The sequence below is a fragment of the Rutilus rutilus genome, assembly GCF_951802725.1.
Source record: "Rutilus rutilus genome assembly, chromosome: 7".
NCBI classification, from domain to species: domain Eukaryota; kingdom Metazoa; phylum Chordata; class Actinopteri; order Cypriniformes; family Leuciscidae; genus Rutilus; species Rutilus rutilus.
The window spans coordinates 26,124,988-26,246,883 of record NC_140221.1 but is presented as its reverse complement, the minus strand read 5'-3'; the positions used below and the strand labels follow the sequence as shown (position 1 = coordinate 26,246,883).

General features: G+C 37.5%; 3 protein-coding genes across 5 annotated transcripts; 2 read left to right on the top strand and 1 right to left on the bottom strand.

Annotated features, from left to right (window-relative positions):
• The first annotated feature begins 888 nt into the window (after window positions 1-888).
• On the top strand, window positions 889-61,667 carry stard8 (StAR related lipid transfer domain containing 8). 3 transcript variants are annotated; one of them, XM_084413920.1, is made up of 14 exons: window positions 889-1,230; window positions 29,762-29,833; window positions 40,305-40,386; window positions 47,218-47,281; window positions 47,571-48,883; window positions 51,111-51,284; window positions 52,342-52,501; window positions 52,581-52,779; window positions 52,876-53,086; window positions 53,302-53,413; window positions 53,558-53,779; window positions 57,469-57,686; window positions 59,801-59,977; window positions 60,116-61,667. In XM_084413920.1, the coding sequence occupies exons 1-14, from the start codon at window positions 1,116-1,118 to the stop codon at window positions 60,231-60,233; spliced, it is 3,237 nt and encodes a 1,078-aa protein (XP_084270046.1). In that variant the 5' UTR covers window positions 889-1,115; the 3' UTR covers window positions 60,234-61,667. The 3 variants fall into 3 exon arrangements, with proteins under 3 accessions (XP_084270046.1, XP_084270047.1, XP_084270048.1); XM_084413921.1 differs by having other exon boundaries at window positions 966-1,230; window positions 47,574-48,883; XM_084413922.1 differs by lacking the exon at window positions 889-1,230 and adding an exon at window positions 10,053-10,208.
• Window positions 61,668-68,737: 7,070 nt separating this feature from the next.
• rxfp2l (relaxin family peptide receptor 2, like) lies at window positions 68,738-105,508 on the bottom strand. Its single transcript, XM_084414885.1, has 18 exons — window positions 105,402-105,508; window positions 100,770-100,898; window positions 100,537-100,608; window positions 89,304-89,409; window positions 88,723-88,794; window positions 85,669-85,740; window positions 84,964-85,035; window positions 84,506-84,577; window positions 84,241-84,315; window positions 83,162-83,233; window positions 80,332-80,403; window positions 79,530-79,601; window positions 79,211-79,282; window positions 77,133-77,204; window positions 75,128-75,357; window positions 72,535-72,945; window positions 71,727-71,939; window positions 68,738-69,569 (listed from the first exon to the last, which is right to left on the bottom strand). The coding sequence occupies exons 1-18, from the start codon at window positions 105,454-105,456 to the stop codon at window positions 69,430-69,432; spliced, it is 2,079 nt and encodes a 692-aa protein (XP_084271011.1). The 5' UTR covers window positions 105,457-105,508; the 3' UTR covers window positions 68,738-69,429.
• Window positions 105,509-106,529: 1,021 nt separating this feature from the next.
• steep1 (STING1 ER exit protein 1) lies at window positions 106,530-115,118 on the top strand. Its single transcript, XM_084415280.1, has 7 exons — window positions 106,530-106,757; window positions 110,788-110,905; window positions 110,997-111,038; window positions 112,488-112,632; window positions 112,726-112,815; window positions 112,919-113,011; window positions 114,809-115,118. Exons 1-7 carry the CDS (start codon window positions 106,634-106,636, stop codon window positions 114,869-114,871), a joined length of 675 nt encoding a protein of 224 aa, XP_084271406.1. The 5' UTR covers window positions 106,530-106,633; the 3' UTR covers window positions 114,872-115,118.
• Window positions 115,119-121,896: the final 6,778 nt, after the last annotated feature.

Below are 121,896 nucleotides of genomic sequence, written 5' to 3'. Positions count from 1 at the left end.
CACATGGGTGATTGCTTGTTTTTTTTTAAATAGCCTACTGCAAGTGTCTTTCCTTTTAATGGTTATTCACTCAATATGATTGCTTCATCTCGTCACTGTTCAATCTCTGGCATGTGAACAAACTTTAGAAATGTTCTTCTCATTGATCTTCAGATTAGATCTTTATTTAGTCACATAGTTTGGTCAAGCATATACCATAAGTGTGAGATATTTACTTTGTATATTTACACTGTCATTCAGATCAAAGTCAGGAAAAAGTATCAGTCCACAATGGCAGAGCATCAGGAGCCTTTGAACCAGGCTGGATTATTTAAATACTGTATTATTTTTAATTTGTTGTTACATTCACCCTATTATGGCAGCATCAACCCTTTTGTCCAGGAGTTTTTAATCAGATAAGGACATAGTGTGAAATCATTATTTTTAAGAAAACATTTTTTAAGAACCAAACAAGCAAACGTGTTATGTGATTTTTTTAATTAATTTTTTTATTAAAAAATATGTTGTCAAATAACATTTGGGGACACATTATCGCTAGATCAATGTTTATATTAGACGTTTATTAGGTTATTATTTTGTCCTTAGCACAACATTTTGCGTCTGTAATATATATATATATATATATATATATATATATATATATATATATATATATATATATATATATATATATATATATATATATATTTTTTTTTTTAAGTAATAAACTTGACCTGTGGGCATTTAACATTTAACTCTGCATGACGAAACATAAAAAATAAAAATAAAACGTACAATACACATCAAATATCTCAGGGCTGTTAAAAAAGACCGCTAGCCTTCTTAACGAAAACTACTAGTACAGTCAAAAGACGCACGCGTAAAGAGACTTCATGTCCCGTGATGCTTAGCGTTTTGAATGGTTACACGCAGCGTCCACGTAAAGTCCTTTTAATGAGAGTTTTTTTTTTTTTAAGAAATGAAACGATAGCGCTAACATAATGAAGAAGCAGCATGAATAATCACTGCTCCGTCTCAGGATAAGACCTCGGACGCATTAGAGTCTCAGAAAGAAGAGGTCCAGGGTTAAAAGTTGGGTTCAGAAGTCAGGAGAGAGTAAGCGAAGGAGTTTGGAAATGGATAAAAGCTGCAATGGCCAACAGGCGCGATCTCTAACTTCACAGTTCAGAGATTCTACATACAGAGCCCTGACTTTACTGCGAAGGAAGGCGAAACAGCGGCAAATTGCGGGTAAGTTATGCAAACGGTTGTTTTTACAGAGAGTGTGGATTTCTAAAGGTATCGGGTGAGAGAAACTAGTCAGTCCATTTATAACCTTCCAACAGAGCTCGAAAGTCTTTCCAAGTATGCTTTATATACGGTTATTATGAGCATTTAATGTAATAATAAATGACATATGTTTGTTACATCATAAAAGATGTAAAGAAATATTGTATAATCGATATTTATGTGTATCAGTGACTCGGTTGCAATAATGAAACGAACTCTTGAGGTTTCCTTCATGCATTGACGAATCCTCTGAAATTTACCGTGGTAACCATGGTTTCCGCGCATGGTTTGTCAAGTTATGGATTAGTTCTGCGTAAGGAATCCCAGATCGTGTTAGAATTTTATTTCCATTTTAATTAATTTATTTTTGATGACAGCCGACTAATACAAAGTTTATTAAGCCGATTTAGAGGTTTTTTTTGTTGAAACAATAACTGTGGTTCCCATGGATCAGGCTACTTGAGTGTGCACGCGCTGCCACGTTTTTGCATGCAGCTGAAATAAAAGATCTATTCATTCATTTTAGAGGCCAACAACCACACGCACGCGACTGTGGGAAACGCAGAGAGCTAGGTGTGAGTGAGGCAGTGAGAGATCAGTTTACAGTAGCCTACACCAGTCTCCTTGAGTTTACACTGTATGTGTCTCAATATACCAAAGAGCTTCCTACCTAGATAGCTGCATGTGATGCTCAGAAGTGCTAGGTTGATACCTCAGTAGGTTTTGAGACATGGTCACTGTCTGTGCATAAATATACATTTAACGCAGCGCTGCTAATAACCACTTTGGTTGCCTAAAAGGCTTTTATCTGGAGAAAGAAAGAGTGAGAGAATCTAAAATTGCTTTCAATTAACATAACTGACATATCTGTGTGTTCTCATGTTTGGTTTTATAACAATCCTTACTTTTTTTCTTTTTTTCTTTTGATTTATGAGGCAACTTTCTGCTGATCTCATTACAAACATGACAGTGCTAGTTTCCAATTTCTATAGAGACTCTGATAATCCTGATGAGTTTTCCAGTTGCTGCAATTAACGCGGTTTGGAAGTGCACCGCCTGTCCTTTGAAATAGTTTTATCATGTTGGAATTGTTTGTTTCTATTCTTTTACAGAGAATTTGCATTTCCTCTTTCATGTGATTTGTTTCATGGGCATGTGAGGATCATGTTTATCCGTGAACAGAGAGTATTACATAAACAGTCAGGACTTAACTGTAAGGGCCAGCTAATTTTTACTTGCCCTGCCAAAACTTTCACAGACCCTGCCACATTAAATAAAATAGGCCTAGTTTTTGTTTTTCTTGTTTTTGACCCATAACCTTAATAAATAAGGTTATGATGACTCCAAAAACTACTAGCCTGACTCATATAAATTTCAAATGTTGTTGAAGACAAGTAAACTGTCAGTAACAAAATAACAAATAATCAAATTATGAGCAATAGCACAAATAAATACAATAAATACATGCAATTGAACAAACATACAAATGAAATAAACATTGCTTTTCATGCTTTTTACGAAGTGAACTGTTTACGTTCACTTAAGACAGACTATGGCCGTCTCATTTTGAAGGCTGCATCCTCCGGAGGTCGCATTAGTCGGCCGCATACATCATTTGAGGCTGCTTAATTTCAGTAAACTGACCACTACATTCTAAATTCATTAAGAAATTACAACAATTTACACTTCACTAGGAAAAACGGTCAATTATCGGGCAAGTGACAGTTCCGTCTACTGTCCTGAGCGTTGTTTACGCTGACGCCGGGGACATCGGGCAGTCCTTATTGTCGAGCCCTGTCAGCGTTTCTGATGACTTAAAGGCTAAAGTATTATAATATAATTTATTATTTGGTATATCATTTTATTTTTAATGAACGTTTTCCTACCTCTAACTTTTAGAATTAAATTATTATTTATTTTGGAGCTGTGTCTTTAAAGAGTCCTGTGTAAATGCCTGCTTTGCATTCAAAATAACATTTTGAGCTCATGTTTTCCTGTTGAATCCAATATAGTTTTAAGTGGACCTTCATTCAATATAACAGCCTCTTTGAAAAACTTCATTGCATTGAGCATTGTTTGTGAGTGAATGTCCAATGTACAAACTGTACAGATCAGATTGTTATTATCAAGGATCTTGTACAAGTAAACTAGCGATTATTTTTAAATGTTGGGATCATTCAGAAGAATTTGTAGAGTGGAAGGTACATGACATGACCCTTTTGGATGCAGGCAGTGAGCATGTCATGTGCTGGTGTGACTTTATGGTTTGAGCCTGTGGATGATCAGGTCATGATACAGTAGTAACATAGAAAGTCAGCTGAGAGGAAGCAAGGCGTGAAAATCCAGCGTTGCAACATAAAAAGTACATGAAAAAAATCCTTGTTCTGTATCTCCAGGTCTTCTTTTATCCTATTACAGGAATAAAGAAGAGAGAGATTTTTTTATATATATATTAGGCTATATTTATTGGCTAAGTGTGACTGTTTACTTGTAACTGGCACTGACTTGGTTACATCCAGACAGCAAGAGAGAGACAATACTATATGGTGTCCAAATGTTGTCAAACTTTTTTTCCTTGGAGTATTAGATGAGATTAATGATGACTGTTAAAGGCCAGGAAAATGAATGTTGTCTGTAAGTCTGTCTGGTTTTTATAATCTTTATTCAAAATGTAGGGATCTGCCAATTGCTTGACCTCAAAATATTTTTTAAGATAATGAAAATATGCATTAAGAAGTAGTCAAATGTTTCATTGTCTTTCTTACAGTAAAATGTATGAAATAGCCTAAATACAATTAAAATATGTGCAAAATAATTACTCTGTACATCTATAAATGTTTTCAATAGTTTTACAATGTAAACTTAATAACAAAGGATATTAATATTACATATATAATTATTAAATACATCTAAAGTTTGGGGTCAGTATGACTTTTTTTTTTTACTTCGCAAAGATGCATTAAATTGATCAAAATTAAATTATGCATTCATACACTGTTCTATTACAAAATTATATTTCAAATAAATTTTGTTCTTTTGAACTTTTTATTCCTCAGAGAATCTTGAAAAAAAAAAAGTTTTACACAAAAATATTAAGTAGCTGTTTTCAGTAATTGTTTTCAACTTTAATGATAATAAGAAATGTTTCTTGAGCACCAAACAAGCATATAAGAATAATTTCATTCAACATAAGAATATTTGTAATAAAATTGGAAGTTGCTGCAATCAGGGAAAAAACTGAGGCTCTTTTTTTCTATATCATGAATGACTTGTGTCTCAGGGCGTGCAGACGAAATGCAATAAACGTTGGCATGTAATCTTGAGATCGGATTCCTGGTGTTTGGGAATGCGATCATGTGATACACTTCTGGGAGGTCATTATATCAGATCATTCTAATACTTTGTTTCAGGCATTTCAGAATGATCAAACCAACATTTGAGATGCTGTGCAATGAAATTAGCCTGCTTGTTAGTCCAGTCACATCCACTGTTGAGGTTTTGTTTGCGCATCGAGGGACTTATTCTGTAAATGTTTCCATCATAGTTTATACACGTCTCCTTATCGGATAAAAAATGTGTCCGCCACAATTGAGTATGTATACTTTTTTTAATGGCAATTTTTAGGATGTGTGCGCATCTTGGCATTTCCATCCAGCCTTTTTTATGCGATATCCCAAAATGTGCATAAAACAGGTGGATGAAAACATAGCTACTGAAGACTGTAGTAATGGCTGCTGAAAATTCAGCTTTGCCATCACATTTTATATATTTTTATATATTATATTTATATATATATATATTAAAATAGAAAACTATTACTTTAAATTGTAATACTACTTCACACACAATAATACTTTTTGAGTGTTTTTTGATTAAATAAGTGCAGTCTTGGTGAGCATAAGAGACTTAAAAAACATTCAAATATTATATAAATGTTATAAAATATTTTATACTATGGGGCTGTTGAATGCTTGAATATGATTGGTTGAATTTTCTAAGATGTGCATTGTGCAATTATTTTCAGGGAAACGCACGCCTAAAGTAGTTCAAGGCAGGTCTTGACCGCATTACAGTTCTATATCACATCGCCAAATGATTTCAGTTATTTCAAATGTCCTACTCCGTCCTTACAGATTATAACAACCAAAACCCACAACAACACTTACCAAGCAAATAAAATGGTAAACAATAGGATTAAAAACTACCATTATTTCCATGTTTTTTACCAAAAAAATACGTTTTTTCTCCCGCTCTCCCACTCAAACGCGCACACATACAGTACAGACACACACTCACACAGAAACATGTTGTCAAAGTGTTGGCAGCTCTGACGATTTTATCAGTAAAATAGTTTAACAACTTAAAAGCTACATGACATTTCTCACTAGCGAGGTATTGGCGTTGTTCTTGGAGAACATAAACTTTATTAGAGAAGGTGCTGCCGAATACTGTTGAGAGATGCACAGGCTGAGGTAGTTTACATCTCTCTCTCTCTCTCTCTCTCTCTCTCTCTCTCTCTCAGATGCGTAAGAAATTAGTCCTACACACAAGCATTTTGACAAAAACCTTTCTGCATAATGCATTATTTTTCTAACTATTCAATGGCCCATCGTCAATTATTCCTTACATATATAATATTGTTTATAGATAGTATTAAGAGTTCTGTTCTATTCGATTTGACATCCAGTTTGCACAGAGAGAAATACTGCATCTGTGCTGCTGTCAGAGGTTACTTGGGGAAAAAATGGAGTCAAACAGTGACATGCGAGCTTGTGTGGATGAGATCTCAGTTGGGTCGATGATTATGTCACATTGGACTGATGAGGTCTCAGTGGTCTGGCAGACTAACTTTAAATCGAAATGGCACTCAGGTACATCTAAGAATAACGGTATATTTGATGATGTTGATTTCTGCTGAACTGAACATGTTTGTCATCTGTATCCAGACAACGGTAAAATGCCACAGAGGAAACCACTGTTTTTCAGTCTCTGCTGCAAAAAATTAAGTGAGAACTGCATATCAACACAACAGACACTGACTTACAAAGGGCATGAAAGTACAAAGCAAACAAACAGTAAAGTGCAAACAGCACACAATCCTCTGAAAGAGGAAGTTGATCATGTAACACATGTTCTCACATTCTGTTTCATTATCTCTCTTTCTCATTACTGTGTTATCTGTGTGTGTGTTGAAATTCTGAGGTCTTGTTAAGGGGAGACACTACAGGCAAAAACAGTGTTTTTTCATGCATCTGTCAATTTTGAGATTACGGGCTTTTTGGCTTCTCATAAAGTGTTTTTTCAGACTAGTGTCCAGAAAACGTCCAAAATACACTTTTAACTGTATCTTTTAGATCTTTATCTTTACCACTTTATCTATTTGCATCTGTAGATTTCAATTATATAGCCTATATCTTTAAAGGCCGTTTTCTCAAAATGAGTTTTTCCTCCCATGAGCCAGAAATCTCCACTTCAGTAAGACTTACATACACCAAAATTATCTATATTATGAAGGTTTTTACAAAGGGGTTTATTCATATATAATTTGCCTGATTCCCCTCTGTAAAAACCTTTGGCTCTAATATATCAAATAACTGAAACAATAATTTTTAAACTGACTTATTTAACTGCATATTTAATTAGACAATGCATCATTTGCATATTTAAACAAATAAACTGGTGAAGTATGGTGATATTTGTTAGTTTTTTTTTTTTTTTTTTTTACCCTATTCACCTGGGAAAGCAGCTATACAGTGTTAAACATGAAAAACAGAGTCAGTTTTGCTGTCAATTAGAATTACAACTTGACCAATAAAGCAGCTCTCCAGCGTGTTCATGTGTTCACTCGCGAATGACCTTGTCGGACTGAACAGAAGAAATGAACCAGAGAAGATTTCCATGTCAAAGAAGGTGGAGCCCCGGAGCAATGTAGTTCGAATTAGTCAATTATTAGTGCAGTTAGTCTTCAGTGCATCAATGTTTTGAGTGTTTGGTTTGGAACCCGCTCGGAATTAGAACTGGTTCCCTGTTCCCAACCCTAACGGCATATCCACACCAAAACTAGTGTTTATAGATTGGTGTTTTAGGCTAATCTTTTTAAAGGTTTTTATTTTTATTTTATTTTTAAATTGCACTACAAAGAAAAAGTGCAAATCTAATTGATTGGCCAGTTGATATGCAAATATTAAGATATAGATATTTATAGATATAGATATTTATCTATATTTAGCACATATAGATATTTTGCATATTTCAAAATATGACCGAATTTTTGTGCAGAACATTTGTACATGTTGTGTTTAATTGGATGCTCTTTTCTTGATTTTATGAATTGAATGAATCTGTTTCTCTAGTTGGATCATTTTAGACACCGCAAATATTTTGGGTTAGCAACAAGTTAAAGCACACTGCTTAAAAATGCACACAAGAAAGCACATGTGTTTGAAGTGGCTTTCAACTTCGGTTTTCCTGCTCGATTTGTGTATGTGTGAGTGTTTGTCATGCTGTGTTTATGTGTTTGAAGTGGAAATGCTGTGTGTAGCAGTATGTCCGTGTGTGTGCTGATAAAGCTCAGTGTATAGGTGTGTATATGTATAGTAATGTGTGTTTGAGAGGGGGACAAATTGTCACTGCCGTTTTCGAGCCAATTGTCACAGTTATTGAGCTGATGTTGCCTTTAGCATTATGATTGGCTTCAGAGTATTTTAGTATCCATCATAAGGTCAAAGCTGAGTCACTCCCTGTCATTCATTTCCTCTTTTATATTACATCGTCTGTCTGTCTCACTATCGTGATTCTCTCGTGGTCCTGCTTTCTATCTTTCTGTATCTGAGGTGTACGATGGGATGCGTAAGCATGTGTTTGTTCGCGTGCGTTGCGTGTCTGATTTCTGATAGACATCAAACAGGCCCATCGAAAAGGAAGTGATGCATGTATGATAGCACCACACCCCTTTTTGCGCCATGACATTTTATTTTGTGCTTTCCTGTCTGATCCCTTGTTTCCTGAACTGTCTGTCCTTCTCCCCCCCTCTCCCCCCTCTCCTTCACCACTCCTTTCCTCTCCCCTCATTCTCACAGGACCAAAGGAATGACAGCAAATCCCAGGGAACAGGAAATGACTATACAGACCGTCTGAACTTTGATCCAATCAGAATTGACTGAGTACCAGCAGGACACTTGTTCCGTTTAACAACTACTCTCAGTCATTTTTCAAAGCTATAGAATTTTGAATGCATAATTACTTTTCATGCCAAAACCTGGGCTTTTCTGCACCGTACAGCAAGGGGTTGCGATATGTTTCATCTACGATAATATTGTAATTGTTGTTTCAACTATGTGCAAGATTACATTATCGAGTAGCTATGTCACATACTTTACAAAAACAATATGAATGTTTTAGAATGCAGTTAGAATTAGGGATGCTCCGAAATTTCAGCTACCAAAAATTCTTGGCCGAAACTGGGCCAAAATGGTTTTGGAGGGCCGAAATCAGTAACCGACGTAACAGACTTTAATTAGTGCTTCTCCGACCGATGGCACTGTTCATTGTCTGTTTCATGCACACAACGTGGATAAGCTACAACAGAAAAACATGTCAGCTGTGTGGACACTATTGCTCTGGATTGGCAATATTAATTTCGCACGTAATTTGAAAATATTCTAGCTGAGCCCCCAGCGTGAGCTTTTTATGGCGACCGTTATTTTAGAACACATCCCATGATTTTCATGGCGACGCGTCATGCTTGTCATGTGACACACCGCAGCCACAGTAGGGCTGTATGACTCATGTATCGCTTTTATTAAAATTTTCCTTTTTTTCCAAAATACTCACAAACTTGTAACTATATTATAAAGTAAAGTACCTGATATTCTGAAACACCAAATAGGTTTAAGTGAATGTGTTTTGTCATTTAAATACCTTTATAATGATCATGTTAGTTGATCTATAAGGTATGAGTTTGAGTTTTTGTCTTATATTTATACCAGCAATATAACACAAACAAGACTGCAATTTATTTTCACGAACATCAGCACGATTGCAAATTGTGATTGATTTTATACCACAGTTCAGTAAACAAAAAGTACTTGCCTACTGTTTTATGAATCTGTGAGTTCTGACATAACTCTTTTCATATCCTTTTTTTTTTTCTACTATATAGTAGGGAAGCATGCGTATTCCAATGCAGCCAATGATTCACTCGTTAAGTGATTTGCCACCTCCTACTGGCGGCTTTTCACTATTTTTAAAAATCTAAATCACAAAAACACATTCAACAAAAATGGTCTAATTATTCTAATTAAAAATTGCTATTGTATCACACACCCCTACTTTCAGCACAATAATGCACCGAAACACACATGCACACACCTTAATTGAGTATTGCAGGTTTGCTTTTGGGTTGGTGGTTGTTAATGACTTTATGAAGCACCTAACAGTCCCTCAGGGCCTAACACACAACCCAAATAAGGCTATTACAGGCTGTCTGGATTATGGCGTTGAACTCATAGAGCATGTTAGGGCACACAAGCACACGCAGACTGTAGTGTGGTACTACGTGGAGGAGGAGTTTTTGATGGCCGAACATTTGGTCTCAGGAACCAGATGGTATAAATGGGTGGGGGTGGGGGTGTGGGCAGGAAGGGCAGAACCCCCTACCCCCTCCCCTTCACACCGCCACCACAGTAAATCAGATCCCACTCCACTGCTCGGAGACGGTTAAATGTTACTCTTTGCTATGGCTTTGTTTGGATAAAAACGACTTTTCTGGTTGGACCTTGGAAATGTGTGAGATGTTGGTCATGAGCAGGTTTTAGGTGTTTGAATGGCTGTGGAAGGCACTTTTCTGTGTCTCCTGAATGTTAACATGTAATGTTAGACCACTGGAGTTTAAGTGATTAGGATGGAGAAGTCGTCCCGACAACATCGAAAGGGTCACGGTGAGTTTTAACCTCACTTTATTCTTCAGTGCATCTGGCTGCGGTCTCCATACTAAGTGCCTCTGGTAGTTGGCTAGTTTTCTGTAGCTATGTGATTTGATTTAGAACTCAGATATAGGCTAGAGTGTTTAAAATGGTTTAAGATTTTATTGATGTGCATTAGATTCTATATATCAAGGTTTTTCAAACTTTGGTGCCATAGATCTCCAAATCTGACCTCCTTGCGAGCGGGGACCCCTTTCTAGAATATACAGTGAAAGGTAAATGTGTAAAATATAATCTGGAAAATGTTTACTTTCTGTTAAGTTGACACTGCATCTTTTTGTGCCTTATCTATCAGTAAAATTAAAATAATTTGCGATTTTAGAATCTTTCTATCTTTAGAAAGCAGAATGAAAATGTAAGCAGAATGGCACTGATGTCAAATTTTATTTTATTCTTTTTTTTAAACTAAACCAAAGACTTTATTTTATTTAAAATAAAAAATAATATATAAATATATATATAATTTATTTTATGATTTTGTTATTTATTATTACATTTTAATTTAATGTATTATTTTCTGAACTTATCATTTTCCACAGCTCCCATTGTACATGGGTTTTCAAACTTTTTATGGTCCGGACCCCCAAATATGCTGATCCCCTTAAAGACCCTGTATGTTTTTGAAGTATAAAGATAACCTTTTATACGGTGAAAAACAAAATCTTTATCTTTTTTCTACCCACCTTCAAAGTACCTTTAGATGTATAAACTTGTAAAAAAAGTGGCAAATGAAGCAAAACGTTAATGTTAATTATTGAAAAAAATGTTTTTGTATATCAAATTCTGTAGATTTTATTATTCTATTATTATTATTATTAAAAAATAAAAATAATAATAATTCATGCAATTTTTCTCTAGAAAAAAAAAATCTGCGATATCTAATTAATCTAGCACCCCCTTGTGGCCCCTGGAGTAGGGATGAGCATGAGTACTTGGACGTGACGTCAACGATTGGTCAAGAAAACAATGATCACCATGACTTTAAAAAAATATATTTCTGATTGGTTATTGTAGCATTTTGGGCGGTATACCTGAGGTCTGACTGTTTACCGTTAGGACAGCATAGCGTCCAGACCGGCAAAATAAAGTGAAACTATGGATTTAAAAGCTGCCAGTGATGCCTGGAATCACTTTGGTTTTGGTTGTGATGAAAATAGTTAAGTGCAAGATGTGCAGTGACAATCGGTCATATTCATAACATTATAATGAGAACACTGTTGTAATAGTGTTGTGAATTATTTGTGCTTCAGTTTCCCGTGTTTCAGCGTTGTTGTTACGGGAAGAGCGCATCCACAATGGGAGTTGCACATTCAGACAAACGCGTGACTTTGTTCAAGTTCACTTGCATTTGCGTCCTTTTGTGCAGATACAAGCTGCAATGTTACGTTTATGTTGTGTATCGAGGATATCTGATTAATCTCATATAGGATGTGACATTGAACAGGTTTCAGTTTATTGGTTTTCATTCACTCTTTAGCTTCACCTAATGCTATTCCTTTTAGATATTTCTTATTCCAAAACATTGATGCATTATTGATAATGTAGCAGTGTTATATGTCTAGTCATATTTGCATGTCAACATTCAATTTCGTAAGAGTGTTTTAATTATTTTCATTATCGCTATGACTGACGCTGTGCTGCTTATGACATGCAGGGTTTAGTGAGAATTTGACCTCTGAACCCTGAACTTGAATGTCAGTCAGTGAGGAATGTTAATCACACATTTGTTTGTTTGTTGGGTAAATGAAAGGAGAAATGTAAGAGGAGAAATAGAAAGGCATGAACAGGATTGGTAAAAGAAGAAAATGAGAAGTTTAATTGGGGTAAGTAGAGGTGGATTGTGGGATTGTGGGTAGAAGCCAAAGAACCGCTAAGAACAATGAGGTGTATTCAGCCAAACACACACACACACACACACACACACACACACACACACAGCTAGAGCACAGAAAACATTTCCTTCCCCACACACACACTTCACAGATGCTATTTATTCATACAGCAGATGCTTCTAAAGGCATTTTACTTAGAACTACTTACACCCAGATCTGAACATCATGAACCAAATGATATGAGGTTAAAAAAGCTGAGAATGTATTAAAGGGATGGTTCACAATTTTTTTTTAATTCTGTAATTTACTGACCCTCATGTCACTCCAAACATGTATAGACTTTCTTTGTTCTGCAGAACATAAAAGAGGATATTTTGTAGAATGTTGGTAATCAAGCAACTTTGGTGACCATTGATCTCCATTGTATATTAAAAAAAAAAAAAAAAAAAACTGAAACATTCCTCAAAATATCTCCTTTCATTTTTTACTGAAGTCGTACAGGTTTGGGTCAATATTACAGTGAGTACATAAGGACAGAATATTTTTTTGTGTGTGTGCTATATTTAACAGCATGTGTGGATGTGATTTGTTTATCTTCAAACAGATGTGTAAATTCATGAAGAATCAGTCGTGTACTGTTCATGTAACGTAACTATCCAGAAATTCACAGCAGCTTGTTCATAAATGCACTTATATTCTTCAGGAACATAGTGATACTCTGTGGAAAGGGCAGAGACTCCTCGGAAGCTCTTCTGAAGAAAACAGGGGCTCTTCAGAAATGCACAGACTATCTTTAAAATGCAGAGTCTTTTGAAACACAGAGACTTTTCAGAAACTCACAGAGCCTCCTTGGTTCGTTTCTCAAAAGTCGCAGTGTTTTCCTGATGAGCCGCTGGAAATGTCTGTGACCTTTCACTTTCATCAGAGATACAAAGATGTCATAGAATTATCAGAAATGTTCTCAAGCACATTGAGAAATATACCAAAAGAAGACCTCTTTAAATAGTTACTGTAGTTAAAGGGGACCTATAATGCCCCCTTTTACATGATGTAATATAAGTCTCAGGTGTTCCCAGAATGTGTCTGTGAAGTTTCAGCTCAAAATACCCACAGATCTTTTTTGAGTGGAAGCAAAAACATGCTGTTTTCGTACATGTATCTGCAAATGAGCTGTTGCTCCCCACCGTGCTTTCCAGAATAGAGCTTTGCCTTTACAGCTTGTGCCTTGGATACTGTCAAAAACGAACAAAATATCTGTTTGTTTTTGATCATCATCTCTATCACGATCACGCTCACGTGACATTGCAGTTCTTCGTCATCATGAAAATGTATTATTTGCATCTGTTTTAAAACCATATCAGTTTAAACTTCTGATATATGGTTTTCACAAAGTTAACATAAACACAGTCGGTTATGTCTGTGAATGTAAACAGCAGGGAAAGAAATTGCATGTGTATTTGATCAGTGTATTAAAGTGACAGCAGCATTATATACAGTACCTACTGCAATATATGCTATTAATATGAGTCAAACAACAAAAGAAAAACAGAAAATCACTCACTGCTCTTGATTGAATAACTTGAGTAGCTTTAATGAATCATTTTTTTACTTGAATGCTGCTGTTAAATGCTCTGGCGAGGAGATAAACATGGCGGACTGCACAGCACACTCGGGGGAGGAGCTAAGCTTATAGGGTACAGAGTCCGTCAGCAGTCGAGGACGGAGCCTGTTCCAATGTGATGTCACATTAGAGTACATTCCTGAACGGCTCATTTTGAGACTGGGGAAAATAACAAACGGGAGTGGATGAATTTGACCACAATAGGGTTGTTGTGTACACACACTTTGTACACATAATTATGTTCAAAAACAATATAATAATAATTTTTCATAATAGGTCCCCTTGAAAGCACTGACCTGAATGCTTTTTGCTTTCAACCAAAACCACTTCAGGAACACAGAATTCTGACAGAATCAGAATTTTTTTGGGGGGGGGGCTTTTTTCAAATCTGTTTTTGTCATGACTGTGTGAACAGCACAAACCACATGGAATCTGATCTTTTCAGTTCCGATTTGTGCCACTTCCATAGGTGGTACTAAATCCGATACAGGCCAGATGTTTTTCAATGCAACTGCAGTCTGAACAGTCATATCGGAATTCATGCAACATTCATCACAATTCTAACAGTGAAAACACGGAAAGCCGGAGATTTCCGTCAATGGCGGGGAAAGAGTAAAAGTCACAACAACTGGATGTTGTTGATGCATTGCAGATTAATATAGAAAAAGTTAGGATTGTGGCAACACAACATTTTAGCGATGGCAGATTAACATTATGTAAAGTTTATTTTTTATTTTTTTTATTAATATTAGTATATTTATAAATGAGTATATTTTAAATTGGGCTGTCAGATTTTCAGTACATGATTATCAAGGTCAAAAGAATTCACAATAACTGCATATATGTTACAATATGTGACCCTGGATCACAAAACCAGTCACAAGTCACACGGGTATATTTGTGGGAATAGCCAACAATGATTGTATGGGTCAAAATTATTGATTTTTCTTTTATGCCAAAACTCATTAGGATATTAAGTAAAGATCATGTTCCATGAAGATATTTAGTAAATTTCCTACCGTAAATATATAAAACATTTATTTTTGTGAGTGAATGCAGCACAATTGCGAACATAAATGACAACTTTAAAGGCGATTTTATGTTTATTTTGTTTACATTATTTTAACTTTATGTACAGTACTTTGGTCAACCTACGGTTGTTTAAAGGTGAACTAAGTAACTTTTTTTTACCTTAACTGAACAGCTTCGGAGTCATTGGAATGGTTATATTACTTATTTCGGGTTGAATGGTGGTCGTTTCGCACCCCCCTGGTGCCCGTGAGCGGAAAATACGCACTTGCAACTTTGTCAGAAAGTCTCGCGTGATATCAGGTCTCGTGATGTAAACAATTGCTTTACGGCCAAAAGAAATCTGCTAAAATGCCGTCATTATTGCGCTCCTTCACGCTGTTCGAACCCGAATGAAGAAGACGTTTTAAAGAATATCCCATCTGCTTTGATGTCGTTGATCTGCTAGCCTCTGGTGTCTGAGAATAGCCAACGAGTTTTTACAACAGTGTTGTCAAATATCTATTCCGAAGCTGTGGGGGAGCTCTAGAGAGAAACCTGCAAGCAAAAAGCGAGAATACAGCGAAGAAATCCCGAAGTTACTGAATGCAGCTTTAAAAGTGCTTTATAAATAAAAAAATAAAAAAATCGAAAACACTGAGAAAATTAGATTAGCACAATCGCGAACATAAATGGACAACTTTAAAGGCGATTTTCTTTCTTTCTTTCTTTTTTTTATTTTTTTATTTATCACTCACAAAAGCATTCACTCACAAAAATAATAAAAAATTATATTTACGGTAGGAAATTTACAAAATATCTTCATGGAACATGATCTTTACTTAATATCGTAATGATTTTTGGCATAAAGGAAAAATCGATAATTTTGCCCCATACAATGTATTGTTGGCTATTCCCACAAATATACCCGTGCGACTTATGACTGGTTTTGTGATCCAGCGTGATGCTGTGATGCCAACAACAGGCGTTTAAAGCGCATTCAAAATGAGATGAAGTACTTTTCTTCTGCTCTCTCAGCGCTCATGGGAGCATTTAGTAGTGTTTTTCTTTTCTGCTTCAGGGTTTTCAGTGCTTTAAATGCCTCTCGGTCTAATTCTGGTTTGTTTTGCTCATGCAGCAGGGATTACCCAGGCTTACTACAAATCACTCTCACCCGCTCAGCGCCGCTCTGTGTGTGGTTTAGGGCTGAGCAGAGTGAGTGGGCGGGTATCTTATTAATCATGCTGTTCACATTTCAGTTGTTAGTTATTGAAGTTATTTTGCACTAATCCAGATTTCCATCGCTTTTAAAAGGGGTTTAAAATAGCTGTACAAATTCTGTGTCTGCATTTATAAACCTTTTGCTGGTATGTATGTAGCATGTTGGACTAAAGCTGCAGCTCATGTAGAGTATGCTTATACTCTACTGTACTGGTTGAGAGAGGGATTCAGCAAAGTAGGTAAAAATAATGAAAAGAAGTCGAATGACGATTACTTTTGACAAAGGTTCTTCGATAGTGAGTGCTGTGGGGAAATTTACAACACTGAATTGCAGCCACTGATAACGTTTATAGTGCCTGGCTGACTCCCTAAAGGATTTATGCAAATCAGATAATGCAAACACGCCCACAAAATCTTTGTTGAACGCAATTTGCAGTGTTTGTCCACTGTGGTGCTGGCACCTCAAACATCTCTTTAAAATGCTGAAAGTGTAGTCAGGATACATTCCGGGTTATATTTCTTCAGCTTTGATGCTGTCTTGTTCAGTAGAAAATATACACAGATATCTTTTGAATAAAAGTACATTGCACATTTGCTTTCTGTGGGCGGTAATAGTGTGACTGTAAAGTCGATATGAAACGACATTGTGATTAGTCTTTTCTTCCCTTTTGCGATGTATATCTGAGTGAAACAGCTTCTCGAAAAGAAAAAAGAGCACAGGACTTGATTTTGTCCATCAGGAATTGATTGGATCATTGTGGTTTACTATTGCTGTGATCTCATACAGGTTGTTCTGCTCTTGTGTCAGAAAACACATCATCAGAGAAGAGATGTCGCTACAAGTGTGAGTGGAAGTTATTTTTATGATTAAAGATTATGAAGGCACATGAATTAAAAAAAAATTAATGATGTGCACGGATTAATAATTTATAATAAATAAGGCAATATTCCATTAAAAAACAAGCTTAGTCAATTTTGATTTTTTGGTGACTTTAATTGTACCAGGCAGATAGTGCTGAATTTTGTGAATGCAAGCTGTGGTCAGTCTAATTACATCAAAGGTGTGTTTTCAGTCTAATTTTTCTTTTGTCTCTGATTTTTATTTTATTTTTTCTCAGTGAACTCACTTTAATTTAACAAAATGTGGATCTTTCAGAGGCAGAATAGTCTATGTTTGATGAATGTCATCTGTAAAGTGCCTGATAAAATGACCATGTACTTTATACAGCATGTCCTGAAGGGACAAATACGCATCACACACATTCACAGCGTAAAACATCCTGATTTATTCTGTTGCAATCACTTGCGTTCCCCAGGTTCTTGTTCTCATTTTGGCCAACTTTGTTGATTTGCTGCCAAAATGAGGCAGTACATGACAGAGAATCATTGAGAAAATGATGAGGTTTCAGCAGCAGTATATGTTTTTCACTGAATGCACATACACTACGCTACAAAAATTTGAGGTCGGTAAGATGTTTAAATGTTTTTGAAAGAAGTCTCTTATGCTCGTCGAAGCTGCGTTCATTTGGTCAACAAAAGTATGTTAAAAACACTCATATTGTGAAATAATATTGCAATTTAAAGTAACTTATAAAAGTATAAAGTATTTTTTTAAATATCATTTATTTCTGTGATGGCAAAGCTGAATTTTCAGCATCATTACTCCAGTCTTGAGTGTCACATGATCCTTCAGAAAACATTCTAATATTCTGATTTGGTGGAAAGGAAACATTTCTTACTCTTGTTGAATGCTGTTGTGGTGCTTGGAGTTTTTTGTGGAAACCATTTTTTTTTAGGATTCTTTGATTCTTGCGGGTAGTTCGGTAGAATGAAATGTCGTTATTCCTTTATATCCGCGGCACTCGCCTGTGGCGCTGATATCTGTCTCTCATTAGCAATCGCGACCTGCTTCATACCAGTCATGTTAAAAACATTAATGTATTCACTCATCCATAAACATTATTAGATCCTTCGGCATGACGACAAGTTCCATAATTCCGCTTATACGTCATCAACCTACGCCTTTGTTATTGTAAGAGGTTAGCGACCCCTAGTGGCGAAAAAAATTACATATCGTAGCTTTAAATGCAGCCTTGCTGATTAAAATAATTTCTTTAAAACAATGTTTTTACTGACCCCAAACGTTTTAACTTTGTGTGTATTATGCACATACTGTATTTTCACAAAATTTTCGTACAATGAAAGAACCAAAGTGATGCACTTTTAAGGAAAAATATGAGGATCTGAAAATATCCTTTCTGCTGGTTTTTTGCAGGTCTAACAAAAGACAGATGTTCATTGATGGATCCTGTTACAGAGGCTGTCAACATAATTACTTAAGCACACGATTGATCATTTAAAAACATTTTAGAACTTCAGTAATGAAGAAAGAAAGATTGCATATAACAATAGATTGTGTAGGATGTATGTGTGTCAAATCAATTACCGGCTAAGCTGTAAAAAAAAAAAAAAAAAAAAAGGTACAGTTTTCTTTAAAAAATACTATCAAAACATTGTTGAATTGCTGCTGCATTGATGTCTACATTGGGAGCTCATTGATGCGTTTGGGACCAAAATTGCAATATGATTGCAGTCGATTGCTATTTCATTTATAAAACCCTAGGACTCGCTTGAACATCAATACCACTAAAAACTGTGCTCATCATAGAAAGTTTACATGATGGTACAGACTTTCTGATATCACACTTGTTTTTATGATTTGGAGTACAATTTTGAATACAAAGATTTCTGATGTTTACAGTGCTCAAATAGTTATATGTAGAACTAGCCATGTCAAGATGGGCAAGGGCAGAGCCGGTCCTGACCTCCCTGGGGCCCTAAGCAAAATTATGTTAAGGGACCCTCCATACCCGAGCCATGTAAACCATTTGCCATTGCCACACAGTCACACCTGACACCCAGTGCTCCCACTATAATCCTCCCTCCTTAAACTAGTACTAATGAAAATGTAATTCCTGATATCAGAAATAGACATTGTTACTAGAAAAAGTACATTCTTAATATCAAGAATTCACATTTTAAATAGAACAAATTTAATTATTGAGATCAAAAATGCATCCTGTGAATGAATAAGAGCTAAAATGGCTTGCCATAGCGTGTCACTGTGTTTTAAATGATAAAAGCAATACTTGATACTTGATGGTTATTATTAACTGAGGGATGTGCATCCATATTGACCAGTATGTCTAGCCAATCAACATTTTAAATGCAATATAGCCTATAAATCAATAGTCAATGTCAATACATTGCTTTTCATCTTGCTTTATTGCAGAGTTGTAACTAAACTGACTTGGAGACTAGATAATCATTGTCTTGTTTTAAACGTATGTGTGCCAAATGAGGAGTGCCATCACGCCTGTATTGTACTGGTCCCCACAGATGTTTCGCTGGAAAGTGCGCGTTTCATTTCGTGCACGCGCATATTAACGCGCGACGTGGTTATCTTTTCCGAGCTGCAGTTTATAAACAAACACCGTTGCCCTTTGTCGTTTATCAAACGTAATAAATAGTTGTATTTCACTCTCACTTTTTTTTTTGTCAGGCACAAAGTCACAGAACACAGCTCTGGAAGTGGCCGGCATTAGCAAGCAAGACACAGAAAGACCAAAAGATGCACTGCCCAGCTGGGTTAGACATACAGACAGACTAGAGAGAGATGCACATCATCTTAACTTTACTGTTCTTTGCTGACATCAAACTTGGAGAGGAGAGAACACAAGTCTGCCTGATTGCTGTTCCCGCAATTCACTCTCATGGTGTTTTTTTTTTCTCTCTATTCGTGACCAGAAGGATAGTTTCGCTTAATTTTCTCATCGATGTTGTAAACTTTGATTGATGTGCTTTGACACGAGGGGGAGGCGGGGTCTTGAGTAATTTGCGGGGCCCTACGCAACTTGCGTAGTGTGCGTATAGGGCTGATCGGCTCTGCGCAATGTCAAGGGACCAATTATAGAGCTCTGTGGTATACAGGTCTCATATCAACACACAGAGACACTTATGAATACTGTAAAACCTCAAAGCATGTTCTTGAAACAGCTGTGAGAGGAATGCTGATACACACAGAATACTCCCTCTATCATTACTCTCACAAGAGCTTTATTTAGCTCAGAGTTGTTGCAGACATGTCTTTGGGCTGTATATAGATGTTATGGATGTAGCACAGTCAGTGTGTCGGAACTCGAAACCATGTTTGGCAAGAATTTGAGCATTTGGTTGTTTAAATATTTATCAGAAGTTACTTAGTATACTTTTTACTTAAAAATGTAGGGAGGAAAGTCATATCATAACATCCTTGTTTTATAAAACATCAAGCAATTCACATGGTTTGACAGCGTATGCTGATCTGCGAGCAGAGAACAGAATCATCTGGGATATCCTAGTTTCTCATTTACGCTGATGAAGAGGATGCAGCAGAAATGTATAAGACCCCAGTGAAGCTGCTGCCCTGAAGACAGCTGCAGGAGCTTTGGTGTATGTGGAGTAGAGGTCTTCCTGGGTCCTAAAATCTGCACCCAACCAAATCATTTCTTACCCGTATCCGACGTGCATAAATTATAAAAAAAAATATTTAAAGAAAAACCCAAAGCTGGAAGCTGCTATATTATATTACTAATATAATACATAATAACATTAGTAAAACTATAAAAACAGAAGCTCTAAAAAGGTTTTCAGAAAACTGAATGTATAAGAGTATGAACTGTCATAAACGAAACTAGCAAGCTTGTTAGCTTGAGAAAACTTGCCCTCAAAGTTGTTGACATAACTCGAAACATCCGATTTAAAGCCCTTCTCCTTCTTAATAGAGGGTGTGAGAGATGCCAGTTCGATTGACATCGTTCACCATAATCAGTGGAAGATCTTGCAAGCAGTGAGTCTAAAATCCATGGCCCCCCTATGGCCCGCCCCCCTATGGCCCGCCCATAGCGACAGGTGTGGGCACTTGTCGAAGTTTTGGGCCCTTACCCACTCGGGTCTCGGGTCGGACCTCGGGTTCTCGGGTCTGAAGCAAAAATCTAAAGAGTGGATGCGTGCCGCCATCTTATATACCCATATGTACGGGGGAGTGGCTTGGCATGCAAATTCCACTTACCAATTCCATTAGGCCGTTTTTCCAAAACTCAGAGGTGATTGTCAGTGGACATAAAGTCATAGTGATTGACAGATAGGGAACTCAAAATATAATATATTTTGCCATCAGGCCCTTTTAGTATTGATATCACTAGAAGTCAAGGGTATTATCATAGAAAAGGTCAGTGGTGAGGCGGTGAATTGAAAATTATTGTTTATATTTAGAAATTACTGGAATAGAAACCGGTGAACAATTCACAATCATCATCCATGAATTTTGCACCAGCAGTGGAAAATGATGACCATGTTATAAAATTGACCTCACAAACGGATATTTTTGCGAGGGCCACTCTGGTGGGGAATTCCACTTTAAAGTACATTGATGACTGACTATCTCTGCCCTCTGCATCTCTGCTGTCCCTTTGAGCTGTCTCAAATGTGTCCATGCATGGAAGAACATCACAAAAGAAACATCTCTTTTTATCCTGTAGGAGATTATTCTATAACAAAAGAATACAGTAAGATTAAACATAATTGTCAATCATCATCATCATCATGTTAACCCACAGCACTCACTCATTATCCCCTTATTTTAATACCGTAATTCTTTAGACTTCCTGTTTATTGAACGAAGAAACAGGGAGGGGGTGGGAAAAGGAAAAGAGAGGGAGGGGTAGTGGAGAAGGAGAGGGAAAAAGAAACACTTTACTTAGGGGGTTTCCACCTTTCCTGAGAAGAGAAGCAGTTACAGGAATGTTCATGTTTTATGCCTGTCTGGGCCTTCTTATCAATGTGAATTTTTTATTACAACATCAGTGATTCCTGAACATACTAATATCAGTAATAGTTACTGTTGTAACTTGTATTGATGATTGGCATGGAGAAAAATGTACTGTAATGATGATGAATTAAAATTCTTGCCTATAGGGTTTCATGGTATGACAACTGACAGTCACAAAGTGTATAGGCTATTTACTTATTATTCACAGTATGAAAATTACTGTGAAAGAATTCCATTCGGATGTAGAATATCAAGTGTGCGTACACAAATCATTTCCTTCTTGAACGTCTGTCAGACTCGTCGATCTGTGTACTGCCATACATATGTATGCATTGCAGCAGAGAAAATATCAGAGAAATGTGAGGCTGATACCACCAATCTCCATCCCACGCCGCAAAAAAAAAAAATTCTCCAAACCATTTAAAATTTTAATTTGAATGCATTACTTTAATATAGTCTTTATATCAATTCTTAAATCCCAAGATTGATCTTTTAATTCAATTATATTTTCAGTTGATTCATAAATGAAGTTTCACTAAACATAATTTAGCCTGCCTCCTATCCAATATTTGCAATAAGCTTTGTCCTTAGTCACTTTTGATAAGAAACAATGTCTCAGATTTAAAAAATATGAATTTTATTTGATCAAAATGTATTCCTGAAATATTTCCAAATTAATCAATGTCGAATCAATTCTTAAAATACCATATACCATGAAACTGATATTTTCTAATATTTTATCGTGCTATGAAAATCTTAGTCTAATCTTATGTTGCAATCCTAGTCTTGCCACATATCATATTTGTAGATGGAAAGCAGTGTTTAAATGGATTGTCAGACAATGTTAAATCACTTCAAGTGTGTGATCTAGAGGCAGTAGAAATGTGGGCGTATGCACGAGAAAACCCGGAGCATTGCTGGGAGTCAGGGAGTTCAGGAATGCTGAAGGGGCAGTGTATGGAGGCAGGAAACAGACAAAGCCGATCTGATCATAGGAATGAAGAGTGTGTGTACGTGACCATTTGTGCTCATATGCACATGCATATTTACACACATTTTCAGATCTGGTATTTCATGAGTTCTTCTGGCATTTCAATTTATAATTTGGTATCCAGCGGCATTGGGGGTAATAAGCCCTATTGTTTTACTTTTCACTTTTCACCTTCATTTCTTCGTAATTTTGTTGTAGATTAAATTGATATTTTCAGAATTGAATAGACTTTTGTTATTATTTGCTTACAATACTTTGGTATTTTTCTATTTTCGCATAAAACAGATACTGTATAATAAAAATTAAATGTAAAAAATACATTTCAGAATGCAGTGCTAGTCTCATTTCACAAGGTCTTAAAATAACTATATATTGCAATTTTAAGACCTTGTGAAATGAGTCTAGCACTGCATTCTGAAATGTAATTTCTTTACATTTAATTTTGTGTGTGTGTATGTATGTGTTCACTGCTGAATACCTTTTGTGTATGTCTTGTTTTGTATATAGGAAGAATTGCATATTATATGTATAATAAATTAACACTCAAATGAAATATGTAAATGATTTCTGAAGCCTGTAACTAAACATAATTTGTTTTAGAGTGTCGTTGAATCCTCATCTGTTCATTTGAACACAATTTTGCTTCAGTGTGCCAGAGATTATCCTGAAGGGCTCTCAGCAGACTGTGCCTGCCTTTATAAATAGGCCAGAATTTCAGAGCCCAACTCACCCTGACAGCCATATATGCTTATGAATACAAATACTATTACTGACAACACTTGCAAGCAGTCTACGGTTGTTTTGGAATCATAACGTCAAGTTCATGCCACAGCTGCTGTTTTGATTGACAGGGTTATTCTGTTGAAAAATGTTGGTTCCCTACTCCTTTCTTAATGCTGCAAGGTCATTGGCTAGTCAGTTTACATTTGGATCTGATTGGCTAGCTTCCCAAATGACAATGGTTCATGTTCAGAATGTTTGTTCTAATGTGACCTGCTTATGAAATCTTTTTGTTATTCATGCTGCACAAAGAGAAGTTTGTGTTTTTGGCATTCAGTGAACACATTCACAGGTTAATCATGGTTTTATCAAATGCATATTCCGAAATGCCATTCCAGTATATTTGACATTTCATTGGGATGATTTGTTTTTGCAAAATAAATCCTGATTCTATGCCACCCGATTCCAAAATCCCTATATTCAATTAAAAAAAAAACTCCTTCACTCATTCCCTAAATGAAGATAACTGTTTTTCAAACTGTACCTCAATAATTCCTGGTGGGGGATGAACGATTTCAGATTTTTTAAAGTCGCCATTTATGTAATGAAAGTCGAGTTGACATCAGATAGTTGCTGATGACGTCATTGATGAACAAATAAGCCTGAACCTCGAGCTGAGACTCGAACGCGGGATAACTTGTGCACAGCTATGGCATATGAAACTGGAAGACTGGAAAAACTGGAAGAGAGGGCAACTCTCTGGGAAAACAAAGGAAATTAGCTAACATTTGAACTCTCTCTTGTTAAAGTAGCATCACCATTCGACACTCGAGACACAAGTCTCACCTTAGCATCATCCTAATCTACAACTCTTATCTCTGTTTTAATTTAATGTTTCTTTAGATAAGTGTACGTGGGAAACCACGGCATGGCCAATCCAAAGCTATTATAAGAGAAGTAATGTTGGTCGACTTTTATCTTTAGTAGTGGCCATACCTCTGCCTGAAGTAAATGTTACTTTAAATTCAAGTCTATACAAACCAAGGAAGGCTATACAAAAGTATCTTTGATTGTGCAAGCGTGAACGTGACCATCTCAGATATATAGCCAGTTACCTCTGTTTAGTGACCGAAGCTGGCGAGTTTGTGATTGTGAGACCCACGTTAAACAGAAGGCGTGAGGACCTCATAGCCACAAAGCTTCATAATATGAACGGGTAAAATATAAGTAAAGAGTTGAAAAGAATAATCAAATGTGCTGCTAAACTATTATATAAATGACCAATAACGAATTGGCATTCTAACCTAAATTCAAGGTCGTGATAAAATGGAGTCAGATAAGTTTAATTGGAATTCAATTACTTTGCCACGCAGAAAAGACAGTAATGTGCAGAGACCTTCACCCGTTCTATTGGAAACCGCCATTGGATCTATAGACGGGCTTCTACATAACAGGCTATTTTTATCAGTTTTAACAGTAAAGATTATATTTATATGAATATATTAGTGTGAGAGAGAGCGACTGCGTGTGAATTGCACCTGGCAGCGTCTCTTTTCATCAAACATATCTTGTGGAGTGCTCTCATTTATTTGTCATTTTAACTAAAACAGAGCTTAAAGGTTGCCCATATATATTTAGAACAATAATATCTTAGTAAAAACCTAAAGTAATATTGACAAACTATATATCATTTGAAAGCTTACAATCTCTAGTTTTCATATTTGGTGGCTGTTTTAAAAAAGAAAAAATTACAGAGGAGCAGTAATTTATCAGTTTGCAACAAGAATATTTCATATTCATTAGGCGTGTTTAGGCCTTTATTTTGAAATAGAAATAAATATGAAAAATCATGAAAGATTGGTAGAAACCTCAGTTTGTTTTCATGCCTAGAGTTCAAAAGATGACACCAATTACATTTTATGAGGAAAAAAAGGTCTGAAAATGTTTTGAATATATAGAAAAATTGTATGGATATTCTCGAAAATATTCTCGATTTGTGATGCGGCAGCGAGCTGTAATGCACATTTGTGCTCTTTTTATGTTTATTAGAGGTTGAAATCAAATCAAATACTGCCAAACCACCCATAGTATTTCTGAATAGGATGTATACATCATAAATTGTATGAAATTATGGAAGTACATGGTTCAGATCACTCAAAACATGAAAATGGAGGCGCCCTTATATGGGCAGTAAGGAAGCCTGGCTGTCCATCTAGTGAAAAAGTTTGGTACTGCGCCCAAATAAAATCTTACTGAAAGCTCATTTTTTGAGATAACAACCTAAAATTTGGAACACAACTTGTTTAGATTTTTGGCTTTAATTTTCCTGCAGTTTTAGAGTAAAATATATTTTCTAATATATATATATATATATATTATATAAAATATAAATAATTATATTTTTACATTGTACATTTTCATAAACTCAAACTTATTTAACTTTTTTTCTGTTTCACTTTCATAATTTATTTCACTTCTACAATAATCTGGCAAATGTCTTCTTTAAAACAAGACCAACCATATGTCTATATTCCAAAGCATTCTTGAGTTACAACCATTTAAGTTTGGATAGTGATTTTCATGTCTATGTGAAAAAAAGGGTGACAGTTAAGGGGTTAAAGACTTTTATCCTGTTGCGCCCTCTATATGTCATGAATGATCAGCGACTATTCGACGTCAAGTTTAAAGCGCCATGGCAGCCCATTAAAGTTTACTAGTCTGTTCAACCCCTACTTCCTAATTGCTGACATAAGGTGAATATTTACTAGTGCTATATGTAAACTGATTTGTTCTGTTTATCTGGCACCAACAAAATCAAAGAGCTCTCGATGGCCCTTGTAAACCTTTCAAATCTAATGATAAAGAGCACTACTGGAATAAACAAATAATCCCAATGGAGTGTGAAATGTGCGCGAATGGCATATCAGAATATGGATTTGATGAAACCATGATTATTGTGTAATAACATGTTTGAAATCCAAATCAATGGGAATCTCTCTCTCTCAATAGTAAGTAAAATTTAATTTAAACTTATGGTAACAAACTCTCTCTCTCTCTCTCTCTCTCTCTCTCTCTCTCTCTCTCTCTCTCTCTCTCTCTCTCTCTCTCTCTCTCTCTCAGGTTTGACTTGTTTGATAATGGGATCAGTTTCATTGCTCCTTAGATTTGTTGGATTGTGTCCAGATAGAGGCAGATGAGAAACATTTATGTCGGGATTAATTTTCTCAGGCCAATCACTTCAGTTTGTCTTGTTTCCTTGAGGTCTTGTTGTCGAGTCAGTCAATTACCAGGATCTTAATGCAAGTAAACAGTAGTTTACATTGTAGTTACGATTGTTTAATATGATAAATGGGAATTGTGTCCAGTGATTCCTAACTAGAGATATGTGGACGCGGGATGATTCCAAGGGGCACTTGGAAAGCTTGTGCTTTGTGAAAACTACAAAACAGACATTACATCTTAAAAATAACAGTGCTTATCCATCGAAATTTACAACATGGAAGTAAGCTATTTTTTGTGAGTGTGCAAGACTTCAGATTCATTAGCTGCTATATGCAGTAAATGGTAAACCTATTCACACTACAAACCAGTGTGTTTATTATTATGATAATAAGAATTATATGATAACAAATGCCATTTTTGCAATATCAAGCAGCTTAATATTAATAATAATGCTGAATGATATCCAAAATGGAAACTATGATCCAGATGATTTAGGATGATTTGCAATTACTTCACTTATTTGGTTTTCACAATGACATCTTGCATTTGAAATGAAAACATTGAGGTAGACATACATAGGTTATATCTTGTTTGATCATTATCATTATGATATAATTTGTATTTAGTTTTCAGTAACTCAAAATGTTTCTGTGGACCATGCAACTAAGGATGGGCGATAAACCAGGAGATACAATAAACCGGTAGAAATTTGTCATATTAGATCCGTGCATTTGGTCTTGTAGCCTAATATACCTGCTGCCGTATGTGTCAATAATGTTAATCAAACAATCTCATTGCTCTTGAATGAATTACTTTTGGAACTTTAATAAGGATGTATTTAATTTACACAGACTATGCTGTTTTTGTAATACATTTGATTACTTTAAATAATTTATGTAGTATTTCTATAGACCTATCTTGTACTTGAAGTTTTTCAGGTAGGTCTACTTAAATAGGTTCTTGTTTTATTATAGTTTTTTTTTTGTGCTTAAACTGCCTTAATTCTACGTGGCATTGATTCAACAAGGTGCTGAAAGCATTCTTTAGAAATGTTGGCCCATATTGATAGGATAGCATCTTGCAGTTGATGGGATTTGTGGGATGCACATCCAGGGCACGAAGCTCCCGTTCCACCACATCCCGAAGATGCTCTATTGGGTTGAGATCTGGTGACTGTGGGGGCCATTTTAGTACAGTGAACTCATTGTCATGTTCAAGAAACCAATTTGAAATGATTCGAGCTTTGTGACATGGTGCATTATCCTGCTGGAAGTAGCCATCAGAGGATGGGTACATGGTGGTCATAAAGGGATGGACATGGTCAGAAACAATGCTCAGGTAGGCCGTGGCATTTAAACGATGCCCAATTGGCACTAAGGGGCCTAAAGTGTGCCAAGAAAACATCCCCCACACCATTACACCACCACCACCAGCCTGCACAGTGGTAACAAGGCATGATGGATCCATGTTCTCATTCTGTTTACGCCAAATTCTGACTCTACCATCTGAATGTCTCAACAGAAATCGAGACTCATCAGACCAGGCAACTGTCTTCAACTGTCCAATTTTGGTGAACTCGTGCAAATTGTAGCCTCTTTTTCCTATTTGTAGTGGAGATGAGTGGTACCCGGTGGGGTCTCCTGCTGTTGTAGCCCATCCGCCTCAAGGTTGTGTGTGTTGTGGCTTCACAAATGCTTTGCTGCATACCTCGGTTGTAACGAGTGGTTATTTCAAAGTTGCTCTTCTATCAGCTTGAATCAGTCGGCCCATTCTCCTCTGACCTCTAGCATCAACAAGGCATTTTCGCCCTCAGGACTGCCGCATACTGGATGTTTTTCCCTTTTCACGCCATTCTTTGTAAACCCTAGAAATGGTTGTGCGTGAAAATCCCAGTAACTGAGCAGATTGTGAAATACTCAGACCGGCCCGTCTGGCACCAACAACCATGCCACGCTCAAAATTGCTTAAATCACCTTTCTTTCCCATTCTGACATTCAGTTTGGAGTTCAGGAGATTGTCTTGACCAGGGCCACACCCCTAAATGCATTGAAGCAACTGCCATGTGATTGGTTGATTAGATAATTGCATTAATGAGAAATTGAACAGGTGTTCCTAATAATCCTTTAGGTGAGTGTATGTGTTTTATCTGTGGTTATCATGATTTAAATGAATGATACTGTGAATGACCAGTGGTTAATTTGAATAAAACAGTCAAAGAGTCAGACAGTCAGAATATTTCAATTTTACCCTATCAAAATTACGTGGTTATAATTTTTACAGATATTACTATTTTTGTTAATGATCATAAATTTACATCTGCATCCCAACACAAGCTACTGTCAAATGTGCATTTCTAAGAGACAAAACATGTAATATTATTCTTGAATATGAGCCTCAGGTTGTACTTGCATCTGGGCTGTTATGGCTGAGATCCTCTCAATTTTCGGTTGGAGTTGGTTGACCGACTCCTCTATCACCTCACCAGTTTCCATGGTGATCTCCGGAATTTCATGCCAATCTGAAGGCACTGTCCATCACAGGTGCCATGTTCCCCTGATGACTGGTGACAGCTGAATGAAGACCAGTGTCTCCATGATTACAGTTAAAGTTAACTTTTAAAGTTAAAAAATATACTAAGAAATATAAGTAGCCTAATATTCTAGCTCAGGACTATTATTTAATCTTAATACATTTAGTTTTTGCAAAGTTTGTTGGATCGGCCTGTGTCATGGAATACCAGCTAAATATTTCAGTTCCGCCCTCATTGCCATGCTGAAGGTTTATTCCACAGACAGACCTAATAATGTGACCACAGATTATCGAAAGGACTTTAAACAGCTCTTATTCACGGTGAAATGAGTAGTCAGATTAGGTCTGATGTATTCTGGATGTCTCATTTTAATCAAAGGTTAGGTTAGGGTTAGGGTTAACCGTAATGATTGCGATAATGATTAATCTCATGAGAGAATTGAAAGAATAGACTATCTTATTGATTTCATTAATTCATCTTTGTTTCTCTCTCAGAGCTGGAGGCGAAGGAGGCCTGTGAGTGGCTCCGAGCGGCAGGATTTCCTCAGTATGCTCAGCTCTATGAAGGTAATCCAGAACTCATCCCACACAAGTCCACTCAACCCCTCCATGTCGGTCTCTTTAATTTGCCCCTTACCTCTGTGCCTTTTTGTGACTCAGTGTTATTTTCTTATTTTCTTTTCATCTGGCTTCCCTCCATATTTTCTCTTTGGAAAGGTGCAGAGATGCGAGTTGGAAGCGCTCCACTACAGGAAGCTTCAGTGTTATTGTGTTTCAGGATTACTGATTGGGGAAATGCATGTGAGACCAGATGGCTTTTGGTTCAGATCACTTTTGGGTTGTGAGTGTAAAGTCATGTTGAACCAATGAGCGGTCCACTGCTCTTTAGAAACAATCAGAGGTACTGCAGATGTTCAGGGCTTGTTTTAGTCCTGCTGATCTGCTTCCCCCAGAATATGATTTGTGCCATTTCACACACACTGAAGTTAAACAAATCTGAAAGCTCATGCATACTTAGTTCTCAGAGACTGGAACTATTTTAAGAGAAATTCATTTTAATATAAAATAATTGGCATGGTTCACCCAAAAATTAACATTCTGTCCTCTGACTTACTTCTGTAGAACATAAAATAATATCCTGGTCACCTATTTTCCTTATAATGAAAGTGAAATGAGGACAGGTGCTGTCAAGTTTCACAATGACAAAAAAGCATTCTAAAAGTATTTTGGAAAGTGGTTCATATGTTTATATTCCAAGTCTTCTGAAGCATATAATAGCTTTGTGCGATGAACAGAACTAGGGATGCACTATATAAACATTTCGATCTTTGCCATCATCTAACGCTCACTTAAAATTAACCCTTTAAAATACTTATAATTTATCAACAAACACAGTAAATGTAATCTTAAGCAAATCTCTAAACAGATTTTTCCATACTGTACATTATGATGTGATGCCTAAATTTAGTTTTAGCATTCAAATCTTGATTTTGGTTTAATTTTTAATTAAATTTTTTTAATTTAGACAAAATAGTGTAGGTTTTTAATGGTGGCCATTTATCGGCTATCACCCATAACATGAAAATGACTATCAACTTATCGTATAAGACAAAATTCTAAACTAAACAGACCGAATTTGCTAGTGTTCTGTGATCAAGAGTCATTGATTTCAAACCTAAAGGCCTACATTTTGGAGTCTGGCACCCAATCCATCATATTATATTTATATATACTGTGTGTGTATATATATATATATATATATATATATATATATATATATATATATATGAATCTTCCACAGTGGAAAGTAATGTAGGTTTGGAACGACTGCAGGAATCTGTCGGTGATGCTGTCTGCTTTGTGAAGCAGGCGTACCTGTGACCCAAACAATGAAGAATTTACAGACAGGTTCTAATATTAGCCTGCTTAGATTTCACTGGCAGGGCTGAACCTACACCTGAATGTAGATAAATCAGATGTTTTTTTTAAGATCATGCCTCATAGGCTTTACGCTTATGAACAATAATAATTACCAATATGTCTCAGAACTTTTTTTTTTTTTACCAGCCCATAATAACAGAAGAGAGTTTTTTTGTTGTTGAAATCATGGTTCTCTATTCATTAGTGAGCCAGGGTTCTGCCAGATCTGTTTTTCCTTATGTTTGGAATCTAAAAACATTCTGTGCCACCTTCCTAATTATGCTTCCCAATGCTGAGAGAAAAAAAAGTTACAACATTATTTGCAACTCAAGTACCACAGATGAAGATAATTCAAAGGCATTACATTTATTGTAGCAGAAAGATTTTAATGCAAAAAGTGACTTTATATTAAATCAGTATGTCCACAGCAAACCATTTTGCAATCTGTTCAAGGTAGATTAAGTGCAGAGGAAATGTTTTTACTTTAATATTTTGTCTGCAAGGTAGATGCCATATTTAATTTTATAAATGAAAATGAGGCTGCGAGGGATAGACTTTTGCAATAGCATGTGCTGTATAAAGGTCCTAAATCACATGTCATTTTCAAAACTCATAACTTTCAAAACCGTTTTTATTGAGGTTTTTATCTGCTGAAAGTCCCTTCGAAAGATGTTTCATAAACAACACTACAATCCATTGAACACACTGTACTTCCATCCTTCACAACCTTATTTTATTCCTGTCACAAATCAAAATAGCCTAAGCTCGATGTACAGACATCTAGATACAGACTGTTGTATTGCATCCTGTTTTTCAGCATCTCTCACCAGGAGTGTCACCACTTTTATAATGCTGTGTTATGTTAAAAGCAGGGATGCACGATATTTACATGGTAGCTTGGGATGCATGATATTTACATGGTACTATATGAATTATTGACCAATATTAGTGATAATATAATCTTTAATATTATTATCATGTTAATATTAAAAACAGCCCATTTAATTAATATTATCCATTTTCATACTGCACATTATGAGGCTGTGATCCCTAAATTTACTTGGAAAAAAGTCTTAAACCTAAACTTAAAAAAAAAACATGTCTGGAGGACCCTGTATTCAGCACCATACCTTTACATTCTGTCCAGCTGTGTTTGAACGCAAGCACACGTCCTTGAACAGCTGTTGGTAAAGGCCCTGATATACTCACAGACAGTATACTATTAGTATACTGAACATCCTGACACCGCCCACGCTGCTGAGAGCAGCATTTAGATAATAATGTTAATATGTGCTTTCCTTTCAATAACTAAATTAACACACAACAAAAAAAATGACAGCAATGAGAAAACAGCACTCAAGCATCTGATCATAGCAATGTGGATGTTTGCACGAGCTCTGCAATTCGACACTCCGGTCAAGTTTATTTATTTATAGCACTTTATGCAACAGATTGTTTGAAAGCAAGCTGCGTTACAGTATTAAACATGAAAAAACAGTATCAGTGTCTCTCTCAATTAGAATTACAACTACATTTACTTGTTTTTACTGGCGGATGTCTGATCTCAACGGACTGAACCGAAGAAATTAACCAGAGAGGATTTCCACGGCAAAGAAGGCTGAGCTTTTCTGGAACGTTCGCTTTGGCGAGCTGAACTCCCTAAACGTACACAAAACAATTTTTTTCTTTGGCCTGATTTTGTTCAAAATGACCAGTTCGTTCTTCGATTTCACTTGAAGTATATCCGGGCCTTTTTGTGTGGCCTGGTGAGGTGTGTTGCCTGTAGTAGCAAGTAGTTTTGTTTTCTGTAGTTTTGTTTTTTATTGTCTGCATTCATTCTGAAATAATCATATTTTTATAGCTAATCACAGTAATGCCTTAATTTTGCAATGTTTATTGCTTTCAAAATTCTTCCACTTGCAAACTGATGAATATTTCAAAGCCGAATGCAGCAAGACTTTCGTTCACTTGTCTCATTTAAGCAACCTGACACACACCTGTCATCTGCTTGGCTTCCTCTGACAGAGTTGTGTATTTTTCTGCTGCATGTCACAGACTAAGTTGGCAGTCACCTGACCCACATTGGCTGTGACAGAAACAGTGATGTGCTGAATTAATGATACGCCGGCTGCCGGGATGTTCCTGCTGTTTGTGGCATAGGTCTTGTATTGGATTTATTTTTTTAATATATCAATAAATATCAAAGCGAACATGGATTCATTCATCCTCTTGACATTTGCATAAAAATAACTTTATAGGAACTTTAAAAAGGATGTGACATTAAAATAAAGCAAGACTTTGATCATAGAATAACTGTTATGAATTTGTATAGATCAGTACTGAGGCATTCTGTGATCTCTGTTGTGTATTGATGTCCAGCTTCAGTGTAACAGTCAGCGGTTTCCCACTTTTATCTTGGCATCGTCCCCTGATGCTCTATTAAAAACTCAATAGTTGGTACTGTGTTTTAAAACAGCAGGGATGCCGGTGTGTGTCTGTGTTGAAAACAGCCCTGTGTGTAATTTTACCTTTGAAAAGTGACCATATGGCAATAAACATTGATTTCCGAGTCGGGCTTCCCTCGTCCCTGAAAATAGCCCTGCATTTCAAAAGAGGAAAAGGTTATATTATATTTTTCATGTATGCTTCTATTTTTCAGGAAAACAAAACATTAAATGCAGTAGAGTGGTCTGGATGCTCTATTTGATGTTATTTGCTCACGCGTGTCTGGAATCGGCCTTCTGAATTTGAGTAACAGCACTAATTGAAAATTTCCTTCAAACACAGAACAAAGTAGTGTTTTACTGTGTGTAAGTAAGAAAGTTACGAGTGAAAGGACACTCATAACCAAGACATTTTTAGAGAAAGTGACGTGAAGTACTTCTCGTTCCTGATAAACAAAAGAAATGTCAGTTTCACACTGACACTGTGCGTGTCATTCTGAATTGGATACTGTAGAATTGCCTATCTTGACTTAAATTGGACTTTGTTTAGCAGCAGGTTGATTTCCTGTCCCTTTGTTCTTGTGTGAGCTTAATTCTTTCTGGCAATCTTCCTGTACTACTGTCATTACTTGGACCTGCAACTCAAGAGGGGAAGGAGGTTGAAACAAAAGCTGGAAATGGGACACCTCAGCAATGTTGACCCACTCAAAAATGCACACACACATACAATACGCAGGTATACACACACCACACTCACATTCTGACTCTCTGTTTCATCTAAAATAGTGCTGCCCTAGTTGTTATTTGCCAGTACATAATTGTTTTTCCAACTCATTTTTGAAGAATATCACTAATACAATGTAAGACATAACTCCTGTTACAGTGTATGTATTTCTGTATTTTAGAGCAAGGTTCTTCTACTTTTTTGATGTTCACATTGATTTTTGTTGTTGTATATGTACTCCAAACACACATTAGCCTTTGTGCTAACAAGGACATGTTTGAATCTGACCTTTATGTCTCAATCTCATCCCACCACACCCTCTGTCCACTTTCCTGTCTCCTCTCTATTGTCCCCTAAAAAATATTTTAATAATACAACAAACCCATATATCTTTAGCCGGTCTCTCTAGGTGTGTCCAGCGACATTCCATCTGGATACAATTTTTGACAGGTTAAATGCCTCAGTCTGTTGCACTTTAAGTGCAAAATTAAGAGCTCCAACCCATTTTCAGTGACCAAACTGAACAGAAGTATTTGCATTGACGTGTACCATCTAGGTTACATATGGTGACCCTCGTTCCCTGAAGGAGGGAACGGAGATGCCAGGTCGAGCCGGACGAACAGGAATCTCGCTAGAGAGGCCAATCTACTTCGAGTGAAACTAAACGAGCCAATGCAATTGGCGTGCAATTGCATCAACTGTTCAGCCATGCAGCGCGGGTATATAATGAGCAGCAGGTGCGATTGCACTTCAGTTTTTTGCTGAGGAGCCGTGCCGATAAGCTGGTGTGGTGACGGGACGTGGCGTCTCCGTTCCCTCCTTCAGGAAACGAGGGTTACCATATGTAACCTAGACGTTCCTTTTCAGTCGGTCAGTCGATGCCACGTCGAGACCGATGAATAGGAATCCCTTCCAAAGGGCCACAGCTGCTGACCCAATCCAGCGCCCTGTGCAAGCCTCTTGCCCCTTCTTGCCTGGAAGGACTGTTGTTCCGTGATAACCCATACAGTGACATTATTGGATAACACTGGGAAAGTGTTCCCTTCTGTTAGGAAGGAGAACGCTGCAATTCTTCCCCGAAGGAGTTATGTGGAGATATACATATGGACTAACCCGAAAGTTGTACTGCATATGAATACTGGGTGACTTAGCCCAAGGGAAAGACACAGGCTTCCGTTTGGGAGCAGCCGTGGAAGAAATACACATATGGGATCCCCGCAGGGTCACACACATGGGACTCAGCCTAGACCTGGTTCTCAAGTATTCAACGGATAAAGGCCTGGAGCCAGACGCTCCGCCACGTCTGGGCCTAGGGTGTTGGAGGACTCAACAGGTTTTTCACTCTGGAGCAATAAGTGTGCACAGTAGGGTGCAGCAAGCCGACAGAGCTGGGCCTCTCAGTGCTTCTACCCGTTTAGGGTGAGAACACGGGAGGAGATCGGCTATACACTTAGGCTATAATATCTAGCGAACATGTTAGGTGTTGCCCAGCCCGCAGCTCTACAGATATCTGTTAGCGACGCGCCACATGCCAGCTCCCAGGAGGATGCAGCACCTCTCGTGCAACCTGAGCAGGCAGGGCACGCCTTGTGCTTGGTAAGCCAAGGCGATGGCATCCACTGGCCCGAACTCTAGGCATGATTCGTCAACCGAAAATGCCTGCAGGTCCCCTACTTGATAGAGGCTAGTGCATTCAGCAGCAAAGTCTTCATGGAGAGAAGTTTTAAGTCTGCTGATTGCAAAGGCTCAAAGGGAACATCCTGGACTGCTTGAAGCACCAGGGAAAGGTGCCAAAAGGGTATGGAGGGGGGTCGAGTAGGATTCAACCGTCTCGCCCCCCTAAGGAACCTGACGACCAGGTCGTGCTTTCCCACTGTTTTGCCATCTATGTGGTCATGATATGCTGAAATAGCGGCAGCATGTACTTTGAGGGTGGAGGGAGAAAGCCTTCGCTCCAACCCTTGCTGCAAGAAGGAAAGCACAGACCCTATCGAACATCTTCGGGTGTCCTCTCGGCGAGATCACCACCCGACGAACAGGTTCCACTTCAAGGTGTGTGCACGTCTCGTAGACTGCGCCCACGCTGAAGTGATGGTGTTAAGTACCTCTGGAGGTAAGTCACCTAGAACCTCTGCATCCCGTCCAGGGACCACACATGGAGTTTCCAGAGGTCCGGACACGGGTGCCATAGTGTGCCCCGTCTCTGAGTCAGAAAGTCCTTCCTCAGAGGAATGGGCCAGGGAGGGACTGTCACGTGGAGCATGAGCTCTGGGAACCAGGTCCGGTTGGGCCAATAGGGTACGTGGCACCCCAGCCGGTGGCAGAGGCATCTGTGAACACCACAGCATGCCTGGACACCTGTTCCAAGGGCACTCCTGCCCGCAGGAACGAGGGGTCTGACCACGAGCTGTGGGTCTGGCGGCACGCCGGTGTTTGTCACCCGGTGATTGCCATGATGCCACGCCCATCTCGGGACTTGGCAGTGAAGCCAGTGCTGAAGCGGTCTCATATGGAGCAACCCGAGCGGAGTTACCGCTGCTGCCGCTGCCATATGCCCCAGGAGCCTCTGAAAAAATGTCAGTGGGGCCGCCGTCCTGCCTTTGAACGTGTTCAAGCAGTTCAGCACCGACTGAGTGTGTTCCTCTGTGAGGCGTGCTGTCTGTGTGACCGAATCCAACTCCATACCGAGAAAAGAGATCCTCTGCACGGGGGAGAGTTTGCTCTTTTCCCAGTTGACCTAAAGACTCAACTGGCTAAAGTGCCTGAGCACGAGGTCCCTGTGTTTGCATAACTGATCTCGAGAGTGTGTTAGTACGAGCCAGTCGTCGAAATAGTTGAGGATGCAAACGCCCTGTTCTCTCATGGGAACAAGGGCCCCCTCCATGACTTTCGTGAAGACACGGTGAGACAGGGACAGCCCGAAGGGCAGGACCTTGTACTGATATGCTCGACCCTTGAACGCAAAGCGCAGAAACGGCCTGTGTCGAGGGAGAATTGAGACATGAAAGTATGTGTCCTTCAAGTCGATCGCTGCAAACCAATCTCAGGGACAGATGCATTCTAAAATGCATCTCTGCGTGAGCATTTTGAACGGTAGCTTGTAGAGAGTCTGATTCAAAACTCGCAGGTCCAAGATCGGTCGTAACCCACCGCTTTTCTTGGGTACAATGAAGTAGGGACTGTAGTGCCCTGACCTCATATCGGCTGGAGGGACCGGCTCTATCGCATCCTTCGCCCGTAGGACTACGATCTCCGCTCGCAAGAAATGGGCATCGGCTGCTCTCACTGTAGTGGAGTGGATGGCCTGAAACTTGGGGGGAAACAACGCCGGGCGAACTGAATCGCATACTCGAGCCTGATGGTCCGAATGAGCCAGCGAGACGGACTGGGGAGCGCTAGCCAAGCTCGCAGAGACCGTACAAGCGGGACCAAAGGGATCATAGGCGTACCCACAGTGGGGCAGCGAGGTGGAACACAACGCGGCTCAGGAGGCCCCGAGTGCTCGGCTTCTCAGCAAAAATCTGAAGTGAAATCGCACCTGCTGCTCATTATATACCCATGCTGTGTGGCTGAACAGCTGATGCAAATGATTGCACGCCAATGTGCATTGGCTCGTTTAGTTTCACTCAAAGTAGATTGGCCTCTCTAGCTAGATTCCTATTCGTCGGTCTCGACGTGGCGTCGACTGACCGACTGAAGAGGAACTGGACTTTAAAGGAGTCATAACCTGCAATTTTCACTTTTCCACGAGAATCAATGTATGTTATGATCGACTAACGATTATACACTGGCCGGGAAGCCGATATTTAAAAGTGAAGCGTTTGTTTACCTCAGGGTAAATAAACCAGCGCGCGTGCACGCCCACTCAAATACGAGATTTTGATTTCAGCTCCCTCTTGACGTCATGAGGTAGTAGGATATACCATATATGGACACCGCAGCAGGAAGCCCCCCCCTTCCCCTCTCCCCCTCATATTCAGTTCAGTCGGGAAAGATGGAGAAACCGAGTGCACACCGGACTTGCTCTGTGGTTGATTGCCATAAAAAACATGTAAATGTGTTTTATCTCCCAAAATCGGACGAAACTATCAGGGACCAGTGGATGAAATTCATTTTTAATGACGCTGTCCCAACAACCCTTTCAACTGGCGTGCAGAGCCATATAGAGCGTCCACGACAGCCAAAACATCGCATTGATCTCGCGAGACAATAATGCCTTCAGAAATAAGGGTAAAAGTAGGTCTGTGTTTATTTTTTTTCCACTTTTCTTTTTTAGAAGGGCCTGAAAGACTATAATACAGCAGTAGGTATCCAATGTAATACAAGGTTATGACTCCTTTAAGTGAACTCAAACCTCTTATTAGTCCCTCTCAGTTCATATCACATTCAAACTGGGTTTTTTGGGAAGCCAAACAATTTTAATAATAATAATAATAATATCATATATAATAACAATAGTAATAATAATAATAAGCCAATTATCTGTATCAGACGATAAAAGTGGTTATTTTCACTATCGGCCAATTGTTTAAAAACAGCTGATGATCAGAGCCAAAAAGAAACATGTCAGGCAGCAACTCATACTGTGTGTGAAGAAAATCTTTATTGTGTTGAATTTAGGGCTGTCGAAGTTAACACAATAACGCGTTAACAGTTAAAAAAAATAGCGACCCTATGAATCACCCGTAGTTCAAGCCAGAGTTGCCAGGTCTGCGTTTTTTTGCCCTACACCATTATTTGTATGTAAATACAATATAGCATAACAATGTAGCATGCCTCCCATCCAATAATAGCAAAGAGCTTTGTGCTTTGTCACTTCCGATATGAAACAAAGTCTCAGGAAAGTCATCCAATGTTTACAGTTCCGTTAGTTAGCTATTAAAAACAGTAGAGAGGAGCTTATTTACTATTAATTATGTGTATGTTTTATTAAATATTTGTTTATGAAAACTATACCTTCTGTGCAACTGAGTTATATACAAACAACAATCCAAGATCCCTCCAAGAGACATAAGCACTGTCCAAAATGGAAGGGTAAAACAGAGGGTTGGAGTAAACACTGACCGCATTTAATCTGGGACAATGTATTTTGGAGGCATAAAGGGGCAGCCAGGGAGGAGGACTTGCACAAAGCATTCTCAATGTGTAGCCAGGATGAGGGATTGATATACAGTGAATACAGTGAACCCTACCAGCCAGGGATATAGGGAGGAGAGACCACGACTAAAATCCTTAAGCATACTAAAAGACACTTAAGCAAAGTGACAAAGTTGTGATCAAATAAGTCTACAAAGCTCTTTGTCACTTTTATGCCCAAATACCTGAAACTCTGTAAAGAAGATCTGAAAGGCAGAGATGCTAATGGGTATTCAAAGGCTGCCATATTGATGGGCATTAATTTACTTTTACTCAAATTTAATTTATAGCCTGGAATTGGTACTGGATCTGCTGGCAGATTTTGGTCTAGAGGAATGGAGTGCCAGGGTCAGACACATGACAAAAGATCATCCGCACATAAAGACAGCTTATGCTCAAACCCCCCCATAGTATCGGTGCATCTCTAATAATAATAATAATAATAATAATAATAATAATAATAATGCATTTTATCACTCTAGAACACTTTACTCCATGAAAGCAACATGTAAATAAATGTTATATGCTTATGTATGTGTAATGTGTATGCTAATGTTTGTGTGTATTGTCAGTGTTTTGTAATGGAAAATGCTGTCAGACAACTATCTCAAGATTTTCTAATTTTGTGAACGCAGCATGTACATTTTTATAAGTGGGTTAAAGTTGAAATGTCCTCTGATGTTTGTGGGATTAATCTCTCTCTTTTACTGACCACTGGCTTAAATGTTACATTAGTTCTCAGGAGGTTTTTTTAATTAGCCCCATTGGGTAGTTGAATGATTGCCTTAATTGGTGCATCTCTGTGTGCCCTCAGCCTCTCTGTTCCCCATTGAGATCTCTGCTGTGAGGAGAGACCATGAGTTTCTGGATCAGGACTCTCTCAAGGCATTATGCAGGTGAGAAACCATTGCATATTCACTTAAATATTTATTACAGCACTTTAAATATATTCCATCATTCACAATAATCCCTTCCGGTTTGAGTTTCACTCCTCCTTTGTGACTAACACCCATGGCATTAATCATTGTGGAATAACATAATAAAAAAATCATAAAGTATACTAATAATATTACTTTTATGACATATGTTTAATAGAATGAGTCACATGTCATGAGAGGGCATCTGTCAGTTCCTGTAGTCTTTTGATCACCATGGTGAAGGTCCACTTGTGTTAGCAGGCCTTGCTGTGCTTCGTGGTTCAGTCTGTCCTTTTTACTATCAACTTTATTCTCTTTTTTTCACCCTTCCATGTGGAATAACAGATTAAGTGACTGGTCACACCTGCAGAAGTCACATTGGAGTGAATGGCCTTTTCTAAAATATAGCGAATACACAAAGAGGGGGAAATCATATTTCCTGGGGTGCAACTTCTGTCAGTCCTAAGGCGATAGAAGAAGAGAGCGATAGAGACTGAATGTACCATTTGTCCCACAGTGGCTAGTTACACACTGTATGGTTGGCTGTTAGTTACTGATAAAAAAAACATCAGTCATCACAGGACAGCTTGATGAATGAAGAGAACTGAATTATGAACACACACACATAGCTGAATCTGAAATTCTAGAACTCTAAGTCATATGCATTTCCATAGTTATCTATATTTAAAGCTCTGTAGAAAAGGAAGCTGGATTTGTGTGAGCTAGGGAAAATAATTTGTGATTTTAATGGTAAAAGTCTGTTAACAGCAAATTTCCTTACTATACACAGCGAATAACTAATAGATAACCTACATTTAATGTAATTTTATAATAAAATACTGTTAAATTTACAGTTTTTGGAAGTGAAAAAGAACAAATCATTGTATAATTTACAGTGAAAAGTAAATTGGCATTCCCAGAATTCCTTGTGTGACACTTCACATTTAATGTATTTTCATTGAAATAATTGTTTCTAATATTTTTTTTGTGAAATGAATGTTTATTGCATTACTTTAGTGTCATTACCATGATGGTGTATTGTATTTGTGTGTATGACACTCCATGTGCTCCTTTTATATATTAGTATTTACTTTCTCAGCTTGTGGAAAAGCTGCTTGTGATGGGCTTTGATTCATCATGTGACTTTCTCATCACCACCTATTTTTGGTGGATGTTGGTGTATTACACTAAGTACAAAATGAACATTAGTACTTCAATAGGTTGGTATATTAACATTATATCAGTTAAGACGAAAAAAATGTAAAGACGGAGAAAGGGGTATCACTACACGGCCTAATGTGATTAGTAAACATCAAAAGGCAATGGTTTAATCACATAATATGCATTGCTAATTAAATAAATGCGTGTGTATTTCTTAAGCCAGTTTCAGTACACATGTATACATTGAATAAAACAGCTTGAGTATTTTAAATACTCAGTTACCCTATTTTGCAGTTGAATGTGTGCCACAGTATGTTAAAGGGTTAGTTCACCCAAAAATGAAAATGATGTCATTAATGACTCACCCTCATGTCGTTCCAAGCCCGTAAGACCTCCGTTCATCTTCGGAACACAGTTTAAGATATTTTAGATTTAGTCCGAGAGCTTTCTGTCCCTCCATTGAAAAAGTATGTACGGTATACCTCTCCATGTCTAGAAAGGTAATAAAGACATCATCAAAGTAGTCCATGTGACATCAGTGGGTTAGTTAGAATTTTTTGAAGCATCGAAAATACATTTTGGTCCAAAAATAACAAAAACTACGACTTTATTCAGCATTGTATTCTCTTCCGGGTCTGTTGTCAATCCGCGTTCACGGCTCAGCAGTGACGCTGCTGACGTAAGACGATGCTGACGTGTTATCTGGTGCGCCCAAGTTTTGTTTACAGTCTGAGGGAGACACACTCTGTATTCAAGCTATTCTACATTGTTTGTATTTTGGTATTGCTATATTTTTTTAAATGGTGCGTAAGTGTGCATGTCAGCAGCGTCTTACGTCAGCAGCGTCACTGCGGAGTCGTGAACGCGGATTGACAACAGACCCGGAAGAGAATACAATGCTGAATAAAGTCGTAGTTTTTGTTATTTTTGGACCAAAATGTATTTTCGATGCTTCAAAAAATTCTAACTAACCCACTGATGTCACATGGACTACTTTGATAATGTCTTTATTACCTTTCTGGACATGGACAGTATACCGTACATACATTTTCAATGGAGGGACAGAAAGCTCTCGGACTAAATCAAAAATATCTTAAACTGTGTTCCGAAGATGAACGGAGGTCTTAAGGGCTTGGAACGACATGAGGGTGAGTCATTAATGACATCATTTTCATTTTTGGGTGAACTAACCCTTTAAATGAAACTTTTTTTAAAATTGTAAAGGTTTGTTCTTTATGGACATACGGTCTTAATTTTATTTGTGCAGGTCTTAAAGTCACCATGAAATAAAAATAGACCTTTTTTTTTTGAAAGAATGCTGCTGTTCTTATTATAAATAATTTATTCATGCACATAATTTCTAATTATTTATTCATATGGCCTTTGTAATCTTTAATCAAAAACATTTGCCACCCCTCCCCCTCCAAAACGACGTCCGTTCTCTTAATGACGCATGTCTCGGCTGAGGGTGGGACTAATAGTCTCCACAACTGACTCAAACGGGGATTCAGATCTGCCTCCATTTAGTTAACAATGCTCAACTTCCTACGATCCAGTCAATTCCCAAGGATGAAATCAAGTTCCGCCCTACCTTTTTTTTCCTCATTCCAGAAGCCGTTTTACTCGGATACACATCACAACTGGGATGAAAAGACTATTGCAACTTCCATTTCATGCCGACTTTAAAGGTCTTAATCTCAAATCTAATTTGAAACTGCTGTGACATTGCAAGCAGCCAAGCACCATGCATAGCATGGGTATAACCTAGTGTGTATTTATATATTTAGTTTATTATGTGGAATCAAGGTTTTTCCTAGTTAAGATGTTCACTCTTCCAACAGCAATATAAAAATCAGTCTCCTTACAGAAACACTTGTTGTATTGCCCTGAATGTATTCTGGCCACCACACACCCGATGGCCCTCTTGCATTGGTGAGATGATGAGCTCATCTGTTGATCTTTTTGCCACAGCAGGATACTAGTGCACTTAAAGATCCCTGACTGTCTCGGAATTTGCTCCATGCAGAGACTGTCTTACAATAAACATTCAGATTTTAGTTTTTCAAAGAAAGTGTTTCTCTTTGTGAGTTTGGTTAGAGGTGGTTGAAATGCAACTTTACTGGCAGCCTGCATGGGAAGGTTCTTGAGACTCCAGAGACATCAGCAACTGTTTGCTGCTCAACAGTGACTTTTTATAGCTATCCTTTTAATACATACATTTTTTTTTTACAGAAACTTGCCTTAATAAGCCTTTATCTGACCGAGTTATCTTGTGCTGTAAATTACTCACAAATCTTATGATAGTTCGATAATCTCCATTCAGTTTTCACACAATATTAGTTGTTTTCATGCCTTTTACATGACATTGCACCATTTCATGCTTTTCATCATCAGGAAGATCTTTATTCCTCCCCATATTGCATGAGAACTGTGACTTGCTTGATAATGTGGAACAACCTCTTTAAGTAGGGTTTCCATTTATTTAAGTAGACCTGGCAAACTATTTAACAAACCTGTCTGAGATTGATACCAGTTATCTAAAAAGATATGGACAAATAAAACAAACAAACACTTTCTTTGAAAAAGTAAAATCTGAATGTTTATTGTGCTGAAATCCTACTGAAATGTCACTTGCATAATAATTTGGAACATAGTGTGTGTATAAATATATATATATTTATTTATTTATTTGTGTGTGTGTGTGTGTGTGTGTGTGTTTCGGGGTTTTTCTTTTTTTGAGTTTTGGTTTGGTTTTGTCACTTCTGAATAATAAGAATTTTCTTAATCTTTCGAAAAAGAAAATAAAGCTGGCAAGCATGTCAGCAAAAATAGCTCTAATAACGCACACAGCTAAAAGTCTTTGTGAGTGTTTTTGAATGCGAGTGTCTTGCTAGCCTATTGTTAAAGCTGCAGTCTGTAACTTTTTTGGGTTAATTATTTATCCAAAATACATTTTTGAGCAAGTACATAACCAGCCAGTGTTCAAAACTGCTTGCCTTAGCTCGATTCAAAACGGTAAGCTTGTAATAATGTTTTAATTCCAGTGGTACTGGTGGATTTCTGTGGGAAATTCGAGCATGTCTTTGTGTCATTACGTCACATCTGTACACATAAAGAAGGAGTCTCTGGAGATTCACCCGTTGTAAAACGCAAAAGACTTCGGAGTTCGGAGTGGCTACAGAAAAAGAGACTGCAACCGTGCCCATGCGAAAACAATTGGATAAATATCAGAAGGGCATTAAATGTAGTCACGCAATGCTGATGTTGTTAACAGTAACAATTTGAGAACAAAGTATAATTTGCACGGTTTGACGTGATATGATAAGAGATCGTTATATTTAATCAGCGCGATTTACTGCAATGCTTTTTTTCCCTTATTTGGTCAGAACAAAAGTGTATGTTACTTACTTGTTCAGACGACATTTTACAGTGAAAATTCTTATGTTGGTCATACTTCCAAAATGTAGAATCTGTGATTCCGAATGACAGTATCCACACCGGCGCGGTGACTGACAGCCGCACAATGTCCTCAAAACATTGGATTCATCCGCGCTGTGCCGTGTTGTGCCAAGGCACAACCCACGTGAAGTCGATAATTCCGCTAATAACTGCAATTTCAGTTTTCGAACAGAGATGGCGACAAAGAGGAAAAACTACGGACTGCAGCTTTAACACTATATATACTTATTGCCTTCCTGCTGATTATTATTCACAAAGAGTAATTAGTTTGATGTTAGTTTGTTGATGTGCACAAACTCACACACTCTTATTATCTGTATCTCAAATTCCACACCAAACACTTGTTTGTTTGTCTTCTAGAATTAGTTTTGTTCTGTCATGCAGAAAAGGTATTATGTCCAACAGAAATCCTGTGGCCACTGGGCGCCAAACACTGTGGTGTGACGATGCGTGTTCAAAAGAGCAACTGTGATCATTGGTGCGAATCGACTACATCAGTCAAAACGGATGGTCACTTATGCTTGTGTGTTTATACCGGCTAGTTTGGACTATATGTCTCTGCATCTTGTAGTGTCTGTGCTTCAACTGTGATGATTTTTACAGCTGAATCATTATCATCTTTCTTACATATACACGCATCAGAGTCAGAATAATTAGATCACACCAAGCACAATGAGTGCACTAATTAACAGAGAGGGCTGAATACACATGAATGCATCACTTACTCGTACACTTACTAGGCCACTCACATGAACTCTAAACGTACTGATAATCAAATAATGACATGGTGATGAATGTCTCTCTACCTTTTAACAAAAGTTCTGCCATATCAGAGCCGATCGGGCGCAGATGGAGGGAGCAGCGAAGTCAAGTTCAAATCATTCTAGAAAAGATACATGGGCTGATACATTCATCAGTCTGTCAAGTGTGGCATTGATGCAATTCAGCTGGGAACATCATCAGGGCTCAGTCAACATCAACAAACATGCACTCACTCACTGAATGTGTGCTTGGATAAACTGCTTACAGAAATAACATCAAATAATCTAAATACTGCTCTAAGCCTGGACAACTGCTGTTAATAATTGATATTTCCACATTTACATCACAGTTTGTGGCTTTGTTTTAACCATAGGAACATATAATATGTACTTGAATTAAGCTGACACTTTTATTCAATGTGACTTTTATTAAATAGTATACTCATTAAAGAGACAGTCCCCTTGAGGCGATCTGGGGTTGTGTCTCGCTCAAGAACGCATTGGGCCCATTTACACATGTAGCCCTTCAAGTGAGGTTTGACATATAGCAGTTATGAGTTCCGAGCACATGAATGACCAAACGAAGTTGTATTTACAAGTGTTAAAGTCTGAATTCTAGATAATACATGAGTTGTGACATTGGAAGGGCTGTGCTGATGTCAAACATGGCGGAAACACAGATTTACAATATAGATATCATATATCTGTAATCCAGAGATTGAGTGGAAAGCAAGTTTGTAGTGAATGGAAATGAATGATTTTGCACATCATTTTAATTTTACATCCTATTTTACATCCTATTTACATCCTAAAGCAAGTGTAAAGTTTGCTTTATAAAAACAAAAACAAAAATTAAATACCAAGTATAAATAAGTAATAGAAATAAATCATTCAGATTTTTGGGTTTATTATTCACACTATAATTATTTTTATTTTGTTCAGGCTGCCGTCATGTTATGTTTCTGATTTAAATGCGTGAGGCTGTAATAACGCATATCGGACTCGTAGGTATGAGCTTTCCATGTGCACTTGAAGGAACCATTTACACCTGGTATTAATATACCAGATTGACCACTTGTGAATGACCACTTGTCTTTGATTTTATGACTACGCGCATCTCTTCCTATGTTAGTGTTTTAATGCTTGTATTATTCATTTATATTTATGCGTTTAGCATATGTTTTACTGAAAGTGAGTTTTCTCTCATGTTTGAATGTCGATACTGAAGATGAGTCATGAAGTTTTTTGGGGTTTTTTCATGGTTGAGTGTTTAAAAATCGAACATACCACTTTTAATTTAGCAATCAGGATGTTTAACCACTCTGCCGCCCTGCCTCTTCAACCAAGAATATACATGTAAATTTCATGTGAATTTAAACCCTACAGCACTCAAATATGCCCTTCTCTCTCTGTGTGTGTGTGTGTTTAGGAGGCTAACGACCCTGAACAAATGTGCTGCGATGAGCTTAGAGGTTCATTTTCATTGTAAACAGGTAAACAAACAAACATGCCGTCCACTTCTAATCCAATTATGTGATCTGGTGGTCTGCTGACAACTGCTCTTTGCTTGTCTGTTTTCATTAATTTTGACTTCCACTGGATGTTATCTTTTAAACTTAACTTTAACAATCCTTTTAAAAATGTATCTATGTCCTTGTGTTTATGCAATTTTTAGTAGAGTGAATTCTGGTACTCTTGGTTAGCTACTTTTCTTTTTAATACTTCAAAATTGGAAAAAAAAGCTTTTCGTTATCTAAGTGTGCATGTTTGTGTTACCATCAGCAGAGTGAGGACTCAGAGGAGGATGACGCATGTGCCCTTAGCTCCCGCTGGGCTTTTCAGCGCGAGAGTAAAACTTGGTCCCGTCTCCGCACTCTCTCACCCACCCCTGTCCCTCCTGGCAACCGGGCCTCAACCTTAAGACCCTCGGGTAGTAGCGATAGTGTGCTGAGTGACATCAGTCTCCTAGAAGTCACCTCACTGACCTCTGACCTCAGCACTAGCAGCTTGAGCTTAGACAGTGCCCGGGAAACAACTTCTCCAGAGGTTGTGGCTTTCAATGACGTCACGGTGGGTGAAGGTGCATCGTCAGTTTGTCTCTCACCTGGCCAAGATGAAAACGATGACACCGGATCCTCATCTTCCCTGCCCTCCGTAAGAGAGAAGCCGAAGCGCCCTTCTAGATCATTTTTACGAAGGAAAGAATCAATACAGAAGCGGGATAGTGAGAGAGAGAAAGTCCCAAAGAGCATTTCAACAGTAACTCGACATCAGCCACCCTCAGGTCTGCACTGCACATCCGATGCAAGTTTGCCTGGACAAACCACGAATAAGTTCAGAATCACCAAAGATGAGGCATGGAGATCACACACAATATGCCGCAGTAATGTTAGCCAGAAAGCCACTTTGCACAAGCCTCACAGAGCGTGCCTTTACCTTGAGGACTACCAGTTAACTTGGGAGATGCCAAAGTTAACCAATCATAACAACAGTAAGAGGAAAGAGGATCGTGTGGTCCACCTCCCTTTTGACCACAAGCCTGGAACCTTCCCCAAGTCTCTGTCAATCGAAAGTCTCTGTCTGGTCTCCGTTTCTCAAAGCCCTGAACATAGTGACTGGGCAGGAGAAGATGGAGACCTTTCATTGGATGAAAGCATTAGTCGCAGTGGGTCGCAAGATTTTCTTTCAGGTTTTGGGAGGAAAAGAATTTCTATGGGCTCAATTGGAAGCATTTACGACAATGTTTCAGAGACACCGGGCAATCCATGTGACATTTTCGACCCTGGAAAAGAGAGAGCCTTCCAGCACCTTGACGACATTCTACAGCACGTACACGGGCTACAGCAAAACATTGACGAATGGTCGCGCTCGCTCGGCATCCCGCCGCAAGACCAATCCAATGCGGAGACTGCATCCACAGCAGACACGACGTTACCCAGCAGTCTGAATTATGATGAGCAATCCATGTCAGATGTTGGGACGACAGTGAGCGATTACGATAGTGCAGGAAACTCAGTGAATGAGGGAGAAGGAGAAGGAGGAATGAGAGAGAGGAGGGACTCAGGGGTGGGAGCATCACTCACGAGACCCAGCAGGTGAGTAAATCTGATGGTTAGACTTAATAGAAAGAGGAAATTCTGTCCTGTCCACACTTGTGAGTGCAGTTAGCACTTATCCAGATCAGGTGTTTCTATTTCTGTGAAAGAGTGTGATGGAGAGAGGGATACAGGACACTCATTTTGTCTTTTGTTAAACTGGAGTCTGATGACAGTGAAAGCTGTGTGTACCTTGAAAGCCTTCTTGCAGCTCATCTGTGTTTGGGATTTGTTCATTTTTTTCCACTTCATGCAAACACATCACTGATGAAGATTAAATCAGTGTGATGAAGTGTAACTCTGGGGTACACCCATTCAGTTCACTAGGTTTCACAGGATTTTTTTGTCTTAATGGTTTCCAATAAAAATATCTAAACATTCTTAAAACATTTTTTTTTTTACTTTTATTAAGTAAAATTGTGTAGGATATACATTAACCCTATATTGGCAATTGTTTTTTTTTTGTTTTTTATGAATAAACCTCACTAAATTATATGCTTAAGACTAAATAATGTATGTTATGAAAATAAGTAATCAAGTACATTTTTACATTTTAGAATATCATTCATCTGAGGCTTTTTGTCACATAAAGTTTACATGTGTCTCAATACTAGTTCTACTTGATCTTAGTGCTGCGTTCGATACTATAGATCACACAATACTCTTAGATCGACTACAAAATTATACTGGTGTTCAAGGACAAGCATTACGCTGGTTGAAATCATACTTATCTGACCGCTACCATTTTGTCTATTTAAATGGAGAAAAATCGATCATAACTCCAGTAAACTATGGAGTGCCGCAGGGATCTGTGTTAGGCCCTCTGTTATTCTCAGTATATATGATGCCACTTGGAAATATTATAAGGAAACATGGAATTAGTTTCCATTGTTATGCTGATGACACTCAAATATATATTTCATCATGGCCAGATGAAAACGCTAATTTATCCAAATTGACAGAGTGTGTTAAAGATATAAAAGATTGGATGACGCGTAATTTTCTTTTATTAAATCCAGACAAAACAGAGGTATTACTTATCGGTTCAAAAAACCCACAAAACCTTTCACAATACAACTTTAACATCGTAGGATGTCCTGTTACTTTATCCTCTACAGTAAAAGACCTGGGTGTTATACTCGATTGCAACCTGTCTTTCGAAAATCATATTTCGTATGTTACAAAAACAGCCTTTTTCCACCTTAGAAACATTGCTAAGCTATGTAATATGCTATCAGTTTCTGATGCAGAAAAATTAGTTCATGCATTCATGACCTCGAGACTAGATTACTGTAATGCTTTATTAGCTGGTTGTCCTGCATCCTCAATAAACAAGCTACAGTTAGCCCAAAATGCCGCCGCTAGAGTTCTTACTAGATCAAGAAAATATGATCATATAACACCGATTTTATCATCACTGCATTGGTTACCTATAAAGTTCCGTATTAATTACAAGGTATTGCTACTGACTTATAAAGCCCTAAACGGCTTAGCTCCAGTCTATTTAACGGATCTTCTATCGCCCTATAATCCATCACGCTCTTTAAGATCACTAAATTCAAGGCTTTTGGTCATACCTAGGATATCCAGATCCACCAAAGGAGGGAGAGCATTTTCACATTTAGCCCCAAAACTCTGCAATAGTCTTCCTGATACTGTTCGTTGCTCAGACTCGCTCTCCCAGTTTAAAACTAGATTAAAGTCGCATCTCTTCAGCCAGGCATTCATATAATATTTTTAATCTTACAGTTCAAACTACAATCCGGCCTCTAGTTCATAAATGCCAGAGGAGAACTGGCCCCCGACTGAGCCTGGGTTCTCCCAAGTTTTTTTTTTGGGTCACCTGATGGAGTTTTAGGACACCATTAGGTCACTTGATGGAGTTTTTCGGTTCCTTGCCACTGTTGCCTTTGGCTTGCTCAGTTGGGGATATTTTGGGGATATTTAATTTGATTTTATCAATCAATAAATTCCACTAGAAACAAACCTTGTTGTATTATTTTAATTTAATACTGTGAAGCTGCTTTGATACAATCTGTATTGTGGAAAGCGCTATACAAATATACTTGACTTGACTTGACTTGACTTGACTTGACTTGACATGTGTCCCATACATCCAAGAGAGTGAACTGAGTGAAAGGGCTGCTTTTATATCCATCTGTTCATCCTTTTATTGTTTTTGTTTTTATCACTTTTGTCTTTCTTCCACCCATTTCTTTATACTCAGAAAGTTGCGTTGGCACAGTTTCCAAAACTCTCATCGTCCGAGCGTGACTTCTGCGTCTTTAGAAATCAACAGGCAGTCGGCCGCCCAACTCAACCTGCTGCAGAAATTCAGCCTCTTGCGACTGACCGCCATCCTAGAGAAACACACGGACACCAGCAAACATGGCTGGAACTGGTGAGATGTCACATTCTGCTTCATGCATACATTGTCATAAATGTTCTAAATAACACCCAAGATTGTAGCACAAGGCATGTTCCCATTCTAAAAAATGTGTGCTGTTGTTGGTGGACACATTATCTGACTAATGAGGTCAGCTCTAGCATTAATGCTTTCTTATGTCTGATGCAGGAAATCTCATTTCTGCCAAAAGTGTTTTTTATTGGCACAATCAGTTGAGTAAACAGCTCTAACAGGTGCAGTTAATGACAGCATCTTTCCGTCTCTCTATCTGTTCCCCCACTGGCTTTTTACTGCTTATGAAAATTACATTCCATATCTACCTCTTCCAAATTACAGTTCTCTTTATGTACACACACACACACACACACACACACTTTAGTTCTTTAGTCATTTTTATTTGGCAATGATTGCAGGAACGAAGTGTAAATTAGTCCATTTTAAACTGCAGCTGCAGGAAAGGACTTCTGATGATAAGCTTATAGGTCTATCAGACCCTGTCTTGGCTCGCAGATCAAAAATATGATTCATTTCATTCTGCACCAGTCACTGAGGAGGCATTATCTTTCCACTTTCGTCCATTCCCACACACCCCACTGTCAAAGGCCTGCATCTGTGTCAGTGTCATAGGCAGCGAACAGATCCAATTTTCACAGGGTTTATACATATTGCAATTCCATTTGCTCTTGCTCTCTCACTACAGCCTGCTGCCATGATTTTAAGTTTATCTTGCAATGATGTGACATTTCAGGTTTTATTGTGGACATCCACATATTGTATTCTTGTACTAGTGTGCTTTTAAAACCTCCTTTTCTCGTTTATACATTAATATAACAACAAAAAAGTATATCAGTACATTTGTAAATATGTAATTAAATAATTAATAAGCAAATAATCAATTAAATGATATAATAAAAAAATTAATTTAAATAAATAAAGTAAATGCATAATTTAATGTGTGTATGTTGGGTCTCATCTCCCTGTTCAGTTATCATTGTTATGAGTCATTAAATAAAATAAAATGTATTTTTATTTTCTCTCTGTCCTTGGTCAGGGTGGTTCCAAAGTTTATGAAGCGTTCCAAAGTTCCAGATTACAAAGATAAACATGTGTTTGGCATTCCGCCGATAGTAAACGTCCAGCGAACTGGTCAGCCCCTGCCTCAGAGCATCCAGCAGGCGATGAGATACCTACGCAGCCAGTGTCTGGAGAAGGTTTGTTTGCAAGCAAACACACACACACACACGCTCAACCGCACAAACACAGCTTCTTATCTCTAATTCCTCTCTACAGGTGGGAATATTCCGGAAATCAGGGGTTAAATCCCGGATCCAGGCCCTAAGACAGCTCAATGAGAATTCCCCCGATCATGTGACCTACCAGGGCCAATCAGCTTATGATGTGGCTGACCTGATTAAACAGTACTTTAGAGATCTGCCTGAACCTGTGCTCACCGCCAAGCTTACGGACACTTTTCTACATGCATATCAGTGTGAGTGACACACACAGTCAGTCTCACACATTTTTTTAACACATCATTGCTTCAGTAAGCTTTACAACTCTCCCCCACGTGTGTATGTGTGTGTAGTCGTTCCAGCAGAGCAGCGTTTACAGGCCGTGCAGGCAGCCGTGATCCTGCTGCCTGATGAGAACAGAGAGGTTCTACAGACGTTGCTCTATTTCCTCAGTGATATTGCATCTGCGCAGGAAAACCAGATGACTGCAGAGAGTCTGGCTGTCTGTCTCGCACCCTCCATACTGCACCTGAATGCCTCCAAGAAAGATGGAGCTTCACCAAGGTGTGTGTCACATTTTGCCTCCATGGCTTGTCCCCACAAGAAAAGCGATTTAATGTTCTAAAAAGTTGATGGAATGTAAACATCAAAACAGAATGGAATCAAAGATTACAACCAGTTTTTGTAACAGCATTCAAAATGTCCTCCAATCTCTCTCAGAACAGTTTTTTTTTTGTCAACTTTTTGGTTATTTTTATTTATGTTCGGTTTGGTTAAAGGCTCATGAGCAGGAAAGGTGGAGACAAGCCAGTCCAAAAGGACTTAAGTGAGAACATGGCTGCCACACACTGCCTCAGTCACATGATCACGGAATGCAAGAAGCTGTTCCAGGTAGCCACATTTTAATTTCTAATGTCATTGTCTGCATCCATTTCAAGTCTTCTTGCATATTTAGTATACATTAACAGTGGCAGGAATTCATTTTGGGAATCATTTTTGCACTGATCAGCTTTCTGTCCCCGTTTCTTTCTGCAGATCCCGCATGAAATGATGCTCCAGTCTAGGAATTCTTATGTGGCAGCTGATGCCCAGCCATTGCCTCTGCACGGGTTCGGGGTGAATGCCCTGGGCGAGCCTGTGGATTATCGGGCGTACCTGGAAGACAACATTCAGTGTCTTCTTAGAGAGGCATCTGAGCGGAGTAAAGGCTGGCATCATGCCCATGGACCCGACAGCACTGAACTGGCTTATAAAAAGGTAGAGATACAGACATATCCTCAGAAGTGTCTCTCTAGAGCATTAATTACATAATATAATGACATTTCATATATATATATATATATATATATATATATATATATATATATATATATATATACATACATACACACACACACACACACTTGTAATTACTACTTATAAATGAATACAAGCAAATTATTATTATTTTATTTTTTGCTGCTATAGCTTTGAGACTTTAGTGTAAACACTTTTGTGCATTAGCTAATATACTCTTTGAGTTTGCTGTCAAGTCCAATATCGTTTTTTACTGCTCCACATGACATTGTGACAGGTTCACACAACATATTCAGCTGAAATGGGATACACACACTCTTAAAGTTGCGATGAAATAAAAGTAGTTACATACATTTCAGTTAAACGTATTATCGAAAAAGACATGTGTAGTGCCATGGTTCAGTCCAAGATGTTGCTTGGATAGAGACAGATCTGACTGCAAGCTTGAGGCAGAGAAACTGCAAGAAACCAGACTAGATGATTTGAGAGGTCCGGCACTCGAGAGAAGTCTTGTCTTTTCACTGGAAGATTGAGAAATGACATTTTGATAAAAAAAAATCAAAAACAAATTTTCTTAAAACTCTTTAACTAAAACTCTACAAAGTGATGAAAAAATGAATATAAAGAAAACAAATCTGATTTCAGTTGTTTAAATAAATTAGTATAAATACACCTCTGCAACTATTGGTGAGTAACTACTGTGGCAGCACTCTCAGCAACTCTGTGAAAGAGGAATGGAAAAACATGAGGCAAGGATAGATACAAGTACATTTCCAGGTCACTAAATACCAATTGGAGTGTGGTTGAATCAATTTAGAAATGATTAAGAAATGGAAAGGAGCATGGCACAGCTGTAAATCTACCTATGGCAGGTTGTCCTCAACATTGACTGTGCATGAAGGTTACAAGCTTTATATAAATAAATATTTTTTTCCTTCTTTATTATAGCATAAATTTGTCTTGAATTATTTAATGTCCATTAAAAAAACTTTGAAGGTGTTCAGTTTAATTCCCTCAACCAATATGCATTACAGCTTCTCTTTTTCTCACAAACGACATAAGGTCTTAACTCCTTTTAATGTGAATGAGTTTTTTCATTTTGACGGCTATCTAAAACCATGCACTGCAAGACAGTAACGGTTCAGAAATCACTTAATGATTTTTGTCGTTCTTATGGACATTCAGAATCTACCCTTATATGTCTGAATCATTAATAAACCACATTCATCGCACATTCATAAGGGATTCATAGAGCTACGGCTTTCCTGTAGCTCAAACAGTAGAGCGTTGGCGCTTGCAGCACCAAAGCCATGGGTTCATTTCCCAGGGAAAGCAAGAACTGATAAGAATGTAAATGTGTAACTTGAAATGCAGTTGTAAGTTGCTTTGGATAAAAGCGTCTGCCAAATGCGTAAATGTAAATGTAAAGGTGTTTTTAATACTTTTTTTCTGTAAATGTTATTTATATTTCAGTTATACAGTTTTAGAGCGGATTATGATAACAATTAGACTTTGCAGAAGAGTGAAAGCAAATTAAGAATTAAAGGCACAATATGTAACTTTTTTGCTTTAAAATAGCAAAAATCACTATATCTATGTTATATATATTTTTTTGTTGTGTACTTACATTATCCCGACTGTTTCCAACAACTTTCAAACCAGGAGAAATTTGTAATTTAATTCGAAGACACGTCCCGTTTCTTTATTTCCGTTTTGTCGCCGTCAATGGAGTCATATCCGCGTTGTCCCTGGTTTCCGCTCGTACTGCCATAGCAACCAGAGCTATGAACCAGAGCCCTCTGATAGTAACCAAAGCGACAGACACGGACAACTGTGTAGTTCGCAATGTCTATTTGCATGCTGTTGTTGTTTCGTTCAAACATTATGGACCATGGCAAGCAGACTTTGGATAAAAAAAGGAGAACTAAAACGAGAATCAATATCAGCGTGGTGATGCCTAGAGCTCCCATAGACAGTATATAAACGAGAGCTCCACGTCCGAGACTTCGACCGCTCCTACATGTACTTTATTAAACAGGTGAGCACATTTACATAAAACTAATCAATGTTATAGTTCAACAATGATAAAATGTTAGAATATGATCTGTATGTTATTCTAATGTTGATCTAGCTTACTGCTAGTCTCATACAGACAAACTAATACATACATTTCAACACATTCAAATTCAGTTTAGTGTGCTAGTGTAATGTTAGACTAAGTGAAACAGCGCTGCGTTACCTCACAAGTTTAATTTGTCGAATAAACTGACCTGTGAGTTGTAATTCTGCACCTGCGTGTAGTTCGGTAGAATGAAATGTCCATATTCCTTTTGTATCCGCGGGACTCGCGTCGCGTGTGGAGCTGATAGCTGTCTCTTAGCAATCCCGAACTGCTTCATATCACAGTCATGATAAAAACATTGATGTATTCAGTCATCCATAAACATTATTAGATCGGTCGGCTTGACGTTGACGACAAGATCCATAATTCTTAGCAAATGTTGCGTCATCAAACTACGCCTTTGTTATTGTAAAGAGGCTAGCGACCCCTAGCGTCGAAAAATTCCATACTGTACGTTTAACATGAATGTGTTACATAATGGTTTTGAAACCTCTTTGAAACCCTGTTTAATTGCTGCTGGTTTTATCTTGTTGCCGATGCCAAAGCATTCTGATAATTCCAGTGTCTGGAAAGATTACCAGTCATACCCTCTGAATTATGACAAATTGTGTCAGAATGACAAGAAAAATTATATTTATTTATGTAATAAACTGTATTATTAGGAAACATGCTTAACAAACACCTATGTTTCAGTTTTACAATTTATTTTATAATTATGTGGCTGTTAAAAGGCAATCAATGCACTCAAAATGGATTGAAGATATTTTTTTGTTGCTGTCTCTGTTTGTCAAACAGTTGGCCAGTTCGCATCACTCAGGGAGGCTGAAGCGTACATGCCCACAGTAGACAGATGTACCCTTCTTGTCTCTTGCCACCTACACCAAAGACTGAGGATATACAAAGACGGTGCACTCGTATTACTATGAATGGGAGAAACTGCAAGTCCCGCCTTCTAAGTAAAAGAGCCAATCGCCAATTGCGTCACTGCAGCTGCCGTTAGAAGCTCCGATTGTTATAGAAACAGTCAGTGTTCTGAGACGCCCGCTTACATTTGAACTGGCTGGTCCAGCCTGAAAAAAGTTTTTTTTCTTTTTTTGGGGCCATGATTTCAGCATTTAGAAACAAAATTTATGAGACAGTTGTTGTCAGATTTCATTGGGGATTTCAAATATGAAATTTAATCGTAAACTTCATGAACAGCTTCGGAGAATTTGACGTTTTCCCATTCAAAGAGATGGGAGCTGTACTTGCATAACTGAAATAGCTGCCCGAGAGGCGTTTCAAAGATGGCCGCCGAGTGTAATGATTGCCTGAAAGAGACTTTGCTTGCACTCAGGGCAATGAGATTTTACAGCATGTGGCAGTTCACTCTGTCTCCTCTTAGATTAATCTGCAAATATCAGATGCCCAAGCACCATGAAAACAGTTGGCACAACTGAGTTTAGACCATCTGCCATCAAACCGCCTGCTAAAATGGTTTCTCTTAGATTCAATGGGCTCACTGTGGCGGTCTGCTGGTTGTTTGCAGGTAGGAGACGGGCAGCCAATGCGTCTATGGCGCGTTTCGGTGGAAATAGAGGCCCCTCCTGCTGTGGTGCTGCAGCGTGTCCTGCGAGAGCGCCACCTGTGGGATGAAGACCTTCTACACAGTCGAGTCATTGAGACTTTGGAAAACAACACTGAGGTTTTCCATTACATCACAGACAGCATGGCTCCACATCCACGGAGAAATTTCATAGTGCTCAGGTACAGAGTTACAAAAAACTCTTTTAGTGTGATCAGTTTGATTCGTTGTTGTGCCACATCCAAACACAAATGGGATCAAATAAGAATCTGCCAAAATAAGTAAGTAATTTGGACTTCTATGCAGATTTTTTGGATCCATTAGAATCCTTAAAGGAACACTCCACCGTTTTTTCATATTAAAGGGATAGTTCGCCCAAAAATGATATTTAAGCCATGATTTACTCACCCTCAAGCCGTTCGAGATGTGTATGTCAATCTTTTTTCAGACGAACACATTTTCAGTTATTTTAGAAAATGTCTTAGATCTTTCAGTGGTTAGAATGTGAAGCAATGGGGTCCAGCTGCTTCAAGACCGAAAATGTGCACGCATCCTTCACAAAAGTAATCCATCCGGCTCCAGGGGGATAAACGAAAGCCTTCCGAGGGTAATCCGTGCGGTTTTGTCGTAAAAATATACATATTTAAAACTTTATAAACGAAAATAACTGGCTTCCGGTGGCGGTCGGCGCGCGTTCATGGAGATGGAAGCGTCGTGACGTAGAACGAACGTGACAGCGCAGCCAGAGAGCAGAGCAAAACAAAACTCTACGTTCGTTCTATGCACGACGCTTCCTACGCTACGTCCTACGTCATATGCCAGCAACCATCTCCGTGAACGCGCGTCGACCGCAACCGGAAGCCAGTTATTTTCGTTTATAAAGTTTTAAATATGTATATTTTTACGACAAAACTGCACGGATTACCCTCGGAAGGCCTTCGTTTATCCCCCTGGAGCCGGATGGATTACTTTTGTGAAGGATGCATGCTCATTTGCGGACTTCAACGAGCTGGACCCCATTGCTTCACATTCTAACCACTGAAAGATCTAAGACATTTTCTAAAATAACTGAAAATGTGTTCGTCTGAAAAAAGATTGACATATGCATCTCGAACGGCTTGAGGGTGAGTAAATCATGGGCTAAATATCATTTTTGGGCGAACTATCCCTTTAAACTATATTATTCCCTTAACTAAGACGAGTTGATGCATATCTCTCTCGTCTCAGTGCGTGCACTCAATCGCTCTGGTGCGATTCACTATCACTTTGATAGCACTTAGCTTAGCCCAGTTCATTCATTAGGTTCCAAACAGAGATGAAGTTAGAAGCGACCAAACACCTCCACGTTTTCCCTATTTAAATACAGTTACACGAGTAGTTACACGACCAAGTATGGTGACACAAAATAAAACGTGGCGCTTTTCTAAGCGGGTAAAAAGGATAACTATAATGTATGGCGGAATAGCACTTGGGAGCACTTCGACTCGGCGCAGTAAAAAGTCATGTTGGTTCTAATGACAGAAGTGAGAGGGGGAGAGGATTTTTCAGGCGTGACTTTTTACTGTGCCGAGTCGAAGTGCTCCCAAGTGCTATTCCGCCATACATTATAGTTATCCTTTTTACCCGCTTAGAAAAGCGCCACGTTTTATTTTGTGTCACCATACTTGGTCGTGTAACTGTATTTAAATAGGGAAAACGTGGAGGTGTTTGGTCGCTTCTAACTTCATCTCTGTTTGGTCCCTAATGAATGAACTGGGCTAAGCTAAGTGCTATCAAAGTGTCGCCGCGCGCCAGAGCGATTGAGTGCACGCACTGAGACGAGAGAGATATGCATCAACTCGTCTTAGTTAAGGGAATAACAGTTTAATATGAAAAAACGGTGGAGGATTGTGGATCCTTTAAGGATTGTTGGTTCCAAACTGATTCTTTAGAAATTTCTGAATAGAATATTGAATTCAATGAATACCCAGTTCATTTTGTGATTTCAGAAGTTTCAAGAACAGTATGTCCTTCAATTACAAATAATTATTGAGGGGAGAAAATGCATATTTTTATTTAATTATTAAAATATTATATGAGAAATGTATTTTTTTATTTTGTGTTTATAGCATTTCAGTTTTGATTAGAATTAGATTTTTAATATATTCATAATAGTTTAAATATTTAACGGAATGTAATATTTTTAATGCAAATATTTTATTAATTATTAATAAAATATAAATTGAAATGTTTTTTAGTCATCAAGTTTGCAGATGCCTCCTGGTAATCCTGGTAATGGTAGTATTTTGTGTTACAGACGTTGGTCTAGTGATCTTCCAAAGGGGCTGTGCGTTCTTGTGTCCTCCTCTGTGGACCATGATAACGTCCAGGTGGAGGCAGGGTTACGGGCTGTGCTTCTGACATCACGCATCTTTATTGAGCCGTGTGGAATGGGGCGGTCCCGGCTCACACACTACTGCAGAGCTGATCTACGGTAAGACACACCGGCACATGACTGCATGTGTTTTTTGATGCTCCTCAATACACTGAGCAAAAATAGCAGGCTAATGTTTACAATAATATTAATTGAAGGTCACCATGAATTTGAATCTTTTGTATTTCTGTTCCACAGGGGGCGCTCTCCTGATTGGTATAATAAAGTGTTCGGCCATCTGTGTGCGATGGAACTTGCCAGAATACGCAGTTCTTTCCCAGTTCTAACAGCACGGGGACCTGAAACCAAACTCTAAACCCACTCGGGTTAAATCTAAAACTATTTTGTAGGAGAAAGAATAAGAATTATGAGAGTGCAGGTGTAAAACAAAGATGGCTGCGCAAGTCGGAAGGTGGAAAGTAAGAACGGTAGTGAATGTTTTAAACTGGGAATGAATGACAAAGAACACAGTACTGAGTAGAATAGTAGTTGGACTATGCAAACAAATTAAACCCATTGTGGTTTTAAAAGCCATGGATGATTAATGTGAAAAAGCTCAAGCTCACAATCATACTGTTGATACTGCGTCTAATCTTGTATGTGTTTTGTTTGTGTAATTGTTTATATCGGTTTGTGTTAAGCGGTGTGTCTCGATACCTTAAAATCTTTGTCTAATAATCCAGTGTGGTCTGTCAGACCCCTCATTGATTCTCAGGGTAAATGTAAACAAGTGTTGCTTTTTGACTTGCACAGGAATTTCGTCACGTTGCAATGATAATGACCGGTTGGCAAAGGAGAAGCAGCCAATCATCAAACATTCATAACATCATATGACACGTGATGTGCTGTTATAAGCTCCCTGTGTAATTTGCATTCTGTAGGACACTTTTTGCCATTGAAATGACTAGGAAAAAGTGTCCCAATCAACCCAAATTCTTTTGTCTCCAAACATTTCTGTGTGTTTATGAGTGGTGCTGTTAAGCAAAGTGAGACATCTTCTCCACGGACACAGTACATAACTGATAATCAAAGATAATCTGATGTATGCAGGCCAAATTGCAAATGCAGTTATTTTTGTGACCTCAATCCCTTTCTTCCTTTTCCACCACCCCCCCTTTTTAATTTATTTGCGTCAGCCATTTGCATGTGGCAAACTTCATTTGTGAAGTTTTATTAACTTAACGTCTGCATGGAATCCATGGGAATGATATTCAAGAGACTTTCTTAATACAGCTTTACGTTTTCACATTTTTATCACCCCTAAAGGTAAAAATAATTTTTTATACAATTAGATAATTCTCTTTCTTATCACTGTTATCTGCTATTATTATAAGTCCTAACTGCCTAAGTGCCTATAAGCAACTAAAGAGAAATTTGCGTATGTGTGTTCGTCTTTTGCCTCATAACTGTCGTGTGCTGTTTCACCAGGGCATTATGTAATATCAGTATTTTATTTATTTAAAAGTATAACTGCATTATACATGTTGTTTTAAGTGTACTGCCTTGAAATGAAATGATTCAAGTGCCACAGTGTGGTTATATGTGCTTTGATTTGTTTCTAATGTACAGAACTCTGGTCCATTTACCCATAATGTTTAAGTTGTTTCAAGTCTTCCTCTTTTTTGAATGATAATTCAGTGTTAAACACAGGTGTCATTTTTGTTGATTTGATTGTCATTTTCAATCATACTCTCTTGTGTATCGTGCCAACTTATCCTTTCGTGCAATGAGAATAAAGGAACTTTTCCAGAAAAAAAATTAAAAAATTGGTGTTTCTGTTTTGGCTTTTATACAGACAGAAGGTGTTAAGCCTGAAAACAGAATTTAATTCAACTAACAGGTGTCTTGCGGTGAGCAGCTATCCATTTAAATCGCATTGGTGTCCTGCTAGCACTGTAGGACACTTAAGGGCACAGATTTGGTTGGCAAACAAACATGTCAGTAAATGTATTATAGAGCTGATGATGGAGAACTCCCATTTATACAAGCTGCTTTTCTACAGTATTTATTCCAAATGAGTTTGATTGATAGAGTAATGACTAATTCTGAGTCACAGTCTGTGTGCTGACAGTCTGCCCTGTCGCACTGAAAACTCCTTGTGAGCTGTCATTTCTCTGGGGAGATAAAGTGCTCCTTATTTTTGCCTCGTTAATTAAAGTGTCTAAAATTGGCCAATTATGCTGTATTGGCAGACTAAAAGGAGACCGTTCCCAAGCACCTTTTAATGTCGCATGAGTGAATTGTTTTTGAATAGGTCCGAAAATATGTTCAACAATGAGTTGGATTAGTTAAAGGAAATTCAGTTTGTTTCAAATGTCAGAGCACAGACATCTGTCAAATGCAGAAAGTGAAGTGAAACCTTATAGCCTATCATTACAGGTGCTGTAAGTTGTTTTAAAATGCCCAAAGTTTTTATCCCGAAAGTTCTATACCCAGATAGTTAAATTGTCCTCATATCACCCCGATCTCTGTAACAGCTTTAGTTTCTGTAAACAATAAAATAAAAAGATTTGTTTAGCTAATCAGAAGGTATTTGTGGCGTTTTCTGCTTGTCGACCATTTGCCGTGTTCACAGCTTAGACCATGGTGGGTTTGATGAGGGACGGTGCGAATTGACACAATTTGAACTGTCAAGAACAGCATGCAGCTAAACATCCTAGAAAAAGAATAGGACGATAAAGGGAAATAAAGAGACCAAAAGACGACCACCAATGCGAATTCCCCCCTGCCCCATCGGAGGTCTGTGCACGACACTGCTGTAGGCTATGCATTCATATTTTTCTCTTGCTTCATAAACTACATCCTGATTTTATCTTAAGACATTCACAAAAACATGCACAACATAAGAATATCAACGAATGCAACCAACTGCTCAATTTAACCCAAGAAAGAAGTTTGGGCAATAGGAGCCTACAAAATAAACACTGCAACCAATTGCATTTAACCAAACATTTTATTATATAATATATTCAGGGAAAGAGTTTTTCCTTGAAGGACACTCTTCATATAAACTCATTCAACCATGTACAGTACCAGTCAAAAGTTTGGAAACATTACTATTTTTAATGTTTTTGAAAGAAGTCTCTTATGCTCATCAAGCCTGCAGTTAAAAAAAACAAAAAACAACAACAAAAAAACAGTAATATTATGAAATATTATTACAATTTAAAATAATGGTTCTCTTTTTTAATATACTTTAAAATGTAATTTATTTTTGTGATGCAAAGCTGAATTTTCATCAGCAAGTACTCCAGTCGTTGGTGTCTTATGATCCTTCAGAAATCATTCTAATATGATGATTTGATACTCAGTTATTATCAATGATGGAAACAGTTGTGCTGTTTAATATATTTTTTTGGAATACTTTTTTCAGGATTCATTGATGAGTAAAACGTTAACAACATTTATTCATAAAAACAGCATTTATTCAAAATAAAAACATTTCTAACAATATAAATCGTTACCATCACCTTTTATCAATTTAACGCATCCTTGTTGAATTAAAGTACTAATTTCGTAAACAAATAATAGTTATTGTTCACAAACTTTTGAACGGTAGTGTATATTGTTACAAAAGATTTCTATTCTAAATAAATACAGTTCTTTTTAACTTTTTATTCATCAAATAATCCTGAAAAAAGTATCTCAGGTTATAAAAAAATATTAAGCAGCACGACTGTTTCCAACATTGATCATAAATCAGCATATTAGAATGATTTCTGAAGGATCATACCAAAGACTGGAGTACTTGCTGATGAAAATTCAGCTTTGCATCAGAAAAATAAATGACATTTTAAAGTATATTAAAAAAGAGAACCATTATTTTAAATTGTAATAATATTTCATAATATTACTGTTTTTTGTGTCTTTTTTTTTTTTTTTTTTTAACTGCTTTTAACTTATGCTTGATGAGCATAAGAGACTTCTTTCAAAAACATTAAAAATAGTAACGTTTCCAAACTTTTGACTGGTACTGTACATGAGGGAAAAAAAGATATGTTCATCTTAAAATGTTCAAAATAGCCATTAGATAGATAGATAGATGGATAAATAGATAGATAGATAGATAGATAAGCTGTGAAATTGTTTTTGGCTAGTAGAAGTTCTGAATGGTCGGTAATTTAAAAAATGTGTAGCCAAACTGGCCGGTGAGTGAAAAAGTTCATTTCAAACCTTGATTATGTATTTAGGAAGAAAAAGAGAGCTTGATAAACTTCACTGGATAATGGCTGATCAAAAATCTCTCCAAACACACATCCAAGAACTTCAGTCAAATTCTTATCCATACAATGACGACAGCAAAAACATTACAACTCTACACCACAAGTAATGCATCAGTTACTGGAAAATAAGTTAGTGCACACACTAGGAGCATTGAGTAGTGAACACACATACCTGGAGCAGTGAATAGTGAACACACACACACCTGGAGCAGTGTATGGTGAACACACACACACACACACACACACACACACACACACACACACACACCTGGAGCAGTGAGCATCCACTGCTGTGGTGCCCGATTGGGGGCGATTAGGGATTAGGTGCCTTGCTCAAGGGCACCTCAGTGGAGGGGTGGAAGAGAGTGCTCTTCATTCACGCCCCCACCTACATTTTCCGGCTGGTATTGAAAATCAATTAGTAAAAAGTACAATATTTGCCTCTGAGATGTATTGGAGTAAAAGTATAAAGTTGCATTAAATGGAAACACTGAAGTGAAGCAGTAGCTGAAATTCGCATTAGTACAGTACATGAGTAAATGTACTTAGTTACATATTCCACCACAAGAAACAGAGCATATGCCTCAGAGGAGACCGGGTCTTGAGTCGACAGTCGAGTCAGCCTGTTGCTGCAGGATAGAAATGGGAGTACTAAAGAAAGATCAAACACCTCCCACAGGTCTATACGTTTTTGGGCATGATGATTTCATGGTTTCTGTCCAGTACCTGAACCAGAAATTAAATAATGAAGATGGATCTTAAGTGCAAACTCTAATCTTAAATTTGTGTGATTTTTTTTTTTTTTTTAGATCTATCAACTGAACCATGTAGTAATTACAGCAATTGCACAAGTTCCTATAAACCTAAATAAAATAATCATATTTAGTATTTGGTTGCAGATTCTTTGATTTTGATGAACAAAAATGTCCCTTATACTAAAGATTAAAATCTGCATTTTAAACTCCAATATGTTGAAGGACAGTGACAAAATAACCCAAAATTGATTTAGATCAAATATCTAATGATAAACATTAACTAAAGCAGACTATTATTATACCTCTATAATTATACCTCACAAAATACCTCTATTATTTCAAAATGCAGTCATTTTATCAATTTACCAGCGAGTGTGCTTGTCCCAACTTCCAGTTGATTTGGTATTACCAAAGTCTACTTTAAAGAAATCTCTCTTCAACCCATCATCAGTTTGTAGATCATAAACAGGGAAGGATTTGTTTTATGCACATTGTTCTTCATTCATGACTAAAAATAATAATAATCTTGTTTTCCAGTAAAAATATCTAAACATACATGTTACAAGGTAAATAAACCTCTGAAGAAAAATACATGAGGACCAATGTCTACTTGAGCAAGGCACTTACAATGAACCCAGCAATCCCCAGGTGGGGGTCTCCCATTTCAAAATGACTTTGGATATCAAAGTATGTGCTAAATTACGAAAAATATAATGTAAGGTCCTGTTGATCCACTGAAGCGGTTTCCTGTTCTTTCGAGCAGCTTGGCTCGAAGCCTGTCACAGACTAGTGGTCTTTTGGAGTGCAATTATTTTCCTTTTGTGCTTCCTCTGTGTTATCTCCAGCTACAGGTTAAAATGTAACACTGAGAAGAAAAAAAATAGATTCATTTGACTCGCTTTGAAAAATTGCCTGTGGCAGTTGGTGTGGCAGGTTGCACATATGCATTCTGCAAGTTTTATCCACATGGTCACAAATGAGGTTGGTTTTAATTCAATGCGCTGTACACACCCACACTCTCTCACACCCTGTCCTTTTCTCCTCTCAGTATTGATTGTGTCTCATCTGTTGTATCGATTAGATAAATAGATTTTCTGATAGCTTGGTTGGCTCAGGTGGCAGAAAAAGTAATGGAGGCCACATTTCAGGCCTGTTTGAAAATATTTCTTGTACTATAGTTTGTTAAATCAGACTATACCTTAATCAATGACAGCTGACTCTAGCCTGGCTCCGCCCTCCTGCGTACTTCCGCTCAATTTTATTTCCCTTCAGTACTACGTCTGGGATTTTGGCGGTCCAATCAGCGAACAGAGGGAGTGCCTGAGAACGATGACGTTGAGGTCGTGCGCTAGTTTGAGTTGTAGGGTTACGTCACGACCAAAGGTTAGCGATTGGTAATGGCAGATCCAGAGTGACTCTGGGCAGATCCAATAGTTTTAAACTTCAACAGAGTACCCGCCTACAAGGAAGTTAACACTTGTCAATGGAGAGAGGCCAGACTCTCTGTACAAATGAAATGTACGAGAGTCTGGTAGAACCAGGCTAAGCTGACCCTACTGGGTCAATTTTTTGTAACTGCTAAATGAAGCATTGGCTGTTACTGATACAGCATTATAAACATAATGGTTGCATTTGAATCGATCTGAGGTCATTATAAACATTATTAAAATTAGCCTCATTGGCTGATTTGAGGACCTGTTGAAAATTATACGTGGTAAATCAAAACAAAGACCATGGCATGCCCACGGTCTGATGTACACTCACCTAAAGGATTATTAGGAACACCAGTTCAATTTCTCATTAATGCAATTATCTAATCAACCAATCACATGGCAGTTGCTTCAATGCATTTAGGGGTGTGGTCCTGGTCAAGACAATCTCCTGAACTCCAAACTGAATGTCAGAATGGGAAAGAAAGGTGATTTAAGCAATTTTGAGCGTGGCATGGTTGTTGGTGCCAGACGGGCCGGTCTGAGTATTTCACAATCTGCTCAGTTACTGGGATTTTCACGCACAACCATTTCTAGGGTTTACAAAGAATGGTGTGAAAAGGGAAAAACATCCAGTATGCGGCAGTCCTGTGGGCGAAAATGCCTTGTTGATGCTAGAGGTCAGAGGAGAATGGGCCGACTGATTCAAGCTGATAGAAGAGCAACTTTGACTGAAATAACCACTCGTTACAACCGAGGTATGCAGCAAAGCATATGTGAAGCCACAACACGCACAACCTTGAGGCGGATGGGCTACAACAGCAGAAGACCCCACCGGGTACCACTCATCTCCACTACAAATAGGAAAAAGAGGCTACAATTTGCACGAGCTCACCAAAATTGGACAGTTGAAGACTGGAAAAATGTTGCCTGGTCTGATGAGTCTCAATTTCTGTTGAGACATTCAGATGGTAGAGTCAGAATTTGGCGTAAACAGAATGAGAACATGGATCCATCATGCCTTGTTACCACTGTGCAGGCTGGTGGTGGTGGTGGTGGTGTAATGGTGTGGGGGATGTTTTCTTGGCACACTTTAGGCCCCTTAGTGCCAATTGGGCATCGTTTAAATGTCACGGCCTACCTGAGCATTGTTTGTGACCATGTCCATCCCTTTATGACCACCATGTACCCATCCTCTGATGGCTACTTCCAGCAGGATGATGCACCATGTCACAAAGTTCGAATCATTTCAAATTGGTTTCTTGAACATGACAATGAGTTCACTGTACTAAAATGGCCCCCACAGTCACCAGATCTCAACCCAATAGAGCATCTTTGGGATGTGGTGGAACGGGAGCTTCGTGCCCTGGATGTGCATCCCATAAATCTCCATCAACTGCAAGATGCTATCCTATCAATATGGGCCAACATTTCTAAAGAATGCTTTCAGCACCTTGTTGAATCAATGCCACGTAGAATTAAGGCAGTTCTGAAGGCGAAAGGGGGTCAAACACAGTATTAGTATGGTGTTCCTAATAATCCTTTAGGTGAGTGTATATAGCTCACAACTCTGGGTTATTGATCTATCTAAAAAGTGTGCTTACAGGTACAACGAGCACTTTTAAGGATGACATAATAATTATGCCATAATTTGCTGGTTAGTGGCATAACAACTTTGAAAGGGATTCAGATTTTTGTTTAAAGCCACTTTGCAGCAAGTAAGATTTCTCCCACAATTTAAAGACATGCAGGACAGGTGAATTGAAAAGAGTGCGAGTGTGAATGTGTATGTTAGACCTGCGATGGTCTGGTCGTCAAGGGTGTTTTCATGCTCGAAAACTCGAGCTTACATACCTGCCTGTCATTTTCAAGTAATACTGAAGATGTTGATTAGCTTGTTCAGGCGTGTTTGTTTAGAATTGGAGCTCAACTCTTCAGGACAGTGGACCAGCAAGAACAGAAGTGAAGAACCCTGGTCTAGTGCATGCAAAAGAAAACACAATTGCATTTTTTTCTAAGAATGTGTTCTGTCACTGTGTGAACAGTTTTTTAACAGAATACATTCACATTTGGGTAAGACTATGTTGTCAGACTTTATGAGACTAAACAAAGTCAAACCCCAAACCTTCAGCTGTGAAGGGTCCAGCTCAGTAAACAGATGACTGTCCTGGGATGTTTTTTTTAGTAAGACTGTGGGGTCCAGGGAGATCAATGAACTTCTTTATTTAGTAAAGCTGCTCTCTGCTAATGAAGTCTATCCTAAGTCTTTCTTAAAAGACATCCTCTAAAAGTTGATTTTGTGGCAAGATATCAAATATGTCAGTGCAAGGAGTTAGTGCTGCCAAACAGGTGTTGTGTAATGAAATATAATGAAATAATTATAATTTATTCATTGCAATAATTTGAGTTTTATATTCATTTTACATATTGTAGACAACTGACAAATTACAGAAGACAAATGAAAGCAGTGCGTTTCATAAATAATACACTCACACAATAAAAGAGCAATTTGGAACAAAAATATAATTTGATACCAGCGTGAACACCATAATGATCTGAATTTTGGATTAAGTGCTATGATTGGTTATTTTTGGTCTGTCTGTACATTTTCTATCCTGACAGTATGCAACTGCCATATTTGCTTCTTTGTTTTCCATTCACATCCAAACAAGCAAACAAAAATGCAATTAAATCAGTCGGAAGGGTTCCAATCCTCAGCCCGCCGGGTCCGTCCTGAACCTCTGACAGCAGCAGAGTTTGGCTTTCCCTGCGTACGCATGCACTGCTCCAGGTCTATATGGCAGTTGAAGTTTAATAGGTTTGTGTGTAATTTCTTTGTTTTTCAATAAGGCTTGATATTACATATTAATTGCATAAGTATATATTGTTTACGATGGTCTGCTGGTTAATGTGGTCATGTGTGCTCTCATTTCTTCACCCCTGCAGGCTCTTGTAAGCCTTATTAGCTTGTGCTGAGGATGAGAGCATTGTGTGTGTGTGTGTGTGTGTGTGTGTGTGGTCATTTATTCGGTCATCTATTAACATTTTATTCCTCATGGAATATTAATCTCAGAGCATGTGCATATGCATGGTGTGTGTTTGTGTCAGTTAGTCTGCTGGCAGCGAAATTTCAGACACTGTTTAAGTCTCTGCTGAAAAGCGCTGGTTGTGATAGTGTACAGGATGGGGTTCAGGGCGCTGTTTATTGGAAGGATAAAAATCACCACCCACAGAATGATGGTACCTGGAGGAGACAGAGAGAAAGAGAAAGAGAAAAAGAGAAAGAGAAAGAAAAAGAGAAAGAAAGTGCAGATTAAACCGTGTTGTCCAAGGGAAGAACTGCAAAGCCATTCTAGCTGATAAGTGTTCATGTGTGCTCATGGCGGTTGAATGTCTAATCCTCTTTCTGCCCGGGGGTTTCAGCTCCTCAGCCATCGACTAACCAAAATGTGCCTCTTTGCTCAGACCGGCTACTTGCATTACTTGCATGTTTCGGAAATGACATTTGTCTACAGATTTTTACAAGGAGTATACAGTTAAATCTGGATTCAGGCTTAAAGGATTCAGCATAAAGGAAAAAAAATTAAAACGGCTTATTGTGTCTTGATAAAGTCAACAGCTCACTTGGTTCTTTTGGTCCAGACATTTAGTCCTGGTTTACTTAGCGAACACACTGTCATTTTTAACACCAAACCTAAAGATACAAAACAAAACAAAAAACGGCTTTTATGACTTATATTTTGTGGCAGAACTTACCGGTGTATGTGCATACATATGTTGGTATTTATTTTTACCAGCTGAGAACTAATGAAGAGTTTCTGTCCTTTTTAGGCTCGCATCTCGTGACATCATGTTTTTGGTTTGTTTAGATGTCTTTGGTCTGTGTTGCGTTCATATTATAGTCAAACCACACCAGACTTTCTTTGGAAGCGGACCAAGACACACCTTTTCAGGCGTTTCGGTCCGCTTGTTTGGCGCGCACCAGGGTCCGGATGGCAAATGAACCGCACTAACAGAGCAATTGCACCAGAGTTTGTTTTAATTGAACCAAACCAGCCAAGTGTGAACACACCCTAAGACCTGTAATTCCCCTAGAAAAGATACCATACTCGTAAAAAAAAGTTAATATTCTTTAAAATTTTGCAACTTTTAATTGATTTAATGAAGAAAATGCCAGTAGACAAGATCATTGCGCCCTTTAAATAATCTGAAATTATATCTGTACCTCTGTTGTATACCATACATGTGACCCTGGATCACAAAACCAGTCATAAGTCGCACGGGTATATTTGTGGTAATAGACAACAATACATTGTATGGCTCAAAATTATAGATTTTTCTTTTATGCCAAAAATCATTAGGATATTAAGTAAAGATCATGTTCCATGAAGATGGGTGGTGTGGCGCAATGGATAAGACACATGCCTTTGGTGTGAGAGACCTGGGTTCGAATCCACTGTGTGACACCAATGTGTCCCTGAGCATGCTCCAGAGGCGTGCGACCTCTGACATATATAGCAAAAATGTAAGTCGCTTTGGATAAAAAAGCGTCAGCTAAATGAATAAATGTAAATGTAAATGTAAGATATTTAGTAAATTTCCTACCGTAAATATATAAAACATTTATTTTTGTGAGTGAATGCAGCACAATCGCAAACATAAATGGACAACTTTAAAGGCGATTTTCTCAATCTTTCGATTTTTTTGCACCCTCGGATTCCAGATGTTCAAATAGTTGTGTCTCGGCCAAATATTGTCCTATCCTAACAAACTATACATCAACTGAGAGCGTATTTGGTCAGCTTTCATGTGATGTATAAATCTCAATTTCATAAAATTGCTCCATGTGACTGGTTTTGTGGTACAGGTATATGTAAACCTGTATTATTCTCTTTAAGGTTTTTTTTTTTTTTTTTTTTTTTTTTACACTAGACTTGTGTACCAGTTTGTCCTTTTAAGAGTATTGCCCCAATGATAAGCTGCTGTACAGTTTTTGCAAAAAAAAAAAAAAGTCCTATTTTTTGTGGGTGCATGTGTATAATTTTCAGTTGTGGTTGTGTAGATGCAATCGTGCAATGTTTTATTAAAGTTCACAAATAAATAAATAAAAAGAAAAATCAATATCCACCGGAGCAGAGATCTGATTTTAAAGCTCTGTAAATCCTGCCGTACGCGTCGAACATGCACAAGAACAAAGCAGGGTGATTATAGTGTTATTGACTGGAAATCAGGCCAAGCAGCCATTTAGTTCTTATTTCGCCATTTAATATTTATGAGTTGCCTCATTAAGATCATTAGCTAATGTGCAGCCAAACTGCGGTCACAGCAATTATGAGTTAAGACACACTCATAATAACCTGCCAGTGTGTTCTCTCAAACATATTAGCTTGTGTTTGCTTACCTGCGATATGTACTCTTAGCAGTGATAATATCTTCAAGAGGAAGATGGGGATCCAGCACATGGCATCAGTGAACACAATGAAGAAAAAGCGCTTTGCAATAGCGACTTCCCGATCATATACTGTCTGCCGCGCTGACTTTGCCGTTTTCTGGACAGAGAAAAACATACTGGAGTAGGAGAATACGATCACCATGAAACCCAGCAGATTCAGACCTGACAGAGAAACACAGACATAAATCTTCAGTAACATCGAGCAAAAAGTGTTTCACCAAGTTAGCCTTTTTATGCATTAGCCTATATTGTTTTCTTTTTTTTGTCTTTGGACTGGTGCCGTATTGCATGACTTATTGCATGACATCAAAATCTACTTGGGTATAAGCAATATATATATTTCTTTTTATATTGAAATTTTTATTTTAAGAAAATAGACTTGTATTTATATTAGGTTTTCAGACAATATATTTTGAATTATGCTTTCTTACTCCTTTGAAAAATAAATAAATGGAAATGGGGAAATTAAAATAAACTAAATTCATTACATAATTTAGCAAGTTTGTTAGAAAATGAGAAATATAGTAATTAAGAGCATTGTTTTTTGCTGAGTTCAGTGACTGACCGGTGGTGGTTGCAACCGGGATCATTTTCTAAGTTTAATTTATGAAAGCTTTTTGTAACCGAGCATTGTTAAATCTCTAGGGAAATTCGGTAAAATCATTCAATAATCCTGCAAAGACACACACACACACACTGGCATATCTAGGTCTCAAACAGTGCAAAATTTTCACACTCCTGTGCCCTCTGCCCTCACCGAGAAAGATGGCTGTAGAGTAGCATCTGGCACCAGGTTTCTCTGTCTGGTCTGAATGAAGAGGGAAACACACTCCATTCCTCCCATAAAAATTCCCAAATGTCTGTTTATCCCAGAAGGGAATAACGGCAATGATAAATCCTAGCAGCCAGATGAAGGTCAGTGAGCAGAGTGTCTGTTTTCGTCCAGCACGGTAATGCTGGAATGGGAAGACGATGCACAGGTACTTCTCTAGTGTCATGTAGGTCAACATCATGACGGACACCTCTGTGGACAACATGGCCAGTGAGCCAATCAGCTGGCAGGACAGGCTCTCCATCCATATCTGAGCATGGCGGTTGTACTCGCCACAATACTTGATATCAAAGGCACCAATGAAAAGCAGATACACGCCCATGAGACAGTCTGCACCTATTAGAGATAAACACACATCTTAATACGGGATTTTAAAAAAGGTCATCAAACTATCAATCCATTGCCATCCATTCATCCTCATCCATTTGCCCATCTGTCCATGCAACCATTTGCCTTTTGTCCATCTATCCATCCATCTGCCAAACTTTCATCCATCCTTTCACCTGTTCATGCATCGGCACATCCATTCCAGTGTTGTTGGTAATTAAAATAAATTTGAAATAAAATATAAATATTGGATGAATATTTAAAAAATGTTGCCTTGGAAACTAACTGAAAAAAGTAAGTTTAAGTAATAAAATTGATCAAACTATAGGTGAAAAAAACAACAAAGACAAATAAAAATGAAAAACATAATACTAAACCGTAAATGAAAATGAAAACTGAAAAGCTGAAAATAAAAGCTAACTAGAAAAAGTATTAAATACTGTAGTAATAGTATATAAATAATTGATCCATTTATATATCCATCCATCCATAATCCAGTCATGTCAGTCTATTGCTTTCTGCTACATTTATTTCTGGTAGTGTGTGGTCAAGCCTGTCTCTTTTCTTTTTGCGGTTCTCTATATTTGTGCGTCCTAGAAACCTGCAGAGCAGCAGATTCAGTTAATAATTAGCAAGCACCAAATCACTCACACTTTTATTCACTGCACTCCCTCCAAATCATCTTCCCTTCCCTTACAGATGTCTCTCCCTTCCCTTACTGCTTCCGTCAAAATCAAGGCATCCGAGACATTTCACACACTGTGAATGGGTTTTTGCAAGCAAGCATTAATAGTGTGTTATTCTAGTCTTAACTGAATAAGTCAGTCCTACAGAGACAGCTAGAAAAAAAAAACGGCGCTATCCAGCCATCTGTTCATCCATCTCTCTCTTTTCAGCCCCCTGTCTGCTATCTCTTTCCGTCACTGAGAGACAGATTAGTCCTCAGACTCTGATCCCCAGCTGAACAGGTCTAGATATCACACTCTGATCCAACCTTTTCTAATAAAAGTTTATGTTGCTGCAGTGCGTGAAGTCATACACAAGTCAGCAAGCTCTTTGTGTGTGTGTGTGTGTGTGTGTGTGTGCGTAAAAATACAGACTGTTGTAATTATTTATCTGCCCAGTGGGGAGGCAAGAGTGTGTGTGTTTTGATGTTTATTAAAAGCTTGTGATACTGCATAGATGTATAATTTAGTTTCTGGGCTGTGTATTGATGTATATAATTAGCTGAGTGTGTATAATGGAAAGTGTGTGTGTGTAAATGCTGCAATTAGAGGGAACTACGATCCTTTAAGCCTGTTTGTCTGACACCTGTGAACTTCTAAAATTAGACCCTGCACTCACACACTACCATTTCCGAGAGCAAACAAACAACTTTTTCATTACGAACTTTAAATCATTTTAAATAAGTAGATGAATATATGTGTCAACACAAAATCAAATACACCTATATTTACTATTAGTACACGTACTTACCCCAATTATTCAGGGTTGTGACTCTTTTATATACCTTTATATTCAAGCAAAGCATTGTTGTGGGAAAAGACAGCCGTTATTATTATTTTTATGTAATATTTAATATGTAATTTTCCTTTGAGCTATCTTGGTATAATTCATTTCTTGACAGGCTTAATCCTGTCTGGTGCCCATTTTAATTATTTTACATAAACTAATTTATTTTGTGGGCTGTCATGTTACACAGCAAGGATGCGTTAAATGTATCTCCATTAGCGATCATGAGAGATTTCTTTTAAAAACACACAAAAAAATCGTACCAACCCCAAACTTTTGAAATGTAGCAGTGTATAAAATAATATTTAATGAAAATCTAAAAAAGGTCTTGCATCTTACCTCATGTCATTTTTCTTGTTGAATATCATCAACTATTTTAGATTGGGTTTTATTCAATCTAAAATATTACAAAGTCAAATGGATTGCGAAGACCATTTCATGTTGACCAGGGTTTTTTTTTTCAGTTAAGTGTTTTAGTTGATTGTATTGTGGATGTGTAGAAATGTCACTCTTATCTGATGTAGTCAGAATGGGTACATTGAGTTCATACGTTTTTGTGTCTCACTGTTTAATGCATGAAATGGATTTTGTCTGATTGATCACTTGAGCTTCACTGGGGTTCAGTAGAATCCTGCATATTGGTTTTGTCACGCTCATGTTTGATGTATAATGGACTTACAGCAGAGGGATTTGATGGCCATGGTGTGATGTTGATTCTCTGAAGCAATGCAGGACCGCAGACAGATGACGAAGATATTTCCGAAGCAAATGATGAAGGCGACAACCCAGACAAACACGCGCAGGATGATGTTTGCAAGCAGATTCTCAAAGGACGAGATTCCATCTGTGTTTGGTTTGCAGCTCCGCACGTTGGGAGAATATCCACAGAATTCAAAACGCTTAAAATAACTAAAATTATCCAACACATAAATGACAGAAAAAGAGAACAGAAAAGAACATTTGTTTTACACATAACTGCATACTTCATTAATGATCATATAAAAAAGATATTAAAAACATTAATGGAATTGCTTTATCCAAGAACCAGTTTGTAAACAAATCATTCAGATGGGATTTGTGAACTAAATTAACCAATTCATTGAAAAAAAAAAATATATATATAAAAAAACTAATTGTTTACAAATTGAACATTGTTATTTCTCTCGTGACTCTTTTCAATACTTAAATTTCAGTGTTACACAAAGCTTTCATATGGCTTCAGTGAACTGAAGTCATATGAACCTCTTCAAGTTTAATAATCATTCACTTTCATTTTATGGAAAAGGATAGTCAGGATATTCGGTAGCACTTTATTTTACAGTCCTGTTCCCCATACTATGTACTTATTGTAGTAATGACACTAAGTGGGTAATAACTAGGTACTAAACCCTGAACCTACCCCTAAACCTAAACTTAAACTTAACCCAAGTAACCTTATCAGTACTTTCTTAGGTAAGTACACGTAATGTAAAATAAAGTGCAACCAGAAAATCATTTAGAATGACACAAAGATGAGTAAATGATGGCAGCATCCATTAAGAAAACGCAATGTTCTTGAACGTTTTCAAATAAATACCTAATGCTTACATCCTAAATGAACACTTTTTCCCTGCTGCACAATCAAACACTCCAGCCCGAGCTGTTCCTCTGTCTGTTCTTTAATCGTGTTTCACTACAGCACACACACAGTTCTGTTCACATTTATACTTCACCAAACACATCAACAGGTTTGTAAAATGCAGAGCTAACCTTCTATTACTGTCACAGTCTGCTAGAGTGGGCATGTCTTAGATCAAAAGTAAATTTCTAGTGCGGCTGATTATCTGCAAAGTAACAATCCCGAAAACCTCATCTCCACATCAAAGTGCAGAGAGGTTCAGCGTGAGGTTCAGCACTCACTTCAGAACAACACCTCTCGGCACGCGGCGGCTCTTTTGTTCGGTGCTGGTGTAGAGGGGACTCATTCCTCAAAGAAATGATGGCATTCCATTTTTAAAACATCTCTGAAGGCCTACTCTCTACTGCTTTTTTTATTTCATTTTCATTTCTCCGGAGGGGATCTGTTCTGGCGATATAAAATCTGATGGAAGAAAAGTTAAAGATATTTCACAAGCAGAGAGAGGCAAGGTCATCTTGCCACCTGTGAAAAATCAAGAGTTCAAGTTGAGCTGTATTTACCGGCAGGTTTGACTTTTCAAATGCGGTAATCATTCACCCTTCGTCTGACAGCTACTATCCAGCCTACATTCAAGAGTAAAGACCTCTCTCTGCACTCTCGCCCTCTATCTCACTCAGAGGGCATGCTGTGTGACCTACTGGCTTAATGGACGTTTTCATGGTGTTTGTTTTGACTCATGAGAGACTATTATATGGTGTGTAAGGAATTTGAGTGCAAATCTGAAGGTCTGGAACATACTGATAACTCTCCACAGAGGGCACACAAGTGCAACAAAATATTGTTTAAAGAATATATAATGTAACTATATATATATATATATATATATATATATATATATATATATATATATATATTTATTTATATATTTATATATATATATATATATATATATATATATATATATATATATATATATATATAAATAAATAAAAAGTAAGATGGCATAAAAAGTAAGCAAAAAAAAAAAAAAAAAAAAAGTTTTACAATAAAAATGTTGTATGCTCACATGTGAGTGAGGTTAGTTAGGGGCCGGAACATCCTGATGCTGATGTTGGGAATCTCCACCTCTTCCATACTCCTGCACACAGAACAGACAGATGCAGATTTTACCTTCACAAGTACATTTTCAAAGCCAGAAGTAGAGAACTGTAGACCTATAATGGCAGCTGAATAAATACATAATGAAAAATATCAATGAATGCAGATACATGACCAGACACAGAGGCTGGTGAATAATGCAGTTCTGGACATGAATCTCACTAAACATCATGTGCATGTGTGGACTGCTACACAACATTCACTGCGACCTGAGGATCAGCCTACAGTCAAGATAATTAGCTTTTTTATGTTATACATTTTATCATTTCCCCTCTGCCCAGTCAGTAACACACAACCAGACATAATTTTTCACAAAGAAAAGAAAAACAATGACATGGGGCAATGTTTGGAACTGATTTACAGGGGCAGTTTTACATCTATAAGGGCATTTCTTTCATATAAAAAAGACAGAGAGTGCCATCCATGTATGTCAAATACTTCAAACGCATATTAAACTTGACAGGCATAAATAGTACATAAACCAGATCTAAGGGGCCATTTACACGACACTGACACACGACAACTAAAAAAAGAAAAACCTATGCTTTTTGCCCGTTCATTTACACAACAACAGTGTTTTGGTGGTCTGAAAAAGCAAACTTTTGAAAACAGGTTTCAAAGTGCAGGTTTTTTAAAACGATACCGTTATTGTCTCTGTGTAAACTACAAAAACAGAATTTGCATGCGCATTACATGTTGTTCAGTCTATAGTGTTTCTTTACAAAGTGACATCGCCAACTACTGGCCTGGCAGCATAACGCAGCGTTTCTAATCGTTTTCCTCAGATGCTTGTGAACGGGGATCGTTTTGACAGCGTTGTCGTCTATACGCAAAAAACGCAAAGGAAAAACTTTTCAGTTTTTAGAACATTGTCATGTAAACGTAGTCTTAAATATTAAATATTTAATTAGTAAAAAAACAGTATTATAATATCAATATAGGATATATTAACAAGGTTAAGAATATTAGAATTATTTTTCTTTTTGCCACTATGCCTGGAATTGTTCATTTCTGACCTTGGTCAGCAGGATTTACAGGGGATTGAAATAGAGAGTCTGCTTGTAGAACTGTGGCATAGAAATGGAGGCCAACAAGCTGTTCCTGGATCTATGTCCTTTCATAACCTGGAACAACATTCCTATCAACCAATTGCTGGCGTCTGATTTAAGAATTATAGTTAGGGTTCACATTAAGTTCAATTTCTATTAACCTTTGAAAAAAATCATAAATGAGATTTATTTAATATGAGATGAAATCAAGAGAAAATGGCACCTTTTACTTTTGTTTAATGTCCTATTTTTCTGCTTAGATCCTTGCAATCTCAATTAGACTCTTCCAAAAGTTTCAGAGATATAATTTATTTTACAGCTCAATATACTTTATGCCAACAATTGTTTCATTTAGTTCTATTTTTATTTTGCCTCAGGATTTTAAGGAGTCTCTTGCTCTTCTGAGCAATAAAAATGTCTCCTGAGTAAGGGTATGATTGGCTGAAAGGAATGAATTTCCAGAAACAACATATGATGTTGATCCAGGAACATGTCCTACTTCTGTAAATCACGTGGTGCAGGTCTACAGAGCTCAAACCAGCAGAAGTGTGAAGACGACACTGAGCTACTTCACTCCAAGACACTGAGTGGGAAATGCCAGGACCTGAACGCCTGCACGTTCTTCAATAACATAGGCAAAAAAAAATGTCTAAACCTTACCCTTAGTATGAAACCCACCAAATAATATTAAAATGCTATGTGTTTGTTATCATGATTGGCAGCCTAATCAGAACCAGTATAAAGAGCTAATTCATATTTAATTATTCTCTGATTAACGGTCTGAGGTCGATCACATGCTGAGACAGATAGTCATGTACCGGACATGAATGTCATGTAAATATGATGTAGATTTCTGCAAACATGAATAAATACAAGCTCTCTCCTAATACACAGCATCAATATAATATATAATGTAACTGATGTTGTGTTTACTCACAGTGACTGCAGATTCACCATAGTGTCAAATTGATTGCTGTATATGCGTTCCAGGGGGTTGTTGGAGATATTTCTATAACAAACACACACAAAGAGTAAAATAGTTATTGATAAAGTCCATAATATACTTCTGTGATTCATAAGGCCTGTCACTTCATCCAAAGAGGCTTTCAACCAATCAATAAATCACTGGGCAGATCAGCACAAATACAAGTGAATAACACTGAGGTAACCTCAAGAAAAAATATTGCATAGCTTTTAAGCTTTTTAGACAACACAATTTGCACCACAAATAATAAAGGGCAGAACGTGGCTCTCACAGCTGTTTGAGGTTCTGGAGGTTCTGGAACAGAGATGGAGGCAGGTCTTTAATCTGGTTCATAGACACGTCTCTGTAAATCAAATCACAGCAAATTCAGCAGCTCATTTTTCACCTTAATCATTCACTGAATAAATAAAACTGGAAAAAAAAAGATCCTCAAATAGAAGCTTTGTTCCAACACTTGTGCTTATCAGGCTGAGGTTATTTACACAGGAGGTTTCTCTCCCTCCCTATATCTCTCTCTCACTGCCTTCAAATCTCAGCAGAGATATGAAGAAATGTTCATGCTGCTTTTTTCTATTCAAAACAAACACTTGACCAGGGCTGTCCAGCTCCAAAAATCAAGAAAAAAAGTGCTTCATATACATAACATGTGCACTATATTCCAAGTCTCCCGAAGCCATACAATAGTGTGAAAAACAGAACAAAAGTAAACTTACTGACTCAAAATCTTAGCCTCGACCTTAGCTGTCAAATCTCATATGTGAATGTATACCAACTTCAGCCCTTTTGTACAATTCATGTCTATATGCTTTTGTTGTATGGGCGATAGTTATATAAACATCGATTTTTTGTGTGTTTTTCAGGGAAGAAGGAAAGAAATGTGGGTTTGGAACGACATGAGGGTGAGTAAACAAGAACGATGGACGGAATTTTCATTTGTACTGTAGGTGAACTAACCTTGAAAATTCACAAATAGGGTCTCTCTTTCTCTCTCTGGCGCACACATTTTTACAAGCAATGAACTGGGGACTACATTGAAATGAATGCCTTCACTTAGTGTGCACATGTATACTCACAGGTCTATCAATCTTTGCATGTCTTCAAATGTTCCCTCCTCAATAGAGCTGATGTGGTTTCTCCTCAGAGCTCTAAACCAGAAAAAGACACACATATAATAACACGGTCTCAAACTTATTCCCCTTTTCACCAAGGCCTTCAGTGCTGCAGAATGATGCTGATTTACATCTATATGTAAATCAGCTCTGTCTCTATCTCTGAGTTTAACAAGAGTGCTTATTCTTGTACTCTTATTCTTACTCTTATATGAACACTTATTCATATTCAGAACTATTCATATCATCATGTTAATGCTTCCAGGAATGATCTCAAACATGTTCTATAATGCTTGAGTACACAAGCCACAAGGATCTGATTAGTCACAGGTTAGGTCTGAAAAGCACTGGATGTATCGAAGACATGAAATATTTACATTTTTGAAGAAATGTATTCTTTTGTGATAACTGAAACAGCTTTGAGTTGCGGAATAGAGTGAATGAATTGGATCAGATATCACAACAAACACTGTCCCTTCAGTCGATTCAGTAACATCCCAAAAAGTATAAAAGAGAATTCAGTCTCTCAGATGCTAGAATATTAATTAATCCTTTTCATCATGGTGTCAATGGCAGTTTCTTCAATGATTATATAATTCCTTATAGCCCTGTGGACTTATAAAAGAAAATAAATTCCCTCAAAACACACGTTGCACACTCACAGCATTTGTCAACTAAAGACAGGCCAGCATACAGTACATGCATCAATGGATAATTATGTAATTTATGTAATACTTTCTTATCCAACACATGTCATTTCTACCACCTCTCAGATTATGTAAGTCTATATACTGTACAAAATCGCATTCTGTAGTGGAAATTGTATTATTTTGAGGAACTCTTTTGTCTCGCTAAAGCTCTTCACACATTCAGCAAAACAGAAGTCTATGCGGACCAAACTGTGAATCATTTTTTATTGCTGTCACACATGCATTCAATGACCACATCTCCCAAAATTCATGAATTCATTCTGTCAGGACCACTCTCGTCAAATACAATTGACTATTATCATACAGTTAGGATTGGCGGTATGGTTCTGTTCTGGGCGAGAACTCCCTGCGCATGCAGCCTAGCATGGGTAAGAGCAGCAATAACCCCCCTTAGGGTAAACAGAACAGAACCAACATGAATGTATTGCAGATATCATTAATTAATTTTAATGTACAACATAATTAGAGAATTTTAGTCTGATTCAGGGGTAATCAGAATGCCAAATCCTGTCTGAAGAGAGGAGGAGCTGGGGAGGGAGGAGGGTAATTAGCTCCTGAGAAACGCAATAGCTGCTGATAACACTGAAGGAGCTTATATATGGATACAGTGATAGGCGTCGTATTCCTACAGGTATGATTTTGAAAATCAGGCTTGATTTTTGTCATTCATACTTCACCATCTGCAAAACACTATACACTATAACACACTGTTTTCAAAACTGATAAAAGCACATTCAAATCAGAATGATGGCAAACTCTGTGCATTTTTGCAGGAATTATTTGCAGGAGTATTTACAATGAAATTAAATGATAATTATTACAAACACAACTAATTGGAATTTCAGCTGAAAGCGTATCAAGGTGTCCTATTTTTAGTTTCTATTACAGTGTAGTCTTTTTTTTTTTCAGTCATCTTTTGGTAAATCGGGATGGCTTCAGAGTTATTTTGTTTGGAAACATGGATCAAGGAAGACACATAGGGAAAGAAGACTGGCAGAGAGAAGGAGGACTAGAATCCTCACAGTACTGTACATCCATCCATCCATCCATCCATCCATCTATTCCATACATTTTCCAAAGCGCTTGTCATGTGTAGGGTTGTGGGGAGGCTGGAGTCTTTCCCAGTGTCTCGGGTCGTAGGCAGGATAACACCCTGGACAGATGGCTACTCCATCACAGGATGAGACACACACATTCATATTCACACTTTATGTAAATTAATATATGTAAAGATTTATTTTAAAAAATAATTGCTGATGCATTTCTCATTCATTCTTTATGCTGTCAGTAAAATTCCTTAAAAATTCAGTAGTCGGTAAAATTTTACAGTCAGTAAAGATCTTATTCTTATCATAGAAGAATAAAAATAAAAGTTCATGATTTATGTAATGCTCCCTGTTGTTAGTGTTTTTTAGGTCAGTGTGTTATGAATGAAATGCATGTTTTCTGAATGAGAATTCTTGCCAGTGTTTATTTGAAGACATGTTTAAAGTGTTTTGTTGGTCTGAGTGAGTTTTGGAGGTGAGATTAACTGTTTGGCCAAGATTCATCTTGGTAATGCAGACTGTATGAAGAGTTTTGAAAATGTGGCTTCAGTATTGACCGATGCTTGTTAGCAATTGAAAAAAACTGTAAAAGGAATTTGAAAAATTGGAACAGAAAGAGAGAGAGAGAGAAGCTGTCGTAATGCAGCGAGCTCTGTCTCTCAGGACGGAGTGTCCTTCAAATGTCATTGACAGATCAAATCAAAGGCCTTACACTACAGCACCAGATATTCGTGATGCATATCAACATGTACATCTAAAACATGAGTAATTATTGTAATTTATTCATTCCCGATGTCTTTAATCTGCTAAGGTCTTAAATTATTCACTTCAACCTAAATCTGCATTTATTTGTAAGTGTTTCCAGCCGAGCCGAGAGACTCAGGAGGAGCTTTAGATGAGTTCCACTTCTCTCTCTGTCTCCCACACTCAGCTGTGACAAATAAACAGTCTATAATATAAATACCCTGGATCCCACAACACTCACTGCAGTTTACATTGAATGTTACTGTGTGTGTGTGCGTGTGTGTGTATACTCACAAGACAGTGAGAGAGGAGCAGTTCTTAAAACTTGATGCCCAGAGAGATGAAATTCTATTACCCTCCATTTCCCTGCAATGACAAACAACTGCAGCTGATCACTGAAGTGTGAAGCAATGAAGTCAAAATTATTAAATATCAAGATTTTGGTTTAAAAAATAAAGGGGTCCCCAAGCATAATTGGGTTACACTTTATTTCGATGGTCCACTTTATACATTCTACAAACTACAGTAAAAGTAACTGAGTTTTGAGTCATTAGAGTATTGGTAGACTGTAAGGTTAGGGTCAGGTGTTAAGGTTTGGGTCAGTAGAATAAGTTTGTAGTTTAGCAGATATTAAGCAGATGTTCTACTAATATTTTAATGAGAGTTAGTTAAGATGTTGTAAAGTTACTTAAAGTTAGTAAATTCTCTAAAGTTGACCATCGAAATAAATGTTACCCTTATTTGGACACTTAAAGGGGTCATACTATGAGGAATACAATTTTTGTTGATTACACTACGAAAATAGACTGTGACTCTCAGAACTCAAAACTTACTTCCCAGTGAAAAAAAAGATCATTTACAGAAACAAAGCTGCAAAATTGGCTCGTACTTCCACAATTAACAGACCCACTTATCGCCCACATTTGAGCATTAACAAAGTTAGAAAGCCGGATATATAGTATTACTCCTCCTAGCACTAGAGAAACCAGTGATTAGAGTAACACGTAGGAGCATCTTTCAAACCTTGTGCTATTGCAGGCAGAGTGTCCACAAAAAAATGACAGTGGACCTTTTCTCAGAGCAATTTGTTGATATTATTGTAAACCAACTGATGTTTAGTGGATGTATAAAGTCAGTTCCCCTCAAGTTCATAAAGATAACTGAGCAGAGTAGTTCATCACAATAATTATAACCATGGTCTACTAATGTTTGACAACAGAAAGTGTCCAAATACATTTCTATCTTAATTGTGATCTTAATAAACAGCACATTTATTACATATTTTAAACATATTTTACTTCATGTATATATGTAAATGCTTCATGGATTTATTTAAGATGTAATGCAATGAAAGTGTCATATTTGTAACTCACAACCAGTTCAGACGGGGCATCTCAAGGCAAATCGAGGTTTTAGGAAACTGTTCGACAGAGTTATTTAATAAAGACCTGCAAAATACATACATCCATTCTTGAGCTATACAACACATTCAACAGAGAAATCAGTTTACAATAAATGAAAAACATTTGACAGGTATAATTTTTCTATTTTTCCTTCTCTTTTGTAGGTCTATGCACAATATACAATAGATTCATCTATTTGATATATCTGCCAAGGTGAATTAGAAGTTACTCTTACAGGAAAAATAATGATTTCAGGCCTTCAAAAGACTTCTGACGCAGAGATGACATTCTGTTCTCATCCAGAATCCTACACATGCAGACAAACACACATATATTCAAAAGAGTGACCCCAAAAATCATCTGAACTTCATCTGAAATAATAACCTTTGCAGAAACCCCAAGTCTTTTAAGGAGAGCATGATGAAGCTCTTTGTTTGGTAATGAGAGCAGGTTTTGAGCCCTGAAAGAGTGAGATTCATTTAAATGATTTTGCATTTCGTTCTCACAGAGAACAAACACAATCCATCAATTATGCCTGATTGAAAAAAAATGTAAAAGCAAACAGCAAAACAGAGAAGGAGAAACAGCCTAAGAAACAGACATAAACAAAAAGAATGAGACAAAGAAAGTGAGAGAGAAATTGCAATTCCTAATTGAATGCGAGTATGTATGTGTCTGTGTATTTCTACTTACAGCCACTCCAGACTGCTGAGGTCACTAAATATTCCTGCTTTCAGAGACGCAATCCTATTTTGAGTCAAAAAACTGCAAAAACGAGAAAGAGAGAGAGAGTGAGAGAGAGAGAGACAGAACGAGACAAAGAAAAAGAGAAGGACACACTACTGGAGGTCAGAGGTTTAAATGGGTTTTGATAAGCTGTATCATTACAAAGGCCATCTTCTGTATAACCCTCACTGCTGTTCCTTCTGCCTCCAGTCAGTTATTTCCTTCCTTTCTCTATCTCTTTCCCTCCATCTAGTTGGCTGATTACTCTTCGTATAATGTTGATTAGATCAATATGGGAGCAGGCCACTTAGAGTAAGAGCTCAGGTATATTGAAACATAGTTGAACAAATAAAAGCATTAGGGTGCATTAAAATTCAATCTTTGATCATGGATCTGTTTTGCCTGAATCAAGCCTCCATCCTGATTGTAACATCCTTCTTTTTATTTTTCATGGATGAATGAGTGGATGATGAAAGCCTCAGACTGACTGAATGGAAAAAAATGGATGGGGAGCTCATAATTATATAGAGAGATAGTTATGTACAGTTTCCACATCAATTTAAACAGGAGCTCTGGGAAGGACTGATGTAACATTATACATGATGTGTCATTGATATGATTGTGCAAAGTCACACACACAGTAAGTAAACTATTCATTCACACACTACTCACAGTTTACGCAAGGAGATCAGTCCTGAAAATGCCCTCTTGGAGATCATTTCTATATTGTTACTTTCCAAATGTCTGCAGAGAGAGAGAATATTTTCAGTTTGAGTAATTGCTGTAGGTGAACTCTGAATATTTTGCCTCATTAAAAAGTTATACCCCTAAAGAAAAGAACTATCGTGGCATCCTGCAGTAAAATTTTTGTATCTACGCTATTTGCATAATCTATAATTGATTGCCATGTGCCTGGCCACCAATTCAATGCAATGCTAGTTTCACGATTCCTGTTGCATTTTATGGTTCTTCTCGCTTAATAAAATATTTGTTTTACTTAAATAAATTTTCTGTGTCCATTTATTTATTGAATTGCTAAGTAATCATGTAATAACTGGTATAATGTACACTCAGCCAGTCCTTACTGTAAATAAACCCCTTCAGATTATATAAGACCCCTGTGATTTGTGGAATCATCCTGTCCCGTCTTCATTTTGAGATAATAATTGGATGAGTCATGAGTCATGATGATGTTATATGATATTTACAAACCCCACTGACAAATATCATTATTATGTACACTACCATTCAAAAGAAAATAATACTTTTATTCAGCAAGGATGCATTAAATTGATCAAAAGTGACAGTAAATACATTTATAATGTTACAAAAGATTTCTATTTCAGAAAAAATTATTTTGAACTTTCTATTCATCAAAGACTGTATTAAGGTTTCCACAAAAATATTAAGTAGAACAACTGATTTAAAATGTATAATAATAAGAAACGTTTCTTGAGCACCAAATCAGTATATCAAAATGATTTCTGAAGGATCATGACACTGAAGACTGGAGTGATGATGCTGAAAATTCAGCTTTGCCATAGGAATAAATTACATTTAAAATAGAAAACCGATAGAATAGTTCCACAATATACTGTTTTTACTGTATTTGTTTTATTGGTGTATTTACGCCTTGGTGAGCATATACAAGACCTCTTTCAGAAACATTTAAAAATCGAACCAACCCCAAACGTTCAAGTTGTAGTGTACATATCAGTACACTTACAAACCCTTTATCTGAAACACATAATTCCCTAAAAATAACATGTCAGTTATTAGATAAAAACCTTTCACACAATCAAAGAACTGAAAAAAAATGGCATATAGATCGAAAGCAAAACATACTATATGTAATTAATTTGTGGTTGCTGTGGGAACAGAAACATTTAAACCATTCAAAGAGTTGTTTTTGTTTATTTACATCAAACTGTGATGGAACATATGATGGTTATCTTTATTATGAAGTTTTCTAAGCAATGTCTGTCATTCATAATTATAAATTGATGAGATGTCTTGTGAAGGCCTCTGTCTGTCTGAGAATAATTGTTGTCTGGCTACACTGAGTGCTACACTGTTGAACTTTGATGGACAATACAAATGTCATCCTGTCTGATCTCTACAAAGAAAGTTGAGCTTTAAAAACCTCCACTACACTCGGGAAGGGAGAGGGGGACTTTTTTTCTTTTTTTTCTTTTTTTTGTCAGCAAAAGAAAAAGTGTAAGGGAAAGAGGATTCAGAAAAAGAAGGTGCCATTATGTCCATGCAAACATAACCATGAACATAACAAGGGTCTAAAATTATTTTATTTGTCAATGGCAATTGGCCATGAAACTGTATTTTACATTATTTTTTCCCTTATTACTACTACATTTGGATTATTTAAGTGTATGCCATTGTCATTTGCAGTTTTATATACGAACAAGAAATACGATGATTTTATTCCTATACATTTGTTTTGGATGATTAATATGGGGAATTATATGCAACCAGTTTTCAGAATATTCTGCCATCATAGATCAAATTCTGATGATTAATCTCTGGCAAAAGTACTTAGAACACAGATAATTTTTTTAGTATATGTTTTAAATGTTTCGCTAACATCAATCAAAGTCAGATTATAATTCATATAGTTTAAGTAAAACGCTGCAGAGCCCTATAAAGTAATGGTCCAACTGGCCAATTTTTTAGTTACACTTTACTTTAAGGTCTTATTGTTGCAGTGTAATTATACATATAAGTACTGTGTAATATTTATTCACAACATGAACTTTGTATAGGGTTTGGTTTAGTGTTGGAATGATGCATCATTTAATGTTATTACTATAAGAAGAACATGTAATGTGTAACAGGGACACTGTAAAATTAAGTTTTACCTTTTTTATTTGCAGTTGGAGTGTTATTTTGAACCCTTAAAGGGTTAGTTCACCCAAAAATGAAAGTTCTGTCATTAATAACTCGGAACCCAAATGAAGCTCTTTTTAATTAAATCTGAGAGCTTTCTGTCCATCCATTGACAGCTACACAACTACCACTTTCAAGCCCCAGAAAGCTAGTAAATACATCATAAAATTATAATCCAAGTGACTCCAGTGGTTTAACCTCAGTTTTTGAAGCGGCGCTAAAAATAATTTTAACCACTTTATTTACAAAGTGTTAATCTCCAACAAGAGCACCACAACGTATGCGTGTTATGTTGATGCGAGAGCAAACGTTGTTGCGTGAATGTTTTTTGTGCAAATAAAACACTCGCTTTGCTTCATAAAATTGAGGTTAAATCACTGCAGTCACATGGAAGTCTTTACTTCTGGGCCTTGGAAGTGTCAGTTGCATAGGCTGTCAATGGAGGGACAGAAAGCTCTCAGATTGGATTAAAAAGATCTCGTTTTTTGTTCCGAATATGAACAAAAGTTTTACAGGTTTGGAAAGACATGAGGGTGAGCAATTAATGACAGAACTTTCATTTTCGGGTGAACTAACCCTTTAAGTAAACACACACACACACACACACACACACACACACACAAGCATATTCTGACAGCTCTCTGCTCGGTATTTTAAAGAAAAGGAAAAAAAGAATAATTGCAAAGCTGTTGTTAATCATCATTCATAAATCATCATGACTTGAGCTCAAGGCAAGGAGACTCAGACATTTAAAAAGCTTAGAAAAGATAACAGAGAGGGATTAGGAGAGGAGAAGATGAGATGAAAGGATGAAGTGTCACTCACAGTCTCTCCAGGTGTCTATAGCGGATGAACAGATCACGAGAGAGAGATTCAATTCTGTTACTGTTCAGCTCTCTGAGGGCAGCAAAGGAAGGAAAATAACAATTACATTTGGAAAACTGATTGGAAATCAACTATAATGATTTGCGTCTCGTTCCCAGCCTGGGATGCTAGGTGGGTTGCTGGTCCTAGTGGGTTTTGGTAAGTCATCTTGCCTTCCAGACTGACCAGCACCCAAATCCCATCTAAAACCATCAAACATGAAGTCCTGCAAGTCACCATGAAATCAAATGAAATAATTTTCAAAAAGAATTTATTTATTTTTTTTACAAATCCGTGCCCTCGTAATCTTTAATCAAAATAACAACATCTCTTCTCTGATGATGCGTTTACTGGTACAAGGGCAGGACAAACTGTCACTCACATGAGATCAAAGCGATAGCACACCACAACCATCCAATCAATTCCTGATGGAAAAATTCAAGTCCTGTCTTTTTGTTTTTACAACAGGACTCCCGTGTCATGCCGGCTGTAATGTGTAACAGAGGTGAAGGTCTCTTGCTCTCTTCTGGTGTTATACTTACAGTGCAGTTACATTAGATGACACAGCAGGAACATGGAGAAGGTTTTTGCCATTACAGTTCACCTTCCATCCCTCACAATGACACACATCTGGATAGACATCTAACACTGAAAACACACACACAGAAACAGGCCATTAAAACCCCACAGGAATACTGCTCATTGAAAATAAATGCTGTACGGTACTATTTGCACATCTAGAATTTCCATATTAATAATGAAAATGGTTGGTCAGGCAATTTCATTTCATTTTAGATAAGAATGGTAATGTGTCCTTGTAAAGGTACTAAGTGTATAATTAGGATCCATTGATGGTCTTGCTCTCTCTCTCTCTCCATGTGTGTGTGTGTGTGTGTGTGTGTATTTGATTTCATGAGACAGGCTATAATGTTTCATCTGCAGGGACTGTACTGATGGGCATTGACTTTATACCTCAGAAATAATTTAATAAAGACAGAAATCATGAAAGAGACAAAGAGACAGATTACCTTATATCTTCCCAAATAGATAAGTCCTGCCATTAACATGACAAAACACGCTTTTGTTGTTTCAAACCCTCTCAAACCCTTTTGTATTCCCCATTAGTGTATACAATCTGTGCTTCAGTTCTTTTCATGCCTTATTCAATCCATTTAAAAACAGCATGGCATCACAACCATGACCATTTGAAAGCTTTTGTTTCCTAGTTAAATAAATTGCTATGCTTCATGTTTGATCCAGTTAAACTGCGTAAACAATGTGTATTGATGTGAAGTTGAAATCAGACAGAGAGAAAAAGAGAGAGGGAGAATGATTTAAATTTAAAGTCTCCATTTACTGTGGAAATGTCCTATCACACCTCCAAATTCTTTCACATTTCTCATTAATGTATTACACTGCTCCAGCTGCATTCTTGTTCAGTTCATAAAAAGTGCATCACACTCATTTTAACCTGCCATAAATGTTGCGCCTGAAAGTGAAACTCCAATAAATGCATATGCAATAAGGTCAGTCGCAAAAATAAAACCCTGTCCACACCTTTCAGTGCAAATTTTTCACTGTGTCTTTAGTAAATCCTGACAGTAGTTTTTTAACGACAAAACAGGGTTTGTGCTGGCGCAAGCTGTTAGTAAATCTGGCCCTTAGAATTCTAAAGCATTCATTGCAAAAACAGTCTACAGTAGGGTGGTCCTTATTTTTAAAGTCTCCAATTGTCATGCTCTTAACCCTTCAAATTGTTCCTTTATATAAGAAAATACAGCATGCCAATTTGTATGCCAGTAACATAATAATTACTGGTAGCTCAATAGCTTTAAACTTTCTGAGATTTTGATGATTTTCGCAAAAAACGATCATTTGAATTGGTATTGTACCTGGCTAGTAAAATTCCCCAAAAATCTCCACATATTCCATATGCTCCATATGTTCCTAAATATGTATTTTAGATACATATCTCAGTTTACTTATTGTAGAAACTAAATCCAAATTAATCCACCCATGACCAGTTTTAGCAGATTTACCTTTCCTGGTGGAATCAATACATATTTCTATTGATGATCACCTTGGTTATTGTTTGGGTTTAGAGCACATTTTTTGGTTTAAAAAATTACATTATGTTCCTTGAAATTGACCCGGAACTTTGGCCGAATCAAGCAGATTATCAGGAGGCACAGGCAATTATACATGCAATGAAAGTAGTCGAGAGAGGAGTGGCTCTGATTGAAGAATACAATGGCTATCTCACACACTCTGAAGAACAATTGCAGTTTCTCCTTCATGTGGTGGAAGATCTATCCAGACTGCAAAAAGTCAACACTGGCTGCTGAGCATCAGAAATGAGGGATTGTTGAAAACTTTGTGCTTTTTTTGAGATTGTTGTCGTTGTTGTCATGTCAGTGTTGCTCTGATTTCAATAAAATGTAGTTCATTTGCAGCAACTTTTAATATTACTTGCATATCACAATAACGCCGCACAGCTTAACATAGGCAATCTTCCACATGATTGATCTACCTCTAAATATCATTTTTTTTGTCAACATTTTTGCATATTTCCAATTTTGAAGTTAAAAGGAACAGTTTAAGAGGTTAAGACACTAACATTTTGCACACAAAAAATTGGACTTGATAAGGACCACCCTAGTCTACAGTGCTACAGTCTTTTCACATATTGTTTGTCCATGATAGCTCACAAAGTCTTCACCTCTTTCAACCCACTCAACACATCTGAGACAATAGCTAATCCCCAAGTGAGTTTGAAAATCATTTTCTGACACATTCAGGCTCTAAGACAACTGGGTCTGTCTCACCTAACCTAAGCTTGACAGTCAGGAAGAGCATGCACAGTTTTCCTGTGGGGTTTCTTATTTAGTATTCTTAATTGTTTGTTGGGAGCTGAATTTAAAAAAGGTTAAAACAATACTACATTCCAAAGCATAATTTCTTATTTTTACTCCACCACTACATTTGACTAATAAATACAGATTATCTTTATATAAAACGGAAGAATTTAAGACCTGCTCCAATATGTGAGAACAATGCCCAATTTGTGAACGAAGCATTCTTTTGAACTGATTCTTATTAATGAATAGGTTTAACCGATTCACAAATCATATTTAGTGATTAATCTGTGAGTTCGACTGATCAGAATGCAGCCGTTTAGGTTTACAACTGATTCATACATCTCAACTGTACAAATTACTGTTTGGTCTTGCCCTATTAAGAACTTAGACAATCCAGAAGAAACATAATTCTCAGAGCTAAAGAATGCTAACTCATAATGATTCATAATAATGTCAGGCTCAGGGGTCCCTCTTCAAATAGGTATTTTGAGCAGGATTATGGAGTATATTAACTAACCAGCTGAATAAATGACTAGTAAACAAGTCATTTTGCCCTTGAGTAAACTTCTGAATGTATTCAAGAAGGAATTTCATGGACTACTGATACTTTTACTGGAATACTATTTTAAGGTAGGCTATCTGTACTTTAACTCAAGTACAGGATTTATAGTTCATCCACCATTCCCTCAACCTGTTTAAAGTCTATCATTCCAGTAAAAGTTTCTTGACTGAATATTCCCCTGTGACACTCACGTCCATTGCTGTGAAGTGCTTTGAGCAGCCGGTAATATCAAAGCCTCCATCTCAGCTACTCTGGCCCTTCACCAGAACACCTACAGAAATAACCACTCAAACAAGAATGCCAAAGCAACCGCAATCCATCTCACACCCAGTCAACTGGAAAATAAAGACCCCTACGTCAGGATGCATTGATTTCAACACAATGTTACATCACATCCTAACCAACAAACTTCACATTTTCATCCCACTGATGCTGCGCAGGGCTTGTGCCTAAAAGGTAGTTTTGGTGCTGACAGGAAAGCCTTGTAACTGATAATAAAAACTGGCCAGTACATCACTATGGCATGCCTTCCACCATTGGGAAAGACCCCATTTATCTGTCAGACCCGAGGCTAAGGAACATCTATGAGAGCAGTTTCTTTCTACTGGGAGTCAGAATCCGTCAACCCTGCATGTCATACCTGTACAGACTACATGTATTGTACATTCATTGCATCATTTGCTGCACAAGCCATTTAATAATTAAAAATCTACTAAATGATCTACAGTACCTCAACCTCTAAATTGTGATATTACTGTACTCATTTCCTGTCATCAAGGATGTTGCACTGGCTGCTTTTTTGCCTCCTTTGTCTAATGTATTGCCTATATATTTATTGTCCCTTGTGTATTTATTGTCTGCAACATTACTTTAAATAGCTTTTCTCTGTTTTTCTATCTGCCCTGCTAAGTATAAAAAGACTATAAAATTGGCTTTGACTGAAAATGTTTTGACAGCCACAACCTGAACATTTCCACCAATCTCCATTGTCAACACCACCACCACATTTATTAAAGTCCCCAAGAAATCAAAATGGGAAATTCTTGTTTTTATGGAATATTGTGATATTTATAAATGATTTATACGTGCACATCTTTTTTAATTCATGTGCCCTTGTAATCTTTACCCAAAATAACTTAACCCCACTCTTGCAGTGACATCTCTTCTCTTCTCTGATGACGTGTTAACTGCTGTGAGGGCGGGACAACCTGTCACTCACATCAGATCGAAGCAAATAGCAAACCACAATAATCCAACGATTCAATTCCCCATTAACAAAATCAAGCCCCACCCTACATTTTCTCTTGGTCGAGAAGCGGTTTGACTAAGATACACATCACCATAGGGAAGAAAAGACTATTGCGACTTCAATTGCATGCTGAATTAAAGGTTCAGATGATCAAATAGAAAATTATTTCATTTCCTTTCTTCTGTGGAACACAACAGAAGATATTTTGAAAAAGTTTGCCACTAATTGACATGAATAGGCTAAAACTATTTTCATACCAAACTTTGTATAAAGATGATTCTCAAATATGTTATGAAAGATATAACCGAATGATTTGAGATACCATTTTTCTTTATGCAATATGGTGAATAAAATGGCCATAAGAAAGTTTTATTATATACAATGTATCTACACTGTATCTAATTTGCATATTAATGTGTTCTTGGGGAAACATGTAATGAAAAAAAGAAGTGTAATAATAAGAGTAATCAGAGCCGTTGAAAAAACATATTTAATGATTCTGAGAGTAATAATAGGCAACATTTTCATAATATCTAACGAATGAAACCCCATAACGTTTTCCTGAGACGTTGATTTATGACAATTAAAAAATTTGTTAGATTTAAATGAAAATCACAAAATATTGTCATTTTCCACAAGAGTGTTAAATTTGAACGATAAATTAATGTCAGTCATTTTATGCAGTTTATTTACAAACATAACACAAAAGCATGGCGTGGCATGAACTCAAAAACATTGACACAGACGTGACGCTTACCAACCGTGGTTACAGTGAAACAAAACTTGACCAAGACACATGGCAAACATGAGCGCTTAAATACACACAAGGCTAATGACAAGACAAGGGACGCCTGTGAACAATGAAACAATGAACCAATGACAACATGACACATCAGACAAGGGAACACATGGCAGGATCACATGACGTGAACAGGGGATCACATGACAGACATGAAACAGGAACATGAAACATAACCAAATCGTGACAGACATGTATGGATATAGGCTGCGTTCCAGTCCACTTTTAGACACGCACTTGCGAACTTCCCTAAGCACTTCCCCTTGGGGGAATCCCTGCTGCCATTTTGAAGTGCGTTCCACTTCCTGAAGTGGACGAGGGAAGTTTATATGGACAGACCCTCGCTCACTCGATTATATGTACACTTCAGGCAGCTCCATATACCACAATGCAACACGATTGTGAGCTCAACGCCTGCCAGTAGTGGGCACTCATGCAACGTAAGTAATGACGTACATCCGAGTGAACGAGACGGAGGGAAGTTAGCGAGTGAAGGGCATGACAATTTTGGACTGGAACGCAGCCATAGAGTGGTTTTTAATGAAAGCTGCGGTTTCAGTCACACATTTTTTTTTAATGACCCTTCTTTTAACATTTTCTCTACAATACACTTAAAACAGCCTTACCACCATGACCAACCTGTTCAGAACTTAGGCGGGTTTTTTTTTTTTTTTTTTCTGTACAGTGTTGTGAGCATTATCAGACCCCTGGGAGCCCCTCTCAGTACACATAGGACAGCTTCATCCTGCAAGCAGCAGCAGTCTATTGCTAACCATTATGCCAAAAGCTCTGGAGAGACATGCATAACAAGGAGAGATTAATTATCGTTAAGTGCTGCATATCATCTGCAGTTAAAAAGACCACCTCTGACAGGCCCAAACAGTCATCCACCTACAGTATGTGACAGTTTTTCTGTACTACTGAATAACTCTATAAACCGGGGTTTTCAAACTGGGGTCTGTGGGCAGAAAATGTAATAAACTTATATCTATCTATCTATCTATCTATCTATCTATATACATGCATACATATATATATATATATACACACACAGTGCAATGCATAAGTTAATACACCCATGCTAAAGTTGACTAAAAAGAGGAATAAAAAAATCATATTTTGGAAATTGAACTTAATGCCTTAATTTAAAAAATTAGGAAAAATCCAACCTTTAAGGACACCATTTTTCTTTGTGAATGAATAATGTATCGTAAATAAATAAATGTTCTTCCTTAAAATACATGGTGCATAAGTTAGTACACCCCTATGTTAAATTCCCATAGAGGCAGGCAGATTTTTATTTTTAAAGGCCAGTTACTTCATGGATCCAGGATACTATGCATCCTGATAAAGTTCCCTTGGCTTTTGGAATTAAAATAGCCCCACATCATCACATAGCATTCACCATACCTAGAGATTGGCATGGTTTTATTTCAGTTAGCCTAAAAGCTAGTTTGATTTGCATTGCTCTCAATAATGCACATCAACATTTGGCGAAAACCAAACTCAGCATATCAGCACAAACACCTCATACCAACGGTTCATCACACTGATGGAGGATTGATGATTTGGGCTTGTTTTGTAGCCACAGCACCTGGGCACCGTGCAATCATTGAGTCAACCATGAACTCCTCTGTATACCAAAGTATAGAGTCAAATGTGAGGCCATCTGTCTGACAGCTAAAGCTTGGCCGAAAGAGAGCTGTGTATAAACAGATGCCCACAAACCTCAATGAACTGAAGCAACGTTGTAATAGTGGGCCAAAATTCCTCCACAGCGAGACACTGATAAAGGCATATAGAAAATGATTACTTCAAGACATTGCAGCTAAAGGCAGTTCTACAAGCAGTTAAATCATAGGGTGTACTTAGTTTTTCACACATGGCTTCTCCTTTTTGGCTTTATTTTTGTTAAATAAATAATGACACGTTAATATGTCATGTGTTCTTGTTCATCTGAGGTTGTATTTACCTAATTTTAAAACCTGCTAGTGACCAGATGATTTTTTATTATGTCCTGATACGTAAAACAATAGAATTCAAAAGGTTGTAGCCTACATTGTTTTTCACATGACTGTTTATATATAAATTGGTCTTTACATACATTTTTTGAATTTAGAGGTCTACTTTTCTGAAAACCCCTGCTGTATTTCCCCGAAATGAAAAGGCCATTATTGTTCTTTGATGAGAATAAAACATTTGTTTGATCCCAGTGCTGCTTAGAAAATTAGTTTTCTGAGCCTGCTGGTGTCTTCAGTGATAGGTGATGGCAGAGGGCAGGCAGCAAGCTAATAATGAGTATATTTCCCTTGGAAGTATTTGTCACCACCAACACCCTATTCTCACATCGATCTCTAAAATCTTTCTTTTAGATTTTCCCTCCCTTGTTGTAATGCTGGGAAATAATGACACTAAGGTCAGTCTATCACACACCACACCAGCCCTCTTGGCAGCCGAATGTAATTGGTGTAAACTGATAGGTATACAGAAAGCAAACGCTTTCCTGACTTCAGTTCATATAGCTTATAGGTGAGCTAAGAAACTTTCAGTTAAATAGGCTTCACTTGGTCAACAGAAAATGAGATTTAAATATAAGTTGTCCAGAACTGTTCTGAATCTCATCTTAAATGGAGCTGCCCGAAACACAATAGCACAAATCAGTATGTATGACCTTCCTGGCGACTTCATTTAGCCCAATCTGTTTGCAGTCTGTTAAGAGAACATGTCAGATCATCAGACTCCAAGATAACTGCCCCCAAGCAAAACTTGTCCTTTGCTCCCACAATAAAACAACCTGAACGTAGCTCTTCCACCCTCGGGCCAAGTCCTTTTCTACTGCAGTAATACCTCTTGCATGAAGACTAGATACTTGAGATGAGTATTTGCCTCTGCGGAGAGCTGCAGCAGGTCTTCACTTTTGCCCTCTGTTTGTACTCACACAGCTCTGATATGATTGTGACTCTAAACAGAGTGAAGACAACAAAGAGCCATCCTCTGGTGTGCCTTTTAAGCCTGGCCTATATTAACATACATATATATTTACATACATTGGAAAGCCATTACTAATGCGCAGAGTCATACTTACTTTTAATTGCACAATTACAGGGACAGTGAAACATTTAGTAGAACTTAAGCCTTGCTCAGCTAATTTAACATTAGCTTGAGTTGAAGTTAACTTTATATTGTAGGTCTGTTTAGCACTTTTCTTTTTTTCTTTTTTTTTAAACAATAATTAGCAGACCCCCTGCTGAAGACCTCTCTGGCTCTGTAGGCATTATTGTCCGACTCCGGTTCGAACTGAACGCAGTTACTGACAGTTTCTGTTCTGACATTTTCATTCCGTGAGATGAGATTGTCCTGACACCGGAGCATTAGCTCTTGAAGCTTCTTGAAAGTGGACCGGGAGCAGCAGCTCATTTGCATTTAAAGGGATACACACAAAAACGGTGCGTTTTTGTTTACCCTCAAAAAGTAGCAATTTTAACATGCTGTAAAAAATGATCTGTGGGTATTTTGAGCTAAAACTTCACATACACACTCTGGGGACATCAGAGACTTATTTTAAATAATTTTCCTTTAGAGGAAGTTAGTCCACTCCACGGCAACCTCGGTGACCCCTCCAGGCAGCTTTTTTTATAATTTACAAGCACAGCTAATACCAAAAAAAGATTATGTTTAATACTATGCAAAGTTTAGGGTCTGTAAGATTTGTTATTGATTTCTAAAAAAAAGTCTCTTATGCTCACCAAGCCTACATTTATTTGACAATTTTTTTTGTAAAAACAGTAATATTGTGAAGAATTAATACAATTTAAAATAACTTTTGTCAATTTTAATTGTGGAAACCGTGATACATTTTTCTTTGATCAATAAAAAGTTTAAAAGAACAACATTTATTTTTAATATAACTTTTTTGTAACATTAAAAATGTCATTACTGCTACTTCTGTTCTAAAAGTCTCTTCTGCTCACCAAGCCTACATTTATTTGACGAAATTGTCTGTAAAAACTAGCCTGGAAAGATTAAGGGTCTGGCATCGACTAATGAAAATCGTCCAGCTCGAGGGCCGGCACCAAGCATGCATGTGAAAATCTCACTGCACGCAACTGGATAACACTACGACCAATCACAACAATAAGCCCCATATGCTTAGCTACCAGCGGAGCTAACTGGTAGATTAGACTCTTGCCGTATCCGGTCGAAAAAAAAAAATTTTTGGAAACCGTGTAACATTATAAATGTCGTTTCTGCCACTTCTGTTCTTTCAAAAAAATGTTTTAAAAATGTAAGCATCACCCTGACCACCCACTGAAATACAGTCCACACGACTGTCACTATGTACAAAGTAATGTTTCACCATTGTCGCCAGTTTATTGTAGACAGCAAAACTCATTAAAAAAATATTGTGTGAGATGTCAAGTTTCAATTTCTCTCTCCTTCATTTCCTTCCCACACTTTCATCTAGGCAAATGTATCTCGTTTTGGTGAGTTCTTAATTTAGGCCAATTTGCTTAGAAATCAGAAGTGTGACGGATTGGTTTGTTGCAGAGTTTAAAACAGTTTGTTGTTTGCAGTTTAGAAAACAAATTGATCTTCAGAAGTGAGACAATGAAGCGTGTCCAATATATTCCCCAAACTAAACATATTGCCTGCCCGTGTCTTTCTTTCTGGCACTCAAAGAAAAAAGAGGGACAAACAACTCCATGAGTCCTTGAAGCTTCAAGACTCTTAGCCTGTTCTATTCTATCATATGAGAAGTGTCATATAAGATTGTTTTAGAAAGATATTGTAATGGTCATGTTCTGTTTTGGTTTCAATTTACCTACTCTGATTTCCTGAGCTCTCATCCTTGTTTGTTACAATGGTTTCTAATTAAGAATTCCATACAACTGCAGCATTGGAGGACTATTATTAGAATATTAGAATATCATATAGGTTATTCAAGCTGTTTTCTAATTTTTCTACTCTTAATATAAAAATAAAAAAATGACTGAACAAATGATACATGGATTCTCTTGAACCACCACCACGTTTGCGGCAGAAAACTACTGCAGTGCAGCTCTGTAATTGCCAAAAGTGCTCCGTTCGACTTTTCTGAGATCCTTTACTCTTCCCTGTGGATGACCTGTGACCTACTTTCTGTACGATCTGAATTTTGAATTTTAGAAAACTGAATTTGAAGTTCTGAATTTCTTCATCTTGAAAACTTGAATCTGTATTTTTTTAAACTGGATATTTGCAGACTAAGAATTCAGCCATAAAAACATTTAAATTCGCTAAATTTCAAATGTTCAATATCCGTTTAAAGAAATCAAATTCGGAACTATTTAAAATTCCACATATTATTCAAATTTGTTAGATTACACTTGTCCATAATTCAAATTTACACAATTCAAATTGAAATACTTTTGTCATATTATAAGCTCCATAAGTTTCTCGCCTGTTTCTTGTTTTAATAATTATCATTCACTGTGTATATAAGGCCTTAGTTTCCCCAGTTCTGTGTTTGTCGTCGTCAATGTTTAATGTGACGCTTCGTTGACTCTCTGTGTTCATTAAAGTCTCTAGTATCCCGTTCTTCCTGTGTCTCGCTCTTCATTAGATTAAGCTGCAGTGTATTTGTGACAGATTGCAAATGTAAAATTAAATCAAAAGGGAAAAGGAATAAAGCATAAATTTAGAATAATGTTTGCTAAAATTTCACAATAGTCCTCAGGGGAATCAAGCCATACCTTTTTTTCTTTTAAACAGTTCATTAAAATATGCTTTAATATAAGAGGAAGCGTAAGACAAGCGTAAGAAAGACTTTTTTTTCCGTCTTTCACTGTCCTGTTCAATAAAGGCAAAAAAAAAAAAAAACATTTTTATATTTTTCATATTTTCTCAATTTTCATACCAAATAACATCCAGAGATAAAACCAAATTATATCATCCCCTGATAATACCTACTGATAACACTTACCAATAGCATAAATCTTTAACACTTACTGAAAAACCCAATATCATTCAGCGGATCTGTTCCATCTAACTAAGTGTGTATTAAACCCATCTCACATTCATGAGTTTAGGAGTATTATACAAAATATATTGAATGCCAAGCACTGGCAAATAAATAAGGCTTAGAAAACAAATGATAACTGTGAACAAAGTCACACTCACACCTCAAGATCAAAGAGAGACACTGTGCAAGATTTAATCAGAATTTGATGTTTGTCTTTAGGTATGTTTCCTGTAAACAATTCACAAGCACATTCAAAGCAACACAGACAGAGAAAAAGAGAACAAGAGAACAAGAGAAAGTACTCACTGCACTCTTTCGACTCCTGGACCCTTGTTTTCATGAATGCATCAAACAGATGGGGCCAACCACTGTTATCCACTACAACACACACAGATATTTTAAGAATTACATTTCTATATTTGCAGTATTCATATTTCTAAATGCATAGTGTTTATGGCAATATAATGTGCCAATGTATGCACATTTGAGTTAGTGCGTGTATTCTGGGTGTCTTTGAGCGCTCCTGCCCGCAGTCTTACCGCAGTTCTCTTCATCTGCTCCATTAGGACAGTCCTGCAGCCCGTTGCAGTGCTGCGGTTGAGGCAAACACACCGACAGATTCCCACAAGGAAACTGACCCAATGGACACATATCAGAACCTGAAGAATCTACATACACACAAACACATGAATGCACTGAAACAATTTGCCAAAGTCTGCTCAGACATGTTTTGACGGTTAAATGAAATAGCCTAAGCTACATTCTTATTCCTGTCAGAAAAGTAATACAAAGCAGCATATAACCCATAGCACTTTCACAACTTTCCAAAATTGGGAAAACATATAGATTGATTACAGCAGTCAGACTCAGAAGAACGAAAGACGTCAAATTTGCCGTCACTCCTTCAGCCGTTGTAATAGAAAAATGTTTCTAGTACCAGTGTTGCCAAGGTAATATAAGTATGACGTTATAAATTATGTGTATTCATTTCTTTTAAAATTAAAATATTATAAACTAGATTCGCAATGTTGATAACTGCGGAAACACGTCAGCACAGTCTGTGAAAAGAGTGGATTTATGTGACTTTTAAAGGGATATTCAGGCGCTGCGTCATATCATTACGCCTGCTGCACTCATGGTACAGCCACATAGTTCCTTGATTATTACGCTGGAATGAGAGTAGTTCCTAGCCATATAGGCTTAGAAAATCGCAACTTTTCATTTTCCGTCGATCTTAGTACACGGTTTAACTACAGAAGAGTCAAGTTTTAAATAGGAAAAATATTGAAACTCTTTGGTCATTGTGAAAGAAATGCTACTGGACTCATCAGAATCAATGATCTGTGCTAAGCTATGCTAAAAGTGGTACCGTCAGACCCGGAGTTCGGCTGAATGGATTCTAAAACGGTAAAACTCAACTGTTTAACTCTGGGGGAGTTGTAAAATGAGCTTATTTCCGAAAAAAGTGGAGTATCCCTTTAACTTCCCCGCTCTTGCACATCTTTTCTTCTGTGATGGCGTAACGTTACGTGTTTTTGGCGTAAGAGCGGGACTCGGACAACCAGGGACAACTCACATAAGATAGCAGTTATAGCAAACAACAACGATCCAGTGACAATCAATGCATGATGTAGGCTACAAAATCAATGCCCGTGCAACATTTTTCCTGTTAGAGAAGCCATTTCTCTCGGATATGCATGCATCACAATAGGAAAGAAAAGACGCTATAGGCCTACTTCCGTTTCATGCCGACTCACAAAACAGTCATCCCAGCCAAAACATCTCTCATCCTTTAATGTGCTGTAATGAAGCCAATGCCAAACTGAAATGTGTGCTAATGTTGTCGTCGTCCCTTTTGGTACTCTTCTGGAGGTCAGAGTTCATGATGCAGGTAGGTCACGTGACTGATGGAAGACTTTGGTAGGTTTGAGTTAACCCTACCACCACTCGCGTGACCTCTCAACCTCATGACAGCATCATAGTGTGTGTCTCGAACTGATGGCGTAACAGCACACTGCAGCTATTATGTAACACCTCGGAATGTAAGGTTTGAAGAAGCATGACATTTGACCATTTATTATAATCCATTTTCAATATGTGATATTAAACTCTTTACATTTAAACCTCAGAAACACAATCCCTGCCAATGAACAGGCTTCAAAGTGGTGTCTGCTGCTTACAGTATTAAAGTAACAACAGCAAGTTAACCAGCTAGGATTAGGAGTATATTGAAAATTTAAGTAAAATCTTTTGAACTACAGTCATGCAAGGAAAATAAATTTTGTTTTTCTGCAAAGCTCTCAAAGTAAAAGAAAATAATAATAAGTTGATTCTGCAGATACAAAGCCCAGTACTCTGCAGGGAACCCAGACAGGTCTTTTTGTATTAGGGCTGAGAAGTTTCTATCGAAGCAACTGGGAGATTTAACAGCATTGGGCGCTTCAGGTTTATTTGGAATATTTCCATTGAAACATGTGTAACAGACAGCTGGAGCACTACATAAGCTTTTCTGCCTGTATGTGACTGAAGAACATGATCTTGTCTGTATCACATCAGATTGTGAGGGAATTCTTTTTAATGACTGTTTTTCAAATTAATTTATGGGCATTTAACCAATAACAATGAAAAGTTAAAAAGCTATGAATCATTCTAAGTCATGGAGGTTTGCTGAGGCCCCCTAGTTGAGAACGACTGATCTACAGCATTTTCATCATACGGCAAAAACGACAGTATTTATTTAATTAATATTAATTGTATAATTGTATTTTTCAATATTGAAAAAAAAGCATTTAGATGGTGTATAGTGTGTGCTATTCATCGTTCACTTCTATGTTACTGTCATTTCCAACATTAAGTCAACATTAAAATTCAAATAGTCAGTGACAAAATAGTTATGAATAAGATCCTTTTCACCCCACAATGAGTTTGCTATACTATAGAGAATCTTAGTGTGTCCCTCTCCTCATGGCCCAGAACAGGACAACGTTCAAGGCTATCCCCTGATACAAAACAATGGCATCTTCATTTGCTTTCATTCTTAGCCTCTTTCACGGAAACTTTATGTCATTGTCCATCCAGCATTCCTTATTCTGCTTTTCATACACCATGTTCCAGTCAATGGACTCTCTCTCTTTCTGCCTGCAGGAAGAATACAAAGCATAGGTTGGTCTAACCTGAAGCCCTGGGGAGCCGCTGCCATGTAGCACAGACACCGCTACACATCCCCATCAAATCTAAGGGTCAGCTGAAATCCTCATTCTCTCTCTTTCTCTCTCCACTATTTATACATATACACTTGAATAATCCTCTCGTATGCCTTCCCGATACACTGCTCCGGCATCATTATCGTACGGCAAGTCATTTACGTAGATGATAAATCCGTCTCCCCTGAACCGCACAAAACCCAATTAGCTCACCTCTCCAAAACCTCAACCTACACACTAGGCTGTTCGAGAATCTCTTTCCCTCTTGAAATCTCTTCAACACAGGCAGACACAAATGCAAACATACACACATGCACATCTACGTTGTCAACTTTACACCAAGACTTAAAAATAATGAATATGTGTGAGACTGAAAGAGAGAAATCTGACTTGTTGTGTGGCTCTGAAACTGAAAGGTATATGTTTGTCACATTCACACACACGCGCGCACGTAAAAATCTCTAGCCTATGATATTTATCATTTAAGGGACATAACTTGAATTCAGTGAAACTGTTTAGACCCAATCTCAGAAATAATGTGGAAAAATGTGGCAATATCCTGAAAGAGACAACGTTATACCTTGTTTATTGCTAAAATGTGCATATTATTACCTTAGACTAGAGTATAGTTATATGTACCCTTAAAGGTAGGCCTACTACTAACCATTCAGGAGTAAATAAGGTGAAAGATGCCCCTTTGAGGATATTCCCCAGTGAAAAGCTATTGTACTCCTAAAATTAAACATTTTGCACTTTCTTTTCAAGAGTGCCTGTACAGCCATACAACACTTTATTTTCAATGTACTTCCAGTGTACATACTGAAAAAAATACTGTGTAATGTAAGGTGAAATGGGTTAAGGTTAGGTTTAGGGGTAGGTTCCGGGTTAGTACCTTGTTACCCAGTTAGTGTCATTACTACAATAAATACATGACTAAAATAAAGAGCTACCTTTAAAAATATATATTAAAAAAATTGCACACAAGCATTTTGTTTTTCTAAACTACAACAACAGCTGTTTTTAATTATTGGGAATCGTAAATTTGTTCTTCTAATCTAGGGGATATATCAGTTGATATCAGTTGTCATCTTAAATTATCAGTGTTTTAAATAAATAATATAAGCTAATACAGTACTGTACATATTTGCCTACATACCAACTTTCTAGCAGAAATTAGAATAATTTTGCATGAACAAAACGCTGCAAGCCAAAAGAGGATCTCAACCACCATGCGCGAGGTGGTTGGGGGAATAGTGAATTTTTGATCATACTTGTGTCTGTCTATGATCCAAAATATTGTACTGTAGTGTAGATTATGGATCACGAGAGATGCCACAGGTCAGTCATTTCACGGAGTATAAAAACGTGAGAATCTCTTGACAGGTGAATAAATGTGTTGCTTTCCATCCAACACCTTGGGGAATTTTGTAGAGTGTGTGCTGTGTGTGTTCTTGCATGTTTGTCTCTGCATTCATTAATAAATCAACTCTTAATAATTCTCTCTTTCTCTGTACATACTGTATCACATAATAAAACACTCCTTAACATACACTAAAACTAAAATTAAACTAAACTGGATATGTGCAAGCCATTTTTGCTGACTAGCCCTTCAAAGAAGTGCTACAGATAAAAGGAGAACCAGCATTCTATCAACATTTTACAAGAACTTACCTCAATTATAAGCATAATACTGACATGATTCTCATACATCGCACTGCCTGAAGCACATTTACATTGAAAAATGCTCATTATCACATATATATATTCATTTACTCATTCTTTGAGCAGTTTGCATCCACCACAAACACCACGAAGACGGAATGAAAAAGGAAAAGTAGCAATCAGAGCAAAGGAATGCTTGAGAGAGTATCTCAAGACCACAGACAGCCATGCGGTTACCTGTGTTCAGAAGGGTGTGAGATACATTTAGAGATAAAAAGATTGGGTTTTAAAAAAAGTGGGTCTTACCTGAAAGAAAAGCCAGGGAAAAGGAGAGAGAGGAGAGGAGGAGAGGAGGAAGCATGATGCGTAGTGCTCTGAGAGAGAAGTGAGTGTGTATCTCCTGCTAGTTCCAGATCTGAGAAATAGAGAGAGAGAGAGAGAGAGAGAGAGAGAGAGAGAGACTCTCACAGATAGTGCTTGGACATAGCAACTTGGCAACTTGTCAGTGCCAAACCAGCATGATTCCTAACACACTCTCACATGTGTGTGCTTGCGTAAGGAAAACCATGTGCTCTGTCTATTATTGAAGGCATATTGTTGCAACTTTCCTGTAAAGACTTTGCAAGTTAGGGCATTGACAACAGAAATGTGTGTCGGTGCATATGTATATTAGGTGGAAAAAAATAGTGTTGTCTAAACACTATATGGTGAATATGTGTCTACATTCTACATCTGCTCGGCCCTCAGCAAAAAAACAAATGAGTAATATTATTACACAATTAGAAAGGTAAACTAAAAATGAAGAATAATGAGTAATCATCAGTTTAGTGATTCTCTCAGGAATAAACATTACACATTGTTGCCAAATGCATTACCAAAGTCACAATAAAATAAACATAACTTCCAAGCATCTGGACTACATTAGCCATGTATTCAGAAAATAGAGAGAAAATTCCATACAGAGACCTTACATATAGGCTGTGTTATGTTATGCTCCTATATAATGTCCAGATATGAATGCCCCCACCTTAAACAGTTTCAAGAAGGTAGCTTGTTAAAAATTCATATTTTTAAACTTATACCTATCATATAAGAACGAATACATTTAGTTTATTCCTGTATATTATTCTGGATGTCAAAATTGTTTTCATGTTTTGATTATCTATTTTTGAGATCTTTACTTTTTATGTAGGCTACTTTATTAAATAGGCTACTTTATTTAATTCTAGATTGAGAAACGTGCTTTATTAATAAAATGTATTATTGATAATATTATATTTACTTCAAGGTCACAAATGAAAAATCACACATCGTAGCCTATTTCTCAATTTCATCTCAGTTCTACTGTTGTCAACATGACTCTTGTATTTATTTTTTTAAATATCCACAGCGCCATCTAGAGGAAGCCAGTCAAAAGATATGGGGGCTGCCCTAACGTCACATAACGGCGTCATCACCGGGCGACAACAGGACAGTAAACAAGCCTGAAACCTGATATCACATTCTGATTTTAAAAAGGAAGTAAACGTAGATTAAATATGCCCAAAGTGGTGTCTCGGAGTGTTGTGTGCTCGGACACCCGTGACAGGGAAGAATATGATGATGGGGAGAAACCCCTGCACGTGTATTACTGTCTGTGTGGCCAGATGGTCCTGGTTCTGGGTGAGTAACGTTAGCAACAGGCATGATTTCAGCCGTTCAAAACGCGTCCAGCAAAGTATTCACTGTGTACATTCAGCGCTTGAATGTAACCACCAGCTTTGATATTAACTGAAGTTTGAGAAATCATCGTGATACCAGTACTTGACACGGTCTCACCCCATCTTGACTTCCAGCGACGCAACAAACTTGAACGCTTGCCGTGTGAAAAGCCTCACTGATTATAATGGGCACGTTTTAGATGGGGTTTGCAGTGTGTCCTTGGGTTTTGCTAATGCCCGGGCTGCGGATTTGGTGGTGTTTCGTTTGTAAACTAACGTTAATTAACAGTTAGTGATTTTTAATGAATATGTTAGTGAATTAATCGTTATTTAAAATGACTTAAAGGCGTTATTGTTGTCATTTTTCTCTTTAGCTTGATAAAACTCATTTGAAAATTTAGAACCGATTATAGATTATTTATTTTTTTGCTATGCTTTGTGGGGAAATGGGTATGATGCTTACTATTTCTGTAGTATCGTAGCAGACTTACGCTGAACATGTTATTTAGTGTTCATAAGACTTCTTTTAAATCGGAACTGCTCCATTTTTTTAACGAATCTGTTCAGTAAATGATTCAAGGACATAACGACAGCCACGTGTCGCCACCTACTGGCGTAACGATGTAACGTGCCGAAAGAATCAGTGAACTAATCTTTCTGGAACTTATTCAAATGATTGAAAAAATTGGGATGAATCAAAATCTTACCCATATTCAGGTTAGTCCTCTAACTTCAGTGTTCTCCTCTCACATGTCTTCACTGGAAATTGGTTGAATGTGTGAACAGGGAAACGCTTTTAGAGCAGGCGGACTGATATTTCACACAACAAGGCTTTGTTCCGCTCAGCCTCACTTATGTTGTGAATATTGTCGTTTAGGTGTCATTTTATACGTCTGACACTTCAGAATGTGTTATCCTTTACTTTTGCCTGAGGACTTGATATGAGATGGGGGGGGGGGGGGGGGGGGGGGGGATGGGCATCCCGGAACAGGAATGTCTGTGTTATCTAGAGTCCTGTTCCGCGAACAGCTTTCTTTTTTTTCTGAAGAAAGACGAGCATAAATAGTATTGAAAGCCAAAATATAAAATGTAATGAATGTATATTGCTTGAGTAATCCACTATTTTGTAGAGAATAATGATATAATGACAATAATGAATAATTTCAAAATGACAATTTTCTCCTGAGGCCCCGTCCACACTACTGCGTTTTCGTTTAAAAACGGAGACCTTTTGCTACGTTTGCACCTCCCGTCCACACTAAAACGGCAAAAACGGAGACCCAAAACGGAGAAGTTTAGAAACGCTGCCGACCCGTTTTTCGTTTTTAATCTCCGGAGGGCGTTTTAGTGTGGACGGGTCAAACCGGAGGACTTTAGAAACGATGACGTAGTAGAGGCTCACGCTCGGATCTATGATTGGGTGTCATCAGTCATGGCGTAGGCTATATACTTTCTAGCAGCTGTTGTGCAAGTAAATTCTGCATTTTACAATGCTAACTGCCTACATGCGCCGGAGGCAAGCTATTATTCGAGCGATCTGTGACAATTCCCGGTAAAATAGTGACAATGTGACAATTCTCGTGTGCAACTGATAATTCCCGATAAAATAGTTTACGTTTGACAATTCCCGGTATCGACCGTGTACATGGAGCGTCGGTTTTGGGTTAACCCGGGAAGAACCAGCGCATGGTGGGATAATTTTATCAATGAAGTTGTGTTTACACCGGCTCGCGCATGCCCAGTGTTGGTGAATGGTCCCGTGATCCGCTTTTTCAGTCGTTTTAATGTGGACGGAGATCAATTCTAATACGCAGCTAAAACGCTGGTGTGGACGGAGATCGTATTCGTTTTAATTCTCCGTTTCTAAACGAAAACGCAGTAGTGTGGACGGGGCCTGGGGCCTGAGACTTTGAGCCAAATTCCAGGGGTAAAAATGACTTACGAAAGATGGTTGCATCATTATTTTATTTTTACATGGAGATTGGTAGGTCTCTTTAGCTAACCAAAAGTGAGTCACTTTGCATACAGCTGATAGCCTACTTTTTTCTTTTAAAGAGGAATATCTAAACAAATAATGTTAAAACTAGAAATGTATCAAATTTTTTCTATCAACGCAATTGCATAGAACATACCTGTCTGAGTGCCACAAATATTCTTTTTCCAAGCACAGCACTTAAAAAGTACTAAAGATTTCTCAGTGTGATTTTAGATTCTTAGGTTCTTAACACACTTTTCTTAATTGAAATCTTCATTTTCAATGCCCTATGTGGTTCAATCCCATATATATGGGGATCTCAATGCAGCTCCATGTTCAAATTGTTGAATTTTACCCATTTTCAATGGTCAAAAACCAAATGCAGGTCACTTTGCCCACAGCTGATACTTATTGCATTTAAAGGGGAATGTTTGAAGAATATATAATGTTGAAACTACTAGAAAAGTATCTTGTTTCCCTCTATCAAATGAATTGCATACAACACACCAGACTGAGTGCCAAAAATGGACTGAAATGGTCAAGTTGAGGCACATTAACTTGCTCTCAAAAGTGATATTTGAACATGTTACCGCATTGACATCCCAATATCTCTGGGATTGAACCATGTTCAGATATTCCTCTTTAAAAGAAAAAATTATCAGCTGTATGCAAAGTAACCCACATTTGGTTTTCAACCGCTAAAAATGTGTACAGTTGATCAATATACTCATGGAGTCACATTAAGATCTCCATATCTCTGGGATTGAATCATATAGGTCCTTTAAAATGAAGATGCCAAATCAAAAGCTTGTTAAGAAACAGAATCTAAAAGGATATTAAGATATCTTTAATACTTCTGGAGTTACAAGCATGCACACTTGGGGCAAAACAGTGCTTTTTCCCATTTTTGAACATTCACTGTTGGCATATAAGTCAACAGATTTAACCAACAGACCTACCTATCTCAGTGTAAATTCAGTTTATAAATAAAATAATAATATTGCTGCCAATACCATCTTTTTAAAGTCATTTTTACCTCCTGTAATTTAGCTCCAAAACTCAAGTAAAAATTGTATGTAATATTTTGTCGTTCTTCATTTATGTATTTCTTTCACCGGGTTTTATTTTTATCAAAATACATTTTTAGCTGGGGACCTCTGGTTTAATTGACGCGGAATGACCCTTTATTTCATTGCATGGATATATAATTAATTATTCTAAATTATATTAATAATCACACTTCATGATATCCTGAGGTGAAAATCCCTTTGAGATGTATTGGTATTTCATGAATTGATGGCTCATTTTGCCTTCAAGTAATTACTGCCTTCTCCGAGACAGTTGGAGACTTATTCACCTCAGCAAGAGTGTGATCATGGACAATTTATTTGAAATATTCAGAAGCTGTCATTGTTCTGCTTTTCATTTGTGTAGTGTTATTCATTTACTTCCGGAAATGAAACGAGTGTGATACTAGCTCTCGGTGGTATTTATGTTCATTATAATGCTTATGAAATTAAATGTTATAAAGGTGAATCATTTTGAAATCTCCAAACCTGTATGACTTAGTTTCTTTTGTGAAACATAAAAGAAGATATTTTGAGAAATATCTCTGCTTTTGTCCATGCAATGGATTTCAGCAAAACTGTTTGTCATACAGGTTTGGAACAACTTGAGGGTGAGTAAATGATGACAGAATTATTGTTATATTTGGGTGTACTTTCCTTTTAAAAAGTAATATTAATAACTACACTATGATTAATTTCAACTAAATGTAACTTATACTACAATAAAGCCTTGTCTACAATCAATACAGACTAACATTGCAGACATCTGAATGTTCTACAATCTAGATGATATCTATGGGGAAAGGTCAGTGAGAACATACTGGTCGATAGGGCATCAACTTTCTGCTTTACAAAAGTCTACAGGTTTTGTACGTTGGTCCTGCAGTGTGTGTGCTTTGTGTAAGAAGTAAAGAAGAGAAAGATAATTAAGTTCCTGTGTTCCTTTTTAGACTGTCAGATAGAGAAATTACCCATGAGACCTCGGGACAAAGCCAGGGTGATTGATGCAGCAAAACACGCCCACAAGTTCTGCAATGTGGAGGAAGATGAGGCTGTGTACTTGAAAAGGTGTGTGTGTCTATGAGTTTGTGCTGAAGTTGGGTATTGATTAAGGTAGGGATTGATTAAGATTAATTAACCGCTGTATGTTCCTGTGCAGGTCAGAGGGCATCGAAAGACAGTTTCGCAAAAAATGTGGAAAGTAAGTGAGCCTGTATACCCATTTCACAAAACCTCACAGCACACACAACATGCATACAAAATGCACAATATTAAAGTGTAAACCGTGTGAAGCATGTTACATACAAGACACAATTATACATCACTTGATTACAGAAACAATATACTCAATTATAACCTAAAATTATTTTATGGCACAGCTCTCTGGAATACTTGATTTTCATTGGTCAGTTGCGCCATATGCGGTTAAATGTTTTTTATTGGGTAATGACCACTAACTGTATTTTGAAAACTATTCAAACTTTTATTCGTCAAAGATGCATGAAGTTGAACAAAAGTGATAGTAAAGACATCTGTAATATTACAAAAGATTTCTGATCAAAATAAATGCCGTTGAACTTTCTATTCATCAGAGAATCCTGAAAAAAAAAGTTTCATAGTTTCCACCAAAATATTAAGCAACACAACTGTTTTCAACATGGATAATAATAAGAAATGTTTCTTGAGCACCAAATCAGCACATGCAAATTCATCTTTGCCATCACAGAAATAAATTACATAAAATATAAATGTGTATATATATATATAATGATACAAGATCCTGATCGCTGTGTCTGAGCTTCAGAATCCTGTCCATATCATTTAGCCTTGAAATGTATGACTCATAAAAACCATGGCCTTTTCTTAATCATAATATCTCTTGTTCATAAATAAGCATGTACAACAATCAGTCCTGAGCTTCCTGTGTCACCATTATGACTCTGCCATGCACAAGAGGATGACTTCAAGGCTTAGAGAATAATTGCAACAAGTTTGATTCTTGTCTGAGTCAGCTGATCCGACTATTCTCATATGTCAACACTAAGAGTCAACACTTGATGTGTTCTCATGTGTCAACACTAAGAGTCAACACTTGATGTGTTCTCATATGTCAACACTAAGAGTCAACACTTGATGTGTTCTCATATGTCAACACCAGGTTTGGGTAATCTGCAGGGGTTGTTTTGTTTTTTATGTTAAGAACCATGTTTTCTTTCAAAGTTTTCTTATTTTTTTTTGTTATTGATTTTTACAATATAAATCACATTTAACAATCCCTTAACCCTCAACATCAAATCTCTAGAGTAGCATCCCATACTGTCCATTAATTCAGAGAGGAATTGTAAGTAGAAGAACTGAGCATACATACATGCCTACATGCATCAACCTCTAACAGAATATAAAAACAGATACCTGTACACACTGGGAAGAGAGAAAATAAATAAATGATGTGTGTGTGTGTGTATATATATATATATATATATATACACACACACACAAATATATACTTGTATATAAAAATATATAATGTTTAATTAAAAATAAATAAAACCAAACATCCAATAATAGGGCATTATTTAAACAGACTTATCATAGTGTGTGTGTGTGTGTGTGTGTGTGTGTGTGTGTGTGTGTGTGTGTGTGTGTGTAGGTGTGGTTTGCTCTTGTTTTATCAGCATCAGATGAAGAGCACTCCAGCGACATTCATTGTGGATGGAGCGCTGGTAAAGTTCGGCCAGGGTTTTGGCAACACAAGCGTATACAGCCAGAAACAAGAGGCGCCAAAGAAAGTCAGGGTAAGACACCACGTTTTTTTTTTTTTTTAAAGGTGTAAGAGAATAGCAGGATATAAGGTCAACAGTATTCTTATATATGCATGTGTCTTGAAGGTTATGATGACAAAGCGCACCAAAGACATGGGCAAGTTCAGCTCAGTTACTGTTTCAACGATTGATGAAGAAGAGGAAGAGATTGAAGCGGTGAGTTTAAGTTCATCAGCTGCCCATCAGGCCTGACTCATCTCTTACATAATATCTCTTTGTTGAAGAGCTGTGATTTGATTTTGATTGGCTTATCCTACAGCGGGAGGTGGCGGACTCTTATGCCCAGAATGCCAAAGTGATTGAGAAACAGCTGGAGAGGAAAGGAATGAGCAAGAGACGACTTCAGGAGCTGGTAAGCGCACACACAGGGAGATGAAAGAAGAGGCGATGTGTATTCATGCTTGAGGCAGATTGAAACTGCTTGCACAGCTAATGAATTTAATGTTAAAGATGACAGAGACCCCTCTCACATACAAACGTGTGGAGTGTGGAGATAAGCGTACATGAGTTTCTGAGTCACACTGGAAACACATACCCACACACAAATTAGGCCAGAGGTTCCCAAACTGGGGCCACAGAGTTATAAAAAGGGCAACGCTGCAAAGCTACGGGATAGTGTAGAGTCAGCAGATTGTTATGCAAAAGAAACCTCTCCAGGGAGATACAAGACCCTATTGTGAAATTATCCCACTTATACAGCTACTTGCCACATAATTAAAAAATTGAACACAAAATATTGATTTGACATTTTATTACCTCAATACAACTCCCAGTACCCGCTTGAGTTTGGATGGTGCGATTGAAGAATCAGAAATGAGTATTGCATGGAACCGTGATAAAATATAAATGAATGATCTAAGTATGTATGTACTAAGTATGACAAGTTTGTGAAAGGACTGCCAGTGCCAGGTAAACGTAAAGCAGACAATGAATCTACTTCAAACTCACTACTAGCCTACCAAAACTAAGTGTCTACACCTGATGCGACAGGGGGACGTATTAATAATTAGGGGCACATTATAATTAGTGATGCTATCTACAATGTATCTGACGCAACTCAACAAATTTCTGACAGTAAACTGATGCCCCGTTCTATTTCCGACGTACTCCAAGCGCTCACACTACTCTTGACACAAAGGAAAAATGGATTTGCAACTTTCGGTTTGACGCGCCCTGTGTGGACAGCTTTATCAAGCGTTTGCAGTTCGCCATGATGCAACAACCATCGTTCATGAAGCCTTTGTTTGGACTTCAAACATCATAGACTCATTTGAAAGGAAACATTTGTCAGTTTGTTGTCATATCGTCAGAATTAATTAAATCAATGATAAAATTCAGAGATTTATGGAACATTTTTAAGACCATGCAGCGATTTCATTTAAAGGAGACTCAAATGCAAACGTTTTTAGCTTAGCACACCATCAAAACACAAGTTATGAGAATAACAGCATATTTTACTCCAAAATCACATTATAGCATCAGTCGAGTGATTGAAATAACTTTCTTCTGTGAACTGATGTGGCTTCTTATCACAAAATGAGGCAGAAATTATATTATTTTATAGTATTCTATACAGTGATAAAGGTGATACAGTGTCGATTAGCATTGCATTATAAATTTATATTATCCTTTACGAAAATAACACAGATGAACCATATACTGTCACAATGGTGTGTTAATTCTCTTAATGTTTAATCAGTCAAAATGTCTCTATCTGCATTTTATTCAACTAAAGAGATAGCTGGATGTCTTTGTCCATATTAGGGGTTTCCTGGAATGCCAAAAGTGTAATACATCTATGGGTCTCACTTGTGGACTTTCTGCACTAGGGCACCTTATGAAGGTCAAGTGTGAATGCAACAAATTACATGTGAGAGTTTAGCGTTCCATGATGCTCACATCACCCTGTTTTGGGTAAAATTGCAACAAAAATATTCTTCTCTAAAGATATTTGGAGTAAACATGTTTAATATGTGAATGGTAATATTACCATTTACCATCTTTAAAACCACAAAGTTAGAGGATGTGGTATCAGAGACTGACTTGTATGAGAATGTGAGGATGTTTTATATCACAGTGTCATAAATGTGTGTGTGTTCTCATGACTGTTTTTTTGTGTGTGATCTGAGTGCTGTTTCTCTTCACACAGGCGGAACTCGAGGCCAAGAAAGCCAAGATGAAGGGAACTCTCATCGACAACCAGTTCAAATGAAGATAGTGTAAATGAGAGAGAGAGCAAATTGATGTGTTTGCATGGAGCTGCTGGAAAGTGTGTGTATATTTGTGCAGTTGTGTATGTAGGAAGGTATTGTTTTTTTCTTTCACTTTATCTCATTTTTATTACAAATGTGTTTAAATGTTTGAATTGAAAAAATGTTTTTCATGCTATTCTTTATTAAAGTAAAATCTACAGAATGCCATTGTCAGCTGTCAAAATATATATGTTTTTATCAATCATACGTGTGCAGAGTTTGTGGGACTTTTTGTTTTTCAAACATTGAAAAATATGTTCATAATTCCCATCGTGCTATAATTTCAGAGCTACTGTGTTTGTGATGTGTTTGTGCGTTCTTTGAGTCATGTCGAATTTTGTAGGCAAAATTGATCAAGCAAATTACTAAATAGTGCCATGTGGACAAAACCTAGAGAACCTCTGGAGAGTGGTGATGTGCACCTGCAGGAAGACAGGTGTGTGTATTTGTATGGCTGGGCCAGTGTTTCTCAGTCTTATGTGGTCTGTGATTAATGATCAGATTCCGGATCAGTGAACAGTACATGAGCTTTATTTCACACCTGTACAGACCCCAGTGTGACATTGCACCGGCACAGGTGCAGTTAATCGCCCCTCATGCTGGTCAGGCATCATGAAATGAACCAATGAAGGGCTCAGCTGCTGCTGACTTTTGAATTGATTTGGATGTGTTTTTTATTATATATAAACAATGTGCCTACAGAGGATAAGCAGTTTGGTTGATGGATGAATCATCATCTATGTTGACACTGCATATGAACTCTTTGACTTCCCCTAATATATTTTCTGTAGTAGTAATATGAGAACATGTTAATTATGTTTAAAACGTAAATAGGACAAAGACATATGCAAATGAAGATTTGTATTAAAACCACTTCATTAGGTGCTTTTTAAAATGACAGTTCTGTACTGTAATCAGTAATGCTGTTTTAGGCTAAAAAGGTCATGTGTTGGAGTTGTTTGTTGGTATAATGATAGAAATTAGGCATGCAGGCCTGCTGCGAATGCATCACTGATGAATACATTTTATTTGAGAAAATGTGTTAATTTTGATTAATTGTTAGTAACGGTTTCAGGGTTTTAATCTTCTGAGAACTTCTGGTGGTGAACAGATTATCTGCAGCCATGTACATGACTGTTTCTTCAACTTCAGAGACTTGCATAGGCTATATATTAAAACTATAGTAGCAGCAGGTTCCTGTGGGGAAAAAAGAACGGACATGAGGAATCAAGTTCAACCCAGAGGGTGTGTAAAGTGAGCAAATGCAAGGAAATAGACCAGTGGATACTTGACCGTAATCCTCAGGTCTGTGTCTTGTTAAGTAGCGCTCCTTTTGGTGTTTCCAGTGAGAGTGTCTTCATGATTGAAATTTAAAGTCTGCTTAGCAGACAGTGTCTGTTTGGAGGTCTGCCGGTGGAGAGTCCGTTACACCAACCTCCTGTTAATCACTCTCTGGCAAGGAAACAAAAGCACAAGCATTAGTTTCAGTCGAGAGAAGAATATCTACCACTCCTGTCTACACTGGCATTTATATCCTTGTCTAGAAGATTGGTTGAATGCCATAAGCTAGGCTTTGGTGATTGCACCTCAGCTGGTTTGTGTGTGTTGCCAGGGGTGACACTTGATTAGCTATATATATATATATATGTGTGTGTGTGTGTGTGTGTGCGTGCGTATCCCATTCCAGAATTGCAGGTACATTTGAAGTAGCGAACGAAACAAAAAAAAAATCTATTTTCTGTTTAACCTTTTTTTATTTTCAAAGAACACCCTTCAGATTTAATATTTTCAGTATTTGCTGAACTTAAAATTGTAAGATTTAAAATATTAATTCAGAGATAATTATTTCTGACTGGCATATAACTGAAAAAATCAAAGGGATGTAAACGGGTAATGGACAGGGCGGGGCCCATGGGCTGCAGCCCAGTCAAGCTCAATAGTAAGTCCAGCCATGGATATCATGTAGTCTACTCTAAACCTGGCATCTCGTCGTGCCCTGTATTGGCACTTTTGGCCCCCATGAAATCTGTAATTGACCTGGATTACCTTGCTCCTTTTACTTCATCCTGCATTAAGAACTTAGGTGTTTTCTGGGATCAGAACCTCAAATTTGAAAAATAAATAAATGCGGTGATTAGTTCTTGTTTTTTCCAGGTACGTCTTCTCTCTAAGATTAAAGATGATTTACATCATCTCGTTTGGATTATTGTAACTCTCTTTACTATGTCATGTCCAAATACTCCATCGCTCATCTCCAATTAGTGCAAAATTCCTCAAAAGAAAGCGTCACGTTTCTCCAATTTTGAAATCGCTGTATTGGCTACCTGTGCATTTTAGAATTGAGTTTAAAATTCTTCTTTATGTTTTTAAATCCGTAAATAATATGGCACTGAGCTGTTTGTCTGAGCTACTCTGTCCATACAATCCCACATGAAATCTGAGGTCTAGTGATAAGAGACTTTTATCTGTCCCCAGATCACATTTAAAGGATAGAGGAGATAGAGCCTTTGCCATTGCCGGCCCTAGGCTGTGGAACATCCTTCTGGTTTATATCAGATCGACACAGTCTTTAACTATCTTTAAATCTTCTCTTAAAACCTACTTTTTTTCCTTAGCTTTTTAATTCATTGTGAGCTTCTGTCATGAATGTGTGGTTCGCCCTTGTCTCTTTATCTTATGTTTTGTTCAGCACTTTGGTCAGCCATGTTTGCTGTTTTTAAAGGGGAACTGAAACAAACAAAATATAATTCGATAACATGTTAGTTATTAAAATGGTAAACAAATTAATTCAAAAATAATGTTGAAAACAAAACATATGACATTTTTCCCAATACTGAAATGTACATTTGTTGTTATTAGAGCGCAGCCGTGTTCGATGACATCACTGGCATGGTACCACTGTAGGCTACTAACGTTATGTCAGGCTACTCTACTGCTACTCTGAACTGACTGATTTTGACTGTACAACATTTTTTAACTGTACAAGTTAACACTAAAAACAGCATTTAAGTAAGAAATTGAATCATCAAATTAAATAATAAAACAGCATATTCTTCACTGTATGAATTAAACGTATACTGATTCTTATATAGAGAATGAGAAGGTGACGTAAGTTACACGTCGCCGCCATCTTAGGTGGTAACTAGTTGTAAACTGCTTGAAAACGGTTGGAAACAGTGCTTTGTTGAGTGAGGTTACCTCTATATTACCTCTGGACGATGTTGCTGTGTGAAAAATTGCCATAACAGGTCACATGACTTTCGTGGTAAAATTGACGGTATTCGGTTTTTCACATTTCCGACATGGAAAAGGAATGAAGGAGAGCATGTTGCTGATGTGACGAGAAGACGTCGGATGGCTTGGGTAGCCGCGGTACGGAGAAAGGACGTAGTGCTCAGTGTCCTGGCGCTTGCACTTAAGTCTTGCACCCAGTCACAGCAGAATTGTTCATAAGCGTCTAATGAATTGAAACTTCTGAACTCTCATCGTGTAAGCACTGATGCCATAAACCAAGTAATTCACTATGTCAGGGTATGTGAAAGGTGGTAGTGCTTCTGGGTCTTTCGTCCATTCTGTAGCTGGCAGGTCGTACGGGTCCATGTTATTGATTGCATGTAGTTTCTCTAAATAACGCTGCTTTGCTGTGTTATTTAGTCTCTCCCGATAAAGCCCCTTTCCTTTTGCTTTCTCCTTCTCCATATCTTCCCACAAAACTGCGGCGTATCGCTTAAATGTAAACAAATACTAAGCTGGGCTCTCTCTCTTTCGCTATTTCTCTCGGTCTCACTGTTGAAGTAACCATGGCAACGGATAGCGTTACCACCTAATATGGCGGCGCCTTCCCGGAATGCAACGCTTCGTGAAAAGATCGTGACGTAACTCCTCGTTCTCTATAGACTGCTGTCACTTTAAGAACTACAGTAATGCAATTACAGTAATGCAGGGATCTAGAATATACTGAATACACACAGAACCTTGTGTTTTTGACACTTTAAATGCAATAAGAGGGTGAGTTCATCATGGGCTAATTTTCATTTTAAAGTTAACTACTCACTTTAGTGCTTGGGATAAAATATCTCATGCGATGTGTTAAGAAAATAAAGAGAAATCAAGGTCATTTATGCAATATTTTTGTTGTGTCCTGTCAAGCTGTAATTTTGTCAAATTATGAAAATATTATTAATTATTACAAATGAAATGGCAGTTTGTCTTAGAAAGAAAAAAGAGTCAGCCATTTTATTCAAATTAAAATGTTTAAAATGTTTTTCCAAATAAAAAATAAAAAAATCTAATTTGATGCATGTGTTGGACATTGTTAGTAGATAAAAGTTGTGTTTGTACAGTGTAATGAACAAGTGATTATATATTTTGTTTAACAGATCTTCAGTCATTCGCTTCAGACTTACTGACAGTGATAATGTGGTTAATTCTGAATTTGGTTTACAGACAGAAAAGAATCACTTAGAGAGTGTGTGTATACTCTTAATAAACAATAGGGCCTACATGGGCCTGTATTAAAAAAAATTCCAAGCATTAACACAGTGGGACATGAAACATGAATATAACAGGATAATCTCTCTGTAGGAGGGTCCAATAGGTGTGCGTGTGTGCTTGTGGGTAAAGGTTAATATGTGATAATTTTAATCACTTTCAATAGTGTCTTGTGAAGATCCTGCAACTAATTACAAACCGCAAGGAAGACAAAGCACCAACATAAGCTTCGAATACATTTTAAACAGACTGCAGCAGCTTCTGTGGTCTGGCATTTCATTTTCTGCCCATGATTTGTCTAGTAAACCTGACACATGGCTCCTCAAGACAATCTAACACTCAAATACTCCACTGAGCTCTGCTGCATATCACACTGCAGAGCCCGAATCAGTCCAGCCCGTCTCTCCTCATGGGTTCGGGAGAGCGGCCAACGGAGACAGCGGGTGAGCTTATCAATCCTGGAGATTGCAGTGAATTAGAATAAAGGGATAGTCAACCCCAAAATGGAAATTTTGTCTTCATCTACTCACCCTCAAGTTGTTACATACCTGTATATGAGTTTCTTTCTTCTGTTGAACACAAAGAATAGGATATATTTTGAAGAATGTTGGTAACCAAGAAAAATAAATAAATACCATCAACCGTCTGGTTACCAACATTCTTCAAGTTTATATTTTGTGTTCAACAGAAGACAGAAACTCATTCAGGATTGGAAAATTTTGAAGGTGAGTAAATAATGACAGAATTTTCATTTTTGGGTGAACTATCCCTTTAGTCTTTAAAGGGTCCTCTAGTCTCTGTGTAGCCTATTGAAAGCAGATTTATCACCGCGTGTGACATGAATAATCAAAGTTTAGGCTATAGCCTACGTTTGAGGTCGTAGAGAGGTGTGTATGAGTATAAGTAACTTCCTGAATATCAAGAGATTTTTTTTAAGTTTAAAGGAAGTCCTCAAGTTCATTCTGAGAGTGATGTGTGTGTGTAATTGATGGGGGATTGTAGGTGTTAGTGCAGATATAAGCATGTTGATGGGGGTCGGTGTGAGTGTTGACAGGGCGAGAAGTTATTCTTTGAGTTTGAGGGAAAGATGTGTGTTTCTGTGAGCTAGTAGGTCTATACACTACAGTATATCAGTATATTGCTTATAAGTTTTATTTCGTAAATAATTTTTTTTTTTATATATACTTACATTAATTTCCACATTTTGTTATGTTACAGCCGTATTCCAAAATGGATTAAATAAATAATTTTCCTCAAAATTCTACATACAATATCCCATAATGACAACGTGAAATAAGTGTGTTTGAAATCTATGCAAATTATTAAAAATTATAAAACGAAAAAAATCACATGTACATATTCAAAGCCTTGAGATGTTTCTACAACATGACTACTCGGAGTCCACTTGTGTTCAATTCAGTTGATTGGACATGATTTGGAAAGGCACACACCAGTCTACATAAGGTCCCAAACCAAGCCGTGAAGTCCAAGGAATTGTCTGTAGACAGGATTGTATCGAGGCACAGAAAAATTTCTGCAGCATTGAAGGTCCCAATGAGCACATCATCTGTAAAAGGGAGAAGTTTGGAACTACCAGGACTCTTCCTGCTGGCCAAACTGAGCGATCGGGGGAGAAGGGCCTTAGTCATTGTGCTGCAGAGATGGTTGTTCTTCTGGAAGGTTCTCCTCTCTCCACAGATAAACTCTGGAGCTCTGTCAGAGTGACCATCGGGTTCTTGGTCACTTCAATGACTAAGGCCCTTCTCCCCCGATCGCTCAGTTTGGCCAGCAGGAAGAGTCCTGGTAGTTCCAAACTTCTTCCTTTTACAGATGATGTGCACATGTGTGAAATTTTTCTGTGCCTCGATACAATCCTGTCTACAGACAATTCCTTGGACTTCACGGCTTGGTTTGGGACCTTATGTAGACTGGTGTGTGCCTTTCCAAATCATGTCCAATCAACTGAATTGAACACAAGTGGACTCCAGTCATGTTGTAGAAACATCTCAAGGCTTTGAATACTTATGTCCTTGCCACTGTTGCCTTTGGCTTGCTCAGTTGGGGATATTCTGGGGATATCTAATTTGATTTTATCAATAAATTCCACTAGAAACAAACCTTGTTGTATTATTTTAATTTAATACTGTGAAGCTGCTTTGATACAATCTGTATTGTGAAAAGCGCTATACAAATATACTTGACTTGACTTGACTTATGTACATGTGTGTTTTTTATTTATTTATTTTTATTCATATATATATATATATATATGCCGTCCTACAACGGCATATATTTTACCGTCCTACAACACCAAGGATCTTTGAATATTTGATTCAGGGATCAGAAAAAGCTCAGTAACTGAATATTATGTTTTCATTTGAAAGGGGAAAAATCAGTGGCAGTTAATTTAATTACATTTTATCAGATTGTTGTATCATATTTACCAGCTGCATCCTTGAAGTCTGAACCAGCTGTGGGTGGAGACTGTAAAAAT

Bases quoted from the DNA above. Each gene is read 5' to 3' on its own strand.
- stard8 (XM_084413920.1), top strand. From the start codon at position 1,116: ATGGATAAAAGCTGCAATGGCCAACAGGCGCGATCTCTAACTTCACAG. The intron at 47,282-47,570 runs GTAAACAAACAA...TGTTACCATCAG, and splicing joins TTCATTTTCATTGTAAACAG to CAGAGTGAGGACTCAGAGGA. The intron at 52,502-52,580 runs GTTTGTTTGCAA...TCCTCTCTACAG, and splicing joins GCAGCCAGTGTCTGGAGAAG to GTGGGAATATTCCGGAAATC.
- rxfp2l (XM_084414885.1), bottom strand. From the start codon at position 105,456: ATGCTTCCTCCTCTCCTCCTCTCCTCTCTCTCCTTTTCCCTGGCTTTT. The intron at 80,404-83,161 runs GTGAGTATACAC...TTTCTGGTTTAG, and splicing joins TGCTCCTCTCTCACTGTCTT to AGCTCTGAGGAGAAACCACA. The intron at 75,358-77,132 runs GTGAGCATACAA...GGATAATTTTAG, and splicing joins CTAACTAACCTCACTCACAT to TTATTTTAAGCGTTTTGAAT.
- steep1 (XM_084415280.1), top strand. From the start codon at position 106,634: ATGCCCAAAGTGGTGTCTCGGAGTGTTGTGTGCTCGGACACCCGTGAC. The intron at 110,906-110,996 runs GTGTGTGTGTCT...GTTCCTGTGCAG, and splicing joins GAGGCTGTGTACTTGAAAAG to GTCAGAGGGCATCGAAAGAC. The intron at 112,633-112,725 runs GTAAGACACCAC...TGTGTCTTGAAG, and splicing joins AGGCGCCAAAGAAAGTCAGG to GTTATGATGACAAAGCGCAC.